At 43.7% G+C, this 142312-nt stretch overlaps 9 protein-coding genes across 14 annotated transcripts in view; 4 read left to right on the top strand and 5 right to left on the bottom strand.

Moving 5' to 3' along the window:
* The first annotated feature begins 588 nt into the window (after window positions 1-588).
* On the top strand, window positions 589-2763 carry rep15 (RAB15 effector protein). Its single transcript, XM_035156874.2, has 3 exons — window positions 589-919; window positions 1179-1514; window positions 1594-2763. The coding sequence occupies exons 2-3, from the start codon at window positions 1230-1232 to the stop codon at window positions 2137-2139; spliced, it is 831 nt and encodes a 276-aa protein (XP_035012765.1). The 5' UTR covers window positions 589-919; window positions 1179-1229; the 3' UTR covers window positions 2140-2763.
* A 658-nt stretch (window positions 2764-3421) lies between these two features.
* On the bottom strand, window positions 3422-7414 carry poglut3 (protein O-glucosyltransferase 3). Of its 2 annotated transcripts, none has more exons than XM_047340058.1 (6): window positions 7089-7414; window positions 6241-6435; window positions 5865-6148; window positions 5499-5703; window positions 5018-5214; window positions 3422-4845 (listed from the first exon to the last, which is right to left on the bottom strand). In XM_047340058.1, exons 1-6 carry the CDS (start codon window positions 7315-7317, stop codon window positions 4405-4407), a joined length of 1551 nt encoding a protein of 516 aa, XP_047196014.1. In that variant the 5' UTR covers window positions 7318-7414; the 3' UTR covers window positions 3422-4404. The 2 variants fall into 2 exon arrangements, with proteins under 2 accessions (XP_047196014.1, XP_047196015.1); XM_047340059.1 differs by having other exon boundaries at window positions 6241-6437; window positions 7063-7180.
* Window positions 7415-7869: 455 nt separating this feature from the next.
* Window positions 7870-14173, bottom strand: LOC118109038 (NADH-cytochrome b5 reductase 2). Its single transcript, XM_035155835.2, has 9 exons — window positions 14042-14173; window positions 13672-13821; window positions 13134-13206; window positions 11482-11588; window positions 11131-11260; window positions 10914-10997; window positions 10317-10402; window positions 10016-10115; window positions 7870-8284 (listed from the first exon to the last, which is right to left on the bottom strand). Exons 1-9 carry the CDS (start codon window positions 14054-14056, stop codon window positions 8112-8114), a joined length of 918 nt encoding a protein of 305 aa, XP_035011726.1. The 5' UTR covers window positions 14057-14173; the 3' UTR covers window positions 7870-8111.
* Window positions 14174-14921: 748 nt separating this feature from the next.
* On the bottom strand, window positions 14922-22181 carry LOC118109037 (ovochymase-2). The gene is given in 16 exon segments (XM_047339950.1): window positions 14922-15300; window positions 17091-17186; window positions 17879-18010; window positions 18097-18190; window positions 18285-18409; window positions 18614-18757; window positions 19042-19175; window positions 19438-19545; window positions 19547-19667; window positions 19881-20079; window positions 20159-20319; window positions 20393-20488; window positions 20571-20743; window positions 20817-20914; window positions 21714-21811; window positions 21882-22181. Coding segments are annotated over 16 exon segments (1983 nt in total). The 5' UTR covers window positions 21946-22181; the 3' UTR covers window positions 14922-15160.
* A 2485-nt stretch (window positions 22182-24666) lies between these two features.
* far1 (fatty acyl CoA reductase 1) lies at window positions 24667-46860 on the bottom strand. 4 transcript variants are annotated; one of them, XM_035155997.2, is made up of 13 exons: window positions 46662-46860; window positions 39831-39946; window positions 38992-39108; window positions 38505-38680; window positions 37791-37970; window positions 36992-37169; window positions 35755-35799; window positions 35468-35595; window positions 35319-35386; window positions 33819-33990; window positions 29689-29818; window positions 28937-29064; window positions 24667-28536 (listed from the first exon to the last, which is right to left on the bottom strand). In XM_035155997.2, exons 2-13 carry the CDS (start codon window positions 39900-39902, stop codon window positions 28377-28379), a joined length of 1554 nt encoding a protein of 517 aa, XP_035011888.1. In that variant the 5' UTR covers window positions 39903-39946; window positions 46662-46860; the 3' UTR covers window positions 24667-28376. The 4 variants fall into 4 exon arrangements, with proteins under 4 accessions (XP_035011888.1, XP_035011887.1, XP_035011890.1 ...); XM_035155996.2 differs by lacking the exon at window positions 33819-33990 and adding an exon at window positions 33109-33280; XM_035155999.2 differs by having other exon boundaries at window positions 35477-35595.
* A 1010-nt stretch (window positions 46861-47870) lies between these two features.
* Window positions 47871-52408, bottom strand: dkk3b (dickkopf WNT signaling pathway inhibitor 3b). 2 transcript variants are annotated; one of them, XM_035157351.2, is made up of 7 exons: window positions 51894-52404; window positions 50983-51081; window positions 50778-50858; window positions 49055-49147; window positions 48789-48933; window positions 48217-48367; window positions 47871-48127 (listed from the first exon to the last, which is right to left on the bottom strand). In XM_035157351.2, the coding sequence occupies exons 1-7, from the start codon at window positions 52089-52091 to the stop codon at window positions 48103-48105; spliced, it is 792 nt and encodes a 263-aa protein (XP_035013242.2). In that variant the 5' UTR covers window positions 52092-52404; the 3' UTR covers window positions 47871-48102. The 2 variants fall into 2 exon arrangements, with proteins under 2 accessions (XP_035013242.2, XP_035013243.2); XM_035157352.2 differs by lacking the exon at window positions 50778-50858 and having other exon boundaries at window positions 51894-52408.
* A 2632-nt stretch (window positions 52409-55040) lies between these two features.
* mical2b (microtubule associated monooxygenase, calponin and LIM domain containing 2b) lies at window positions 55041-93927 on the top strand. The gene is given in 38 exon segments (XM_035157344.2): window positions 55041-55281; window positions 67964-68358; window positions 69365-69572; window positions 70372-70488; window positions 70981-71082; window positions 71537-71692; window positions 71779-71879; window positions 72851-73108; window positions 73196-73311; window positions 73829-73955; window positions 74204-74294; window positions 75857-76004; window positions 76103-76296; window positions 77328-77422; window positions 77734-77802; window positions 77991-78119; window positions 78750-78861; window positions 78864-78937; window positions 79043-79282; window positions 79373-79498; window positions 79782-80291; window positions 81145-81246; window positions 81383-81475; window positions 82205-82391; window positions 82603-82676; window positions 82842-82923; window positions 87566-87700; window positions 88322-88372; window positions 88957-89069; window positions 89201-89404; window positions 89527-89702; window positions 89783-90171; window positions 90470-90549; window positions 90639-90728; window positions 90820-90913; window positions 92355-92463; window positions 92554-92627; window positions 92709-93927. Coding segments are annotated over 37 exon segments (5520 nt in total). The 5' UTR covers window positions 55041-55281; window positions 67964-68094; the 3' UTR covers window positions 92939-93927.
* Window positions 93928-95107: 1180 nt separating this feature from the next.
* parvaa (parvin, alpha a) lies at window positions 95108-111634 on the top strand. The gene is made up of 13 exons (XM_035157354.2): window positions 95108-95365; window positions 100132-100221; window positions 100640-100710; window positions 101285-101387; window positions 101487-101627; window positions 103112-103227; window positions 103352-103410; window positions 105057-105076; window positions 105180-105241; window positions 105990-106058; window positions 106595-106696; window positions 110002-110074; window positions 110593-111634. Exons 1-13 carry the CDS (start codon window positions 95230-95232, stop codon window positions 110667-110669), a joined length of 1119 nt encoding a protein of 372 aa, XP_035013245.1. The 5' UTR covers window positions 95108-95229; the 3' UTR covers window positions 110670-111634.
* Window positions 111635-120060: 8426 nt separating this feature from the next.
* The window catches only part of tead1a (TEA domain family member 1a), a 34381-nt gene continuing 12129 nt past the window's right edge, over window positions 120061-142312 (top strand). The window contains exons 1-3 of the mRNA XM_035157570.2: window positions 120061-120282; window positions 135163-135618; window positions 141681-141745. Coding sequence (XP_035013461.2) covers window positions 135414-135618; window positions 141681-141745 — 270 coding nt within the window. The 5' untranslated portion in view covers window positions 120061-120282; window positions 135163-135413. The remainder of the gene's footprint in view (window positions 120283-135162; window positions 135619-141680; window positions 141746-142312) is intronic.

The following is a 142312-nucleotide window of genomic DNA, read 5'->3' as shown; positions in this document are numbered from 1 at the left end:
TTGTGAACTTGAGGAGCTTCAACAGCCCGAGGGAGAAGAAATCATGGAGATGCTGGAATTTATTTGCCCTTAGGAAAAATGTAATATGTCACTATTAGGTTTTTTTTTGTAGATTTCTTTGGATGATTACATTTTCCAGTTTATTTTGTAGTTACCGCTCAAATGATCGATCCTTGCTCCTGTTCCTCCCTTTGCACCTCGGTACAGAACTGGTTCAGATGTATATTACTGTAAATATTACTGTAAATATTTAGGACAGTAAAACCATCACCTGAAATGTACAACTGCACAAATGGCAAAGCACTTGTAGAACTGTATGATGAAATAAAAGCACTTTGACAGCCTGAGTCCTCTGAGTTACAAACAGATAACCTCAGGTGAATTATCTGGATTAAAGCAATGGATTAGTAAACTGTCTCTTCTACTTCATGTGGGACTCGACTGAAAGTTCCTGCTGCTTCACAAGCTCGTGAAAACTTTAAGGTTCCATTGGTTAAAACTTGAATTCAACAAGAACAATTCCCATTGATTTCCCATTGACGCGACTCGACCTATTTCATCATTTGTGTTTCTTACTGAAACGAGAGACGAGCAGGAGTTCAGCATTTTGTTTACCCACCAAACCCCCTCGGGCCGGCCCCCGTCGCCAAGCTGCCGCTGACAGTTAACTGGTAGGATCAGTCTTTTGTTGACTTAGCTCAAATTTGACAAGTTACAAACACCACACCCCCACTGCCACAGTCCCCCGGGAGCCCGTGGAGAGAAGACCTTATTCTACTGAAGGTTCTGCACACACCAGGACCCCAGAGACTCGGCTTCACACACACACACACACAGACACACTGTGTGTTTCGACAGGGGACAGGAGCGGTGGGCCGGTAGTGGACTTGGAACTGCACTTACCTCCAGACCCGTCCTGGTGAGTAACTCAAGGTTTTAACGGTATTAAGATCCATATGTTTAGTGTGTGTCAGGGCTTCACGTTGGTAGATAGACGACTGGTAGACTTTTAATGTGCAACAGTAATTTATTCATTGTTAAATGGAAGAAGCGATGTTAACATATGGCAGGAAAACAAAGATAGAGCTCATCAAAATACTGGTCTCGAGTTCTACCAACCATATGTTCGTTTCCAATAAGACTCTACGTTCATCTAATTGTGCAAATTCTGTTTGTAGTGTATCAGGGAATCCGCCCTCTGATCTCCGGCTCTCCACCATCAGTCCATCATGGGCAAACCCAACAGCAAACCCACTTCGAACGCCTTCCAGACCTCCAAATTCTTCCCCTCTTTCAATCACACGTCAACCTACACCCAGCCCCCCTCGGATGAGAACGTGGCCCCTCGACCCAGCATCTTCGCCACGCTAAGGAAGCCCCCCGTCGCCAAGCCCAACGATTTCATACCTCTGTTCAACGACTGCATCACGGCTGCCGCGTCCAGAACGCAGGAGTACCTCCTCTTCAAAGACCCCGAGGACAAGTTCCACCCGACCCCCGAGGTGCTCACTCAGGTAGGGGCCTTGATCAGTGATAAACTTCGGTGCGTTGATATATCAAACTGTTTCTTAGAGGTTCCCTGTCTTCTCACAGGTCTTCCTGATGACCTACATAACCCAGAGTCTCAGCCTCAACATGACAGACACCTTCAACTGCACCGCCATGACCCCCGAGCAGCGCATCCTCCTCGGGGCCGACTGGGTCTGGGCCTTGCTGCAGAAGCCCACCAAGAACCCTCGGATCCAGATCGCCGTGCAGATCCTGCACCTGCCGGAGAGGGAGGACTCCGAGGAGAACGGCGTCTCCCCGGAGGGCTTCAGCGAGTCCCTCCTCATGGCCCAGAAGGCGACGGGCAACAGGACCATGTACGAAAGGTTAGTGGACTTCTGCGCTTCTGTCGGCAAGGACTGCTACGCCCTCTTCTTGTTCTTCGGGAAGAAAAACGACAAGGGCAACATCTACGGCGTCCTCAGCAACAACTTCGAGGCGGCCATCGGGAAGTGCGACACGATCGACCGGTCGTTCATTGAGAACTTCTTCAAAGGTTCAAGGTATCTCCACACACCTTCAGGAATGATGCAGGCGATCGTCACCAAGAAAGAGGGAGATCCTCTCACTCTCATGATTAAATTCAGCTGAACCAAAGGAACTCACGATACAAGACCAAAGGAAAACACTCGATGTTATGTGATAAATCAAGTTTGATAAAGTTAGAGGAGTTTGATAAAGAGTTGTTGATGGAGCGTCTTACGTCCGTCCAGAGTTTTCTGTTGTTTACTTGATCCTTTTTCCAAATAGCTTGAACCGAAGACTTAACACATTTCTACACATGAATTTAACACGTACGACAGTTACATGTAACTTCAGCTCCGACGTTCGACATTTTACATTTTCACTTAACTTTCTATGAAATACCATAACAGGGGGCTCAAGTTTTTGTTGGTGACCGGAAATCTAGATGGTTCTGAATGCAGCGCGTGGATGTGTTACAGAGAAGTTGGGTTTAAGTCTTTTTTATTTATTTTTTAAAACCGTGTGTATTCCACAGTGTGAGAAGTGAGAACTTTTGTACTGGTGGTCGAAAACACACAGAATCATCCTTTTTATTTAAAACTCTCTCACTATATTTGGACAATAATCTAAAGTGAGTTTCACCAAATCCGTCAGATTTCTATATTTATCTGTTCTCACAGTTTACATTTGACTTTGTTAAGTACAGAACTAACAAACAATGGTTCTGTTCTGTTCCAGTGTGAAACCAGTGCCACATATTGGCACTGGTTATTATTTACTCTGCACCTTTGCCAAAATGAAAATGAGTTAATTAACTTTATTCATTTGAACATCTTTGCTGTTTCACTGGTGAACTCAAACCTCAGGGCTCAAAGCTTTTTAATGTTTCACTGTAACATTTTTATTTTGATATGTCCGCCCCGATCTTCAAACTGCTGCTTTTTATTGTTTTCTATTGTTTGCCTTCAATTCTTCATTTTTATCTTGTAAAGCCGTTGTGTTTTGAAAGTTGTCATTTAATAAAGTAATGTTATTATTTATTAACTGATCACAGGCGTCATAGTATTATTAGTCAGGGTTAAACCAGTTTTATGTTCAGTGAATCATGTTCAATAGAGGCTGATGTGTCATTTAATTTAACACAATAGTATTGAAATTCTTTAATAGATATTCATAAGAGAGGAATGAAAAACATAATTAGTCTTTTAAATACTTTTGCCTAATTGTTTCAATGTTGTTTGTTAGGAAGAAACATAAGCATTAATATTTTCTGTCAACATTTATCAAGTATGATTCACAAATTAAACAAATCTTTTTAAAAAGAGGCATTAACTACAGAGAGGATTAGAAAACTCCTGTTGCTTCTTTGTTTTAAAGTTTTAATCAAAGTACACCAATGGAAAAAAAGTACTCTTTAAAAAATATGTTTTATTTTTCAAACACAATTCACATGTTAAACAAGGCTTGGCTTTAATAATAATTATTACTAAACATTATTATTTATAAGCACCAATAAAGACACTCAAGGACACTTTTTAAGTACAAAAAGTCATTCAAGGCATGAGGCGAAAAGAACAGTGGAAACAATGAAATATAAAAACGTTAAAGATTAAGTTTGTAGTGTGAACTTCATGGTTGAGCAACAGAAAGGCACTGAGGGAGACGCTGAGGGAGATGTTCAGACGTTCAGAGGTTCAGAGGTCAGGAACCAGAGGAAGGTAGAAGAGCCCAGTGGGTGGAGAGATGGACGAGACCGGTGAGGTCCTGATGCAGCAAGTGTGAAAAAGCAGTAAAACACAAATGCAGCAGAAAACCAAAGAGATGATGATGATCCCAGAGCTGAGGCCACGATTCAGACAGTGCACCACAATTATACATAAAAAACTAACTATTAAAAACAGTTTGTGGCGACACTGAAGTAAAAAACATGTTTAGCCGTATTAGCATGTGGCTCATCGTGAGACTGAGTCTGTCAGTAACCTGTCTCCAGACTGAGGCGTCTCAGAATGATGATTAATAATCTATAAGATTTAATTCAAGACATTTGTTTCAGGATAACGTTGTATACAAAAAATATCCAAAGCAAAGGCACGTTTACAGAATTCACTGTCTCACATTAGTTCATCAGTTTTTCAAAAGCTACAAAACAATTATTATTACAAAATAAAGAGGGCGTCATCATTTAGTCCTCAGCCACTTTATTTAAAATGACAGAGGACTAAAGTTTTTAATATAAAACTGTCCTACAACTTCCTTTACTCTCCAAAATAAAAGCTACATTTGTAATCCCTTTACTTGTAAACTGTGAAATTCACATCTTCACTCTTTACTTATCAGGAATGATTCAGAAAAGATAAAAATAAAACAATCAAAGACTAAAGTGAGACTCCATCATAGTTCATCCTTGTTGCTTGTCTCTTCTTTGTGGTATTTACGCTCACACGTGCACACGGCGGTGCGGTCGTCGGTCTCGGTCACCAGCTCCATGTCTGCGTGTCGTGTGGGTCGCCCCGTCAGCCTCTCAGAGTACGTGTGCAGAACTCTGTAGTAGTAGCAGTACAGTCTGCTGGGCTGCAGCAGCTCTCTGGCCGCCGCCTGACCCGCCCTGGAGATCTCCCGCGCTTCAGCGTCGTTCTCTTTGGCCCATTTGATTTTCTCCAACACGTCCGACAGGTCTCTCTTCACGGGGAGGTAGTGAACGCCGGCTTTCAAATGGCTGTAGAAATGTTCGTAATACTGCGAATCCTGCTTCAGGACCAGACTGTTCCCGAGCATCAGGTACGGAAAACGATACGCCGCCACGGTTCCATCCACGTTCACCTGGTACTTGAACTAAGAGAGAGAATTCAAAGAGTTTATCGTTGTGAGGGAACAGAAGACACAATGACATCAATTCAATTTGTAAAAAGGGAAAAAAGCATCTTCCACATTCCATATTGTAGTTTCATGAATTACACAGAATAAGAATTAACATTTATCTGTTTATATATTTTCCCCCCCTCACCTTAAAGAAGTCGAAGAATCCAACGAGCGGTGCTTTGCCGACATGTTTCTCTCGGTCTCTGAAGAAGAACCACCCTGTGATGCCGGCGTCCAGCAGCTCGGGGTTGTTCCTGGACATGTCGGCGAGCTGAAGTCGTTCCTCACGACTGTCCCGGCCACGGAAAAACGCCCTCTCTGTCTTATTCACCCACGGAGGCCCTGGAACAAGATGATACCAATATTATCAGAAGATGTGAGGGACTAAAGAACGAATAAAATAAGAAGTACCAGAATTAGTATTTCACAAGTAAGTACTGTGATAATAGATAATCATAATTAATCGGGGGTGAACTTGCAATGCGAGGACACAGACAGCCGGAGGTGAGGAGGCTTTTAAGGTAGAACAGAGACAAACACATAAAGATGTAAAACCCACAGACAGAATTTAAATAAAGATAAAGAGAGAATGCATGTGTGTGTTTGTGTTTTTGTGTGTGTGTTACCTGTGTTTCCCTGGACAGACAGCAGGTCGTTGGTGACGCCTCTTATGGCCTCCAGGGTGGAGTGTGTGACCTCGTACGTGGGAAGGACGATGTCCCGCGTGTCCGTGGAGCCGCACCACGACAGGACGGGAACCGGGTCCGACCTCCCCGTCTCCAGCGGCCAGTCGCCCACGTTGATGAAGAACTCCACGTCAGGCAACCACACCTTCAACAGGACAATGACAGAAATCAGCAATCCCATAACTCCATCGTGCATGAGGCTGCACAGATATATTAAGATCCTACACGTGCATGGACCCTTGAACTAGAGATGTTCCAATATCATTTTGCTGTTCACAGAACACACACACACACACACGACTTTACCTTCCTCATCAGCGAGAGCAATATTTCATCAGAGAACATCTTGAAGTCGGTGTATTTTCCCAGCGTGCGGCGGTACAGCTGGTTGTCGATGATGGCGTAGTGAATGAGCCCTCCTCTGTTGGAGAACCTGTCGGGCACTTCCTGTCTGAGGTGCTGCAGGTCGATGGAGGGGAAGGTCTTAAAGTCGGCCAGGATCTGAGGTTCTTCTGCGGGACACCTCATGGCGCTCTGCCACACAGAGGCATCGGGCTCGGGACAGTCACAGTACTCGTGATAGACCGGACCTGAGCATGAAGAACGACACTCAGGGTTAGAGTACATACATAAAAACATGTATCCTGCCTCACGCCTCACGCTTCCTCAGAACGAACCAGACCTTGCATGATGTACGGCGACTCTCCGACGGCATCGTCCTGGTGGAGGACATCGACCTTCAGGCCGCTCATGGCCGAGCCGTAGAGACGGTACCTCACCAGGAAGGACCCGTCTCCTCGGTCCAGGGGCGGGGGGACATGGATGCGGATGTGCTCCTTCTTCTCCAGGGAGCTGATCTTCACTTTAAACGTGTCTGACCTGAACACGTGAAGAACATGTGAAGAACATGTCAGTGACGCATGTGACTTATTCATCATGTTGCTGCAGGATTTAATAAACAGTCAACTTCTCCATTTATATTTACACTTTTTTAATATCAGGCCTGTTAGAGGAATCTAACAGAAGAAGAAGAAGAAGAATACATGCTACATGTTGAATACAGCTAGCTGTGTGTTAGCTGTGTGTTAGCTTTGTGTTGTTTCTGTTTGTGACTCACAACATGCAGCTACATGTTGAATACAGCTAGCTTCAGTTAGCTGTGTGTTAGCCTTGTGTTGTTGTTGCTGTCTGTGACTCACAACATGCAGCTACATGTTGAATGCAGCTAGCTGTGTGTTAGCTTTGTGTTGTTGCTGCTGTCTGTGACTCACAACATGAAGCTACATGTTGAATGCAGCTAGCTTCAGTTAGCTGTGTGTTAGCATTGTGTTGTTGCTGTCTGTGACTCACAACATGAAGCTACATGTTGAATGCAGCTAGCTGTGTGTTAGCTTTGTGTTGTTGTTGCTGTCTGTGACTCACAACATGAAGCTACATGTTGAATGCAGCTAGCTTCAGTTAGCTGTGTGTTAGCTTTGTGTTGTTGCTGCTGTCTGTGACTCACAACATGAAGCTACACGGAGCAGCACCGACCTGGAGACTCGCTGAGGTTCCGGCCCTCGGGGCCGACCGCCTGGATGAAGAAGTGTCTCACCGGTAGGACCGTGTCGGGCTCCAGCCCCGGACCCCACAGGAGACACCTCCGAGGAGCGACTCCTCCGCCCGCACGCACCCACAGGCTCCTGCTCAGACACGCGAAGAGGAGCACGAGGCTCCGGGCGGAGGAGCGACCCGAGTCCGCGCGGCTCCCGAGCAACATGTTCCCGAGGAGAACCACCGCTTCGCGTCTGAACTCACTGAAGATCCACAACCAGGTTCAGGACCAGCTCCTGCGCCGCCATGTTGGACAGAGAGACACGCCCACTGGGCTGAGGGGCCTTCACGGGACCGTGGGAAATAATCAGAGCGGACCATGAACGCACCACCGAACACTGACGCTCCACAGCTTCTTCATAATAATAATAATAATAATAATATCAATAATAATAATACTTTTTTAAGATGTGAAGAACAAATAAATAAAGAACCGTCAGTAGCTTGTAGAATAATCACCTTAGCATATTTGCACTATTTTTTTTCTTTAGGTGTATATATATATTTAGATATATATATATTTTATTTTCTATTTTAAATTTTGATATTCTATTTTATGCAATATTTTTTTGCTTGTAATATTCTGAGCATTGCTATAAGAGAGCCTGTGACCCAAGCATTTCATTGCCAGCGACTGCTTAATGTAATTGTTGTGCATTTGACAAACTCTTGAATCTTGAATAATCACAGAAAAACACAGAACTACTAAACATTTATATTTGGTTTTGTTTTCCATCTTTATTTCATCTTTATCTTACAAAAAAAATGGAAAAAGTTTGATTTTATTGTCTTGTATAAAAGTTGTTATATCACAGTCCTGAGATTTTAAAGGCAAGTGGTTGTTTTAGTGTCACTGACATAAACAGATCTTGTCACGAGCAGCAGTCATACATCGTGCACTCGTTTGTATTAGACCGTCAGTTCATACAGTGATTTGAGACCAAACAGGAAACTAGAGGACTAGTAAGAGAAGATGTTTTCTGTCTTGTGTCCCAGCTTGTCCAGGTTGGGCAGACAGGCGTACTGGATCATCGGCGGAGGACCACACAGGACGATGAGGGCATCAGAGGACGGGGCAGGGAGGTGCTCCTTGATCATGTCCTGGCTCACAAACCCTGAACTGTAGCTCCAGTCTGGAAGATAGAACAGGGAGAAGCTTGAACAAGAGAAGAGTCAACTTTATTTACAAAGCACTTTATTATAAAGCACTTTATTTGGGCCAGTTTAAAGAAAAAACAATTGAATTTCCATGAAAGAGACAATTTCCTGTGTCGTGTGGTTCTTTCTTCACAAAAGACTCAGTTTCTTACACAATCTTTTCAAACTCCTGATACTGATACCACTTTATTCTAGTAAATTTGTGACATTGCGCTGAAAAGTGAGGTCACAGCGACCTTGACCTTTGACCTCTGAGCACTAAAACCTAGTCAGTTCATCTTTGAGTCAGCGCTGGAACCACATTTTTAGAAATTCCCTCAAGGCGCTCTTGAGACATCGTGTTCACAAGAAACACGATGTCTCAGCCTCGTGACTGTCGCCAGCGTGGAGGCATGAAAATGTGAAAATATAAAAGTTAAAACCTCCGCATCTATAGTTAATTCACCAGAAAAGTCTGTCTTGGATTTTTTACTTCCGTTCTAAAGACGAAATATCCAACACATCCTCTTTCTACTATTTGGACTCTGTCTTCCTGTCCCCAGTGTCACAGCAGAGCGAGGCCGGTTGGAGAAATGTGAACAGAAGTTGAATCGCTCTTCCTCTCAGAGATTTTCATTCACAGAGAGAATTTAATCGCTCATGAAATTATCTGCTTGAGTTTCGATGTCAGGAGGAAGATAAACGTCAGATTTCAGCTGCTGGTGTCAACGAAAGCCATTAAACAGCGAGAAGCACGAAGCGATTGGTTCCACTGGAGCTTCACAGATAATCATCGCTTCCTCCGAGGCTGCGGAATCATGACGTAACCGACGAAGAGCGAGTGCACCACGTCTTCAAATGAATAATCATCGAGAAGAAGACGTGTTCAGCTCAAGGAAGATGCAACGACACACGAGGTGTTCAAGTCCTCGACAACAGAGATGATGCAACAATATTATGCTCATTCGATTCTCCCACTTTATGGATTATGCAAACGAAGTGTTGCTAAGTCGCTGTAAGACTCAGCTGGAGATATCTCCGTCCTCGGGATTCTCCTCCGCCGTCTTTGTTCGGTTTCACTCGCTCTGAATATTCAGCATTGAAACCAGAGACCTGGGCTTTGAGATTTACTGAGCGTCATGTAGGCACCGCACTAATACTCACATGTATATTCATATATATATAAATATACACGTCCTGTATGCTAACATGATTTGTACCAGATCCCACGTTATGAGAGGAAATTCACAATATCTCACTGTACAATGTTTGGAACTTTTCTTTAATTTTAAACTATTTTAGAAAGTTACAAAGAAGCTAGAAGTTAAATTGTGAAAATTTGTTATAATGTTGAGATCATAATGATCCACGTGATGTATCTACTTCACATTGCTCGTCTTATCCTCCTGAAAAAAAACTTTGTTTGTATTAAATGAAGTATCGTGTTGTCGTCCTCTCATAGGACGAAGTTCAGTCACATGATATTATTTACATAATAAACATGAAGTATTTATAAACACAGAAATATATATATACAGATATGTTGGATTTAGTGACATCTAGTGGTGAAGTTATATATTGCAACCAAGTGAAAAGATTATCTGGATATAGTGAATTTGAATTTGGTTTATTGAGAAGCCTGTTGGGAACTTTTTGGAAACTTTTTATTTTCTAACTTATACTGAATGGTCCTGTCGTCCAGCGTCATACGTGTTATATGTTCTTACCCTGTGGAGGTTTGTCCAGTGTGAACCAGAGCTGCACTTTGTCCGGATGATTCTTCTTCACCTCCTCCAGCTCCTCCCTCAGCAGGATGTCCTTCTCAGTCTGAGAGAGAGAGAGAGGGAGAGAGGAAGAGAGAGAGAGAGAGAGAGAGAGAGAGAGAGAGAGAGAGAGAGAGAGGGAGAGAGAGAGAGAGAGAGAGAGAGAGAGAGAGAGGGAGAGAGAGAGGGATAGATGTTATTTCTCCAGAGTGTTTTCCAGTATCACTGAGATTTCACCAAAGCAATTTGCTGAACACATCCGAACCTGGTTGGCGAATATGAGGGAGCACTTGGTGTCGTCGGTGGTGTCGGCTGCGATCCTGCGAATGAGCTGCAGCATCGGAGTGATTCCTGTGATGGGGAAACGCTGAAGTTGGTCACGGGGGGGCAGTGAAATGTGGCCTTTCGTCATTTTGCAATAAAGTTATATTATCGACAGAGGGGCTCCAAACAAAACATCATCAACTGGCTCCTGAAAGTTAAACTTCAATTATAGAGGAAAACCTGCAATGACACAGTGGAATTAGTCTGTGGGACAAAAAGAGAATCATATCCGTGGAGGAAGAAATCAAACATTTTACTGAAGAACTAATTAAAAAGTAAATGTGGTACATTCATATTTCTACTTGCGAAAAACTAAATAAGCAGTTGCAGAGTAACTCCTATTCCCTAATACATCATTAACTGTGCCTACTTCATATTCTGTTTATTAGATGCTGCCCTTTTTCTCTTTTAAATTAATTAGATATAAATTAAATATCTGATGGCTGATGTGGGCGTCGGCCTCTGAATCCATCTCACAGACATTATTGCACATTAGAATAAAGAGTTATTTATTAGAATGATATAAATATAAAAGCACCTGTTCCTCCAGCGATCATTCCAACGTGTTTAAACTTTCGAACCTTGGGCTCCGACTTCTTGTCGGGTCGGATGGAAAAGTGACCTTTTTAAAAAGAGAGAGAGTTAAACTGTAGCACAGTGAAATCTGCTGGTGAGCGAAAGAACTGCAGATACATGTAAAGTATTCAAATACATGAAGGAGCTTTATGAAGGAGCTTTAAATACTCATCTCATACTTTTTCCCTTGTACACCAGCAGTCCACTGGGTCCTCTGAAGTCCATGCTGTCCCCGACGGCCATGTTGTCCAGGTACTGAGACATTTTCCCTCCGTCTGGAAAGGACGGGTGCGTGTTCTTGAAGTAAACCTGGGGAGAAGTTACACAATCTGTTTTAGTTTCAACTCCACATGTTGATTTGAAGACAAAAGGCCGGAGCGTTTCCAGGGCTGTTTTCAGAAATGACCTCCACAGGACGTCCAGAGAATCCAGATCGTCCACCGGCAGGGACACAAAACCAGTTAACCAACCAGTCAACCAACCAGTTAACCAGCCAGTTAACCAGCAGTGGTGGTAGTAATGTTTTTTACCTTCACCACAAGGTCGACGTATCCCTGATCCTCGTCGCTGGACACCGGAGTGTAGGCTCGGACCACCAGGCCGCCGTTCACCTTGGCCGACAGATACACGTGCTGACCTGAGGGGAGAGAACTGGAGCATCAGGACGTTTCCATGTCTGTTAACTGGTTTAATAAACTCTCCACAGCGTTTACAGCAATTTTTGACCTTTTCATTTCAGATAATATTTTCCCTGGATGTCACAGATCGTTTTAGATATGTTGCAAAACAGTTACCGTCAAAATCACAAGAGAGAGTTTCTAGATAAAGTCTCTTAACAATGTTACAAAGTTCTCAAGCAGAGGAGCAATAAAACGGGTAAGATAAGATCAGATGAATAAATGAATAGGATGAGTCAGTGTGAATACAAGTAGAGTTAAGTTCAACGGGCAGCGAGTTCCACAATGTGGAGGTGAGACCAGGTGAGACCAGGTGAGACCAGGTGAGACTGGGTAACTGAGACCGGGTGACACCAGGTGAGACCAGGTGACACCAGGTGAGACCGGGTGAGACCGGGTGAACCAGGTGAGACCAGGTGAGACCAGGTGAGACCAGGTGACACCAGGTGACACCAGGTGAGACCAGGTGAGACCAGGTGAGACCAGGTGAGACCAGGTGAGACCAGGTGAGACCAGGTGACACCAGGTGAGACCGGGTGAGACCGGGTAGGTGAGACCAGGTGAGACCAGGTGACGACCAGGTGAGACCAGGTGAGACCAGGTGAGACCAGGTGAGACCAGGTGAGAAAGGGTGAGACCAGGTGAGACCGGGTGAGACCAGGTGAGACCGGGTGAGACCAGGTGAGACCAGGTGAGACCGGGTGAGACCAGGTGAGACCAGGTGAGACCAGGTGAAACCAGGTGAGACCGGTGAGGTGAGACCGGTGAGACCAGGGGGAGGGAGGGTGAGACCAGGTGAGACCAGGTGACACCAGGTGAGACCAGGTGAGACCAGGTGAGACCGGGTGAGACCGGGTGACACCAGGTGAGACCAGGTGAGACCAGGTGAGACCAGGTGAGACCAGGTGAGACCAGGTGAGACCAGGTGACACCAGGTGAGACCGGGTGACACCAGGTGAGACCAGGTGACACCAGGTGAGACCAGGTGAGACCAGTAAGACCAGGTGAAACCAGGTGACACCAGGTGAGACCAGGTGAGACCAGTAAGACCAGGTGAAACCAGGTGAGACCAGGTGAGACCAGGGCAAGGGGTGAGACCAGGTGAGACCAGGTGACACCAGGTGAGAGGACCAGGTGAGACCAGGTGACACCAGGTGAGACCAGGTGAGACCAGGTGAGACCAGGTGAGACCAGGTGAGACCAGGTGAGACCAGGTAAGACCAGGTGAGACCAGGTGAGACCAGGTGAGACTAGGTGAGACCAGGAGGAACCACCGGCTCGTCTCAGAGGTCAAGAGAGAACCAGGTCAATTAATCTGAAAGATGTTTGTGTGTATTAAAAGTGTTTGTCTGTGCAGTTCGTCACTTTTCACCCTAAAGGACTGAACATTTTTTTAGTTGTGAAAAACTTTATCTGACGAAACGAGGGAAGGAAAAAAAGAACAAGAAAAAACGAGAAGGGACAAGAAGAGACAAGAAGGGACAAGAAGAGACGAGGTCCAGTACCTACTGGCAGTCCAAGGATATGAGCAGCAGAGGGGAGGCCGAACCGAAACTTCTTTGTGTCATGACTGATTTCCTGCACAAGGACAGACACACAACATAAACACACAACATAAACACATTCAGTAACATCCTTACAAGTCTGCATTTAAGAGTTCAGGAGCATTAAGGACAAAGTCAAAGAACCATCAGGAGTTTTTAAGAGTGAAACACTTTCTATAAGGAGATTTCTCAAAAGACAAAACCATGGAATATAAACGAGTCTCCACTTCCTTTCACTTTCACTGAGCATATAGACTTTAACATTAATGTGAAGATACTTGAAACAGAAGCAAGTCCAGTTTCCTACGTACACAACTCCTGAAGGCTTCATCGTTACATGTTTCAAACACTAACGTGAAAGAAAATACGAGTTTTCAGGTTTAAATGTGACCATTTGTACTTTATCATCAATATTATTACTATTATTAAAGTGTGTTTGAGTGACTGCTTGACGCAGGACGAGTTTTTTGCTAAGTGCATGAGGCTGTGTGCAGTTCACCTGTTTTTCTACGAGGGGAAGTGAATATTTGACCATAGGATCCTGCAGAGTCACAGGCTGCTGCTGCTTCTTCTCTCCTGCTGAACCTCGCAGCAGGAAGATCACCACAGTCACCAGCACCACAGAAACAGCCACCGCCGCCGGGACCAGCTGTGGGACAAGGACCAGGGACAATATGGACTCTTGACTCTGCACAACACTCACAGTTTTAATTGCACAATGAGTAAATAAAGCAAAGCCGATTGGTAATAACTGTGAGTGTGAGCGTGCAGTTCTTCAAGAAAGGGTGAAACTTTCAGGTTCAGAGAAAGATACGGAAGAATAAAAGTTTGTGATTAAAAAGATGAATAATGTGAAATTCAATTCTCACCAAGTCCTGATCCATAGTTTGAAGATCAAGTTTGTCTTCTCCTCACAGCTGCCTGAGATCAGAGTCTGCAAAGTTACAGCAATGATAGACTTTACTCTCTCTCTCTCTCTCACACACACACACACACACAGAGAGAGAGACACACACACACACACACACACACAGACAGACACACACAGAGAGAGAGAGGAGAGAGTGAGAGATGAAGGGCCTCTGAAGGGGGCGTCCACTGGGGGAGAGGGTGACACGCACTCCAAAGCACCAATCAGAGGTCAGATGTGATTGTGGTACTATGTAGTACAGAGGAGGTGAACATGCAGTCTGGAAATCACACCACAGCACGAGGGAGAGAGAGAGAGGGGGAGAGAGAGAGGAGAGAGAGAGAGAGAGAGAGAGAGAGAGAGAGAGAGAGAGAGAGAGAGAGAGAGAGAGAGAGAGAGAGAGAGAGAGAGAGAGAGAGAGAGAGAGAGAGAAACATACATTATATAAACTCTGAGGCTGTTGAGAGAAAATAGTTTATTCATTTCAAATATTCGGTACAAAGAGGAAATGGTTGTGTCTTTTCAAACTTGTGAGAAGTTACAGTACTTTAATAAGTATTTTAATAAGGGACCTGGTGTAAAATCAAGTTAATCAGTAACTTAACTTACTTCTGAGAAGAGAATATAGAGAGTTATCAGAGTCATTTCAGGACAGTGACTCCAAAGGTATAAAAACTTAGTTATAATAAACTTGGCTTATATCTGTTCATCGGCCTGAATGAGCTTTAACTGATGAAGTAGAACATTCTCCATTTAATCATAGAAACACAAACAGACATGAACAAACAAGTGAGACGAGCAGAACTGGGTTTATCAGAATGTGAACATCAATAGGGGGGTATTTAGTTCAAGTAGAAATAACACAAAACATGAAACATTTGACCTGGTGGTGGCGCTATATTACAAACAATCCTGTTCCACCATAATATGAAATAAAACAAAGTTACCATGCTCTTACATTTCTATTCCCCAACATCTTTAGTGATCGACCTTCATCTTCATCACCTCCCAAACCCTCATCTTCATCAGAGCTCAGCTTGAGATGTTCTGTGTCCAGAGGCCTCCGCCCTTCATCGGGTTATAACATGGTCCCTGAGGATTCTCCACTGGAGTCTTCATCATCTGAGCTCAGGTCCAGATGATGAAGACTGGGATCATCTTCATCCCGGTAGGACTCGGCTCTGCTGCTGGACTGTGAGTCAGATTCATCCAGGTTTACTGAAACAGAGACGACCTGTCAGTTATTATCTGAAATACATCAAGACGGGATAAAGCAAAGTAAGTGAAGGAGGATAAAACCTGCAGGAGGCTCTTAACTGTTATAAGGTCTTAATGATTTTCCTTTTAAAGTTGTGATACAGTCGACTGTCACATGAGTGAGAATATAGTTCAAAGTGTATCCATAAAAACCTAACTTTTATGTTCTACAATCTGCCACTAGAGGGCGCCCTGTTTCCCATTAAGAGTTGAAGTCTGTCTATTTATTATTAAGTATTTAAATGTTATTTACACTGGTGGCTTTAGAATGAACATGAATATATTATTTATAACTTTTAAAATAAAAACGTCTTCTCATGATCCTCAGTTAAGTTTCCTGTATCTGTACTGAAGAGTTTTGGAGTTTGATATTTTGCCTGTAAACACAAAATGAGGTTAAACATAAACCTGAACAAGGGATTTTAATGTCAGGTTTATTATGGTGATAAACAATAAAACTGACAGACATGATGTAATGAGGAGAATATACAAAACACATCAGCTTCGAAGCTGTGGACACAAAGTAGAAGTTGTATTTAAATACTAAACCAACTTTATCTTAATGCTAAAGTTACTTTTGGGAAAAAAAACTGTTAGCTTTAGTTCTTTATGCTAATGTTACTCTTTGAGTGCAGTTCTATAGTAACGTCACTTATTAATGCTAATGTCACTTTTTAAACTAACGTCACTATTTCACACTTAAGTTACTTTTCCAGTTATAAGTTACCTTCCACGCTCAAGTTACTTTTCCAAGCTAATGTCACTTTGTTAATTCTAAAGTTACTTTTTATGTGAAAGTTATTTCTTTAATTGTTTTTACACTGTAAGTTCCTTTTAAACATTTTAAACTTAACAGGTTTCGAGGTAGTTGCTTTATTTCTAATACAGAAATCTTCCAGATACTGTAAAAGCAAACCGTCACTTTACCTGTTAGTAAACAATCAGTAACACAAACAGTTTGTGTTTTAAAGTCACATCACAGTTCTGCTTCAGTGGATTCATATATTTATCTAAAGTCTATTTAAAGCTTCAAAGAGGAAAATCCAACAAGAGTCACAAAGAAACTCCTCAACAAAGAAGCATCGCATTCCCAGAGGAGCTGGGTGTGGTGAGGGTGAACCCTGGCACACACACACACACACACACACACACACACACACACACACACACACACACACACACACACACACACACACACACACACACACACACACACACACACAGCTCTCCAATGCAGAATTATATTATTGCAGTGAAGGTGAGTTTCATCCTTGTGTCACTTATGGAACAACTTGCTCTTCAGTATTTAGAAAACACAGAGATAGAGAGAGAAGAGACACAACATGATCTAAAAGGTTAATCAAACAAAGTGACAGAAGTTAGAATAGTTTTAAAGTTTAAAAACCTTTCAGGATCATGTGTCGTTCAGCTGTTGATATATTGTTGAGCTGGTCTCAGTTTTAACTCCAGTGTTACATGTCCCATTAACTCTCTAAATACCAGTCAGGCAGATGCTTGGCCTCCTAAAACCACTGGTGCTGATATTTCTGTTCTGCTGTTCGGTGCATGAGAAACATTTTATTTTCTCTAACCTTAATAAACCTTAATTCTCTCATTCAGCAGCTGAACGTCCACTTCCTCTCTCACTCACTCTGGACTCTGGTTGCTTCTTTATTTCCAAACCAACAAACCTCAAACCAACACGTTGAAACACTAAAGAGAAAGAGAAAGATTAAAGAGGAACATCAAACCATGAGATGCTCCGTGTTGCTGGTGAACTGTCCCATGATGTCTCCACATGTCTCCTGGACCCTGGACACCAGCCCTGCTGTCACCGTGGTGGAGGTCTGCACCGACAGAGGAGAGTTCACTCATCTTTAGATTCAATATATATTTCTGTGCTTTTCAAATGGCTGCCGTGTAGTTTGTTTTAGGAACAATTTAAAAATCTTAGACATGTCGTCTGGCCTGTGGCTGTCGCCGGAGGCCGGAGTCTTAATTGATTTTTCACCGCACGTTTCCATCGACAGCCGGTTTGTGTCACGTTCACATACATGTGTTACTGGGCGACACCTGCAGGTGGCGCACCAGAGAGATTTATATTATGTAAACAATAAACATGGCGACTTTCTGAATCCACTTCTGAAATGGTGCCGAGCTGCCTCCAGCTATTTATTTATATTTATGATTCATGACTCTTGTTACAGATGTTCCCTCCCTGTCACATCCCAATACTGCCCCCTACTGTTCATGTGTATATTACATCTTGTAGATGCATAACTTTAATATCTGAGGACGTGAGAAACTGGTGCTTCAAATGGATTCACGTCCCTCATGTAAATATTATTTTATTATAGTTCCTTGATTTGACTGTGAAGTAAAGGAGGGGGAAACAATAGAGTAACAACATGCAGTAAATGGTCGGTCGAGGTGGGATTCGAACCAGGGACCTGCTGCTTCAGGCTCTTTTCTTATGAGGTCTTCTTTTATGTCCCACTGAGACACATCAGACACACACACACACACACTGTGCACGTACCTGCACGGCTGATGAATGACAGCGTGGCCCTGAAGCCTCTGTGTGTGACGCTGCTGTCGGAGGTGAACTGCAGCACCATGACGTTGTGGAAGGACAGAACCGGAGGAGGAGCAGTGCGACCGCACAGCACCGCTACACAAAGTACACAACAGAGTGAACGTGTCATATTAATGCAAACACAATGAAACAACACAATGAGACTGAAGCATCAGTCCCACCTATCTCCTCCGTTTGCTCCACATCTGCCAGGACGGTGAGGGAATCGTACAAACATCTGTCCGACTCCTCGAGCTCAACGTCAGTGAAATCAACCTGAAACACAATAATCATCAGCCGTTCATTAACGACCAATTAGTGACATCATCACGTGGCAGCGTTACGTTTAGAGTGAGGCGGACGGTTTCACCTTGACAACGTGACCGCGTGGAGCGTAGACGACCCAGCGGAGGACGCAGTCATTACTGTAGGATTGTGGGTAATTTGGGGTTTGGACAACAGTCTGATCTTCAACAAGAACAATTGTCCCGCAACCTGATTGTGAGCACACACACACACACACACACACACACACACACACACAGTGTGTTATTGAACACCTGCACCCTCCCCATGGTTCCTGCAGGATGCACAAACAACAGAGGTTGACATCATGTACGTGCTAACTAACTATACAGTATGTACGTACACACATTTTGTTTGTGTGTCTGTGTGTGTGTGTGTGTAGGTGTTTCCCACCAGGCTCAGGTCGTCCCCGGACAGAACGATGCCTAAGGACGAAGCCACTTCCTGTTCTGCTAACGTCTGAGGAGAAGAGAAGTGTTGCATTCTGGGAAAGACTCAGGAGAAGAGGGCCGTGTGGGACACGTCCGCAGAATATACCTGTAAAATAATAACTTAAACAAATTCAAATTCAAACGATAACAAACAAGGATAAAATGTAGTGTTTTCAGTGCGTGTGTTGAAATCTATTGTGTTTAGTTAGAAGCAGATTTTTAGGTTTTGTAAACACTCAAAGATATTTTTTTTTTCTGGGAGTTTGGTTCTGTCGCTCCCTGATAAATATCTACATGATCAAACCTGGTGGTGTGTGTCGTGTGTGTGTGTGTGTGTGTGTGTGTGTGTCTGTGTGTGTGTGTGTGTGTGTGTGTGTGTGTGTACCTCACCTACAGGCCTGTGGGTCCCTGCCGACACAGTGAGTCGGTCGTAGCGACAGTTGGACTCATTCTCCAGATCCAAGAGCTCAAGCTCCAACAGGACGGAGTAACCCGGGTGAGCAGTGATCCTCCACACACACAACCTGAAGACACACACACACAATTCATGTTCTTTTTTAAGCAGTTATTAAAAATACAATATGTAATTTCGGCCACTAGGGGTCTCTCAATCAAAACAATAACACAAGACGTAGTTCTGAAGCAGCGTGGGATCATGGGAGTTGTTTACTAATGTGATCACTGAATCAAAACGTGCACATTGATCTTTGTTGGTCAGTGTTTATACAAAGAGCTTTTGTATAAACTTGTTTTACGACGTTCAGCCACAGTTACGATGTCACTCACTCGTTGTTGTCATAGCGATCACCAGGGAGGGCGGGGTTTCTGATGACTCCCTCGCTGTCAATTACAGGCCCATCGCTCACACTGCAGAGTCCTGATGTGCGCACACACACACACACACACACAGCGTACATCAAAGGAACACGTGCACATTATGAAATATAGATGAATAACTGGGGCTGTGATGACAGACAACTCACCTGATAAAGTCTTTCTCCGCTGCTGCTCATCAGCTGAAGAACAAAGTGTGAACAACAAATGAAAATCTTTATTTAAACTTAAACAATGTACAAACATGTTTATTTAACATGACCATAAGTGCAGACTACATTTCCCATGATGCAACAAGTGGCCTCTTTTCACCAAAGTAAGTTTAGTGAAAATAAAAACCGTTGTTGCCTCAGGATGGAGACGAGGGACGACGACGAGACGCCTCGTGGACTCACCCTGTCGCAGCTCACGTTTGATCCAGGGCAGCAGCAGCCGGACGTCAGTGAAGACCCCCGGAGACCCTCTTCTGGACGGAGGGCGGATGCTGTTGTTGCCCCAGCTCCGACCACATCCTTTACCCCAGGAAGTCACGCCCAGCACCACCATGTGACCTCCTGACCCTACAGGACATACCAGAGGTCCCCCGGAGTCGCCCTGCAGAGAAGTGATGATGGGACGCCATGACAGATTTGTATTTTCAGATGAAGCATCGGTGGTTTCAGTAGAGTTCTACCTGACAGGCGTCTCTCCCTCCTCTCTCCGGCCCGGCACACACAACCGTCATGGCGGACGGAGGTCGGACCGGCCCTCGCAGAGTCTGCAGGACGTGTTGACACTTGGCCGGATCCACCAAGTCCAACTGGACCTCTCTCAGAACCGCAGGAAGTCGACCTCCTGGGAAACGACAGTAGAAGAGTCGTTCCTTTCTGCTTTGACAAAATCTGGTGCAAGTGAGAAAATGACATACTTTCCTTCGTCCTGCCCCATCCACCCACAATGCACCTGGTCCGAGGGAGGATGTTCTCATCAGGTAAAGGTAAACATATCGGCTGGACTCGGATCCCTGTGGTAAAAGTCACACATCGTCCATCACTGACCCGTTCTAACCACATTTGATCAAACTACTCATCTGAGTGAGAACCTGCCGAGCCGGATGTGCTGGTCCAACTCCACCAGAGCTATGTCGTGGCTCATGGGCAAAGCGTGATGGTACTTCTCGTGCAGGGAGACGCTCTTCACACCCAAGACCTGCTCCTCTTCATCGTCCACTGTGCGGTCGAACTCCCCCACGGCCACGCTCACGCCTCTGAGAAACTCTCTGAGCAGAATCAGTGTGTTAGTGTTGGAACGGTCGGGGAAATGATGAAGGTGCAGGTGAAGAGGAGCGGAACCTGGAGACGGAGGAGAAGCAGTGAGCGGCCGTCAGGATCCAGCGCTGCGTCAGGATGGAGCCTCCACAGAAGTGAGAGCCTCTGAGCCGCAGGGAAACCTGCGTGAAGTGAAGCAGGAAGTGAAGTCTGAAGCCAGAACAGCAACGGAATCTGTTGTTTACAAAGAAGGATCACATGACAGCTCCCTGAGCATGAAGCCAAAACACCTGGATGCCCCCTGGTGGCTGCTCATAGTGTAGGTCACAAGTCCTGCCACCTCCATGTCAGCAGATGGGACATGAACCAAACTAAAAAGTCAAAATACACATCAAGTAAATTGGTTTCTGTCTTTTTTAAGCACTACACTGACATCACTACTGCAAAGACTCCAAATGTTTTGGCCTCATTTTTGTGCAATCCTCAGTAAATGGTCTGTACTTACATCGATCGTTTCTAGACTTAAAGACACTCACAGCACTTTGCTCTACTTTCTCTGTTACACATCACTCAGACACTGTCACACAGTCATCAGGGGTGATTGAGGTTCAGCATCTTGCTCAAGGACACTTCAGCGTGACCCGCTCTCCCCCCCGAGCCACAGCTGCCCTCCTGTTACCAGCTGTGACTTATACTAGCAAGTGTTGGTTGGAAGATCTTAGATCACAGCTTGGAGCCCACAGGGAGTTAGTAGCTCCGTAAGACAACTCCGAGTCAAACTGCGCTGAGGTTTAAAAGTTATTAAAAGAATCTTAAAATCTAAATTTAACTGGGAGGAACTGACAAAGAAAACAAAACTTCGGCGACACAACGTGAAAAGAAAACGCTGTCACCCTTCAGTTGTCTTTAAGGACGAGCAATAAGACCAAAGAGGAGCAGTGAGGAGGAAACAGAGGAGTTAAAGTGTGATCGAGCACTGACCAGCCATGGGTGGGATCCGTCCGTGGCCTCGCTGCCTCCCACCACCCTCGCAGACTGAGCCGGCGGCCTCCAGCCCTGTGGAACTCCACATTTCAAACCTGCCGAGAAGAAAACCTCTCAAACATCTCACATTCGTTCTGCTCGGTGTTTGTATCATCAGTAACTTACCTGTTTGAGCAGCAGGGACGAGAGAGTGCAACCAGAAACAGAGCGAGAGCAGAGCAGCCCTCATCACAGACACACACACACAGACACACACTCACCAAGGGTCGGACTGGAGAGGCAGACCTGATGTGAGTGTGTGTGTGGGGGGAGATACTGGTTAACGAGCCTGTCGGTGGGTGAACTGCAGAAACCAGTGACCTCTCAAGGTCGAGTGTGTCGTGTTCTGACCACAAAGACACAAACATCCCCGTCGCTGTTTAACAACAAGTCATAAAAAGCAGACAAAGATCCAGGGGAAGATAAAACTGCTTCTGATGCACTTGCTGACGTAGAGATGGAGAAATCAAATCAGTTGTTTGTCTCCAGGAGAACGTTCAGCTGTTGGAGGGAGGAAATTCTACAATCATTTTCTGTTCTTTGTGTTTTCATGCGTCAGGTTTACTGCAGTTACCGTCGCCCTGAGTCACGGAGCTCCTTGTGAAAACCTGAAAGCAAATGTGTGTAAGTGTGACCTTTGAGCCGAAGCTTTACGAGATGGAAACAGAAAAGAGAGACGAGCAGAAAACTCACTTTGTGTTTGTTTCTGTCGATCACATTTTATTTGTGTAGCCAATATTCACAAATCACAATTTCTCTCATAGATCTTAACGAGGCGCAACATCCTCTGTTCTTAACCCTCAACAAGAGTAAAACATATTTACTACATTTTTACAATGCATTGCGTTACATATTAGTAATTAGTAAATAGTAATATAAGTAATCAATAGCGAGAGCAAAGTGAGACTCAGCCGTTTATAGATGTAGACGTTGCATTAGAGAATAAGCAACACTCTGCAAGTACTTTTAATACTTTAACAGGTCATTTACTTTTACTCAAGTATAAAAGTGCTTTTTACTTGTAAATTGTGCATGTACTTCTGCACATTTATCTTTTTTTTTTTACTTTAAGTAAAATGTTTGAGTAATTTCTCCAGCACTGCCGATCAGGAACAACGTGAGATTGACAGGACTCATGGAAACTGTGATTCTGACCTCGGGACAGATTTAAGTCCAATATTCAACCTTCTAGTTCTGCTCCTGAAAAAGAAAATCCAGCTTTGATAAGTCAAACTTCGTCTGTACAGGTGTTTTGAAGGAGGTGGATCTGATTTACTTCTTTTTTTGTTGAAATCATGCGGCTGAAAACAAGATGTTTGAAACAGTTATCAGCTCATTAACCTGGACTGTTTAGATGTTGGGCGAGATCGGTGTGTGTGTGTTTGTGTGTTTGTGCCCGGGGGCTCCCTCTCTAAGCCCTCTAAGCCCCTGGTTCCTGTTTGTTCAGCCCAGCGGCCCTGGCTCCGCTGGGTGTGCACGGCTGCTTGTGACTCACTGTTTGTGCACCGGTTGCCGGGGCCACAGTTGCCACGCTGCCGTTGCCAGGCGTTGGACAGAGAAGGATAAAATACAAAAGGGCTCCCATCACCGGGGCACCGTGTTCAGTATCTGATGCAACAGAGAAACAGTCTGGGGGCACATGTTTGTGTAAAAAGAAACTATCAGATTTTCCTGATGTCACATTGACCTTGACCTTTGACCCCTAAAATCAGTTCTGTAACAACATACAAACATACCTTTTATACCGTTGATCCCTTATGGGTCACAGGGGGGTGGAGCCAATCTCAGGTGACACTGGGCGAGAGGCGGGTCCCATCCTGGAGGTCGCCCACATGTCGCAGGAGACGACGACTGAAGTATTTTTACTCTCTCCACACGTTAGAGGTCAATGATGCACTGTTAATAATTGATGATTCCCGAATGTGTTTGTTCAAGAAAACTCCACAGATCAACTTTCAAGATTTAATGTTCTGATTTACAAGCATCTTTCTGCAGTTTGTGCACCACAACCAACAATGGATTTAAAATGTTCCAGCTGTGCTCAACTCCTCCACTTATTCTTAATAATGTCCAGCAAATAATCAACTGCTGTTAAAATGATTTTTTTTTTAAGAGTTTAAATCTGTGGGATCCAGTTTAAGTCAAATTTACTACCAATAATGTAACTGATGTACGGAGACAAATATAATAAACACAAAATCAGAACTTTGACTTAGTATTTAACGATTTCAGAATCTCATAATAGTATTTTTTATTGTTAACCACACAATATTTATGTTGTTTTCCCAGTAAACTGATCCACACTTCCTTGATCCTGGTTTTCTTTTAGTTTTAAAATCTGTTTTGATGTCAAAGGAGGAACCTTCCACGGCCCTTGTCCCTCGTCCCTCTTCACAAACAGTGAGAAACCAAATCCTCTCTCGTGTGAAACTATATCCAGACATGATCTCCAGAGTCGTTCTGCGCAGCAACCAGAGTCAAGCGAGGGCCGCAGATCAGACAACTGCACTTTTTAGTGATTCACTAACTTTACCTGGTGTCTTCTGATCGTCCCTGCTTTTTAATACCACGAGGTTTTAGATTTGAATAAAGAAATGAGCAGATTTTTAAACAGGTTAAAGTTGAGGAAATCGCAATTGAGCCACGAAGTCACCAAACGCTTCCATTCATGCATTTGAACATAATCCTGACTGACGGCATTACATGTTAATGGAGCCGTTTCAGCAGCCTCCACTCTAATCTGGCTCCCTGATGCAGAGCGGGAAGTGGCCCACAGATCTGTTACGCTCCACAGGAAACGGGTCAGCGAGGCCGACTGAGACTAATCGGCGCTCTCTTCACTGAGCAACGTTTTAAAAAGAGTCCTCTGAAAAAAAAGAAAAAGAAAGAAATCAAACGTGTCAAACAGGAAGAGGATTAATCTGTTTATTCCTTCTTTTTGGTTTACAAACAAAAGGCACCATTGATTTATTGTTTTGTTTTTTGTTGAGTTTCACACGGACGCATGACTGTGGCGAGAAACTCGACATCGTGGCCCCGACGTGTTTTTGTTTACGTTGCGATGAAATGTCCAGAACCACACAGTTTTTAAAACGTCTGAAATCAACCACAACCTCAGCCTGAGCAGAACGGCCCCGTGATGTGTCGGCCACGTACGAAGAGGCAAAGAGGAGAAGAAGCTGGGAGAGTTAAAAGATAAATGATAATACACAAACAAAGCCACCACTCACACTCTGATGTTATTAATACACAGGTCGTCGACTCTGAAACAGACGGGGAAACATTTCTACTTCATGAAAACAACAGTTCATTGATTATGATGAGTTTATGCAAAATGTATGTTTTTAAATGATCGTAACGACAAAATGCAATTAGTTCAACAAAAGCCCGATGGAAAATAATTGATATATACAAAGATATATATTGTTAAAGACCCTGAAAATGTATTTTGTGAAACTTTTTTCTATGAGTTTAACATGAATGCAATGTTTTCTGACTATAGAAAATGTGTGTGTCAAAAAACTGATTTATGCATTTGTGTTTCTGGACAGAACCGTGATGCAGAACATTTCCTCCAACACTCAGCAAAAGAAGCACATTCCTATTTCCCAAAGTCCAAACTATTCCTTTAAATAAGATTTGATATGGAAACACTCAAGATTTGAAAACCTGTTTCCTTTGAATCAAAGGATCGACGTGTCTCTTTCCGAGCCGAGTTAACGCTGAGGTGATTCCAACGACATCAGTATTTCCAGACATCAAAATTCGAGAACACGAAAAAGAATCAGTTCCCACATCTCACGCCTCTAATCACAAGGACGAGCTCGACGAGAACCGTGAATTAGATCACGCCACATGAAAGCGTCACAACAACTGACCTGCACGCACACACACACAAACACACAAACGCACCGGCACGACGAAACCGAGTCACAGCGGCGAGGATCCATCGCACAGCCTCAAATTCAGGCAAGTACAGTTTGATAACTTGTTGTTTCATGAGTCAGAGGAAGGTTCTGTGCAGATGATTCAGGCCGTGTTATTCTACATTCAGACAGAAAGAACATGTACGTAAACAGTGACAAGCATTTAAAACAGTTATTAAACCAGCTCGGAACATTCTGCGCTCATGTTCACACACTTATTGTTATTTACAGCAGCTGCAGTTGCTTTTTGCGTCAGTAAAACAGCCACAATGTCATCAGCACAAAAATACATCCGTTACACACTTTGATTTCTGAAGTCTACCTAGATAGAGCTGTACACAAAATAATTAGAAAACATAGATCTGATTGACTCTTTTCACATTGTTAGAATATTGACAAAGGTTCAGGCACAATTCTCGCATGCACACGTCTGCGTTTTCTCCCGCCGATCACATGAGCCCGTGTGAAAGTGCTTCATGTAGCTGAGAGTGAAAAGTCTCATTAATTAAAAGACACAAGACACAGGAGGTGAGTGAAGCTGAAGACACGAGCGACGACGACGACAAACGACCAGTTGACATGTCCCTCCCCCCCCCCTCTTGTTATTCAGGAGCGTGGTCTTTCAGTTGCAGAGCAGGACCTATTGATTTCACAATCAGATTTTGAGCTTGGATTTGCTCTGCTTGTGCTCAAACTGTGTTCAGCTCACCTCCTCAAGCTCACGCTGCTTCTACGCTCGTGTAAATCATTTGCTCCTCTGCTCTTGGATCTTATTCGTGCAACAAGCCAACCAATAGAATGCCGGGTCCCACCCCTCATTGTAGCTGCGTTAGCTTTACTTTTATAAGTGGTAACTTTAACTACTTTCATGCACTCCAGCTCTCATCCTCTTTATTTACACACTCAGCTTACTCACCCACAACGAGAGCGTGTTCATTTGTCATCACTACACTCTGGCATCTATTGGTTAGACCTGTTTGCACTGAAGCGCAGAGGAGAAATCCGAGAGCAGACGTATCATGTGACATCATGTGCACACAGAAGCAACGTGAGCGCAAGGAGCCGAGCTGAAGCTGGAGCACAGGGAAATCTGTCCAAGCAACAAAATATCAGAGTACAAGCGCACAGTTTGAGCTGTTTGAGTGAGAGCGCAGGGTTTTTAACGTGAAATCAACAAGTGCTGCTCTCAAACTGAAAGCTCTGGAATAAAGAGAGGACAAGAACAAACACACAGTCACACCCCTCGTCTTCAAACATCGTGTGTGTGGGAAATAGAAATATGTGCACAGGTAAACCTCAGGTGTGTTCACTTCAGACTTCATATGGCATTGAAGAGTGATTCCTGTAAAAACACGGAGATGAATGATGCTCGACTTTCAGCTTATGTTGCCAGTTCTTTTCTGAAAGTGTTTTTAGCGAGATGGAAAAAATGAAGGCAACAGATTGATGAGGAATCCTGAAAAACCTGCTCCTGCTGCATCCTTTTACAAATGATCCATAATTCAAAAATCAACCTTTCACAAAGAAGACAAGCGACAGTCAGAGCCATGTGAAATGTGGTTTACTAAGAGAGAACACGAGTAGTCAACATGAATGTGTTCTGGCTGCGACTTGAGATGATGAAAGTTCACATTTCAAAAGCATAAAACGAGAAAAAAGGAGCCAAACGTGACGAGATTCCTCCTCTCGACTCCGCCAGTCTCCTCCTCCACCGAGCTACGAGTCTTTGGCAAGAAAAGAGTCGTCACAAATGACTTTCGGACATGACGAGAAAAAAAAAAACGGCATCGTGTCACGATCTGCATTGTGTGAGGGAACCGGTGACTTTAGGAGCCCGGTAATGTTGAAGCTGAGTCTTTGCAAAGCAGGAAGAGGGAAAGACGACCAATGACAACTGTTGATAAGACGTCGTCTGAGTAGACGAGATCCAAACATGAGCAATGGGCGAAAAGACTTTGGTTTTGAGGATGACGACAGATTTATCTATGATCTCTAAGCCGGCCTGTTCCTGAACAAACATTCACCGAGTTGGTTCAGAAACATCCGTCATCTTCAACGTCCCCCAGAAACCGAGCAGTTCGTCCTGCGCCTCTTTCTTTCGTATACGTTTCTTTATAAAACAGGTTTTTGAAAACATTTCTTTAAAACTGACAAGACCCTCAACACAAACTTACAGGCAGATACAAAATAAACCGAGGGAGTTGCGACCCACGCAGCAGGTGAAGCGGTTAGACTACGTTTAGAGAAAGAACCTACAGCACAGCAACAATGTCTGGACTGACTCGAAACCAGCGGAGGCTTCTTGCAGCAGAGCATCATCCAATGCATAGCTTCAGTTTGCAGCCAGGCGAGCGCGCAGACGACACGGAGCAGGGTTACAGGAAGTGCTCCGGAGTAAAGCTGGCACCACAGAGTGTGAATGTGAGCAGGAACAGAGAGTGTGCTCCCGATTCTTAAACTAGTCCAAGTGCTGTTAGTCTGCGACATTGTGAGATAAATCCTCTGAAGAGATTATCTGAGATATCAGAGGCTCGTCCAGTGGCTCCATCTGTGTCCGTGGTGTTTTAATGGATCCAGTTAATCTTTAGAGTGTTGGAGGAAACACCGGGTGGAGCCATTCTACGGGGCTGAGCGCCAGGGTTTTTCTTCTCGTCTTCGTCCCTCCACCTCGCCAGCCGCGTCCCCCCCGGGCTCACTATCTCATGGTGGAGGAGGCTCTGAAGTAGGAGAGGAATTTGAAGCACAGGCTCACCACAAAGTACCAGATGTTTCGGGCCATCTGGGAGCGGGCGATGAACACGCGCCAGATGAGCACCACCAGGACGGTGTTGAAGGTGTAGCGGATGTTCCTGAGCCTGAGAAACAAGACAGTTGAGAAAACTTTACAAAAACACAAATCTTACGTGTGGTTCTTTTTTTTTTATATTTCCCTCGTGTGTTTAACCCCCTGAATTCTGCTGAGTATCTATGTTGGTATTTCTAACAACTGTGATGTAATTAGTTGACTCCTTGAAAAGCAGAGAACTTTACCGTGACTGTCAAACTCACACCCCTGACAAATGCAAAAGACATGCTTAGTGGACGGATGAGGAGAAATACTTCCAGAGTATTAATGCAGATTTATCTACTGTTCAGTGACCTACATGAGACAGAAGCCTCCCACATCCAGGGGAGAACACAGCTGTCTGTACATTTCCTCCTGTGTCTGTGTGTGTTCCTGTACATGTTCACTTGTTTGACGGCACAGATTCCTACTTGTTCAGGTGTTTGCGAGCAGCAGGAAGACCCGACAGCTCCTCGTTCAGGACGTATTTCTTGGTGCCCATGCAGTAGTTTTCCATGTATTCCGCCCAATGCAGCTGCCGCACGTCGAAGTTAAACATCTACAGAAATAAAAGAGTCAGTTCAGTCATTCACATCCATCATAACTGATTATTAAAGATTTTGATTTGTGTCCCAGTGATTTTATTTACTGGTATCACCATATAATTTAGAGCAGGAAAATGAAAATAAAGCAAATGTTCTTGTCCTGAAATAAATGAACTGAGGCAAAAACATTTGCGTGCATGTTTTATCTCTGGTTCTCTGCCTGATTTACTTCTCCTTCGCCTGTTAGTTTTTAAAATTGCCTCAAAACTGCCTTTCAGTTACTGCAGCTCGTGTCATGAATACATTTCATGCATTCATACATTTTTAAAACAAAATAATTAAAAAAAAGACTATTTAACTCTTGATTACAATGAATAGAAGTGGATTATTCATTAGTCATGAGACGTGTCCATCAAGAGCACAAAAAAACTGTTGTGTATTCCAGGAACAATGAGTCTCATGTGCAATAAGGAACTAAACCTCTTGCGACACCAGCAGTGAATGAATTACTCACTCTTCTGTCCCCAGTTCACAACCAGACATTCACACACCGGGTGTTGAATTTGTCCGTCGTCTCCAGACGTGGACGACAGCGTGAATAATTAGTTTCCTTACGTCAGGATCACGTGTCTGTGTACCTTCTTATCCTCGGGGCTCATCTGGGTCAACAGCATGCCCACGTTGTCGTTGTTCCACACCCAGGAGTGACTGGTGAAATACTCCAACACCATCATGGCTTTGTGGAGGCGGGTGATCGTCTTCATCATCCTGGAGACAAACGAGGAGGAAGCAGGAGGAAGCAGGAGGAAGCAGGAGGAAGATGAGGGATAAACATTGAAATGGATAAAAGAAGGGATTTTAATAAAGGGGCCAGAGAGAAGATGATGGTCAAGATGGAGAGGGACAATGAGGAAGAGTAGAAGGAAGAGGATAGTGGGAAGGTGAATGAGTAGAGAGGTGGTAGAATAAACAACGACAGGATGGACAGAGGGACAGAGGGACAGAGGGACGGTGGGAAAGATAAATGAAGGGAATTGAGTGACGACAGACAGGAAGACAAATTAAGGAAGAGCAGGTTCAGGTTTCATGCGTTTGAGGAAGTGAAAGAAAACTTGAACAACAGAGTTTACAAGCAGTTATACAGCTTTGAGACAAAGTCACAGATTCAAAGACTCAATTTAACATGAGCACCAGAGTACATGTAACTGGTTCAGAAACAGTGTCCAGATTATTACTTTATAGGATTATTAAGATTGGATTATTCAGATTTTAATTCCGATAAATGGAATATATAATTTGAGCAACACGTTTTAATGGCTTCAATTTGCACTCACATGATTTTGGTGCCGACATGTGAAAACCCCAGATAGACAATTTTTATTAAATTAATAAAGAAAATTTCTCAGGGTGTTTTTATCTGAAATTTTTGAATAAATAAATAAATCAGCTAATTCACATCCTTTGCACTGGACAGCAACAACATGCAATTCCAGTGGCACAAGGTTTTCGAAAGTAGCTTCAAAATTTCGGGTCTGGTTACATTTTGTATTAAAGGAGACATATTCTGCTCATATTAATTTTAATAATTTCAATTTGTGTTTTTACAAAGGTTTTAGATGCTCTAATGTTCAGAAAACACATCACTTTCCTCAGACGGTCCAGAAAACACCAGGGGAAAGCATCGTCTCCTTTAAAACGAATTTTATTCTTATAAATAAAGTGCAATGGAAGCCAAGAATCATCAGAAATTTTTAAATATACTAAATATTTGCCACATTTGCCAAAATAAACAAGAAGGTTGCTCAAATGTCTTCACAGCACTGTGAGTAATTGATGATTTCACCTCTGGAGAAACAAATCATCTGAGAGAATTATTGATTTAATCTGTGTGTGAGTCAGGAGGACAAACGATCCACTGGCCAACGCACCGGGTCAGACTCACTGGTTATTTACCAAATTTAATAAACACTCAAACTAAATGAATGGCCTCTGAATTTCATCTTAACGAAGAACCTGGGACAGACGATTACAAAATGTTAATTTGTCCTCCTGTTCACACAAGTGAATCCAGTTCATGCACTTTAGTTCTGTTAGTTCGGATCATTCAAAACCAATTGAATGATTTAGTGTTGAGAGTATTGACCGTCGGTAAAGATGGACGACATGAGCGCTCTTTAAACTGAAGCCAAATTATGCCAATCGCCCCCTGGTGGCTGGCTGCAGTATAGGTCATAAACCCGTCAATGCTGCAGCTCCACAGTCACTACAGCACAGACGCCAAATGACATTCAAAGTTTTAATTGTAGCACAGCGGGAGGAAGTGAAGACGCGTCGTCCATCTTTATTATCCAGTCAATGGGTGAGAATGTAAAAAAAAACAGCAGTTTATTTTTATTGTGAGGATTATCAGAGGATTTCTGAGTCTTCCAACTGCACAATTTGAACATTTGAACAGACTGACCTGCTCGGTTTCAACAATTTCATTTTTTAATCTTTAAAATGTATTGTTTTACTGATAGGATTGTCATTAGCAGGATTTAATGCCGTCACTTTAAATATGTATACTCGTCTGTGCAGATGGAGACGACTCAGATTCCTCCTGTGGAGGCGAATGATTCAGAAGCTGTGATGAACATGCAGGTGGATCAGCACACAGAGAAAAACAATGACCTGCAGCTGGTGACAAACCCATTAGGTTAAAATCACATGTCTGAAATGTGAGTTCACTTCTGAGCCTAAATCGATTTCAGACAGCCAGAGACTAAATGTGTGCAATTTGGCCGGGGGAACACTTCACCGTACAAAAGGTCGTATTTAACACTACACAATGTTAACTGTCTGAAATACCTCCGGCTAATAATAAAGAAAAAGCAGCAAAGAGTAAAAAGAATCAAGAAATGTGGAAACCAATCAACTCACATGCAATTTCTTATTTTATTTCTGTGGAACCAAATCGATCTTTTGCCTAAACTCCACTTTCGAGACCGACCTCAGAAAGTCGTGTGGCGGCTCAGGGTTTCGGGGGCACTCACACATACACGTTGTTTGAACACTTGACGGTGGGTGGGTCTGACGCTCGGTGCTGCCGTGATCGTCATAACGACAACAACCGCTCACAGTTTGCCCCCCCCCGGGAAAAGCAACACAGCCGACTTTCGTGCTAACGTGACATGCTAGCTCTCCATGCAAGGCTTAGGGAGGACGGACACCAGGTCGACCGGCTGCCTCGGACTCTTCAGGCCCAGTTTGATGTCGGGCAGGACCCTGGGTTTGTTCTGGCGAGTGCCTGCGCTTAAATATTCGACTCATTTTTCTACCACACGTAAAAAGAAACTAGAACGGGGAGACCACAATGCAACCACAGACTTTGCATAAAGATGGATGACATGAAAGCTCTTCAACGGTGAACCACGGCTGGCTGCGGTACAGGTCAAACTCCCTGCCTCCTCCATGTTAGCAGACGGGCCGTGGACCAAAATTTGTTATTTGATGCTGTAAAAACTAGCTGAAATGTCACGAAGAACCTGAGACTGACTCGCGATTGGTCAAGCACATGTACAAGCAGGACCTCGATCACACAACTCCACATCACGATCACTTCGGCGTAGACTCGGCTCCAACTGACGTCATAAGTGCACGATGCCGGCACAGCATCCAAGATCCTTGGCTTCATTTTGGCACAACGGCGCGAAGTGCAGACGCGTCGTCCATCTTTATTCACAGTCTATATCAGCAAAGCATGACGAAATGAATGAGGAGCGTTTTCGTTGAAGCCTCCAACGTATACGTGCGAGTGCTCTGTCATGGATGTCATGTTCACAACATGCTCCGGTAGAAACCAAACCAAACCAAACCGTGCCGTCATAGCCATCCAACTGATGCCAAGTCAAAACACAGCAAACCTTTGTTTCCTCTGCCCCACACCCTTCCTTGCTCCCACCATCCCACACAACCATTCAGTTAAGAAGACATAGTGGAGCAGGGTGGGCGTGTGGGAACAAGTGGGAAAGAGTGCAGGGGGGATGGGGGTGAGAAGTTGGGGGCAGGTGCAACCTTACCGGGGCTTGCGGCCTGTCAACCTGAGATAGCCATCATAGAGCAGGGCTGGCAGCGTGTGGCTGACAGTGGTCCAGTACTGATTAGTAAAGGGGTTGGAGCGCAGATTGACATTGGGCCTTCTGAAGGCCTGCTCTAAGGGATTGGTCTTGAAGGTCATGTTTATACAGTACTCTGTAGAGGAGAGATACACACATGACAGGACAAAGAGGACACAGACAGTAGGCATTGATATTGATAGTAAGCAAGATGCAGGCCAGTGTAATGGAAAAACCACTGCTAGCTCGACATGACGTCTGAACGATCTGTATTCAGCACAGAGCAGAGTTTACTTTCTGTTTTTGAAACAAAGGCCCAACACCTGCGTTGAGTTCCCAAACTCATCTTCAGGCAGAAATATGCCCGAGTTCCACTTTTCAGCCAAACTGAGTTGACGCTGGCGGCTGACATTTTGGGAACCCAACTGAAAAAAAGCTAAACATCGCAGGTACCAAGATGTAAAGAGTGTAGAACCCATCAGTTCCCCCCTGTGTGTGCAGGAGAGCAGCTGGGTTATACATCCTTCAACTCCCCACTGTACACACCAACAACGTGAGCCTAGTACACTAGCAGAAAGAGTCACAGGAGTAAAGCAGCAGAGATGCGTGTGCATGTATCGGGGCGGGTGATGGCGTTAAAAAACAGCAGAGGTCCAATTCGGCGAGGAGGTTACCTGGGCTCTCGTCCCATCAGCCTGAGATACAGATCATAGAGGAACGCCGGAGCCTTGTGGCTCACGGCGATCCAGTACTGATTGATTAGGTGATTGGATGTGAGATTAACATGTGGCCGACGGAAGGCCTGCTCGAGGGGGTTCCTCTTGAAAGTGGATATTACATGGTACTCTAAGAAACAGAAGGTTGTTCAACACAAGTCAGAGTGAGCAGGAAAGGATTTCTTCTTTAGTTCTGTATGCCTGAGTACAAGTGTCGTCCTGCCGGTAAATACAGGTTACAAATCTGATAAAAAAACATTTAAATATATGGCATCCAAAGCAAACACGAGCATAAAACTGCACCTGAGAATGTTCAAAGTGAGAATCCGACCGCCTTATTGGTTACATGAGTCTTTACATGAGTCTTTCACAGACATGTCCGGATCAGAGTCTGCTTGCTGATATGCACCGATATGAAAAGATGTGCATTTATGTTTGTATTACATGTAAAAATAATATTAAAATGTATTTGGTTGTCTCTGTTTTTTTCTTTTTATTTATAGTTATTTAAACTGGAAAGTCATCCATAAAGCATCAGTTAAATGTATTTGTCGTGATGGTTTGATAACAATCTGAGGAATCACTGCCAATTCTTTTTTTCAAAATTATCTTGCAAAACGATCTCACAGACGAGATCCAGTAAAAGCTGCTGTGGAGCCTTCGAGCATATTATTTTGTCGATGAGAGTTTACAAGACCAAGAATGAACTTTAATCCCAAAACTATTTACTGACAGGTCTTTGTTTGGATTATATTTTATCTCTGTTATTTTGTTTCACCTCTGAAACAGTAAAATAAAACCACAGCTGCACAAGCATCACTGTGCAACTTTAAATTTAAAGTGTCAGCAAGTGTTGATGCTTTGTTCTGACAAAATGTGTTTTCACCCTGAGGTCAGGCTTGTATTCCTCCACTTGAAAACACTTCTGCAACTCAGCTTTTTAATTCCTGATGTGCAGGTTGGAACACGATGATTCATGACTTCACCAGTGCTCCGATATTTTAATTACCGCACTTTGAAGTCTGCAAAACATAAATCACTGCGCAGTAAGAGATCTAATCTTACATTTGGACTTCCTGATTAAATATCTGAGGAAGCTCTTCAGGAGAAGTGTCCAAAGGAAACTGGACTCGCTTGTGTTTCTTGAGGACGTTTCAACCTCTCAAGCAAAAGCAAGAAACAAAGCAAGTCCAGTTGCTTGTGTGCACGTATATACAACTCCTGAAGATACAAAGACCTGGATGATTGAAAATCACCTCCACACAGTGAGACGTGTATTTAACAGTGGGGTTAACTCTAAGAAGAAGCTGGGACCAGGATCCACAGGTAAACAAAGCTCCTGGGTGTGGCAGGCGGCGGATCAGGTTACGTTCAGGTTATGTCATCGGACACCGTTTCCCCTCTCAGGGGCTTTTTACAGAGGCTGTGTTTAGGGAAGATATAAACGTGACGTCTTACCGACTTCCCCCCAGCGAAACGGGTTGATCCCGCCAGTCGTGCAGTTGTACACCATGATGTTTTTAGGCCTGCAAGAAAGGGATTATGTGATGTTCTGAAATGTACAAAGAACAAAACGACATGTTCCAGTGTATACAAGCCCTGCAGACCTGTTGCACCTTTGTGATCCAGAGTACCAAGCTGCAGCCAGCGTGGCGTTGATGACCACGTCTACAGGCACCAGATCGGCCACAGCGTCGTTGGACGCCCTCATCGTACGCAGGATCCCTTTACCAGCCTGGAGAGGAGAAGACAACTGAGGCAGGATCCACAATATAACGTTGTAAATACATCCATCGGTTAAACGATAATTAAAGTTGATTGCAACCCATCTTCATCCTTACATCCTAACACTTGTATCATTTAGTAAAAAAGAAGCTTTGCTCTCAATACTCACTGCGATGAAAATCCCACTGGGTCCATTGAAGTTATCAATCCAACCCTGAAACAACAGTCAGAGGGAAATCAGCAAAAATTGGAACTGAAATGATTCAATTTTCTTGATAAATGACTAAACCATCAACATTTATCAGCCATGAAATATTCACAGTTTATAAATCTGTCAGTTGTGAAGCTCTTCTGGATTTTCTCCAGTTTATAGGATGATACATTCATCACATTTTAGAAAATACTGAGCAATTTAAATGCGTTTCAGCCTCGTGTCAGCACAAGAGATGATATCGTGCGATTCAATCCCAAAGGCACACTTTCCCTGCAGTGCTGTGAGGAGTGATTCTGATTCTGATGACTGTGAAATGTCGCTCTCACGTGTTCACACAGGAGGCGTCTGTGTCCCCTAACGTTTCAGACTTTTCCTAAACCAGAAATCCAACAATCCTCCTGCTCTCCACAGCGACTGGCCCCGAGTGTAAAAAAGGTGCACAGGCACTTCTTTACTCCACATTCCTCACATGCCCACGCTCGCCATCACATCATCGCCGTGTCCACTGCTCAGCAGCGCAGAACGCCTGAGTGTCGACAGCACCGAGGCGCTGAGCTCCCAGAGAAGAACAGAGAGTGTCAGAGCTGTGCTGCCGACTGAGGAACTTTCTCCACTAAATACCAGTAGCTTTCATTTCTTTGTCAGTTAGAGAGATACGGAATAAATTGAAATAATGAACCCATTTTGACGCAGCTGATCCTACAATTTCTTCATCACTTCCTTAAAGGTTTTCTTGTTTGACCTTTTCACCAGTTTCCTTGGGAATCATTTGTGGATCTTGATGAAGAGAACCTCCCTCTTGCGTTGTGCATGTGTGAAATGTAAACTGCGGATAAGGTCCAGACTTAATTCTCCAGACTTTATCTTTTAGGTCATGTCTGAAAAGAGAGAGGGTGTAGCTTGTTGCCATTCTAGTTCTCTGTTTTGATCTCTGGCACCAATGACTCTTTATTCTACATTCTCACTGGGACAACCAGCTTCTCACCCGACATTCGAGGGCAGCCACTTAATCAGTGCATTAAAAATTCATGTTGTACAACTGAGCAGAATGACCCTGAAAACCCCAGGAAACATTGTTAAAAACAGCAGCCATCGGTAATGTGGGATAGAGTGAACCATTTAGTCTCTTCGTGAATTAATGTTTCCAACAAAAAGAGATAAAACCAGCAATCCATCAGTCTGAATCACTCACTGGAAAAGGCTCCTTCCAGCTGGCTCCGACTATGGAGGGTCTGACGATGGCTACGTTCAGGTCTCCGGCCTCCTGCTGCACCATATACTCAGCCAAGGCTTTGGTGTAGGTGTAAGTGTTGGGACGTTCTCCGATCAGCTTGGGAGTCAGCGTGGAAACCAGTTCATCATCCATCCAGCTGGGGGGAAAAAATAATACATTTATTATCTTACAGCACTATTGTAAAAAACAAAACAAATCTGTCCTGAGATCTGATCAATCAGAGGTGGTGTGGGTGAAGTTCCACCTGCTCACCTGACGTCTGCCGACGCGCTAGAGTTTCACAATTAATCAAATGTATTTCCACACTTTACAGCTTCCAGACGTTGATTTGTTTGCAGCCACAATTATCAAAACAGGCAGGTTCAGAACAGCCGCTGCACTAATAACAAGGCAAAACATCCTACAACACACAGAGACAAACCTAAAGCGTGTCTGTTATCTGTGCACTGCATGGTCGTCTCTCCCACTTTGACTAAAACGGTCTAAATTACTTTACATTACAAATCCCTCAGAATCACTTTACTAATCTTCTGCAGACGTGTGCTTCGCTAATGGAGCTCAACAGCTGAGAGCAGCCATCAAGCAGCCGTTTAATCTTGATGATACCGTCATACTTGCTTTTTATGCATCGAGCAATCAGAAGAAATGCTTTTAAAAACCCTCCTCTCACGCTACCGCATCCTGATCCGCATCCCATTAACCAGGCCACTCAAAACCAATCGTGTTGGTTTATCGCAATCAGTCCACGTCAACTCACTCCAGAGTATCGATGAGTCTCCGGTAGTCGACGGGTGGAGTGTAGACGACTTCCTCGATGAGCTCTCGGTCACAGTTGGCGTAGGCCGTGGAGACGTGGAGGAAGATCTCCAGCTGCTTCATCCTGTGGGCCAGCGCCAGCATCTTCTGCGTGGCCAGGACGTTCAGCTGCATCGCATCTCTGAAGGAGAAATGAATCACATAATTTAACGTAACCGAGGAGGAAATTACCTTTGATGGAGCTGAAGGAATAATTTAATGTGTGAGTCACACATATAAACCTATTCTCCTTAACTGAACAATCTTTGTCCCACACCTTAAATTCAAAAGGTTATGATACGTAGCATAACAAGATTAAGTCTTAAGCTGTGTACATATAAACTACTACACCCTTATATTACATCATGATGAAACATGTCACGCTGTGGTTCACTGATGTGCTTTTAAAAGCTTATGGAGCTTGTTGGCAATTGAGCAAGATCAGGTTGAGATTCCATAACAACCTTTTCTTGAAATACAGTCATTGGTTTTTTTTTTTTGGTCTTCAAAGAAATCAGTTAACACCAGATTTCACTGCCAATTCCAGAAAACACTTCCTGCTTCACTGAATAACAACAGAACAGAGACTAACTCGCCAAACAAAGAACAAACCACTATTTAACAAAGGTGTAGAGACCGAGGCAGGAAAGGAAGGTGCACGTTCCCAATGACTCACTTGAGCGGCTCATTGAAGCGGATGGTGGCGGCACAGTGGAAGATGATGTTGACGTTCTCAGCCAGGACGCTCTGATCCTCTTTGCTCAGATCCAGCTCCGGCAGCGTGAGGTCACTGCTCACCGCAACGATCTTCACCGCGAAGTCCGGCTGCTCGTCTTTTAACCTTTCAAACAACTGGGTGGACACGTGAAGTCGACGTTACAGCACATATGGTAAATACGATGGCAGTGGTAAGTATTTATATAGCGCTTTGTCTAGTCTTGATGACCACTCAAAGCGCTTAGTAACTCAGATATTTACTCAGCTCACATAGTAAACTGTAGAAGTACAGATATAAAATCATTAAGTAGAGATCATTAGACTTTTACAACTCTGAATAGAAGGAATGATTTATGGCTGAGGGCAGAACTCTCCACTTTCTACTTTGAGCATTTACGCTTCAGCTTCTGCATTTTCAAATGCCCCCCCCCCCCTGACCCACTCACCTTGCAGTTGACCATGTCAGCGATGCGGGCCTTGGGACACTGGCCCGCTTTTGACCTGACCATCACATACACAGTTTTGACCTCTGGGCATGACCTCAGCAGCTTCTCCAGCAGCACCTGTAACAAGCACGAAGAAAGATGTGACCCAGGATCGTGAAGAGATGAAGATTATAAAAATCACATTTTCCCCCCAGGACTGTTCAGCTGATTCCAGGAAATCTCAGCACACAGAAGTCTAAGCGGCTTTAGAGCAGGAGGTTGTGTGCCTCCGCCAATCAGGGGCTCCTGACTTATTGAATTCACATTAATACGAGGTCACTGTGACCTTGAACCACTGAATCTACATCAGTTCATCTATGAGTCCAAGGGACGTCTGAAAATTTGAACAAATTCCCTAAAGGCAGACTTGAGCTAAAAACATGTTTTGTGAGGCCACAGTGACCTTCGTGACCTTGACCACCAAATTCTAATCAGTTCATCCATGAGTCCAAGTGAACGATTGTACTAAAGTAAAAAATTATAAAATTACAGACAGTTAAAGACATTTTTTCCAAGGCATTGTTTATGGTGTTTACAAGAATGGGACGAACGAATGGACAGAAAACACGACGCCCTCGGCCACTAGATGTCTCCAGCGCAGATGCATTACATGTTTATTCAAGTTCACTTTTACTTTTCCTGCTTCGTTACCAGGTGTGTGATGGAAACCTGTTTGACATGAATGTAATTATAACTTAAGTTATCAAAGCAGCTTCATTCATCTGCTCACATGTCATTCTGTCATGAAGTGAAAGGATTCTCACATCCCGTCAGACTGGTGCGTTCATTCACTACTGTACCTTGCCCATGAAGCCAGTTGCTCCAGTGATCAGCACATTTTTCCCCGCAAAGTAATCTGGGATGTTCACCATGATGTCTGCCGTCCTGTTGAGTGAGAACCTCAACACAACTCCACCTGCAAGAACACAACAAACAAAGAGAAGAAATCATCATTATAATTGTGAAATCAACCTCAAGCCTGAACTTGCTTTAAGAGAGAGAGGAGACTGAAGATGTGGATCTACAAAGAGAAGTGGGTTTCAAGGATTCATCAGCTTCACTGTCATAAAAAGTCACTAAAGCCCTGAAAACATATCGTTTGTCCGTAATCATGAAATGTTTGTTTGAACCAGACTGAATATAAAGATGGACGACATGAAGGCTCCTAAAGGTGAAGCCAAAGTGTCTCAGTTGACTCTGATACCACAGCTCCATCGTTCACTTCTGGATAGAAGCAGGAAGTGGAGCCATGTCGTCCATCTCTATTTACAATCTATGCGTTTGAACAGTAAATTTCATATGACAGGGGGCGCATCGGGATAGAGGTGATGTATACGTCTCTTCAGGAATCAGGATTCACAAAATATCAAATATCAAAATCCAGTAACAGTTGTAGGTTTATTTAAAACAACAACTTTAACAGTAGGCATGAGGCCCTCTCTCTAAAACCAGACAGATAGTAGTTTACTATAAAACAAAATAAAGAACAACTCTCTATTCCTTTAACGTGAGCAGTTAAAAGATCAAGTATACGGGCTCATAAATTTGTATTTGGCCCGTAAAAGGTGAAGCTAATGCTTATTTTTAATTCATCGATTAGTCTGCCATTTATTCTTAATTTATCTGTGAGGCAAACACTTGGAAAAATCTTGTAGAATTTAAAAAAATATTTTCATTTCAGCTGTAGCTTGTGATTATTTTGTATTTTTGCAAAAAAAAAAGTGACAAGGATTAAATAATTTTTTTAAATTTGTTATAGATTCATCGATTAATCTGAAAATCATTGCATCTTCGGTCTGTAACAAACGTTGCGGCAGACAAATCCCGCTGAGCTCTTATCTTTGTTAGAATGTGAATAGTCAGTATGACCGGGCCTTATCGCTCAGATTACTGTCAGTTCAAACAGACCAACACCATCCAGCTGATAGGTTATCTCCTGAGCGGCCGATTATCTAATCATTAACTACACACCACTTCTTTAATCTCACCACAGCGCTTCTGTGACTGGAATGCATCACAAAACCATATATAGGTAACTTATCAAAACAATGTGAGCCTGAGGGCTTTCCGATTAAACAAAAAGAAAAACAGAATGCCACTCAGTAAAGTGCACATCTCCACCGAGGCCCAACAGCTCCCTTCAATTCCTCCGTCATGTTCGTTTGGACATAGTTCTGAGATAATTGAAGATAAACAAAAAACTGTTCACTCCCGACTGAATCCAGATTATCTCTGCTACGCACTGGTGGCAGTTATAGGTGTGTAGCCATAATTGTTATTGTACAGTGGCTGAAAAGAGCTAAAAACCCCTATGAAACCACAGTTACATCCACATCATAGATCTGTACTTCCTGCCCGGGGAAATACAGCAGGCAGTGTCAGTAAGTTGCTTTGAATCAAAGCTTAAAACATACTTTTATCTCACCGCATTCCCTGATTGTACTCGATTCTAGTTTTTATTATTGTAATGCGTGCTCATGCTTTAATTTGAGGGGGTTTTTTCTATGTAAATGTTTTTGTATTTTTACTTGAGCTTGTATTTGTGAAGCACTTTGTAACTATGTTTTGAGAAGTGCTATATAAATAAACTATTATTATATTATATAATACTATTACTAAACTACTATTTTTTATAAAAACCCGATTAGAAAACATTTTTCCCTTCGTCCAGATCCGTGTTAAACAGTATTTGCATAATCCAACAGAAAAACCAACCAACAGACAGAGACGGGCGATAACATAACCTGCTCGGTGGAGCTAATTATCTAATCACCAGTTCAAGTGAAAACATGCTAAACAGTATTTTTCCATTCGGACAGAGTGAGAGCAGAAATATCTCTGGTCTGTGAGCAGGTGCAGAGAAATCAGGAACAACAAGATAGTGTCCTTGGAATCACGAGTTATTTTGTTGTACAGTCTGTGCCTGACAGAAAAAGACGGTTATTGTGTTAGCTGAGGTCAAAAGACTTCTGTGAAAACCAAATCTGACTCCAGTGGTTTCCACTTACAGCCAACTGGGATTATCTAGTTTAGACGGCAAATAGGATAATACAAAAAAAAAAGAAGCATTTTATTCTGAAATCATGGCAAAAGTGCAATCCATGCTGCTTGCACACTTTACACCTCTAACCAACATTAACGGGCGATTCTGTGGATATTCTAAGCTCGAGTCTCTGCAGCTTTCACTGCTGCAAGTTACAGTGGAACCAGTTATTCAGCTTTGCATACAGTTGGACAAAGGGCTACACACAGTGGGACAATGGGTTTCTGCACCAAGTGGGTGGGTAAGCTGAATGTCAGAAGTTCTTGTGGTTTTTTAGAAGACATTTCTGACAAACTCGTTTGTGTGGAGACTTCGGCTGACGACGTTAAAAATCAATCCGTGTCACATGACCACCACGTTTCTTGAATTCGAACACCATTCACTGCTTTCTCACTGAGAGTAATGATCATCTATAATGAGAGTAATTGAGAACATTAATAGAATGTAATGTGCTACTATGACAACAGCACGACTATGTCTGCGTGGGCTCCGTGGCTCCTGTGGAATGAAGCAGCTCCTCCGCTGCACCGACTCTGGCCAATGCTGCAGATGTGCCTTTTGCTGCATCACGTCTTGTGCCAAGTGGCTCGGCTCTGACTACGTTCGAGCCGCACTCTGAACGTGTCGTACTGATACAGGAGAAGGAACAAGGGAAACCTGCTCCAGCGGCAGCATTGAAACGGTGTCCGAAGGAGAAAGTTATGATAATATAACCACTACATTCGTACTAGAGCCTGAACGATTTATTGGTTCACCAATAAAAGCACGTGAGCCTTTCAGACACATTGGTATCTGTGTGTATATTTGCCGATAGCTTATAGGAAAACTTATTCTACAGAACAAACAATGCAGTAAAGAAAAATGTTTAGTTTATTCAATTCAAGGTCTATATATTTAGTTCAATTACATTTGTTTGTCATCAGGGTTTGATAACGACATCTAAGGGATCACTGCCAATGTTTTGGCATATGTTGATATATCGTACGGGACATTTTTACTCATTAATATCAGTATTGGCCCGCAAGAAAAACCCATATCTGTCTGGTCCAATTCAAACATACAGGTGAAATGCTAGAAATGTCCACAATACTATGGACATTTCCTCGATTGATGTGTTTCCAGACTTACGTTACTTCTAGTCCTATAGATCATCACACAAGCAGTGAACTGAGAGTGAGAATGGACGCTACAGTGTGTTGTTTATGTTAAACAAGAAATGGGGAAATAGATAATGAGCCAACACATTTTCTAAGTAGTAGTGTAAACGACAAACCTGTCTATCTAGTTCACAGTGGAAGTGCTGCAGTGTTGCAAATTATAAGAATTTGAAACGTGTTAACCTGAATGAGTTGCGAGGGAAAATGCTCTAATTTAACATTCTACTGCAGAATTTGTGTTTCCAACAAGCGGCTTTACCGAGAACCACACGATGACCACGGCAATGTTACGCAGTAGAGTTTTGTGGTGAGCTGCAAAGCAACAACAAGCTCGAGGCTCGGTACAACAACTTCCCTTAATTCTTTTCAAAACTGACTCTTGTAAACACAAACCTGGAGAAGCAGCCTCGCCAAAGATAAACAGTTTGCAGACATCACATTAGAGACGTTTGAGTGAAATACGACAATGTATTCAATAATTTATGACCTTGAAAGGATGTTACAAAATTTTTAAAAGGCCCATTACAGGAAAAAGGATTCTCCATCCCCAACCATTAACCTACATTATCCTGCTCAAGTATGGTAACAAATTGTGAGTGAATTTCAACATCCATTTGTTTTGTGGTAACGATAAGCAATGGGCTCGTCTATGACCGCTTCCTTTCACGCGTAACTGAATAAAAACAGGTTTATCTTATGTCCTGGACTCATATTTTGCATCCATGTGTGAAAAATTCTTCTTATACAGTCGAATCACAACGACTCTTTCAATCCCAGAACAGCTGAGCGGTGACCCCATCTTTGGCTGGGACCAAGAATTACTGCAAGCCAGTGGGGTAGTGCTGCATTCACTGGCAGGAGTACACCACAGTTCATGTTTCACACTGCTGCCTTGTCTACAAACTGAGCGTGGCCATATTTCTAAAAGGAAAAAAAAAACATACATGGTACACCAAGAATAGAAACTGAACATCTGGATCTTATCCTGAAGAGTCTCTGAAGCCGAAGCCGACTGATGTCATGTTTAAGTCACTGTAGTCCTCTGCAATATTATACCTCGCCTGCAACACTTGTCTTAACGAACAGAAAGCTCTATAATTATAGACCTGAGCCCAGCCAGGACGTGCTGTGGCCTTTGAGAGACCCCTACTGCCCCGATATCTTACAGTCAGACAGCTGATCCCTGACGATACAACGTCTTTATGAATAATTGATAAAATAAATTGTAAAGCTTATATTTAGCACCTCTGGCGGAGCTCCAACAGTTTACAGATATATGAAACGTTGAGGTTTGACAACAAACGGTCTCAAAGGAGCAATCCATGTCTGACTCAGGTGAAAACCCACTGCCAAGCAAAGAGGTAAATCCTTTTGAGAGATTCAAAGGGTCGGAGACACTGGCACTTAAATGATCCAGCAGGTGCATTGCAACGGGGAAGGCAAATGGGCAAGTGCCCAGGGCTCCGAGTTGAGAGGGGGCCAAGGAGGCGAGAACCCCCTTCAACTCTATGATTTACTCTGCACAGGAGACTGCAACAGCCATGGTTGCAAATCTCCTTACGGGCCCCATGCCCCTCTCTTGGGGTTAGGTTTGGTTCCATGTTGGACCTACCAGGTCACGTTTGCAGAACTGAAACGCTGCTGAGACAGTCCACGTGTCCTCTACAAGGATTTGCCTTGATCAACAGCGCTTTGACAAGGATTCACCCAACAGACGACGTAGACTCAAAAGAAAACACTAAGTTGCAGCAACACTCAGAGACCGAAGTACATCTGTGTCACAACAACCCCTTTATTCCAGTAAGAAATGGCCACTTCCTGATCATGATGTTGTTGCCAAAACACCCGAGCTTTGCACATGGCTTGCACCGACTTGTATCACAAATCACCAATAAGAGTTTGACAAAACATAAAGGAGTGTCATCAGATCACATGCAGTTGAATAGTCCATCCGACTGCAACCATCCACGAACTCAGTGTGTGAGGTAGAAGTCTATTATAAGTTATTGTTACATCAGAACTATCTTTGGTAATGAATCACTCTTTACTTTCTTAGACTATTAAACCTGGTGATGGTGAGGTTTCCATATCACACCCACAGACATTACTGCAAAACAAAACATCATCTATAACAGTGAAGATCTGATGGTTTTGAGCAAAGTGTAATAATAATGTAAATCATACAATCATGTCACAAAAACTGATCCTCTTTGATCCAGTGCTCACAGATAAACGGGATTTACATTGTCCAGCATCCTATGACACTTGCATACGCAAATATTATAAAACACTCAGGATGTTTTAGGGTTTTCTTGCATCCGACCCCACAACATTTCAATGGGATTCAAACTGGGTTTTGACTGGGTCATTCCAGAAGGCTCCGAATGTAAACGTTCAGCTTTTCGTCAGGTGGTCTAGATGATACTTCCACACTAACGCCCAGCGGCTAGTCTTTCCTTCATGCACTAGAAGCTGTTGGCCAATCACAACACAGAGTGGGCCAGCTGGGCAATCAGAGCAGACTGGGCTTCATCAGGAGGCGGAGTCTTAAAGAGACAGGAGCTAAAACCAAGTGTTTCAGACAGAGGCTGAACAGAGGAGCTGCAGCAATGGACAGAAAAGTCAATCTGGCTTTTGTCAAAAAAAACCAAAAACCTGCGTACACCCGCCAATTTTGGTGTAAAAGTGGTAAATGTGAAAAGTGATCTTCAAGTGACAACCCAAACCAAAATTTACTTAAACACGAACAGAATGCATCTCCGCGCCAAATGTAGCGGGGTCTCTCTTAGCCAATGCTAATCTTTCCAACAAGTTTCGAGGAAACCCCCGATCGCACGCTTTTGCCAACACATCATCACACGGAGGAGAAAACATCACCTCCTTGGCGAAGATTGTCATTTTTAAAGCGGACAAGTACAGTTAACGTCAAGACCCTTAACGATTTTAATTCAAATTATTACAGAACGGCTAGAAACCATCACTCCCACGTCTCCTCTGTGTTTCACCTTTCACAGATGTTCTAATATGTTGAAAATGTGTTTTCACTGCACACATCACAATGAAGAGGGAAACCAGAGTGACACCGGATTGAAACCAGAGTGACACCAGAGTGACACCGGATTGAAACCAGACCCCAGCGGGCGGAGGAACCCAGATCTCGTGATGATCATCCCAAACAGCTGCTTCTCGTTAGACCTCCGGTTTCTGGGCTCAACTTGCAAACCCGAGCGTGAAGGAGTCTGGGAAATGAAGCGGTTTCCTCCCCGCGAGCAGAGGATCCGCGTTCGGCTCTAACGCGGTTAAAGATGCGTTCGCGCAGCGTAGCCGCGTCTGTGAATGTGCGTAGTGCTGCTCCCTGCGTGTGGCGCATCTCTTCCTCCGCAACAGTTACCGCGTTAAAAACACGAGCAGCGCTAATGGAGGATACGTACCCGACACGTCCGCGTCTCCTCTGGAGCTGCTGGAGACTGTGTGTGTGTGTCCTCTGTGTGTGTTTCCCCTGTAGGAGAGTGTGTGTGTGTGTGTTTTCTATATGTGTGTGTGTGTGTGGGTGTGTGTGTGTGTCCGCTGGAGACTCGGCAGGAAGCGGAGCAGCCCGATGACGTCAGCAGGCCAGAGAGAGAGAGAGAGAGTGAGAGAGAGGGAGGGGAGACAGGAGGTCTCACTCCGCTCGGTTTTAACACAGGGGAAAAACACGTTTTAAAAAGTGAAAAGGGCGGGATTCCAGAAGTCAAGGCGGCCGTGAAGCCCCGCCCATCGAAGCTGGAGAACGAGTAATGATGCGAGTATTAAGATCAGTATGAGATGAAAGATGAGAGCATGAAGTCAGAGTGACTAGTGTAGAGTGAAATGTCAATAATAAAGTCAAAATCACGAGAATTGATGGGAGAGTTCACCCAAAAAATGAAAATTCACTGGGGTGAAGTGTTTGAGATTCCACAAAACACTTGTGGAGTCTCAGGGGTAAACAGTGATGCAGCCAAATCCAACACAACTGAAGTAACTGGTGACCAGTTCTTCAAATGTATAAAAAACAACATAACATGCCTCCATGCTGCTCCTGTGATGTCATCAAGTGTCCATAAGCCCCGACATTCATATTCGACTCAAAATGAGGTAATTTACACCGTGTTTTAATCCATGTTTTATTACGTTTGAAGAAGGGATCCCAGTTACTTCCATCGTATTGGATGGATGCTAATTGTAAGTCGCTTTGGATAAAAGCGTCAAATCAATGACATGTAATGTAATGTAATGTAATTTGGCTGCAACACTCTACAACTTTGTTCTCCACATTTCTGACTTTATTTTCGACATTTCTACTTTGTACAAACATGAACACTTGAACAAACATCTGTGTGATGAGATCTACCTGAAACAACCAAAACCATCTTTGAGAGAGAGACGCTTTGGCTTCACTTTTGGGAGCTGTCATGTCGTCCATCTTTGTTTACAGTTTACGTGTGTGTGTGTGTGTGTGTGTGTGTGTGTGTGTGTGTGTGTGTGTGTGTGTGTGTTCAGGATTATCACATTCTGACACACACATGGGAAACAGGTGGAAGTCTGCCCTCTAGCTGTCAGCGCTGTGTACTGCTGTAGTTCTTATCATTCGTTATAGACTAAATTAGTGAAAACCACACTTTTTTCAATTAAAACCAAAAACAAGTCTTTTATTTTCTTCATAATAAACAGTACAGATTGTAAGTAAGGTATAAATAAAACAGTGCAAGTCCTGCCCCCCCTACATCCTGTACTTTGGTAAAGTATCGATCAGCTGGAAAGTCCTCAGGTGAATGATCAGTGAGGATGAGTAACATCAGGACAGGGTTTTGTAATTTAATATAAGTCCCTCATGTGTTTCCTCCTCCAGTTCTACACCCCGCAAACAGATCCACGTCTAGAAGAGAGAAAAGGGGAATTTAAGAAAAGAAGGTTACAACGAACACATTTTGAACTGCACGTGTATTCGTCCATGTTTGCTCTCACCCATGAGGTTGGCACTGGAGGTGGTCGGCACAGGGGCAGTGGTCGCGGGGCACCTCCTCGTCCCAGGCCAGCATGTCCATCAGCAGGTTGGGGTAGTTCAGGCAGGACTCCCCCTTCCCTGGGTGGGGGTTACACACTGGAAACAGCAGCTCTGGAGGAAGCAGCACGGACAAAAGTAAAGAACGGAAATAACTGTTTTTATTGTTGCAGCTAATATTCATCGCTCATGTCTCCAGGCTTTTAGTTTTAGCTTTGGGTTTTGTCTAATCCCTGGATTGTGATCTTTCATTTCTTCCTGTAGAAAAGACATTAAATTCTGACTTTTCTAATTTCAATATCTTACTTACACTCTTAATTGTTGTTTTGATATTTAGTCTGTTCTGCCCCTATTTCTTATATTCCCATATATTTATACTGCATGTTTAGTTTTTCTTTTACTTTTTTTGCTATGCACAGTACCTCTAGCAACACACACAGTATATTTGGTTGAACATTCTTCCGACATACAGTTTGACATTAACTGAGATGAGTCTGTCTCTCGTCTCGCGGTCTCTGGGGACGTCGGAGCTCACCTCGTTGGAAGGCACAGCACAGATCCGTCCTGCAGTCGCTCTGACCCTGACAGATCGTTCCCTCTGTTCCTCTGGTGGCGTTGACCGTGCACTGGCCCCACACACACATCTGGTCTGAGCAGCACTCCTCATCCTTGATGCACGGCTGAGCAGGGACACACACACACGTTAAATTTCTCTGTATGTATATCGTTCAATCGTGTAAAAATGAAAACGCTTTAACTGTACAAATAACAAGCACAAAAAGCCCCTGAGTGAATCCGCACCATATCAGTTGGAATGCAGGGGAGGCACCTGGAGTTCTGGATCTCATACAGACAGTATCTCAGGTCGCCACAGTCCTCATCCACCATGCATTCCTGTGTGGAGACATCACAGCAGATGATAACAGAGCCCGGAGCTTGAATAACAAACAGCACCAGCCCTTTTCATTTTCATGTTTAGGACTGAAAGTGGTTTTTTTGTGTGTTTGCTGGATCTGGGAAATCAACACTGAAACAAAACAGCAGCTCACAGACCAATGGGTGAACTCCCTTCAGCCTGTGACCGCTCTCTTTCCTACCTGAGACATTTCATCTCACAGAGATTACACAGAAAATATGTGACAGAAGAACTTCTTTCCTCTGTGGTGTTGACAGGAATGAAGCTGTTGTTGTCAGAGGTTTCTTCCAGTTTCTCTCCACAGTCGCCAAAGTGCTGCTCATTGTTGGAGCCGTTGGGTTTCTATATCATTTTAATATATATAATGAATATAATTTAATATTTATGGAAGTACCTTGAGATAATGTAAATTATAATTTGGCACTATCCAAATTAAATTAAATTATTGAGGTGACAGAGATACTGGAAACTACAACTAGAGCCCACACGCCTTACAACCCTGCCATTATCTTAATAAAGGCCAGATGACTACACCTATTATTACTCTCATTGGCCCACAAGTAAATTATACCTCTCTATAAAAATATTTTTCCACAATTTACTCTGCAGCAAAAGGAGAAAGAAAGTAACACAGATGACTCACTGAGCAAGAGACCCCATGTGAGGTTTTAAAGAAGTGTGATCTAAACTCTAAACAAGCTGTAAAACTAACGTAACCTGCATTTTTATACAAATAATATGAAACACAGATGCAGTTGTTTTGCACAAACAATAATAAAGGAGCTGAACATTAGCGTTTGGATGACGAACTCTATAAAAGACATTTAGTCTCACTGACCTGAGCCCACATTCAGCAGAAAAAGGTATTTCATCAGTGAAGTGCTCGGTCAATCAACTTTCCTTTGACATCCTCAAGTGTAATTTAAGTGTGTCTCCACATAGAGGCTGACATTTCTTTACACTTAGTCATTTAAGAGGAGCAGACCTTCTCCTGTCTGACTCACAGGCTTTTTCTCTTTCCAAGCAGGAAGCTGCATTAACCACTTTCTGTCCGGCTGCCAGGAAAGAAAAAGATCACAGCCACCATTGTAAAACAAAAAGCCCCAAACAGGCAGCAAGCGGCATTAATGACCTCAATCCAAACTGTGGCTGAAGCTATGAAAAGTACATGGTGGGTTTCTGTTTCCATGATGATCCCGTTCTTTATAGACCGAGTTGAGACGTTACAGTTTCACTAAGTTCTTCATGTGGAGAAACGTTCAATGTGCTTTGAATGAGCTGATTTCTGTTTCAATTAAATGACAGATCATGACTGATGCTGAGTGGAATGTCATAAAGCTCATGAGGAGTCAAGGTCTTTGTTTGTTTTACCAAAAGGCCGCCTTCACGGTTTACATCACCACCGCGAAAAGAGAAACATACGCTCGGAAACTGGGACAGTTGGATTTTAAAACTTAAAACTCTGTGTGTGGACGAGACGCAGATCAGAAAGTTTGTTATGCAAAAAAATCTGCTCAGTAAAGGGCGTCAGTGAAAAATAAAATATCTTCGAATCCAGAACGAATTTCTCCCATGATTCACTGTTGGTGTGGATCAGAAAAGACTCACGTGATCCACACTATTCCATGGACCAGACACCTCCACATGCACGTGTGAGAGACGAGTCTCTCCTGTTTTATTGTTAGTTTCCTGTAAACAGTAAGAAACAAGCGATTACATATTTGCAGATTTTTGTGTTTTGTTCATGCAAATGAAAAAATATCCTCAAAATCAGTTAAAAACCTAACTTTTGGTTGTAATTTTAAACCCCTACCTTGTCCGTCCTCTCCAGGACAGTCCTCTGAGTCCCGTTGTGGAGGCTGAGATGCAGGTCTGGTGACGTTAGAGACGATTTGGCACTCTCAGTAGTTATCTGTAAGATTGATGTGAGCACACGTCCATAAATCTGTATTAAACTACACACCAGGACATTCCTGCAGCTGGAACTGTGGACAGTGTTGACACACAGCAGCAGCTCTGACTAACTGTTGTGATTCAGCTCAGTTTCTTGGACGACATGAAGGGAAACCGTCCCAGTAGTTCACAGATGATTCAAACCAGACACTGACTGAGACATGATGCTGATGAGTAGTAAGTAATAGTTACACAGAAAAATAACAGTAGACTTAACAATAATTACAATAATAATAACAACTTAATTTATAGAGCACTTTTCAACACAAAGTACACAACAGACAAATATACAAATATAATAATAGTAATGAAAGAAATAGAGATAAAAGACCAAAACAGTTCAGGAATATTCTTTCAGACTTGTTTGATAATCTGAGTTGTGCGTCCTTATCAGCCTCTATACAGTTCAGTTTATTCAGCAGTATTAGAATAACTTTTCTTTGATTTAACTTATAATGAAAATATCAGTTTCAGCAGTTTCTATATATCTTATCCATGAGGAGGTATATTAATAGCATTCAGACTTGATGTGGCTCAGACATGAAGCAGACATGGAAAGTTTGTGTAATGTTGTAACTTAGCCTGGTGGTCAAAATTAAACTGAGCACAAAAACAATTAAACTCACCTTGATTCTGGTGCTTTTGTGTCCTGATAACTGAGCTTTATCATATCAAATACTTTGATAAATGACATTATAGCAGCTTTGAGTCATAACTCCATAAACGACACAACGCTGCCTTTGTGTAAATGTAATAAAACGTGACGCAGACCTGGTCCACTGCCTCCTCCAGTATGTGCTGGGTGTCCTCCATCAGCTCCTCAACCTCTCGGAACATGTCGTTCAGACTGGCCGGGCCTCGCTCCAGCGCGTCCCGCAGGATCACCGCCTCGCTCCGGGCCGAGCCGCCGGTTCCCCGCAGCAAACACAGACTCACAGACACCGACAGCAACAGCATGATACCGGACATCTTTCCTTCTCCTTCCTCCTCTTCCTCCTCTTCCTCCTCCTCCTCCTGGTCGCTGCTGCCTGTGGAGCAGCGTGACGCACCGAGGGCGCACAGCCGCGCACAGCTGGACCCGCTTTATTTGGAAAGTCTGAGATCGTGGTGCTGGTGGTTATGAAGTGAAACGAATCTCGTTTAATGGCGTGGAAAGAGTTCAAACTGCCCGGCGAGAGGTACATGTCGGAATCAAGTGGTCTTTATGTGGTGGTTATTAAAAAGAAACTTCGCAGAGACCAGGAGCTGCAGAGGCAGCTGCTGCCAGATGTGGCCTGAGAGAGGAAGTTCAGCAGGAATGCAAATTATACCTTATCAGCCTTACTAACAAACTAACTGGACCAAAGCAAACTAGGAGTTAAACAGAAACTTTATTCTTACCTTGTATTCATGAGGTGAAGGAGCCTTTAACCATGTTTTTAATTTCATGAAAACTTCTGCTTCCACACATTACAAAATCCAAAACTGGTATTAAATATTGATTGTAATGATTCAAAACCTGCACAAGACATTAAAAGATTTCCTTGGGACTTTTTTAAAGTTTGGATGAATTTTCTAACGTAAAGTATGAAGAAGGAAGATCAGTTCAAACAGCAGAAGGTTATTGAAGAGTTGAACACTCCAGCCCAGGTATAAATAAAAAAGTTAATGATGAATTCCATTCAGCTACTTCAGCTTTCTGGTCCTGTGCATGTGATGAACAATCTAATGGTTTGATTAGGGAATAAAACAGCAGGACTCAACTTAAGAACTTTTCTATTTGCAAATAAATTACAGCTATTCACAAACAAAAATACAGAAAATCACTGACACACAGTGAAACTTGGGCTTATGGTAAGAGCCTCAACCAAATTTCTAAATAAAAGAGACATACAATAAATGTGACGGTGTATTAACTTCCAGAGAAAAACATAATGAACTTAATTACGTTTCATTTTATAACCTGACTGTCGAGTGACAAACATCTCAGTGTTTGGATGGAGTGGACATTGAGCTCCTGCAGGATGTCATAGCAGTTCTCCACCACCTGGGGTCAGTGCAAGACAAAACATGTTAAGAGTTGTTATTATTGTGCATAAATACATCTATGTGTGTGTCTGAGTGTGTGTGGGTGTGTGCTTTGTTTCTTTGTTTATGAATGGACCAATTCAAATGTATAAAAAGTAGTTTTTTGAAGTATATACAGACCTTGTCGTGTATAGTTATCATTTCAAAGTACAGCAACAATGCATCACTCGTTCTTTGTTAATGGGCCAAATAGAAATAATGGAGACCTGATGCGATGCTCACACAGTGTACTCACTACGTCAGGTATGCTGTGGATCCTGTTGAGTCTTCATGTCTCTTTGTATTAGTAACACAGTCAAAGTTTGACATGAGGACACTTTGACCCTAGCAGGACAATTAAAGGCTCCACCCACCACCAACCTGCTCAGACATGATGATCCTGAGGTGTGACCCCAGTAACAATCTCTGATCTGGGGAGAGATTCAGGTCAACACAATCTTCAACCTTAGTTTACTCTAGTTCATTTCACACAACACAAACACATGAATTAAAAGTAAATGTGGGGTCATGATTATGTCCTATGAGCCAGAACACAGTCTGAGATCCTCTGGTAGGACGTTGTCCAAAGTTTAGGCTGCAAACCAAAGGAGACAGAGCCTTTGTTGTGAGGGCCCCTGCACGTTGGAACAATCCTTCTATTCAATACAATTGTATTTGTATAGCACCAAATACCAAGTAGCAGACATTATCTCAAGGCTCTTCACATAGAAGGACAAGACAAATACAGAGGGAAGATTATGTTCCATAAATACAGAATAACAGAATATCTGTAACCAACTAACTGCATCTTAAGCTACTGCATTTTTTACAAGTACATTTCCCCCCAAAGAGAATCTATACAAAGTTCTGCACCACCTGTAGATCCAGTAGAAAATGTTGACAAGTTCTGATTAAACTTGACTAAAAAGTTAAGAAAAGTTTATTTTCGCACGTCACTGAAACTCGGGCTCCTATTGGTCGTTTTCAGCGTCTGTGGGAAACTCGCAGCTTTTTCAAATTCAGTCTCATCAGCTGATTGAGAGAAGCAGCACGACCGGATGTGGAGAACATTTATTTTCAGAGTAAAAGCAGGTCTAAAAAACAGACCTGAATGGGACTCAGTGTCAGGTGAGTTGTTTATTAAGATTAACAGAGAATTAAGATCAACTTTATTCACGTGAACACACGATACATTGGGAAAATATTAGAAGACTTATTGAAACTTGTATAACCAAATAAATAATACAGTTTTTGATTTTGTATCTATTTTTTTGTGCCTGATTGTAGCATTGAAATTATGCCACAAACCACTGATCTCTACAACAACAACAACAACAACAACAATAAAAGTGACAAAAAACAGCCGTTACCTCAAATAAAATGTAAATATGTAACATACAATGTTTGAATTCTTGACAAGGAATGGAGGAGAGAAAGATAATTAGGTGATTAGCCAGTTAGCTAGGTTAGCTAGGTTAGCTTACATTTCCTTGCACTTTAGCTAATAAGTTGATTAAACAGTAAGCTAAGTTAGCTTACCTATCCTTGTAGGTTAGCTAATTAGGTGATTAGCCAGTTTTACGTTAGCTAAAGGTCTATTATTATTATTATTATCATAGTTATTATTAGTATATTTATTATTATTATTAATTGTATAGCATCTTTCTTAAAATGATCCGCTTCACAAAAGATAAAAACAACAATAGCCTAATAAACCAACAACAAAGTTTAATGAGAGTAAACTTATTAACCACCAAGTTATTAAATTATATTAGTAGTTTTTAGTCATAGAGTGTGAGTAGAATTAAAGATATCTTCTCTATCAGTATTTCTTCAGTAACCAGTGGTTTTATTTGAGGAAACCAGTAAGCGGAAGTGGAGCCCCGGCTGTGTGACGGGACTTGACTCCGGTCTACAAGCCGGGCTCCTCTCACTCTCCGCGGATACAATGTGCGGATCAGGTCGCTGGAAGCAGAGAAGCGCAGCGCGGACATTAACCTGAGAACCGGCTCCGGGAGAGGACCGAGAGCGACGTCCACCGCCCGCAGACAGGGGACTAAACCCGGGGGAGAGGACTCTGGAGGACCGCGGGCCTTTCACCTGTATGGACCCGGTAAGGAGCTGACAGACGCACTTTGCGGTGAGGACGCGACCAGGAGCGTTGTGGTGAAATGGTTCATGTGTGACAGGAGCTCGACTCACTGGGGGAATCCTCTCCAGTCGCTGGTTTGTAGTGGGAGGTCGAGGGGAACTGGTTGGACAGTTTGCTGCTGGTGCTGTTGAATTTATTCCTGGATGTAATCTAATATTAGCAAGAGGTGCAAACCTGGGTGCAGCAGGTGATGAGGGCAGGCCCCAGAAAGCAACAGGTTGGTGGCTCCTCAGTTCACAAAAAACACTTTGAATTTTGATTAATTATTCATATTTGTATTTGTCATTCAACCAATCAGACTTCATTTGTTTTCTTTCTTTTCATACAAACAAAATAACACAAACAATATTTCCCATCCACCCACCAAGCAAGACATATTTATATAGACAATAAATATATAACATAGAAATGCTATATACAAGGCTGCTTTTTTAATGTGCTATACAAAGATAAGATTTGCTTTCCCCCCCCTCTTTGCAATATACATTATACAACACGTTAAGAAGTCTTTCTTTGATCGTGGACTTTGGTCTTAGGAGGCTTAAAAGACGAGTGCAAAAATAACAAGTAGGGTTTTATGGTGAAAACAATTCTGAGAAAGTCAATAAGTACGTAACTATGTGGATGTATAACTAAAATAGAATTAAAGGGTTTATCTGTAAAACTGTCTGAGATATAAAGTTAAATAGATTCAGCTTAAAGCGTGACGACCATTGACCTGCTGTCATTTGTTAAATTAATTGTAGCTGTTAAATAAGATAATATAGATTTTTGCCTACACCTCTGCCAGGGTTTAAATGATATGGGTTGCTAATGGTTTTATCCTATCATCCTATATCCCCTGTAAAATTCCAGGAAGGCCTCATAGTCTATCAGAGTAGAGTCTAATACGTCCTCTAACTTCACACTAAACTAATTTCCCTGCGTCATCTTGCGTGGTGATATAAGTGCGTGCCTCCTCCTCTTCTCATCTTCCTCCTGCTTTGAGTAGCAGGTGGTGTCACGTCCTCTGAGACCTGAAATCCAGTCATGCGGGTGAAGGTTTGTCCCCAGTTGTTGTGGACTCTAAGGTTTCAGCGGTAGAATAAACTTTCTCTTACTTTGAGCTTCAGTAATGTCATGGATTCCTGTGGACACGGGTCCTTCAGACGTCTTCAATTGAACTTGCAGAAGTGCAGAGACCAAATATCAGGCTGTTGTGAAATGTGTTGTCATGGATTGTGGACTTTGAGGTAAATAAGCATTGAGAGGTGCAATTGTTGCAAGTAGCTTACAGCTGCTGAATGTGAGTGTTGGTCAGAAGCAGCTTGGTCAGCGTGAAGGGCCAACGGGTCAGAGTTCAAGGGTCTAATCCTTCTTAAGTTATGGTTTTAAACTGTCGTAACTGCAGAGAAAGGCTTGTGTTAACTGGTTGCTGCTGGTTCTACAACATACCGGCTAAATCTGAAATAGAAATTCCCTTGCAATGCAATTTAAGTGAGTTTATCTCCTTGGTCTGACTCTTTCTTTGTGGTTTTTGTTGCGTGTTTTCAAACCATAGCAAAAGCAAAAGACAATTGATACTGACAATGCAACAAAACAGAATTTTTAGTGGCTTTATTATCAGATCAATGTCGTGAATAGGGACCCTCGCCCCCTTTTTAAACCTCAGACCTCGCCCGTTTACCAAACTTCCTCCTGCTCTGCAGCCGACGCTCGAGACGATAATCTCAGAGCATTTCATGTTGGCCTCATCTGCACCATCATGGCCAAGCTGTCACTTCCTGGAATGAGGGGTTGACTTATAAGGGGGTGTCGCTGCATGTATCAGTGCTGAGGGAGAGGCAGCAAGACCAAAATACACCAGGGGGCTGAGTGACCCTGTCGCTGGCTGAGTCGATGCTTTGCTGTCAGATGAGAAAGGCCAAGTCCAGCTCGAGTATGTCAAGAGGATTTTCCAAAGGCCGAGTTTGATAAACACAATTTGCATCGTATGGTTCTTTGAGGTTGAGATGGACAGTTCTTACACTGTATAATGACATTTATTATGATATATTATAAATACCATAGATAATATTCTTGAGGAAAAAGATTCTCTGGTAGGATGAGGAAAATAATTGTCTCTTTGGTAGAGGCCAAGTGTATATCAGGTTTTACAATTATGGCTCTGGAATTTAGTGAGTGTGTGATTTCTCATAATTCTCTCTCTTTACTGTTTGTCAATCTTGAGCACAGTATTTTTAAAGGATCATCACTTAAAAACAAGCAGCCTTTTGCTCTATATTCTTTTCATCTGGATATCCAGACACTTAAAAAGCATTTAATACTCTTGGGTTTTGACTCTTCATGTTTCAGTAGCAGTGTCTAACAGACTCTACACTGGAACTCCAAGGGTCTAATGCTTATTAACCTGCAAAACCCTAAACTTCTCAAGTATTAGGGGATACATGGGTTCAAATCCCACCCCATGAGGTGGGGTCTTAAATTTAATCTAAACCAACATCCAGTCTTTACGGTCTATTGCATCCCAAGGCCGAAGCACAATCCTGTGAGGGCTGCGTTATTAAGTTTGCACTATCAACCAAATAATAACATGTGAGGGTCGCAGAGCTGTTGTATTTGCAGATGTTTGGTCGTGCAAACAAGTAGTTGCCTGATAAATTCACAATTGCATTTGAGTCATCCAGTTGCTGTTAAATGCAGACATACCGTGTGGGATATGCTGACACAACTGTTTGTCGGCTTAATCCAGCCCCAGAACATCTACCGTGCGTTGTGTCAGTACTCTGAGGATTAAGGGTTTGATTTCAGGACTCGCATGCACCAATTAAAGCCTTTCCCAGTACAACTTAACATATGGTGTTGAAGCCAGACGTCTCCAGTCTGTGTGCCAAGAGGGGCTGGGTGAGGGGCTGGGTGAGGGGCTGGGTGGGGGGCTGGGTGAGGGGCTGGGTGAGGCCCGACTCTTAATCTCATATTTAGACCTGGAAATCCAAATAAAGCAGTGGGGTCATTTACTAAGTGGAATCGTGCTGTGGTGATAATGTCATTTTACAAAATCCTGCTTCTATGATTCACAGAAAATTCTTATAGGAGAAAAAACACCAATTATTAAAGGTTTTGTGTTACATATATCAATAAATAAATAATTCCTAATATAAAAAAGACCTCCTCCATGAAAGAACAAACAAATGATCAGAAATAAGACAAGTATACACAGCAAAACAACTAACAAGTAATTAGTTTAATTCGTGTGCAAGATTTCATGCTGAGGAATAATTCCTGTAGAAATAAGCTGCTTACAGACATGGACTGAACTTCAGATAATCTTGAAATTGTCTGGAGGGGCTGTGTGTGAGAAGACAGATGTCCGAGTCAGCTGCTACAGACGTTCTCCAGAGTTTCTCCTGCCAGCTCGACTCAGATAAAAACAGATAATGTCCAAATGATCCCATGTGAGAATACAGCAGAGACGAAAATTCAAATATATCAGGATGAACAAGAGGAGAGTATACACATAAAAGACGAAGATGTCAACATGGAGAGCCAATGCAATTTGAGAGCTTTGGATGATAATGACCGACATTTTCATCGATGTGCTATAAACACTTATGCTGGGCTCCGAGAATAAAGGTCACTGTTAACCTGTTGCTGTCGTCACGGTTGGCCCCTCTGTTTGTAGAGGTCAGTAAGTGGGCGCACACACTGACCTGTGTTGACATGGTGTAATGGAAGTTTCCTGGAAGCTGGTGAAAGGAGAACTCAGGCAGCAGCTGACGTCTCATGCAGAAGGTTTTGATGTAGACTTGATGCATCAAGGAGACCAGAAGGTGGAACAACATACAAACGCCAACAGAGCAACATGAGCAATTGTCACCCCCCAGTCTGAAGATGTCTCCCACAGCCTCCCAGTATACCTTCCTCTACGTGCGTCACCCATTCCAACAGCACATCCATGAATGGCTAGAATTGCTGTCACTCTCCATGTTACATGTAGGTGTTCGCATCCTATTGGATAGTTAAGTCTAAATATGCATTCCTAAATCACATTGCGTCCTTAAGTCTTGCCACTGGTGAAATACGCAAAAGAGTTGACGTTGCTATTCTCCTGTACAGATATAATATACAGTAATGTGTGAGGATGGTCAAAAATTATGACCAGGGACCCTTTTCACATGTTATCAAGACGATTGATGACACAGTTTAGGCTTCAAACCTTTCCTTTTACAGTCATATTGGATTTGTTGGTGTTTATCAGATGTTTGGACTCTCTCCTGTGGTTTGACACAACCTTTGTACCGAAGGTGAGAATCAAGACCACGTCCTTATTAGGAAAACAGCTAGAAACCGACTGAGTGTGATAGAGGGTAAAGCCTTAAAAGAAACCCTGTCTCGTGAGAATTGTCATTTTCGTGCTTTGTGTATCGGTAACACAACAAGGTGTGTTCTTGGAGAAAGTATCGGTCTTCCCTTAATGGTACGTACAAAGTCATTGTGTTGGTTCCCATGTTTAAGCAGCATTTTCTCGTTTGAATCTCAACTTGGGAAACCAGAGGAGAGAGAGAGAGTGATTTTTAGGGAGCGAGTGGAAGAGAATAAAACATTTCAGGGAGAAAAACAGATAATAATTAATTGCTGCTTTTTAATCTTTGACAGATTTATGGTTGTGTTTCCTCCTGCAAGGCCGTGTTTCGTTTCTTATCTTAAAACAACGGCAGATGTAATCAGGTTCAGGCGTCCGATCTTTGACTGTTTGATGTCGATGACTTAATTGTAGAATTCACGACGAATAAAGTTGTCTCCAAAAAGTCAGCACTTTTTAAAGAGCTGTGAATTACTCCCCTGGTTTCTTGTGTGACAGTGGCCGTCATGGGATCTTGTGTATTTGTATTTCTTGTTCACACGAGAACAGGTTTGTCTTTGTGAACTCTCTTTACTTCTGCCTCTGGCCACATGTTCACATTTCCCGAATATCATATGTGTTTCTTGTAAAGACCGGCCTGTAAAAGTCAAGACTCGTTTCTGTTCTTTATAATAATAGTCGGACATTTTGGGAAATCTTCTCAGTGTTTTTCCATTAGTCTACATTTAATTGTGTTTGTGTGTGAGAGAGCGACAAAGTTATTTCCATGGATTTGAATTCTTCCCGTCAGGAGGGCTCAACTAATTTCTGACATTTACATCGGATGAAGTAGAGATGCAAATCTCATTTCCCTTTTCCTTCTTCCTTCTTCTAATCAGCTGCCCCCTTTCCCAGCTTCTTTGTTTGACTTTGTTTCTTTCTTGTTTTGTTCTTAACTCTATTATTTCCCCTCTTGATTGCTTGTAAAACATGAATCCTCACAAAACGTCTGCAGAGCTCAGTTTTCACAACAGAATTCAGATATATCGAGCAAATCAACATAGTGATGTTGAAAGTGACCAAAGTATTGATGCAGTAATAAATATAATTAAGTGGAACTCTCTAACTTAACTCTAATAAAAAGCTTGTGTGAAAGATTTACATTTTTCGCTTCATGTTTACCTCTCTGAATATCAGAAGCAACAATCTAACAAACTCCATCTGCTAAGGTGAAGAAATCCATTCTGTCTCAGGTTATTGTCTTCTGAGCTTTGCCAGAACTCAGATCAGCCAGTTAAGTTGCGGGCTTCAGTCTTAAAGTTACGACAGCATGTTCAACCATTAACTATTGTGAAGTGGCTCCGCTAGGTGAGGTCAGACTTGAACAACAGAAGTACGAGCTCACCGATGACTGAGGAGACCAACATCATGTTCAGCTCCTCTCTAACCTCCTTCCATTCCTCACGGTGCTTCGTCACTAAGACAAGATGAGAACGTGTCTTAACCCTGAAGTCTTTACTGGAGTTCAGGTACAGACTCTGTAAAACTGTAAATAGGACTTGACTGTACTTTAACCCCAGGAAGGCTTTGTCATAAAACTCAGCTGTTCCCTGATTTAATGTTGCCTTCGTGTTCTGTATTGTTTTTTGTTTCATTGTGGAGATCTGAGCATGCAGAGCTTTAATCCTTCAGCTGTGCAGCAGGTTTAATGTTGTCCACTTAATTCATTTAATCTTTTGACGACAAAAGACAAGACGGTTTCGAGTTCTGCTTCCACCAAAGAGGTTATGTTGTTGCCTTTGTCCGTTTGTTTGTTAGTTAGTTAGGATTACACACAAACAGCTGAACGGATTTCCACACAAGTGACAGGATGAAAGTATGGGGTCCAAACAAAAGGGACAGATATCAGTTCCTTAAACATTACTGTGGCATATGACGATGCCACCGGGGTCTCAGCACAACAGCCAGAGACAAACCATTCACCATTAAAGTCACCGGCACGTTGTACTGGTGTGTCAGCTTTGCAGCTCAGCTAAGTGCCCCCCCCTTTTGAATCCAGGGAGAGTTGATTGGCCAACTAGTCTCAGCTGGTCCAATCCCCTCTCCCTGGGTCACCTGGAGCTGCTCACTGGGCCTCCTCCACAATTGCATTTGTTATATTATCACATATTTCTGAGGAGTAATTTATGAATGTTGATGGTTACCATGGTTACAGGTGTTTGTACCATGTTTACAAGTATCTGTAACATGTTTACAAATATCTCTATCATGGTTAAAGGTGTCTTTACCATGTTTTCAAGTATCCGTACCATGGTTACTAGTATCTTTAGCATGGTTACATGTATCTGTACCATGGTTACTAGTACCTGTAGCGTGGTTACATGTGTTTGCACCTTGTTTACTTGTGTCTCTCATGAGTTGTCTGTCTCTCTGCTCTGCAGTATTACACACTGACTCACCTCAGTAAATCCATTTAGCATTTCTCTCTCTAATCTAATCCAATACAATTGTTCCTGCAGCTACCTGAGCTGTTGGCTGCAGTGACTCACTCTGCAGCTGGATCCACTCACTTGTTCCCTCATATTCATTTTGTGGGTTTAGCTTGAGAGGAGACGGTTCATCATCATCAGATAACATCACATCTATACTGTGATCTTTCTCAATTCAACATCTGGAGCACGATTCAAATGGATGAGCGACATTCACCCTGGAACTCACTCCCCCTGATATCAAAGCCATTTAACTCAGAGTAATTACTGACACACTCATAACGTGTGTCTTGTTAATGAGCAGCGCAACAGGTCCGGTGACTAAATCATTTCCTGGAGGGAGATTTGGGTGGAGGAGGAATCTGTTTTACTAATCGTAGTGATCTTCGCTGTGTGATTCTGCAGCTACAGGATGTTGAATGAGACTCATCCATTCGTCGTGTTTTTCACATCATCATTTAGTTTTTATTTGTTGACAGAAGAATGTTTCAGGAGGTCTTGATGACATTATGAGATAACTCGTCTCAGAGCACATCAGCTATCGTCTGACGTAGTCTCTGTGGGCAACGGCCAGTGTTTGTGGGCCTCCGGTGTAGAAAGCTGATTTGTTCTCCACATGGACTGTTTACCTGCGTGCAGCCAAAGCCCACTCGAACATGATTGGTCAAACTAGAAACCGAAGGCTTCCGACCCCAAAACCTTGTCCCTCGCCTTCAGATTCTGCATATTCAAATGAGGAGTCTGTTTATAGAGATTATAAATTAACCAATATTTAAAAAAGGAGGTTATTGCTCATATTTGTACTTTAAAACGACATGAGAACCATTTCTTGTTATATTAAGGGAGATGTGTTCTGTTACAGTCCGCCCCAATTAGTTTCAAACTTCATTAGCCCCAATCTCACGATCCGAGACACATGCAATCTGGGTTTTTAAGGTTTGTTATAGGACCATATCAGCATGATGAATTTCATTAACATGTACAGTATGAAGTGTGATGTGTATTTTATTCAAAACAAAATACAAACATGGTTGTAATATTGACTTTAATACACTTATTCAACTCAGGCCAAACTGCAAACAGTGACACCTCATGTGTTTGTGTTTGAGTCTGTGACCAGAGTCATAAAATGCAGCTGTCCTCCTCAGGCCCGATGAGACGTTTACATGTTTAGTCCAGAGAGAACTCCACTCAGACTTGGGCTCAGTTGTGTCCCTGACAGGTTACATACCGTTCACTGTGGACGTCAGTGTAACCTGAGAGCTGCTGACGTACAACAGCCTCGTATTTTGTTTCATATTTACTGACCTCCCTCTGGTCTCCTCTGGACAGACACCAGAGGAGTAAAAGAACATTTTTAAATTCTATCTTACAAAGTTGCTTCTAAGCCACAAACATACTATGAATGACCCACTGCACTGTGTGGTTCTCTCCCACTGAGGGAACGACGATGTGTTTTCTGCTGAGTAGTTTGTTCCATCTCAGACCCCCTTATCTGGAGGTTAAGTATGGGTGTGGTGTTCTGTGCCGTGGAGCGGTCTGATGTGGCTCAGAGATACTCAGGCTGAAGTTCCTCCTCTGAAATGGCAGTGTGTGTGTGTGTGTGTCATGTAAACTTTTGAAATGGTTCAAAATAGTGAATAGTGTTTGTCAGTTACATTTTCAGATCTGATAAATGAAGATTGGAGAGGTCACTTTATTCACGTTGTCATTCTGACCACACATTAAGTTTTAGTTTTAAGTTTTCAACCCTTTAAGTGGAGAGTTTTTGGAAACTGATCCTGTTTGGGTTTGATATGTTTCCGTGTTTGACGGGCGAGCAGAGACCTTTTGGAAACTTCAGTTGTGTTGCTGAGACCTTTTCTGATAAGGAGCTCAAACGCTTGTCTGGAGGAAGAGGGTGTTTGTTTTGAGATGCCGTTTTAAAATGAAACGTGTGAGCATAGCCTGAGAAGAAGGCTGCAGGTCGACACATCTGACATTCCAGCTGTTCATATTTCCTATTTCCGGCGGAAACCATTGCAGATGGAGCTAATCAGTTTCAGCAGCAGCAACAATAGCTTGTCTCCTGGCAAACCTCACTTTGTGGCCACATCAAATTCCAGAAGTTTCATAACAAAAGAATCTGGAGCACTGCTTTCCTCATGGAGCACTTCCTGTCCGTCTGTCTGTGTCTGTCTGTAGTGTTTGCATCTGTCTGTCTGTCTGCAGACTTGATTTTGCTCTGGTCACTCTGGTGTTTTTCCTTTCTCTCTTGGCATCTCGTCCGTTTGGGCAGGAACATGTTTACTCAGCTTTCATCCTACTCTCAGGATTCATTCTCACGCGCACGCACACACAGACACACGCGCACACGCACACGCACACATATTCATCCACAGGCTTTTGCCTTTGCACAACTTCACTTCTGTTTTGTTGTAACTTATCAAACTAAATCTTGTGACCTCTGACAGAAAGCTTTAATAACCGTTCTGGGTCTTGAACTGGGCTTTAAACATGTTGTAGTATTGAAATCAATACAACATTTAATAAAGCTTTTACGTCATGAACACCTCATCTGTCACTGATGATAGAAGTCCGGAGGAGCTCAGAGGAGAATTCAACAGATAAGTGTCACTGATCTCTGTTTATTATTGTAGAGCTCAGTGCAAATCCAGTTTCATATTACTAATCCATCACGGCTCTTCTGTTCTGTCTTTTATTCTGATGTCAGTTTTAAAAGAATGCTATTGACGCAAAAAAAGAATCAGGTTCTCTTTGTGTCCTGCTCCACAAAAACAGTTCAATACCACCGATATATTACTGAAACTCCTAGGAGTGTAATACCGACACAGGAAGAGGGATAAGATGATTAAGAGAGGTCAGCAGTCAGCGACCGGAAAGGGGGCAGAAGAAGAATATAGCCTCCTATACCCTGAACACCCCCAGTTTAAATATGGACAAGCAGCTGATTCATACACACAAGATACAAAAGTTTTACATTTGGTAATTTCTTGTCTTAATTCAAGTTCTATATTTTTGGTAGGGTTAGGGGTTAACCCTTTTCTTTTTGTTTATAGTTAATTGCAACAAAGTTTATGGTGAATCTGTAAATATCAAGACTCAGTTACATTTCTACGTCTTCAGGGTTTGATAAGAACATCTTAGGAATCATTGCCACTTTTTTCAATATATTTATACATCAACTGAGCTCAGCTGCAAACATGACAAGAAACACACGCACACACTTAAATATGGAGACAGATACCAAGTTAACTACTTCCTGCTCCAACCGTCTCAGATGTGGTTAAATATAGTACAGTTTCCAAACGTTGTGTTCTTTCCCGTGCACTTCTAGCTCCTCTAGTTTTGTGTATACCAACACACGCGTTGTGTATCTTCCTCTTGACCCGGTGGGACAGTGTGGGTTACGATGTCCAGTTATCAGAGCCAAACAGTAAGAAGACCAGTCAGTGTCTGGGTGTGTCACGTCTCCTTTTTGCTTTAGGAATATGGACCAGAACTGATAAGATGAATAATGTGGGACAGATATTCTTATTTCCTTTGTTGGTGCAGGTTTCAGTAACAGGTTATACTCCAGTGGCCGAACATACTGAGTTACCGTGTCTAGTTTTAATAAGTTGTGCGCTGGAGAACATGAGCAGCGGTTTGGTAAGTTTTTATTTGCCTACGCGTGGAAAAGCACTAAAGACCTCAGGGTTATTTGTGTGTGTGTGTATGCGTCTGTAGGGGCTAATAGTAATTGAGAGGCTACTGCCTGCTGCCAGTTAGCAGAGACCTGAGACCCCCGTTGGGCCACTCAAAGACTTAAAGGGAAAGTGTGTGTGTGTGATGGGATATGTGACTGGCACAAAGTAAAAGACCAATCAAGTGTTGTCCTTTATATAACGAGTGTGTGTGTGAGAGAAACAGTATCTTCCTCCTGGCTCCTTCAGCAGAGCAGATTCCATGACTGGTATAGTGAGTATAATGCTGAGGGGGTTCCAGCCATCGGGACCTGATACCTGAACAGAGACGCTGTCCAGGAATGCTCGGCATCACTTTCAATTAACTCCGGAGCCTTAACAGCGTTTGGAAAAGCATTTTCATATTCAGAGATGAAAAGGTGAAAATTGACCGAAGAAATTGTGAGCTCTCATCCGTAGACTGTAAATAAAGATGAACGACATGACAGCTCCCTAAACTGAAGCCAAACCGAGATATTTTGGCTTTAGTGTAGACTAGTGTTGTCCATCTTTATTTACTAATGATTCAATTAGTTAAAAGTCATCAGCCCCCCCACGCGCTCGCAGTGATCCCCTGCTGTGTTCACACATCCACTTCCCTGGGACTTCTACAGACTTTATACTCGGATGTCAGGCGGATAAAGTCCGTAGAAACTGTGGAGCTTCTCGCTTGAGGAAGTGATGATCTCTTGATCGGTGGTGAACTTCCTCCTGAGCTCGGATCCTGGATCAGTTTAAGTTGTGGCGCTACTTTGTTGTAAACCTGCTGTATTTGATTTCACTCTGGTAAAGTTGCGTGTGATTGGGTTACTGTTCTGGCTTCATTCCTGCAGCCACAGCGTTTGAGCTTCTCCCATGACTGCTCGGCTGAACCCTTCTGAGAGCACGCTCACTCGTAATCCCATCAGGCATTCGGTGGAGCTGCAGGAGCAGAATATCGTTTGTTGTTGAGAAAGAAACGTGCGTATGTATGTTCGGAGCAGTGTGTGCGTGTCCCTGGACGTCTCGTGTAGAATGCAGGACGTGACTCTTCTGGCTAAATGAGGCAACATGTCGACCTCTGCAGTTTATTTTCAGTGCGAGCTGCAGACATTCCTCACATTGGGAATGCGACCTCTCCTTTATACCATTTCAAATGTTTCCACCCACACTGTTTATGTTTTGCAGAGATTAATGCACATTATGGCTGTTGCAACTCCAGCAGGAGAGAGTCACGACTGGAAAATAACATTTTAATTGCTTATGATAATTAATCATTTTTATCAAAGTCCTAATCTTTTAACAAAACACAGAACAGTAAAGTTGGTGTTTTTATGATTAAGTGTAAAAAGGTTAAGAAATTAATTGGATGTTCAGAATTAAATCAACTAGTTATCAAGTTTTTTGTATTTTATTGACCATGTATACTTCATAGACCTCGCTAAATGTTCAACAGCAAGTTGTAAATAAAATATATGTTGATATATTCACCTCTTAAAGTTATGCTGAATATGTTATTAAGTTGTTCTGCTTCTGCTCTATGTTTGCTGACTGGTCATCAACCTTCTCTCTGGTTCACCTGGTCCTGAGCAGGTTTCTGTTCTGTGGGTTCATCAGAGCTCGTTCTACTGCAGGTGTTGGAAATGAAGTTAATGAGAGCGCAGTGACCAAAAGACTCAAACTACTGAACTGATCCCATGATTTTTATTAACTTTAACTTTCTCACTGTCTTTAACATGGTGAGATCCAGCTTACTGCCCTTCCTGTATTTTCATTTTACTTACAATCATCTGATCATTTGTTTCCAAACAATTGTTTAGCCTCAAGTAGCAATTGCTTTAATATTTGGAGATTGTGGGTAATTAACTAATGCTTAATGGCATTATCGGTTGTTATATTTTAACCTACAGAACATCCTCCATAATGTTCTCCAACTCCCAAGACTCTTTTATTTTGACATGTAATGAATTATAAAGAAAATGTTGATAATATGTATTTTTTGTTTCTATTAGCAATTTAAATCCTATTTGCTTATTCAAGTGATGTTCAGAACCATTCACCAGTTACAAAGACAGATTATATTTCCAGTCTCTTTTCTGAACATCCTCTTTGTTATTTGTTCCTTTCAGAACCCGTTGAGCATGAAGGCACACACATCATAGGAGTCTGGTTCTGACAGTGTGGAAGGAGAGAACAGAAGTGAAGAGGAAGAGAAGAACGGTTGTCAGAGGAGATTGGACCCTGGTCCCTGTCGGAGCAGATGGGTGAGACGGAGGATGAGCGGACAGCTCAGGCCAGCCAGCTCTTTGAGAACTTTGTGCAGACGTCCACCTGCAAAGGGACGCTGCAGGCGTTCAGCATCCTCTGCAGGCAGCTGGATCTGGATCCTCTGGACTACAGCAGCTTCTACAGCTCGCTGAAGGCGGCCGTCAGCACATGGAAGGTCAAGGCTCTGTGGACCAAGCTGGACAAGAGGGCGCAGCACAAGGTCTACAACCACAACAAGGCCTGTCAGGGCACCAGGGTGAGACAAGAACTTAAGAACTAGTACTAGTAGTATTGTACTGAGTACAGTAACTGGGTCTGAATTCATCCGACAGCGTCCTGCAGATCACTGTACTGTGTTCTCCTGAAGAGACCTCTTGGTTTCAGAATTTATTTAAATTTACTTTCACGAATTTCACAACAATCCCTGTTAAGCAGTAGCACTATATCAGCAAATCAAAGTCCAGTTTGAAATTGTGTTCGGGTTGAGGTCAGATTGGCTGGGCTGATTTATTTTCTTGTACACTGAATATGTCTGTAATCGGAAATACAAACAATAACCATGTGTGTCGGGAACACAAACTCAGTGCAGCTACATTAAGTGCATCGAGTCGGGTTCAGACACAAACACACAGAATTCCTGTCGGGTTCGGGCTGAGCTCAGTTTCCCCTCGGGCTCTGACGGGTTCTGACAGGAAACGGCAGCCCGAGCCAAACTGTTCTTCATGCGGCTGAGAAGGAGTTGAAGAAGAAAAGTTCTGTGAGAGAAGGAACATATTGGGAGGATACGCATTCAAATAATTGTGTTTTTTTCTGTGTAATCCTGCTGTTCATGATATCATATTCTTTATATTTTGATGATGAGCTCTGTTGTACTGTCTGAACAAGTCTCAGTCACATCAGCAGTGAGTTGCAGCGTCGTGCTGGAATGTCCTCGTATCTGAAGGAAAAGATAAGAGGTCCACAGGGGAATGAGGCCAGAGACTCGCAGAGGGAAGATTAGCTCAAATGGGTTTGGCCCAAAAAATAACAGTTAAACTATTATCCCAGACATTTCTCTGCAGAAACGTGTATTTGAGGGAAGGTGCTGCAGCTGGGTGGGTGTTCCTCTTTCTGCTTTCCTGTATCTGGAATCAAAATGAGGGCAGATGAGATGAGATCATAGTCCCATAAGTGACTCGCGCTCTAAACTGTCTAATTACCTTTTTCCAGATATGCATAATTCAGTGTTCTGAGGTATTAAAACGTAATTTCCTCCCGTACAGTGTCTGGTCATCGGCGGCGGCCCTTGTGGTCTGAGAGCAGCCATCGAGCTGGCGCTGCTGGGCTGTAAGGTGGTGGTGATTGAGAAGAGAGACACCTTCTCCCGGAACAACGTGCTCCACCTGTGGCCCTACACCATTCACGACCTCAGGGGCCTCGGAGCCAAGAAGTTCTACGGCAAGTTCTGCGCCGGCGCCATCGACCACATCAGTGAGTGCTTCTGGTTTGACTAAGTGACGAGAGGGGAAGGTTTCGCTCTTGTTTGTAGAGTCAGTTTGTTTCCTGGGTCGGTTCCTTCCTGGTACTTCTTCCTTTCCAGCTGCAGTAGGGTAACGGTGTCATGTATTAATATCTCCTCTGCTGACTCTACGTGTCACAGCCCTGACTCGTTACCATCTGTTCTATCTAGGTGCAAACGTCCCTTAATGGACTGGATGATAAATATACCTGCTGCTGAGCTATAGTATAAACTATAATAATCTATAAACTGTATTAAATCCGACCCTGTGCCAGATCCTAGGATAAAACTCTTATTTGGGGTTTTATTCTTTGTTAAAACCAGGATGTAATGGTACATCCTGGTACCGTCAGGATTCAGTTGGGGTCATGGACTAAAAGAGGTGGAGCCTGACTGTCAATCACACAGTATCCACGCCCCCCATACAAACGGGGCTTTATGGTCTGTTTGACTATAAATGGATCATAACTTACTAAATAAACATCATGTTGTATTGAAGAAGACTTGAAACTAGTCATAGAGTCATTTTCTCATGGACTTCTATAGAAACAACCAGTGGAGTCGCCCTCTGCTGGTCACTCATTGGCCTCACGTTACCGAAGTCTACGTTGTTTTTTATATACAATCTGCCTAGTGCAAGCGAAGTGATATAAGATATAAAGTCACCACAAGTCCATCCGTTTTTAAATGTACAGTTGTTGTCTTGTATTTTCCAGCTCTGGTCGGACCTTTTGGATAAACAGTGTGTACACGTGTGTGTTTGTGCTCCAGGTATCCGTCAGCTCCAGCTGATGCTGCTGAAAGTGAGTCTGATCCTGGGAGTGGAGATTCATGTCAACGTGGAGTTTGTGAAACTTGTGGAGCCTCCAGCGGAGCAGACTGATGACAGTGAGTCTGCCTGTGTGTGTGTGTGTTTCTCTGTGTGTGTGTTTGTGTGTGTGTGTGTGGTATTATCTCTATGCTAAAGGGTGATGAGTGGTACTGACATGCAGTGACGCTCCTGCATTTTTCAGCTATATATGGAAAGCTCCCCGCTCACAACACATGTTCAAGTGATCAGAAATGTTCCCGAGCGAAGACACGTTTTCAGTGACAGAAACGGTGGAAAATACCACGTGTGTTGATCGAGTCTGCTCACGTCACCATTTAGCTTTTTTAAGGGTCAGTTAAATGACCAAATATGTAGAACTTTAATTAAGAAATGATTTCTAATAGTAATAACATACTCCAATTTGTTATGGTCAAACTATGAAACGAAAGAATCTCCAACATCCAAAGCATTTTTCTGCTTTGTTTATTTCGTAAAAAATAAAAGACGCCCAGTTCCCTGTCAACGTGTGTCACGGTAACGTTTGGCTGTTCTCTTGTGTTCTTCCTCAGGCCCCGGGTGGCGAGCAGAGGTTCTGCCGTCCAGTCATCCCGTCTCGGACTTTGTCATCGACGTCGTGATCGGAGCCGACGGACGCAAATACACTTTAGACGGTGAGAAAGCTGCGTAAACTGGGAGAAGGTAGAGTGGTGGTGTGAGGTGTGGCCGTTCACGAGGGGCTGAGCAGATCAAGTTTGTGACTGACCCACATTTTTCAGACGTTTTCTCTCTGCAGAGTTTTTTTTTTTATAACTTGAAATGAGGTGAAGTGTTGCAAAGCTGCTCTCGGTCACTGGGTAAAGTATTTCCTGTTGACACAGTTTGTACTAGAAGCTTAAGAGTGTGTGTTGGGTCAGGAATGAGTGTGTGTGTGTGTGGGGGGGGGGGGTTTAAGAACTGTTTGAGAGCTTTGTTAGCTTTCTGTCCAGTTGTTATTAATGTTGCACATTTTTGTGTGTGATTAAATGTGTGATTTATGTTATATATGCGTTTGTTTCTTTATTTACCAAAGGTTTACGACCTTCTGCGTGTTTCATTTCTGAGTTTTCATTCCTCCTCTCGCTGTAGGTTTCAGACGCAAAGAGTTCCGAGGGAAGTTGGCCATCGCCATCACAGCGAACTTCGTCAACAGGAACACCACGGCAGAGGCCAAAGTGGAGGAAATCAGCGGCGTGGCCTTCATCTTCAACCAGAAGTTCTTTCTGGAGCTCAGGGAGGAAACGGGTAAAGAGAGGACACAGTGCACTGCCCTTCTGCTTCTCTGTTTTTTGATTTATTCATCTGTTAAGTGAACGTGCTCGTGTTTTCAGGAATCGACTTGGAAAACATTGTTTACTACAGAGACAACACCCACTACTTTGTCATGACGGCGAAGAAGCAAAGTCTGCTGGACAAACGGGTCATCTTAAATGTAAGTTTACCTACAAGCACTTATTTACTTGTGCATAAAACACACATCTGAGGAAGAGGTGTATATACTGAAGTGTTTTTCCAATAAAGGGCGTTCTCTATATAGTATGCAACACAAATGTTTGTAAGCCATTGTCTCTGCATGAAAACAGAAAACGTTTCATCTTCTTCACATCATTTCTTTACTCTTGGTCGTAGTTGTACATCACATCCACACCGACGTCGGCCCTCATCACCAAAAGCTCCCGAATCGCATCATTTTTATAAGTTTGCATGAACGGTTCCAGAAAACGTCCGGAGCAACTGACTCGGACAAATAGGTGTCGAGGTTTAAAACCAGCAGCAGAGACAGAGACAGAGTGTTAGACAGAGATGAGTGTTCGTCAGACTGGTGAGCAGCTTATTGTGGCAGTGAGTGATGACTCTCCACAGGGGATGATAATGAAATAGGCTCTAATTAGATGCTCTCACCTTTCTTCTATGTCACACACACACACACACACACACACACACACACACACACACACACACACACACACACACACACACACTCCGTGGTCTCCGTCTCATTACATGAGTGATATCTGCCTGCGTCAGCTGTTTGACGGCACCATTACACACGTGTGAGACCTCCTCTCTCATAATAACTCGATGATCCAACAAACTGACTCACATGGTTTTGTCATTATGTTCCTGATGCAGTGAAACACATCAGCCTGAAGATATATAAATACAGTTAATAAGAACTAGAATAACACTCAGTGGAGCTCATATCTCCACGAAGGCTCAACAGTCCTCTTACAAAACCACATCAGTATTTCCAGATTCTTATTTGGATCTGGCCCCCCCCCCCAGAACTTTTCTTATGACCCCCAGGTTGAGAATCACTGATTTCACATAACTAAATGATGATAATTGAACAAAAGTAATGGAGATCATAATAATTTCTTTCCCTCCCTTGTCTCTACTCAGGACTACATAGAGACCGAGCGACTGCTGAGCCCCGACAACGTCAACCAGGAGGCGCTGCACTCGTACGCCCGCGAGGCCGCTGACTTCGGCACAAACTACCAGCTGCCGTCCCTCGACTTCGCCATCAACCACTACGGGCAGCCGGATGTGGCCATGTTTGACTTCACCAGCATGTACGCGTCGGAGAACGCCGCTTTGATCAGGGAGAAACACGGACACCAGCTCCTCGTCTCGCTGGTGGGAGACAGTCTGCTCGAGGTAATGACGTGACCATGGTGGGGGGGTGTGTGTTGTTCGACGGGAGCTTGTGTGCGTTCACGCTGACCTTGTGTTCTCTGCTCGCAGCCCTTCTGGCCGATGGGCACAGGCTGTGCTCGGGGTTTCCTGGCAGCCTTCGACACGGCGTGGATGGTGAAGGGCTGGGCACAAGGGAGGAGTCCTCTGGAGGTACTGGCTGAGAGGTTTGTGTGCTTTTCTTTCATTGTCTGTAACTCGAAACGAGCACGATGGACACGTCTGTGACTTACTTTCTGTGGATTAAGGCACAAAAGATGCATCCATTACACCCAGTGATCTTATTACAAATTTACCGAAACACTAAAACTACCAACAACAAAGATTCATCTTCACTTTGACCTGAAAGAAAACAAGAAGATTCTCGACCTCAGTTTATTTTAGTCTGCTCATGGTTTAGTGTCTTATTTATAAACTTAATCATAATTTCCCATCAGCATGAGACCGTATCTGTGTCGGTATTTCATGTGACATGAATATGAATAGCCTCATTATTACCAGCCAATATGAAGGAACAGTATGTCATGAGTTCAGAAATACAGTCTGGACATTTCAATACACTGAAGTTAAAAGTGCTTATTTGTGTTTTGTGCCTTGAGTTTGAATCAGTATTTGAACTTTGAAGCTTCAGTATCTTGAATCTCACCGACTCAGTTACGGTGTATTTGCCCTGTTCTTCCTCAGGGAGAGTATTTACCGCCTGCTGCCTCAGACCACCACAGAGAACATCAGCAAAAACTTTGAACAGTACGCCATTGACCCGGCGACACGCTACCCCAACCTCAACTCCAGCTGCGTGCGCCCGCACCAGGTCAGTTTAACACTTATATAATATACAGATGATAATAAAGGTTTTTTTGTTTATCAGTTATTATGTAAAACTGTGTTCTATAAGGAGAAGAAAATAGGTTTCAGTTATGAGCTGTTTCTGCTGCAAGCACTGAATTGTGATTTTCCCTTTTTTATGTGACATAAACTTTCCTGTGTCACGAGGAAATTTCTGTAAACTTGAAACCCTCTCAGGAGCATTTCATAACTTTCTTGTTTTCCTTCTCTTAGGTTCGTCACTTGTACATCGATGGACAAATGGACACGTGCAAGCCGGAAAGAGGAGGCCCCACTCGCCGATCTGTCAACCTGTCCAGAAGAGGTGAGACGCAGACTGAACGTCTCCAGATGACGTCTTTCTCTGGTGACGTCATCTGGAGACAGAGGTCGAGGTTCCACCAATACATGCCTTCGACCAATCAGGATACAGTCTTAGCTGTCAATCATGACGTTTCACCTCTTTTTTTTTTTTATAGCATCAAATAACTTATTAAACCAAACTTATTTAAAAAATGTCCCACCTGCTAACATGGAGGAGGCGGGGATTATGACCCATACTGCAGACAGCCACCAGGGGGTGATATGGATGCTTTGGCTTCATATTTACAATCTTTATTTTCAGTCTATGGTCCTAAAAGGAAACTTGATGATGAATAAGAAGCTTTCTTTACCTTTTTCACATAAAAGAGGTTTCAGGAAAAAATCAGAAACAGTTTTATTAATTCCCTCTAACATTTTAACTTAGAACATGACAGACATCCGGTCAGTGATGTGTTGCACATGCAGAGTCGGCCTGCAGACGACAGACTGAGTGCATGAATCCTCCTGTGTCTACTACCACACAGTGTTCACACTTCCATAATGAACAAATGACAGAGGCAACAAGTATCTATAGCCCCTGTAGTGACAGAGAGGATTGAGGCCAACTGCTCATACGGGACCGTTTTCTACTTTCAAAGCTCCCTGTCACGGTGCAACAGAAACCTGATCCTCCAGTGAGTCACTGGTGAGATTAGATTCACCCACAGGCCCATTAACACTGCATGGAAGAGTTTGTTTGATACCTTTATAATTGTTTTCACTCGTCTTCGGGGACAAAATAATAAAGCTTGGACACATTTTCACCAGATCTGTTGTGAATATTAATATGATCAAGGTCAACAGTCTGGAAAACAACATTTCCGCAATTACTAGAGGGATAATCTGAACCTTATGTTGATAAGAAATGATTTCCCATAGTATAATCAATCAATCGGAGCCTGGGTCTGCACGGTAGTAATCAGGATGGAGCTGTGTTTTTATATCATTAAATAACTCGTAAACCAAACTTATCAGGAACATGAACAAACATCAGGGTGATAAGAACGACCTAAACTTGAGAACAAGTTGTCTGTGTAGTTGAGTCCATTTCCCATTGAAATAAATGTTTGAATTTTGAAATAAAAGCGACTTTTTACTCAGTGAACGACATTTTGATCAACTCCTGAATATAGTTCACTTTAAAAACTTGACATTGTAAATGGCCGCACCCTCAGATCCTCTCGAGGGGAAACTCAGCGACAGGCTGAGACACCTCGTCTCCTCAGACAATGAAGCTGGATAACTTTACACCCACATGAGGATCAACCATGATGCCACTGACAGACATGCACTGACGTGTTCTGCTCTCCGGCTGATCTACATCACAGGGCCGAGGAGCAAGACTTTGGTTAATCTCAACTTAAATCAGAGTTCATCTGATGTTTGTCCACTCAGGAGAAGCAGAACAAGCTGTAAACACACACAAACATAAGTGATTACACATAAAATGTTAAATCAACATGAACTAACATGGTCCGTCCCCTGTTGTTGTACCTGAAGTGATGTGCTGTTCCTTTCCTGCAGAGTCTGAAGTGCGTCCCGGCCGCCTGCTGACCTGGTGTCAGAAGCAGACTCAAGGCTACAGAGGCGTCGACGTCACCAACCTCACTTCCTCCTGGAGGAACGGCCTGGCCCTCTGTGCCCTGATACACCACCAGAGACCTGAGCTCATGTAAGAACACATGCACACAGATAATTCACGATGTTCCAGAGAAACATTATAAACACACAATCTCACCTCCTCTCTCTGTGATTTTCTTTCCATCTCAGAGACTATGAGTCTCTAAACGACGAGGACGTCGCTGGGAACAACCAGTTGGCGTTTGACGTGGCTGAGCGAGAGTTCGGCGTCCAGCCGGTTACCACGGGGAAGGAGATGGCTGCGGAGGCGGAACCAGACAAGCTGCTAATGGTCCTCTACCTCTCCAAGTTCTACGAGGCCTTCAGGAATTCACCGGTGAACGGTCAGTGTCCTGCTACGACATATGATTAGTGAATATCAAGAATAATGATTTGAAAAGTCTGAAACGACTATATGACTTTAAAGTGTATCTCCAGATGATGAACTTTTGGAGCTGATAGGGTCAAAGATCAAGATCAACAAAAATCTGATCAGAAAAAACAAATTTTCTAAAATTTCGCCAACAAATAATAGACAATTGAAAGCTTCTATCTGTTCTATTCTATCCACAAAGTGATTCCCTGTAATATAACATCGTATGATAAGTGACGTAATGAAGAAGATGCAGCAGTAGTGGAAAACAAAAAACGAACATCACTGTGAACTTAAGCCCTGAAGAACTACTGTAGAGTTCAGTGCCACTCTGACTTTATTGTACAAAGTCACTCCAGCGCATGTAAAGTGGATCCAGCGTCACATGAAGACGCACTAACCACTACAAGTATGTGTAATATTACATGTAACCAAAAACTCATTCGTTCATTCTTCTTCTGAAACAGAAAGGGCAAAACAGTTTTTCACAAATCATCTTTATAAATTAAACATGGTGCTGTCTTGGTTTCTCGAGGTTAAAAGGCAGTTTAAGGTGATAAAGTCTTTACATTCCAGTGAAGCTCGACTTGTCAGTGTTGCATTGAGTGGAGCTGAGGTCCGTGCACAGTTTTATCCACCACGTGAGCTGCAGTTGCACGTTACACAACCGTGGTCAGGTTGGTCGCCGCCGGAGACGCGACTGGTATGTGTGCTATGTCTGTGGAAGCTCGGTGCAGAACTCTGGAGGCCCTCGGCTCCGGTCACACCACCACCACCACCACCACCACCTCCACCTCCTCCTCTGCAAGAGCTCCAGCTTCAGCCACCTTTCACTTCTGGTGCTGTGATGTGTGTGTCCCGCAGACAGAGAAACACAGTCTTAAAAAATAAGACTCAAATGTTTTGATTGCTGCTAAGTTGAAAATCTCCAGGGCTTTTCGTCTCCTCTCTCTTTCAATGCGAGAACAGAAATGAATGTTTAACCATGTGTTTGTTTTCCAGGCACAAGAGAAGCCGATGAAAACAGTGAAGGTTATTCATCTAAAACCAACCACAAGCTGCTGAGCCTGCCTGTGCAGAGGAAGAGGATACCCAGGGTAATGTAGAGATCATCTTCTTTCTTCTCTGTTCATCAGCTCTTTACTCTGCACGTAGTTAAAGTCACTGAAGGTTGAACTCACATAAAGACGAAGGCCTTGTTTGTTATCTAATCACGAGCAGTAGCCGTCAGTGGGAACGCTGATTAGAACGATTTTTCATGTGGACGCGTGTGAACAGTGCTGCGTGATTCACGTGATTAGATTCCAGTCGTCTTCCCTTGTCCAAACGTGTAAAAGTCAAACAGCCGATTGTACGTTTGAACCAGGGAAGACGAGAGTTATCTTAACTGTTGTATCTACTGTCCCAGGATGAGAAGACAGCGGAAGATGATTCTATTAACAAGAGACGACGAAAGGGAAACAACTACCTCACGGAGGTAAGACCACCAGGAGACAGATGATATTAAAACACTGTTAAGAATCTCTCGTAAAGGTGCTGAACACGAGTCAGTGACACGTTGTTCTGAGGTTAAACTGTTGAATTTCTAATGAATCGTCTTCCTCTGCTTCTGTTTGCTCCTCTCACGCCTCTGCGATCCCCTCTGGGTCCCTGCCACGGCATCAGTTGTCCTGTCACAGTGCGCTACCTACTGGCGAGGACGGGGAGCTGCGGGAGAACAAGGTGCGCTCCATGGCCACTCAGCTGCTCGCCAAGTTTGAGGAGAACTCCTCCACAGCAAAGACGCACAGCAAGGTGAGGAGCGGACGTCAGGGGCAAACGTTCAGACTCAGATAAGAGCTGGAGTTTGATATTTCCTCTGTTGATCTCAGTTTCGTCCGAGCTCATGTGTGAAACTTTGTTTGGAGAAGAAAAGTCGACTCTTTGCTGACTGGAGGTTTTTAGGTTCGATGTAGAACAGATTCAGAAACAAAGATCTTCCTGTTGCACGCGACAATATGACTGTGATGAATGAACACATGAAACAACAACACATGGTAACTTACGGTTTCCTTTGTCTCCCACGACTATTTTTAAACTATTGAAGAAATAAGTACTTTAATTACTTAATTACAGTACTTGAAGTTCCTAAATTTAATTAAAAATGTTATTTTTAGACTTGTTAAGTACCTTATTAGTACTTTTAATACTTCTTAACGATCAATACTTTTGGCATAAATGAAGTTCTTCCTTATCTTTATATAATATAAAAGTATGTTGATATACACATCTGTTATAATGCAGCTGCTCTATCATCTTCTTATTCTTCTTGCAAACTTCTTTTTCTGATTCCTTTCCTTTTACTTTTCTTTGTGTTTCCTGTTTCCGCTGCAAATAGTTTGCTGTCCTCAAACATGATTGTTTCCTTTCCTTCCTCTTCGTCAGTCTGATGAAGACCCTTCTGATCCATCCTCTCCTCCTCCTCTGTCTCCTTCCACCACTCCGCCTCCTCTCTCAGAAGAGGAGGATGATGAGGGAGAAGAGGAGGAGGAGGAGGAGAGAACCCCCGGTTTGCAAAGCCCAAATACGCCCCTCCTCCTCCTCCTTTGACCCCCACCCGCCCCAAGTGGCAGGTACGCTTCATTAGTTTGTACATTTTAGAAAACATCTTTACCATGAACCCACATTCTCCTCTTTCCTCCTCCTCCTCCTCCTCCTCCTCCTCCATCTCCATGCAGCCGTCCATCTACCTTCGCCTGCTGGAGAACTCCCCCAAACCCTCTCCCCCTGTGAGCAGCTACAGTCGCTCTCCCTCCCCCTCGTCCTCTAAGAGCCCTCCCCGCTCACCCAGCCCTAATGTCACCGAGCGTTACTACCCAGAATGCACCTCTCCTGACCTCGCACCCTGGCGTTTGTCTGCCTCCTCTCTGTCGAGCGCTGATCCTGCAGCTGAGTGGTCAGACGAGTCAGTGCAGCAGGTGAACTTCAGTATTTGACACCACAGACGTTGTGTGCAGCTCGTTTTCGATGTTTCCTGTTGTCGCTCTGACCTCCTGCTGTCTCTGCAGAGCAAAGCCCACCAACGGTCCTTTTCTAGGAGGAGCATAAAGGAGCGAGCCGGCCTCCTCTCCTCCATGTTTCCCGCGTCCCAAAAACCTTCTCCTGCTCCTCTTTCTCCTCCTTCTGGGTCCCAGGTTGTGTATTTCACCAGCTACTGGCATGGAACTGTTTTAACGGCTTTACGAAGTGTGTGCATTTAACTTTTTAAGTCGCTACCCTATCGTTTCTACTCTGTAGCTCGGAGTCATTCTGAGACACTTGATAAATACACATCCAGATTTCAGTGTCACTGTTTTGTGTTCTCCTCCCACTCGACGTTAAAATAAGACCTGGATTTAAGTTGAGATCGAGTTAATGTTTCCTCCGTTTCATCTGTTTTTCTCAGTCTTTAATATCCGTCTAATTCCTGTTCTGTAGGTGGAAGTCTCTACCTCCTCCCCTCTTTGTTCTTCACCTCCTCCTCCTCCTCTTCCTCCTTCCTCTGTATCTACGAGCTCCACCGTCTACCCTGTGGTCCACCCTGTCCCTGAGCCCACCGCCCAGGCTGGTTTCTCCTCTGTCTCCCTTCGCTCTTACTCTTCTGGACACAAAGACAAGACTCGTACAGCCTCCTCCAGTCACTCGTCTTACTCTGACTCTGACACAAAGCTAATATCCTCCCCTAACGCTGACGCCTCCCATTGCAACCACCGAACATCTCCTCGCCTCTCCGTGCCTCGCTGTGACGAGAGCCAGGAGATCTCCCCCCCGCTCTCTGACACCACGTGTGAGAATGGACGTAGCGCCTCGTCTTCACTCCCGGTGTCTTTACCGCAGAGGAAACTCGAGAACTCTCCGGCTGATCGGAAAACTGAGCTGGAAAAACTCCACAAAACGTCTCTGGAGACATTTGATGTTGAGAAATTAGCTGAACATGATCACATGAAGGTAACGGTTTCCTTATGCTTCATCATAATATCATCAGACTGGTTAAAGATGATCTAATAACTAGTAATATCCTGCAGGAAAAGTATTATAAAGTATATAGAATTATGCCAGTTTAATTACAATGCATATGTATTTCAATTGCATGTTGATACACCAAGCTCACATATGTAAAAACTAAAGAGTGTAAACCAGATCCAAATCATAAATACATTCATAAATAAAAAACAGACACAAAAATCAAATCATAAATTTGTATAACATCAAAATTAAGTAAATGTATTCAGGTAACTTAGTGTGAAGGAAAAATCATAAATTACTGACATATACTTGCATATATCTGATTTTATATATAGTTCCTAATCAATATAAAAAATAATTGAAAAGAAGAATTAAAAAATGACCATCATTATGCTAGAACTGGTAATAATAATGTAAGTGATAAAGTAGAGTGTCACTCAATAGAGCTCATACCTCCACCAAGGCCCAACAGTTCCTTTAAATTAAATCCAGCTGCACCATATTTCACACACTCATAGAAACAGGTCCATTAAATATGTCTGATATTTTTCATCAATATTCATAAATTATTCTCTGAGAAATCAATGAGAAAGTTGAAAAACATCTCACACGAATAGAGCATCCAGAGCTGAAAGTTGAGAGAAAACCAAGTATAGAAAACATGATTTTGTCAGAATGAAAACATACTTAAAGTAATTCAGATTCACAACACATTTATCATTGTGTCTGTTTATTGTTTTCACATATATATCAGCCTTATTGTTTCATATATAACTCCCAGCTGGTCCCAGCCGCTCGTCCCCTGTAGATAAACTGTGTTCTGGTGTTTGTTCAGTCCAACGGGATCTGTGCTCTGGAGAACGCCAGAGACTTCAGTCCAAAGTCCATCGTTCGCTCTGAGAGTTGTCCGACCGGAGCTGCTAGTTACAGTAAAGAGGTACCGGCTGAAACCTCCGTCACATGAATTCAGAGTGAAACATGAATTACCTGCTCCCCCACCTTCTCCTCTTTGTGACTCTACTTCTGTTGTTTCCACTTTTCCTCTGTCCTCGCCTGTGTATCTGTGGCGTTAGCGAACAGTGGGAAAGGTTTCATCAGCCATAGATGCTAAAGCTCAGTTACTGGCCATCCTCTATGAGACAGACCACAGGCCCAGTAACACGCCGGTAAGATGCACGAGCGTGTGTTGCTGAAACTAATCCAACCCAGAGTTTGTGGCCTTTTTTCTTGTTGCTTTTTGCCCAAGTCGTCCTGCGGTTATGAAGAAGTGTCGTTAATTAACAGAATAACATACAGTTAATGGAGTTAATTAAAGGGCTCCCGAGGCTGAAGGGGTGAATGGGTTGTGCTTTGTCTTCATGAAGGAGCAGCGAGTGTGTTTGCATGGATGAGAAATGGTTTCACACCACAGAGAAACGAGATGAAGCTTCAGGCTGTGTTTGCATATGAGAGTTAATTACACATCTTTGCCATTATCGCCGCCGTTAAAGCAACACTATGTGACTTTTACTGATCTGAAACACAACTGAACGCTGGATATTACCCATGATCCTCTGCTTCCTGAACCAGAAGAGCCGCTGCTGTAACAAATCCACCGAACTCTGTTTAGAATTCTTCATATTTTCAAAGTTTCCTGCTGAATATTGGAGATAAACTCTGGTTTTTAATAACTTCTGAGTCACACAGATTTGAGCTTGTTGCCGTAGTGCAACTTGATAACAGCCCTTTTTGTCTATGTCTAACTTTTCTTATGATGTGTGCAGCTGCTTTTAACAGTTTCACCACTTGTCACTCATTTGTTTTTAGTTCTTGCAGGTGTCTCTCGGGAAATGAACCCTGAATAAAAACCTCCACCTGTTATCAAAGTAACCTTGTGCTGCTCTTCCTCACGTCAGTGCGTGGCACGTAAGGACTTCTCTGCCGGGCTCGGCGGCAGCGACGTCTGCCACTTCTGCACCAAGCGCGTGTACGTGATGGAGCGACTGAGCGCTGAGGGCTACTTCTTCCACCGCGAGTGCTTCCGCTGCGACGTCTGTAACTGCACCCTGCGACTGGGGGGACACACCTTCGACTCTCAGGAGGGTGCGTTTGATTTACTGTAACTCTGGATGCTGGGTGGGTCTATAACACATACAGATGTGGGTTTTTTCTGTAGATGAAGATCATAGTTTGATAACATTCAATGAATTATGAACAATTTTATCTTCTTTTAAACACAGGCAATACACAATAACACAGTTTATGGATGATTGTTATTTTAGTGTGATAAATTAGTGTGTTTTTGACTTTGCAGCAAAGTTCTACTGTAAGATGCATTTCGCCCAGCGTCAGTCCAGCTCTCACTCGGGCAGGTTCAAGAGGAGAATGGTAAGAAACACTGCAGTTATACACACAAGCAACAAAACTAACTTAAAGAAGTATAAAATATGTATAAATATATATAAACAATGTCTGTTTAGCTCATCTTTCAGTTCAGGATTTCCTTATTAATTTGATGTATAATAGACGTTTCATGAATGTTTCTTGATGCAGGACGACCAAAACCGTGCCACACCCGTGTCGCTGGACGGTGGAATCTACTCGGCGACGGGCAGCGGCCAGATCCAGCCCCCAGGTACCCTGGTTTCCTTGCTTAGGCGAGGCCTGAGCTGGCCGAGGCGTGCTAGCCGGGCCGTGTGTGTGTTGCCTCGACGGCTGTTGGAAAGTGTGTGTGAGTCTGTCTCGGCTGTGGGGTCCCACGTCAGGAGCTACTCACACGACTATGTGTTCCTGTACGAGCTGCTGAGCCTGGGCTGTCCTCTGCTCTGCATGATGCACGAGGTGCTGGGGCAGATCTCCCAGGAGCCTCAGCTGCCGCCGCTGGCCCCACAGCGGCTCATTTAGGGGGCGGGACTAACAGAGGGCTCGTCTGGGCCACTTTAACCTGAAAGGAGCAGATTTGAGTTTGTTCTCTTGAGTTTCCCAAAACCAGCGAATCAACTTATAAATAGTATTATTTTTGACACCAAATAATGTACTTGCTACATTCCTAGTATTTATGGTCATTTTTATTTCTGTGTTATATCATCATCAGTATTATCTAAAGCAATTTGAATAGTTGCATCACAAGATTAACTTCCACAGCTTCTGTGCCTGGAGTTAAGTTTTCCTTCAGTTACACAGCAACAAAAAGCCATTTTAAACTCACTGCTATATTATATTGTGTATTTAAGTAAAGTTAAACAGTATTGGGTATTTAAGTTAAGGTAAATGTTACATGCTAAGTGAAGGTCAGGGGCGATGCATGAATAATACGCTGCAGGACGTCAGACCCTCTTGGTAATGAGCACAGTTTGTTGCACTCCACCGACTCACATGGGCTCGTTCCAGGCTGCTGATCTGTCACCTACAGATGTTAACAGCTGCCTTTCCATCCCATAACTGACATCAGATGATATTCAACAGTTAATTCAGATCCTGATGTTCGGTCAGTGGAAGGTTCAGTTTCACCCAGAGACTGTAGAGAAAGATGACACGTCTCCACTTCAGGGGTGCAGCCATCTTGTGGTTTTGATGTCATTTGGAGCCAGAGTCTGCAAAGTAGTGACTCTATGATCCACTGCTCTAGTCTGAGCATCCAATCAGACGCTTCCTGTTACATCTGTTACCATAGTAACCTGGAACACGCCCACTGACTCTAACCTCAGAAACCTTCATGAACTAAACCGATGTGGGAATAATCCTCACCTGAACTCAACACCACAGAGACGTGCAGCGGAGATACCAAAACAGTAGTTTTTACTATTCTTATTATTTCAGGAACAAATTTTTTAATATTTTAAATATTTTAACTTTAAAAATGATTACAAAGTAAATATTATATTTCTCCTTTTTACTTTGATATATCGGTTTGTCACAGGAGGACCCAGGTTTACTTTTTGCAACAGAAAAGTACTTTTATTTGCAGTGGGTTGGAAAATCAATTAATTTTGTGCCTTTTTATAATAAAAGTATTTTTTAGTCTTGATGAGAATCTATACAAACCAAACCCTGAGCCTTATCTTTAATAATCCAGGCTGTTTCTCCTCTTATCTTAAAAGACCAAAACACTAAAGACTGAATATTGTCTTGACTCGGTGAAGATTTTTCACTTTGATGTTGTTTTTTTTTATTCAAAGTTCTTCCTTTTATTTTGTTGTTTTCTGTGTTGTAAATGATTCCTGATCGGTTTCATTGTGTTGTTGTGGGGACACATTCTGAAGATGCACTGACGTGTCCTATTGAATGAACTTCAGTTATTGGTCCTGGTATTTTCATCACTCGTTTTATTCCTCCGCTCCTCCCACATTTCATCCATTTGCTTCTTTCCCGAAATTCATTTTCCTCCTTTTTTTTTTTTGTTCACTTCATTTTGTTCAGTCTGTTTTAAGTTTCCAATGCTGCACCCTCTGATTGGCTGTTTCCTGCCAGCGGGGAAGGTGATGATTGGCCGGCTTTCAGTCATAAGACCTTGTTGTGTTGCTTTTGCATTGGCTGCCTTTGTAGCTCCGCCCCCTTCCGCTTCTTCCTAACCCAGAATAACCAATCACAAACCAGCATGAATCCCGAGTGTTGCATGCGATAAATACTAAAGGTTTCCATGTAGCATGATGACTCGTTAAATAGTTAGTATTTAAATATTACAGTAAACAAGTCGCGTTAGATTCAACCCGAAGCTTTTTTCCACTCATGGTTCTCACGTTTCCTAAAAATAAACGGATTTAACCAGAACTGATCGATCATTTTTATTGTTTTTAACAAATTCTATGAAAAGACCAGAACTAAAAACTCACTGAACTGCTCCTCAACTATTTTCCGGCCGCTCCTACTGACGATATAAATCTTTAGCCACGTCAACAGTTAATAAACAAGCTCCTCTCTGACCATGTGAGGGACATTCTTAGCATGTTCTGTGTTCCGTGTTCGATTCATGGTTAGCATTTGGTCTTTTCACGGTATTTGTTGACATTAAGTGGCACAAAGTAAATCATCGTTTGCAGAATCTCTGAATCCGACTTGGTTACACACAGATAAAAGTCCCGTCGTCGAGTTAACTCCACTAACACGTGCTGTGCTTCCTCCGTCAACCTCCCTAACTCCAAACACCTGCACCCCCTGAATGCCCCCTGTCGTCCCCATCGGCAGCCTCTCCGCTCTTCTCAGGCCTGTAGACAGTAACGTGTTTGTCCACGTGTCTGTGGTGTGTCTGTGGTTCCGTCTGTTTCAGAAGGAAGCCCCCCCACACCAGAACCCCTCTCCAGATCTCTCTCTTGTTCCTCCTAGACTTTGCTCGGGAGGTCCGCAGCCCCCATAGCCACTTTTTGCACACTGCCAGATACATGGTGTTGGCTGTATTGTGTATGTTCTGTAGTTGTGTTCATCGTAAGTCTCGTCACAGGCTAACAGCTGTTAGCTGTTTGTTTTCTATCTGGAAAATTACTGTAAAATTGCTTAATTTATGATATTTATAAGCTGTAAATATATTGAGAAAATAAATCGATTTTGATTTCATAAATAATTTGCTTCGTCCTTTGTTGCAGATTAACTGAATTGCGATATTTTACTGATTCCGAGATCCGGGACCGATTGATTGACGTTAATCATGTCATTTATTTGTTAAGCGTCACATTATTTCATGATCTTCTAACAAAACCATTAACAACTTCATCAATAAAAAGCCCAAATCCCTTCACCACCTCCGCTGCGTTGATCTAACGTCACTCGAACGCGTCATCGTCCCGATCACAGCTTCCGTTAACTCAACAAATAACATCAGTGCTTTGTAACATCTGACGAGAAGCTGAACAGAAGCTGCAGCGGATCTGAAGTGAAAGCGCAGCGCGGTTGTTCAGCTTCGTCAAACAGCTTCTTAGAAAACAAGGTGACTGTTTAATGTGGCTGCAAAAGGAAGAAGAACAACAACAGACTCAATGCAAAAAGCTTATAATCAAACTTTGTTCAGCTAAATCGATATTTAACGCAACTGAGGTCGTCAGTCGCCCTGAACAGAACTGAAGTGAACGTCACCTCCTCCTGTCGGCTTCTTCACGGGCTGCTGGGTCTTCTCTGTCCTTTCCTCTGGTGACGTCTTATGGGTGCGAGGTTTTTAAAGGAGACATATTCTGCTTGATAATTCGTGTCATGACTGTAAAAGGTTCACTTGCTCTAATGTTCAGAAAACACTTCACTTTCCTCAGACACTGCTCCAACACTTGGTTTTAGCTCCTGTTTCTTTAAAGGTCCAGTGTGTAAGATGTAGGTGAAAAGGATCTATCGGCAGGAATTAAATATAAAAATAATCCTTGTGATGTTTCCACTAGTGTGTTTCATCCAAATTGTACAAATGGTTGTTTTCTTTACCCTAGAATGAGCCGTTTGTATATAAATACTTTGTTTACATCTGGAGCGGATCCTCTCTACGGAGGCAGCCATGTTTTTTTTACAGAAGCCCAGACTGGACAAACTAAACCTTTTGAGTTTTTATGACAACTGAAGGTTTCTACAGGTTTTTCCTTTCAGGACTTTAGTGTTTTTAACTTTGCAGAACTTTCACATACATGAGTAGAAGGAAACCCAGAGAGCTCATACCTCCACCAAGGCTAACGCTCTATCACACCACGTCAAAGCAGTGTTTCAGTTCTTCCTTTAATCTGTTACTCGTCATAGATTGAATGAATTCTATGGAAAAGGCTGCAAAGAAAGTGAAAAAAAAAAAAATCCTGGACAGTTAGTGGAGGTAAAACCCTAAATAACACAGTAGAGGGAAGAAACAGTGAAAGAGCATCGTGTGTCTCCTTTAACCTATCGATCAAAAAGTGAGACCATCCCAGTAAGAGTCTCGTTACTGGACGTTCTGGTTCTTTAATGACACAGAGGTTGTATCAAGACTTTGGAGGATGTTGTTGGAAGATGCTTTTCTGTGAGTACTCTACTATGAGCATGTCATTTATTTTATCAGTGCTTGTGCTGTTAAAAGATCTTAATACTTCATTGTGTAGAGTAAACTGTAGTGTTTTTATTATTTTTATTGTGTGTAAAGTTATTTTATTGACTGAAAAGTAAATTAGAATGTGTGTATGTCTGGTTCCTGCCACTCTTGCTACACTGGTTGTTTTTTATCATTATTAGTTTTAATGGAACGCATAAAAAGAGATGCATGCATGTAATTAATTTGATGGTAAATTAGCTTAGCATTAACTTAACACCAGTGAATAACTACATACTGTTATTATTTGCAGGTGCAGCTGCCAGTTTTCACTCGGAGCAGTTTGATAAATGTCAGAAACGAGTTCCTGACGACACGGAGATGGCCGTCGAGGCTCTGGAGGCCGACGCCGCGGCGTCTCAGGGCCAAAGCCACGACGCAGCCAAAGGTCAGTGCCGCTCCTCCACTGAAGCGTGTGGTTCATGTTTCAAAACCCCCAAAAGAATACGAAGTAAAATATGAAACTCTGGTTGTTAAGATACCAAGAATGTGGCTCTGTGGTTTTTCCTCAAAGCTTTTAACAAAGACACTGTTCTGCACTAATGAGTTTCAGCTTCTGTTATTACTGGAGAACATGATATTCCCTGAGGGAGAATGTTAAACTGGCTGAACTGTAACCTGTGTGTGTGTGTCTGTGTGTGTCTGTGTGTGTCTGTGTGTGTGTGTGTGTGTGTGTGTGTGTGTGTGTGTGTGTGTGTGTGTGTGTGTGTGTGTGTGTGTGTGTGTGTGTGTGTGTGTGGGGGGGGGGGTTTCCCTCCTCCTGGTTGTGTCTGGGAAATCAGGGTGTGGTTTACAAACTGCAGCTTCGCTCCTGCTCTCAGTTTATGTCTCAGTTTTCCTGCACTAAACTGTCGACACACACAGACACACACACTTTCTGCACATGACTCCTAATATGTCGTTATGAAACCCTTGTGACAAAGAGGTGTGATTGATGTTTGATATTTTATTTTCTATGATATTCAAACCTTCCTGTGTCTTATTCGGTCTCTGGTCTCTGTCTCTGTAGATCCTTCAAACACCAAACAGAACCACCGATGGAGGAAGAAGATCAGAGCGAGTGAGTAACTTCCATTTGTCTTTTGTTTGTCTGTTCATTGCTTTGATCTTTTATCTTCTGGGACCCAGTGTTTGATCTCCACTAGCAACACGTAGATATTTGTAGTTTGATTCTCCAAAGAGAAGTTACAGCCAAATGATCTGAGGCCAAAAGTCAAATTGAGTCTTTGTTGATGTATTTCTGCAGCTTCAGCTTCAAAGTGCACATATACAATATATTCATATGTTCTCTATATACTGTACATACAGTGCAAATGTTATAAATAGTATAATTGTTAGTGTTAAGGTACCTAGGATGCCTCAGGAGTAAGGTACAGCTGTAATGCTACATCTCAACCACTAGAGGTCAGTATTGTTTTTTGAACACTTCAGGTCACTGAGGTAACGTCTGTGCAGCTGTGAATAAAACATCTGTCTTTGTCTCACACAAAGTTAAAGACTCAGAGTCTGTACTTGTCTTTATCTTTTCTGTCTATTCTCTCCTGGTCTGCAGTTAACTGATCCAGTATTTGTTGTATTTTATTTTGAATAATGTCTGTTGTGTGTCTGTGTGTGTGTCTGTTGTGTGTGTCTGTGTGCGTGCAGCTTTCCCTCTGCTCTTCATCAAACACTTCCACAGAAGTTTACCTCCGGACAGAGACGCACCGGAGACTGTACCTGAAGACTTTGAGGAGATCACAGCAGCAGAAATACAAACTGTACGTCGAGTTATTCAGGATTCACTTCACTCACATGCAGCGTTTCACAGCTTTTCTTTATTATTGAGAATAACTAACAATCTGTTGATGGTCTGACTTGAATTTGACTCTTTCTGGTTCCACCCTCTCAGAACTGTGGTGGAAGTTTGACGACGTCGGAGCCACCGACTCGTCCGGACAGAAGCGAGAAGAGTGAAGAAGCAGCGACAACAACAGTTTCACCGCCAAAGACTCGATTGAAGATTTCTCTGGCTGCCAAAGAGAAGCTGTTGAACTGGGACGTCGGGATCGCGCCTGAAGAAACAGACACAACTCTACAGCAGCAGAAAGTCCAGGTGGAGTCTCTACGTGTTTATTAGCTTGTTTTTAAGAGAAGAACGAAAACCTGGATATGACTGATTTTGATGTGACACAGATATAATGAATTAACTTTTTCTGCCCTCTGATGTTTTATCAGGTGACGGCAGAGACGGAAGCAGATCAGCCTGACACAGACTCGGGCCTGGGCCAGGACGGAGAATCGTCCCAGAGCCAGACCTCCTCCCACTCAGCCTTCCAGCTCATAGCCAGTGCCTTTAAGAGGAGGTTTAGTGGGACCAATCCCTCCAGCAGCGCTAACACCGCAGTCGCAATGTACGTGGGAAATACTTCATTAGTCTAAAATGTCTCTTTTGATATTTAATTCTGGTTATTATTTGTGTTTTCTTCACCAGGAGACCCAAACGAAATGGGCCCCACAAGCAGAGGCCCATGTCGGATGGGGCGTTCAGCTTTGGCTCCCTCTTCAGCTCCATGAGTCAGGAGGCGTCCAGAGAGAAGGAGGAGGAGGAGGAGGAGAAGCCTGAAGCGCTGTTGGGGTCTGTAGGGGCCGATCCGTGGGGGGCCGGGCAGGATCTGCCCTCGCTGCTGCAGCAGGTGTCCCTGAAGGGCCGCAGCGACTCGGGAGGCGCGTTTGCTGACGACATGGGCTCGCTGCCCCGCAGGAGGCTCGACCTGTTCTCGTCCCTGCGGCTGAGGAAGAGGGAGGTGTCGGAGAGCGATGGGAAGGAGCAGGAGGTGCAGAAGGAGATCAGGACCATTCTCACCAACCTCAGAAACAAAGGTCAGCGCAGAGTCCGGACACTGGAAATATGGAAATATGTGTTTAAATAAGATCGGGACGTACGGACAGAGAACAACTTAAAAGCATAATACCTCTGGCCACTGGGTGTCACTGGCACAGAGATATGAAAATGGTCCAGTGACCAGAGCATCACTGTATGTTTTGGGGTTGGACGTGTAAACTCTGGATTATTGTGATTCATTTATGTCGTTATTCACAAGATCTGTTGTTTTATAGTTTCATCATCAAATGTTTAAAATTGGCTTCTCTGACTTTATTATAATTCTTTTTACTTTAGCCTCCAGTCGACAGAATCTGGACGCTCCTTCCTCCAGTGACGATGAAAATGAAAACCTGCCGCTCCGTCAGAAGTTGCCGGTACCGATCATTTGTTTGTGCTGCAAGACGACAGTTTATAAACTGTATTTATATATGTGCACGTCTTCTGAAACGTCTTCCTGTCTCAGCTGTGTCCAGAGAGAAAGAGGAGGAAGCAGGAGAAGATCGTGGCTCAGCAGACGAAAAGGGAACAACTGAAGAGACTTCACAGAGCTCAGGCACGTTTCTTTTTAATCACAATGTAACGTTATAGCTGTGTATAGATTAATCTCATTGTGTCATATTATGTGATTTTTATTCATGGTGCAGGTGATTCAAAGACAACTGGAGGAAGTGGGAGAGAAGCAGAAAGACGTGGAGGAGAGAGGAGTGACGATAGAGAAGATCATCAGAGGAGAAACTGGTACAAACAGCACATCCACCCACAGACCAAAGATCTCTGAGCCTGAACACTTCATTCTCATATTATTATGACTTTATTTGTGTAGAATTATGATTTTTAATGTCCCTCCGGGTCCCGGCTCCCAACACATCACCTACACAGCTTCTATTTCTACTGCTTCCTTTTAGCATCCAGGCAGAATAATGGATTAGCAGCCTCAGAAAAACATTACATTTCAGTATAACCCCTCTAATATGTGCAATAAAACATACAAATGTCAATAATAAACAAGTTTCTGGTTGAAACCTTGTGATTTTCACAACTTTCTCTCGTAAACATCTTTTCTCGTAATATTAGACTTTTCAGAGCCTCTAACACGAACGAGACATTTCAAATCATGTCCCAGTTTCACCTGAACGACCTCGTTTCAATCTCTAAAACGTCTCAGTGCTTTTCAGCTGTGAAACGCTCATTGTTCTTCTGCTCTTTGATTCCTGCGCCCGCACGTCTCAGGCCATTTGGAAAGAAGCGTTGCATTGTGGACTGGATCTGGTTAAAAGCCTCCACACACAGTTAATGGCTCCGCTCACAATAGACACTGACACTTTATAGAGCTTCATCTTTTCTTTCTCTTTTTCCTGTGTGTGTGTGTGTGTGTGTGTGTGTGTGTGTGTGTGTGTGTGTGTGTGTGTGTGTGTGTGTGTGTGTGTGTGTGTGTGTGTGTGTGTGTGTGTGTGTGTGTGTGTGTGTGTGTGTGTGTGTGTGTCTGTGTCTTTTTATTTGTAATGTGGCTAATTGACATAAAACTGAAATATTTCGTTCTTTCTTCTCCGTCCTTCCCTCTCAACCCTGCTACATTCATTCATCTCTCCCTCTCTCCTCCCTCCGTCCCTCTCTCCATCCTTCGTCTCCTCCCTCCCTCCATCCCTCTCTCCTTCCTTCCATCCTTCCTCTCCTCCCTCCCTCCATCCCTCTCTCCTTCCTTCCATCCTTCGTCTCCTCCCTCCCTCCATCCCTCTCTCTCTTCCTTCCATCCTTCGTCTCCTCCCTCCTTCCATCCTTCGTCTCCTCCCTCCCTCCATCCCTCTCTCCTTCCTTCCTTCCATCCTCTTCCTCCCTCCTCCATCTCTCCTTCCTTCCTTCATCCTTCGTCTCCTCCCTCCCTCCATCCCTCTCTCCTTCCTTCCATCCTTCGTCTCCTCCCTCCCTCCATCCCTCTCTCCTTCCTTCCATCCTTCGTCCCCTCCTCCATCCCTCTCTCCTTCCTTCCATCCTCTGCCTTCCTCCCTCCCTCTCTCCTTCCTTCCATCCTTCGTCTCCTCCCTCCCTCTCTCCTTCCTTCCATCCTTCGTCCCTCCCTCCCTCCCTCCCTCCTCTCCTTCCTTCCATCCTTCGTCTCCTCCCTCCCTCCATCCCTCTCTCCTTCCTTCCATCCTTCGTCCCCTCTCTCCTCCCCTCCCAGAATCCTCTCAGTCGGACGACGGGGACGAGGCCCGGCTCTATCAGTCCTGGTTCAAACTGGTTCTGGAGAAGAACCGGTTGGCTCGCTACGAGTCTGAACTCATGATCTTGTAAGTTGCAGCATCTGATCTCACACACAGACACGACTCCTCCTCCTCCCCAGCAGAGGACACTCAGTTTTCTCCTCCTCCTCCTCTTAGTGCCCAGGAGCTTGAGCTGGAGGACACACAGAGCCGCCTGCAACAAGACCTGCGATGCAGAATGTCCGTCGAGGGTAAAGAAGGAACACGCACAACAACAAACTCGCTGATAATCAGGTATAATCGTTGGTTAACTTCCTCCTCTCTTCCTCCAGATACGAAGAAGAGCGCCTCCCAGCTCCAGGAGGAGCAGAAGATGCTGTCGGAGATCATGAGGACGGTGGAGAAGCGGGACATGTTGGTGTCTGTGCTGGAGGAGCAGAGGCTGAAGGAGAAGGCCGAGGACAGAGACCTGGAGAGTCTGGTGCTGTCCAAGGGCTACGAGCTCCACTGGGCCCCGGCGGACGACAGCTGGGGGCAGGAGCGGCAGGAGTGTGAGGGTTGAGCGTTGAGCAGGACGGACGGTACCAGCCATTTTTAAAGAAACAGAATTTTACCATAATTAATGTTGTGAGGATGGAAAAACAGCAACAGGAACATGTGGGGACCATTCAGGCGAGGGGCGGAGCCTGTAGAGCAGCAGGAGGCGGGACGTGACGTATGTGTGGAGATATGAGGCGTCGGCGCTTTTCAACAAAAGCTCCTCGTCTTTTTCGTCTGATTTGCCGTCCGAGCGAAAACTGCTGCGAACGTGTCAGGTCTCCTCGCTCGTCCTGAAGCTCTGAGTGTTTGTCACTGTGCGAAATTGTTTTAAGTTTGTGTCATAAAAACAGAGATGTGCGTTATTTTAGTCACTGTTGGGCACTTTGTGTGAGTGCAAGACTTCTTGTGCGTGTTTTAATATTTGTTTCACTTTGTGCTTGAACACTGTCAAATAATATTTAATGGTATTTACACTCGGACACTAATGAACACAGGGGAAACGTTATCCTGTCTGCAGGTGTGAGTGTGTGAGTCTGTGAGTGTGTGAGTGATGTAGCTTCTCACTGGACAGAAATATGCTGCTGCTCGTCACAGCTCAAACTGTGACGTCACAGCTCAGACTGTGATGTCACAGCTCAGACTGTGATGTCACAGCCCCGGAGCTGCTGGTCAGAGATGTGACGTGAACATTCCTCTCATTCAGAGGAGATTTCGCTCCGAGCTCCTGAACCTGCTGTCGGTCAAACTGCGATCGTCCTGCTGCTGCGTGAGACGCGAGCCGAAGACGAGGCTCGTCTTCCTCCCGAAGAGACGGATAACGTGTTTACATGAATCTTAATGTTTGGATAAGGAGCAAACACTTTCTCCTTCGGCTTTAAATGTTTGATCATGATGTGAATTAACACTAAATTAATTAAGTTATGTTTTCATGTGATGTTTCTGTGCATTTCAGTTTTATGCTGCTTCAAATCTTTTAAAAAGGAATCTTTAATAAAAATGAATTTAAAATTTTGATAATTGTCTTTTTTCACTGAGACTGGATCAGGAGCTTTTGTCTTTAAATAAATAGGAGCAGATTTTCTCTTATAGAAGTTCATCATTTATTATTTTATTTCGTTTTATTTAGATGTTCATAATATTCACCAACATGCTCTCAAGAATTAGATAATTATAAACCGATACATTTGAGAATAAATAAAAAAAGTAGATATACTTATATAGTAAATAATTAATATTCTTTGTTATTATTGTAAATTTATTCGTTGATACAAATTTTATTCTACTACTTCTCACCAATCAAAATAAAACAAGATAAATAAATATTACTTATGCATTTGTTTAGTGAGGAGTTTTTATTTCATTGTTTTATTTCATAATGTGTCAGGAGCATTTATCTGTTTAAAATATAAACTGTATAAAACAATATAGACGATATGACAGTTTACCTAAAGTGAAGCCAAAGCGTGTAGATTGCCATCTGGTGGCTGGCTGTGGTATTGGTAAAAACAAAATCTATGTTAGTGTACCCTGTCCCAATGAAAAAAGTTTAAATTAATATATATATTTTTTAATCTAATATAGTTCGTGCTCTCTGATGAAAGATGCATGTTTATATTTCCAATAAATGTAGTTTAAGTGTTTGGTCTAAAAGAGAAGGGCGCCCCCTTGTGGTGGAACCTGGCCTCTGTCTGGGACCCCTCAGCTCCTCACCTCCTCCCCGGTGTTTGGCCCCTCTGTCCCGGGCAACTCCTGACCTCCTCCCCGGTGAGGAGACACACTGTCCCGGGCAGCTCCTCCCCGGTGTTTGGCCCCTCTGTCCCGGGCAGCTCCTCACCTCCTCCCCGGTGAGGAGACTCCTACTACCGGGCAGCTCCTCCCCGGTGTTTGGCCCCTCTGTCCCGGGCAGCTCCTCCCCGGTGTTTGGCCCCTCTGTCCCGGGCAGCTCCTCACCTCCTCCCCGGTGTGGAGCCCCTCTTACCCGGGCAGCTCCTCCCCGGTGTTTGGCCCCTCTGTCCCGGGCAGCTCCTCACCTCCTCCCCGGTGTGGAGCCCCTCTGCCCCGGGCAGCTCCTCCTCCTCCCCGGTGTGGACCCTCTGTCCCGGGCAGCTCCTCACCTCCTCCCCGGTGTGGAGCCCCTGTGGCCCGGCCCGCTCCTCCCCGCTCCCCCTGCTCCTCCTCCCCAGAGGAGGGGCCTCTCACCGCGGTCAACTCCGGGAGAAAATGTCTGGAATTCCGTTTCCGCTTTAGGGAGTGGACAGATTTCTTTTTACTTCATCCCCCCAGTTCGCTCGGTTCTGTCCCGGACTAACGACGATGGCCTCTTCGCCTCAGAAGTCTCCGTCCTCCCCCAAGTCCCCGACGCCCAAGTCCCCGTCCTCCCGGAAGAAGGACGACTCCTTCCTGGGGAAACTTGGAGGAACTTTGGCGAGAAGGAAAAAGGCGAAAGAAGGTAAAACTACTGCGTTCAACTCCAAACTACACGTAGAAAATACTGCGAAAGAACAGCCAGGAACCAGCAGCAACTACTAATACTACTACTAATACTACTACTACTACTACTACTACTACTGCTGCTACTGCGTTTCACAAGTAAACATAAAGTTATTAACTTTTAATCCAGAGAAACAAAAAGCTGCCAGAAGTTGGAAAAGTCTCAAACAAACTATTAATCACAAGCCAGATTTGTTTTAAGTAAGTTTTCAGAATCAGAATTGTTTATATGTGTGTGACTGTGTGTGTCTCTGTCTGTGTGTGTTTGTCTCTCTGTCTGTGTGTGTGTGTGTGTGTGTCTTCTGTGTGTGTGTCTCTGTGTGTGTGTGTGTGTGTGTGTGTCCATGTAAGGTATTAAAGCTGTGAACCAGTGAGCACAGAGGGAGGATGAGTAAACACTGGATCCACCAGAACTTAACTCTGTTGTTGTGTTGTAGAGGGAGTCAAGGTCAGAGGTCAGAGGTCACATCACCAGCTCCCTCACCATGTGTAAACATCTGTTTCCTGAAGCTGCTGTCACACACGGGCTGAACATTGTGCACATTGATGCTGTAACAGAATTTGCGTCTTTCAGTCGTGACCTGCACCTCCTGCTGTGTTGTGCAGTCATGCATCAGATCCTCCTCCTCCTCCTCCTCCTCCTCCTCCTTCAGGTGAGAGGTGGAGCAGCAGACAGAGACAGGAAGTGATGTCATAACTCCGCTGCTGAGACCATGTGATCATGTTTACATCATCTCACACCGTCATCAGCTCTTCTTTTTCCAGTATCGTAGATAAACCTACGAGCATCCTAAATATAATAACTAGCATCCTAACATACTAGCATCCTAAATATAATAACTAGCATCCTAACATACTAGCATCCTAAATATAATAACTAGCATCCTAGCATACTAGCATCCTAAATATAATAACTAGCATCCTAAATATAATAACTAGCATCCTAACATACTAGCATCCTAAATATAATAACTAGCATCCTAACATACTAGCATCCTAAATATAATAACTAGCATCCTAGCATACTAGCATCCTAACATACTAGCATCCTAAATGTAATAACTAGCCTCCTAACATACTAGCATCCTAAATGTAGCAACTAGCATCCTAACATACTAGCATCCTAAATATAATAATTAGCCTCCTAACATACTAGCATCCTAAATGTAATAACTAGCCTCCTAACATACTAGCATCCTAAATAAGCCAACAAGTATAACTGTTAATCAACCAAAACATTTGTTGACCAGTAGCATGATCGAGACAAATCTTCCTCCCGGTAGGAAAAAGGAAGGGACACAAATATTATTACACTCCAGTTATATAGATAACTGAAATCAGATATATAATCTAAACAGTTTTGCCACAATTCAAATAGAATCTGGTTTTTGTTGAGGTGTGAGTAATTGTTTTAGCCGTTTAGCTCCAGTTCATCAAAGACCACCTCTCTACTGCCCTCTAGGAGAATTCCAGCCAATTTTGGCACAACAGCATAATAGTGGACAGGCTCTGGGGGTGTAAAGGTCAGAGGTCAGATCCAGAACAGCCGCTCTGGAGCTCAAACGCTCTCGATCACCTCAGTGAACCTTCCTCCCTGATGTTTATAAATCTCTCTGTTGGACTTTAACAACCAAGAATGTGTCCTAAATAAAAACGGTGTTATTATTTAAAAGCGGCGGCGTCGCTCTGGAAACTCGCCGCGCTCCGCCCGCCGCTCGTGGTTAAAGGCCACGTTTTATCGCGGGAGGAGAAAGGTCTCCGTCAATTGGATGATTGCTTTGTGTCAGTCAGGATCCTGTTGCACAGCTGAGCCCCGTCTTTATATCGTCTCTGTCCGCGGGACACGCAATCACATTACATTCATGCTGGCTCCTGCACACACACACACACACACACACACACACACACACACACACACACACACACACACACACACACACACACAGTGCAGTGTGTCTAGGTTCTGTGATTTGATGGAAAACTCTGGCCGGTCGCTCTTCAGTTGATCATTGATTAAATCTAAGTCCTTGTGACGTCCATGGAGAGAGAGAGAAACGAGTGAATGAAAAGAGGGAGAACGAGAGACTGCGGGACGAGGGTGAGGATATAATGCTAAACAGAAAACAGCAGGAAATATACTGTTATAATTATAATATATATATATTTATAATTGTGTGTCCCTGTCAGAGACATTAGAGCTTTAGCCTTGTGGGGCTCAGGATGAGCCGCAGGGGGAGAAGCTGGTCCTGGTGGCCAGGAGACGATGCTTGAGTCTGGGGGACGGAGACAGACAGAGAGACATGGGCTGTGGAGCGCTCTGCCCTCCAGGTAGGACACAGCGACGTGGCGTTTTACACGGTTTGAACCGAGTGACGGCGTATTGTCGTTGTATGGCACAGTGGAGGGGGCGGGGGGTGAGGACGCCGAGGACGCTTGTGATTTTCTTTTCAGTCGTAAATTCAGAACAAATCAGATCTCTAACATGTTAACAGGTGGATCTGCACAGTGGGATTGTTGCAAAGATCCTCGTCGACCTCGTCTGAGCGAAACAAGCAGACGAGTTGAGACCTCGGTCGTCTCACCTCAGTGACGCGTCAGATCCCTCGTGTTTCCTCTAACGTCTCCAAACGTCTCCACGTATTTCTCCTCCTGAAATAGCACAAGTGGAAGTTACAGTAAAACCAGAGAGTGTTAATTGGTCTGGTGTCATTTTAACGCAGCTGCAGCCCCACGTGAGTTTCTGCACATCACAGCAGATATTAGAGGTTTTTAATTCTTCCTCTTTCCTTCGTTATCGTTTTTTAAAGAACTTATGAGGTGATGAGGGAGTCAGAATTTTTTTAATAAAGTCGAGTATTTTGTTCACATGTGATTTCACATGACCTGAAGATGAAGATGATGATGATCATGTGTTCAGCTCTGCTGTTTGAGGGGAGAGTTTATTTTTAATCTGAGGTGTGATGAGAGGAGCTCAGTTGTGTTTTACAGACGTGTCCGGTATCATTAAGTGTAATGAAGTTAAAATGATTTTTAAAACACAATAAAAGGCATAATAAATTCTTAAAAAAGTAAAGGTAGCTTAATCATGTTATCATGTGCAGAACTTTATATAAAAAAAATGTTTTCAAGCTACATAAGAGGTAAGAGAAATGAAAACGATAAAATCTGTATATAACATAAAAGAACCGGTTGAAGAAGTAATATAACACAAAAAGATAGAAATGTTTAACATAATAAAATGACATTAGAATAAATACAATGATGGTGTGACCTTGTAAAATAGTTTAGTTACAGGCAGTTTTCACTTTTCAGTCTGGATTTGAATTGTAAAAGAGGGTTTGGAGAAATGGTCCTTATTGAATTATGACCTTACTTGATTCAGTCTTATTCTTTAATAACATAATGAAGTTCACGTTTATATGTTGATGCAGAACTGAGGCTTCATGTGGTTCTGTTAGATGAGTGGGTGATAATTTACAGAATGAAGAGAGAGGGAGGTATGTGTCACTCTGTAGGAATACTCTCATACTGTGTGTGTGTGTGTGTGTGTGTGTGTGTGTGTGTGTGTGTGTGTGTGTGTGTGTGTGTGTGTGTGTGTGTGTGTTCATGCAGACATGCTGCACATGTGGATGGTGTTGATTAAGAGGATGTTGTTCCAGTGAAGGCAGAGAAATGCACAGGATGTTCACTCGGTGCTCTCAACACACACACACACACATAGACACACACACACACACACACACACATAGACAGACACACTCACTCACACAGAGCAGTCTCCTCAGGTATCTGAACAACGACCCGCTGGGCGTCTGTAATTCCCGCTGAGAAGCAGGAGGTCGCCGTCTGCTCGTGGTTGTTTTGCTCATCACAGGAACACGTTCTGTCTCCGCTGATCTGAACTGAACCGACTGTGGACGGGTCGTTTTCAGGGGCTTCACAGGAAGTGACATCATGAAGCCGTGTCGTGGTCACATTGAGCCGCCGCATGTTTAGCTTGTTATTTTTTCCAGTTTGGACAATTTATATAAAGACGTTAATCCTTTAACGAATTAAAAACTAAAACATTCACATGTTCAGCTTCTGAAGTTGAAGATTTCAGAAGAGTTTTATTTTCCTACATTTAAAATCTTTGGGTTTTAAATTGATGAACTGCTGTTAACAAGATTAATTAATTAATTGATTGATTGATTGATTTCTTAATTACTCCAATAATTAAAATGAACATTGGAGCCTGATGGATATGGACGTCTGGAGGTTGATGCTGATATTAGAGAGTAACAAAGTTCCAGAATGATGATTACTAAGATTTTGATCAAACCCTTATGTCAAAGAAATGTAACTGAGGTTTGATATATTATAGTTCAACCATAAACTTTATTATAAATAACTAAAATAAATAAGAGACACAACAAAATATATAGAACTTGAATTAAGAAAATAAATTCCAATCATCTTTTCTGGATTATCTACTTTGTAATGTAGTTTTATTTAACATACACACATTCAAAATGCACAGTTTAATCCAGTTTGAGGAAAGTTTGGTAAAAACTACAATAACGTATGAATGTCAGAAAATACTGAGACACATTGAAAGTATAGAATCACAGCAGCTGTGTCGTTTTTTAACAGAAGAATGTGAAAAATTCAGGAAAAAGCCCGTTTGCCGTGTCTGATGTTTTTGTGACGTGATGGAAACTGAAAGCTGCTTCTTGTTTGTCGTAGTGTCTGAGCTTCAGGAGGAAGGAATCAACGCCATCAACCTTCCTCTCAGCCCTTCACACTATGAGCTGGACCCTGAAGACACCATGTTGGGTAAAAACACCGTTACACACCAAAACAGCTTTTCACTTTGAAACCTTGACGCTTGATAAAGATAATAATGTTTCCAGGGAGCAAAGAATCTACTGAATACAATTTACACGGTTTAATACAGACGTCTGCTTTTGTATCTAGACAATAGGGATAAGGATAAAATCTATGTGTATATATACACACAATAAATATGTAAAACAGGTGAAAATACAGATTTCAGTCGGCTACTAGACGTTTGGCCAAATCAGAACAAAGTTGACTTTTAAAGGCCTGAGCTAATATTTGGTTGTTTCACTCCGAGGTCCTACAGATCATTCATTTTGTAAACAAAGGTTTTTTCTTTAAAAACTAAATCATGCAAAGCTAAAGTCAAACTAACAGATCCCCTGTAACATTGATGCTGTCTCTGCTCCTCCAGAGGAGAATGAAGTTCGCACTATGGTCGACCCCAACTCCAAGAACGACCGAAAACTGCAGGAGCTCATGAAGGTGAAGTTTATTTTTCTTCTTACCAGTAAAAGTACGAGTCAGTTGTTCGCTCTCGGATCGTCGGAGTAAATAAAACACAGCTCAGGAGTCAAACAGTCCAAAGACTCTGGAGGAGAGTTTTATTATCAGGCTTATTTGTGATTTATGTCCCAGTGGCTCCGGCTTCTGTTTCCATGAGTGATCTCAGCTGAACGCTCAGATTCCAGAGGCAACACAAGGTGTGATTTGTTGTGAAGAGTGAAAAAGATTAGATTCATGAAAGTGGTTCAGAATTCTTCATATTCTCAAAGTTTCCTGCTGAATATTGGAGATAAACTCTGGTTGTTAATAGCTTCTGAGTGTTTTTAACTGATCTCAGTTCAGCTTCACTCTTCAACTGGAGCTGATTGTGACAGTTGAAGCTGACTCTCAGTCAGTTCTTCTCACAGGAGATGGAACCCACTCACCAGGGTCACAGAGAACAGACGCTCAGGGAGTGAAGGAGGAAACATGTTCAATTTAAAACATCAAATTCACGTCAATACACTTCAAGTTGAAATAACAAGTCGTCTGTTTGTTATTCTGCTGACGTCAGGTGTTGATCGACTGGATCAACGATGTTCTGGTGGGAGAGAGGATCATCGTGAAGGATCTGGCCGAGGATCTGTACGACGGGCAGGTTCTGCAGAAACTGTTCGGTGAGGAACTGAAACGTGGACGAGCTTCCTGAGAAAAGAAGGTGAATGAAAATCATATTGATTTTAACGTCTTCGTGTCTTCGTGTCTTCGTGTTTCAGAAAAGCTGGAAGGTGAGAAGCTGAACGTGGCCGAGGTGACCCAGTCGGAGATCGCCCAGAAACAGAAGCTGCAGACGGTTTTAGAGCGAATCAACGACGAGCTCAAACTCTCCACCAGAAACATTCGCTGGAACGTCGACTGTAAGAAACGTCTCTAACATATGTCTCTAATTTCACACATTGGTTTGTACTTGAAATTAAAATTATCTTAAATAACAAAAGAAGCATTTAAAAGAAGTTAAATCGAGAAGTCAAATTTCCCACTGAGCCGCTTCAAAACTAAAAGAGAAGAAAAACTCTTATTATTATCACAAATATTTATATAAATAGGTGGAATATTTCCCCGTATTCTGAAGTTATATACATTAAAAGTTACATCCAGCCCATGCAAACATAACGTAAAGAAATAAAGGACCCGGCCACAGCTTTAATCAGCCTTCAGACATTCTGCCGCTCTCACACCAGTTTGTCCGTGAAAAGCTGTTTGTGCCAGAAGTCTTTAAAAGAGAAAACGCTAAAGAGCCGTGAATAACGTGGAATGTCATTGATTTTGCTTTTCCCTGCTTTTCTTTTACAATCAATTCACTTTTGTTTGTCGCTACTTTCATCCTCCATTCACGCGCTCGCTCCCTGAGGTAACTTCCTCGGAGCCGACAGGTTTCATAAGAGGCCGTTGGTTCGTGTGCGCTCTGTGATTTTTTTTTTCCCGTTGCCGCGGGATACAATCAAAGGGCCGGCTTTGGACACTTAATTGATCCTGGTTGATGTGTTTGTATCCAGAGGTAAATCCTGTTTGTTCAGTCGACTAAAGACCAGTCGCTCAGGGAATCTTTACGGTTCTTCTCCTGTGTAAAAGCTTTTTCCACTTCACTTCACTTCAGGGCGACTTCTGCCGTCGTGTTACGTGACCTTGTCGTGTAAAAAACCTTTGATTCTATAAAAAAAAAAAAATACTAGAAAATATGTGGCTTGTAGGATCTTTGGCAAACAAACGCCGGGAGAAAGAAATCACAAAACATATAGAGGATAAAAATGTCAATAAATAGAACGTACGTGAGGAACATGTCTGAGTGTTAATGCAGACGATGTCGTCTTTGTCTAAAATACAGTTTTTATTAAGTATTTCACTTGAGGTTCTGTTGTTTGCAGGTTCTGTTGTTTGTCGTCTTGTGTCTCGATCGTTTCTTCAGTTTGAACAAATCCCATCTTTAAATACACAAGTAAAAATAACTGTGAGCAAATGACTAAAGACAAATGTATTAAATATAACGTCAACAAATAATAACAATAATAATCAGACTGGGCAGAAGAGGAGGTTGTTCTGTTATAGGTTTGTAGAGGAACCAGCGTGAGCACGTTTAGAACAGTAACAGTTAAATAAAATAACTCAGAGTAAGTTGGTGCTCAGATGGATTTAAACGTTAGAAAAGCAGCAGATATCTGTTCAATAACTAATATTCAGGGATTCAAGGGAACATGTGAATAGTAAACATGAAGTTTTTGCATCAGAAAACATAAACTCAGATTCTGATGTCTGTGTTTTATCGGCCAAGCGATTCATCCAATCAGGTTCTAGTTGATCGATAATCACTTATTTCTCTCTCTCTCTCTTTCCTCCACGCTAGCGGTTCATGCTAAGAGCATAGTTGCCATTCTCCACCTGCTGGTGGCGCTGTCGCAACACTTCAGAGCACCGATCAGATTGCCCGACCACGTTTCGATCCAAGTGGTGGTCGTTCAGGTGAGTGGGACCTTGTTTGCATCGTCTTCATCTTCATCTTCTAATTGTCTCGTGTCGTCTTCTTTAGTAGAATGAAAATATAGAAAATCCCATATTTACATCTTTTCGTTTCTTTGTCTTCCAGAAGCGAGAGGGAATCCTTCAGTCCAGACAGATTCAGGAGGAGATCACAGGAAACACAGAGTAAGAACATTTCAGCTTCTTTTAAACAGCCTCCATTGAACCGGGGGGGGGGGGTTATTTACATCACTGAGTTTCTCCTGTTGACACGAATGACAGGAAGTGACACGTTGACACTGAAGCTCTGGAGAATAATAACTGTACCTGTGTATTATTTACTGATTTTTGATTTCTGGGTTTTCAATTCAATGGGAATCAAAGTTCAGAGTTTTCAGAAAGTTTCCTTGATTTCTGAGGAAAAAGGTCTAATGGTTTAAAAGCAGAGAACAATGATATCGATCATTTGTATGTGGATATTGACTAAGTGAAAACGTCATGTCAGTTCTCCACTTTTATCTCACTAAACTAAAGTAGTGAGAATTATCTTTGGATCTGGACAAACTTCATAACTCATATTAAAATGATAGTTTTTATGATACTTTGGAAAGAAAATACACAACACGATCTAAAACAACGGGTAAAATTACAGTTTATATTAGAAATGATCTAATGAGGTGATATACACCCTGCACACACACACTGTATATACACATAATATATATAAATAATAAACAAATAATGGGGAATATAAAGTGAATAATTCCTTTTCACATTGACATGATGACGTGTTCCTAATATGATTGGTTTCTAAAGGTCACTCTATCTAATATATAAAGAACTCATGACTGTGGTGGAACGACAAACTTTAAATATCGTTATATAACTGTGCTTATTTTATTTTTTACTTCTTCAGGAGCTGTTATATAAATCAAAAAATCATTGTTTCTAACCAGAGATGTGATTTCACCCTTTTAGCTGAAGAATTAGAGCATTAGCATCACGTGCACACTTTCTCACGCACACTGGCTGTGAGGCTTTCCTGCAGCCTGACAGCAGCAACCAGGGAGATAACGGCAGGCCAACACACACACACACACACACACACACACACACACACACACACACACACACACCTTTTGTCATGGTAGATGGATACTGTTAATAACACACACACACACACACACACACACAGAGGCTCAAACACACTCGCATGGTCACAGTGGAAACACGGTTATTACCACACCAACAGGAGCCGTGCCCAGACCTGCCTGCCTTTGCCATCACAGATTACACCATGAACATGTGTGAGAGTGCCTCTGGTGTGTGCGTGCGTGTGTGTGTGTGTGTGTGTTTGTGTGTTGCTGCCATTTCTTGCTGGCCTGCCCGCTGCGATATCGCTTCCTCTGGGACGCTCACACTGCAGCGCTCCCCCGACGCTCCAGAACCCACCTGACCCCGTCCAACAACATCATCCCGCCGCGACAGCGTCATAATGGACGAGGGCGGCTCGTCCCGGTTCATTGTGTTAACACCCGGCTGCGTTGTGGTGCAGGGGAGAGATTGTTGCATTGTGTTGCAGTATGTGGTCATTGTGAACGTCCCAGGTCATTTGAATACCCGACGTGTTTCCCTGTTAATCAAATTATGATGATACCCGAGCTGCGGCATTGTGTTGTCACCGCGGTGACACGATCCAGCCATTCTCTGCATTCCTCTGTGATCCACCTGGAAGCACTCGTCTGGTTTTCTATAAATAATAAGTGTGAAATTGTCAATAAGGAGAACTGACCTCTGACACGTGTGTGTTTTTGTCTCCTCTCTTTTCAAAGGGCCTTCTCTGGCAGACATGGTAGGATGCGCCTCTTTTCATTTCATTTCTGCTTCTGGCTTCACAAATGCTCACGTCTCATTATTATTCTTTAGTGACGATTCGTTTTGTGTTTCCTCCGCAGAGCGTGACGCCTTCGACACCCTGTTCGACCACGCGCCAGATAAACTCAATGTCGTGAAGAAGGTACCGGAGCCTGTTCGATGGCCGTGTTTCGTCACCAAGCTTGTTCAGTCTCGTAGTAGAGAGCGTAACGCCGGCCACAGGCCAAACAGTCAATTCAGTCAAACTGCAGAACAGTACACACACTCATGAATATCAGCTCCTTTAATATGTCACAATATGAAAAAAAGGGATGTAAAGAAATTCCAGCATCCAACCTAAAATGTAAATGTTTCCTTTCTTGGTTCAAGTCCCATCCGTCCACCAAGTTCTGTGGAAACCTGGGTCGTTTTGCTCGTGCTGCGTTCGGCAGAAGTTTAGCAGAACTTAAGTTTTCATGAGGCAACGGAGGCACAAGCCAATCAAATCAGCTTCATAAGATAAGATAAGATAAAATATTCCTTTATTTGTCCTTTTAAAATTGCAATATTAAAGCAGCAAGAGTCAAAAATAGGAATCAGTGAGTAATAATAAGTAACATGCAATACTTGAGTGTAAGGAATATAAAACATATTTCTATATAAAATCATAAGTTTACTTCTCCATCAGTGCAACAGTCTTTGTTCTAAATCTTCCGACAGCTCCTGGAAACTAAGACTCAATCACATCTCACCTGCTTTCGATTGTTTTATTGCTTCAAGCTGATTAAATCATGACTTTGTTTTGTGTACTTTGTTTGTTTCTGTATATTTGTGTTTGTGTGTTTAACTAGTGAAGTGTGTGTAGATTTATGTTCACTCACTGTTTCTACTTCTGTGGTTTTCTTTTTCAGACATTGATCACATTTGTGAACAAACATCTGAACAAGCTCAACCTCGAGGTGTCGGAACTGGACACACAGGTATGACACACTCTCACACACACACACACACACACACACACACACACACACACACACACACACACAGTGAGTGAGTCTCAGCTGTCAATCATGACGTCTCAGAAACATCAGAAGAACGACCTGAAATGACAGAAACCATCTTTATTTGACGTGTACTTTGATTTTAATATTTTGGTGAAGCTGGGTTAATGACCTGTACTGCAGCCAGCCACCAGGGGGCGTCACTTGTAAGGAGCTGTCATGTCGTCCACCTTTTATATCTTTAACTTGTTCCTAATCATTCTAGTTAGTTCTTATCACACTGATGTTTGTGGACGTGTTCATGTTTCTGATGAGTTGGATTTGAATTACTTAATTAAAATAATTGGTGAAACGTCATGATCGACAGCTGAGACTGACGATTGGTCGATTGCACATCTTGCTGATGCTTCACCACTATTTCTTGATATTTCTGGAGTTTAATGTTCATAGATTAATTTTTGATTCATGATGTGTTCAGTGTCACATCTCCTCTCCGTGTGTTTGTGCTGCCTCAGTTCGCAGACGGGGTTTACCTGGTGCTGCTGATGGGGCTGCTGGAGGGATACTTTGTGCCGCTCTACAACTTCTTCCTCACACCAGAGAATTTTGACCAAAAGGTAAAGTGTGATTCATCTCATCTCATCTCAGAATCAGAGGAATAAACCTCAGATATTAAAAACAATTATCATTATCCGCTGTGTCAAACAGTTCTTCTGATAACTTTGTATCTGACTCCGTTAATGGATTAGACGCTTTTAAATCTACAAAATAAATACTTCACTAAATGAACATTACACATTATTGCACAGAAAATAGATCCATAGCTTTTTTTAAATTTTTATTTCCGTGCAACTACATTTACTGTTGAACTGAACGACCTTAGTTTGTTTTTAAAGATAAATGTGATCAAAAATGACCTTGATTTGGTCTTAAATTAATTTTAGAATGAATTAAAGCATCAAAAAAAACCTTTTGTAACCTTTCACAGGTATTTATTAAAAACCACAGCTTCATCCAACCTTGAAACTATTTGATTTTTCAACCCAGTTCACTGATAATGAACCAGAAGCCTTTTACCAGCAGCTTCTGTGGGAATGTAATTACTTTAAAGCAACACTATGTAGCTTGTACTGAGTAACAGCGCCCCCTGCAGCCACAATAATTCAGTCGGGCTCCTACTCTATCAATGTGTCGAGCTCTGACTGAGTCGAACACAACTGAACACTGGATATTACCCATGATCCTCTGCTTCCTGACCCAGAAGATCTGCAGCTGTAACAAATCCACTGAACTCTGTAGAAATCTTCATATTTCAAAAGGTTTCCTGCTGAATGTTGGAGATAAACTCTGGTTTTTAATAACTTCAGAGTCTTTTTAACTGATCTACAGTTCAGCTTCTCTCTTCAGCTTGCTGGTCATGAGTCTGACAGTAAACAGTATAAACAGTATATACAATACACTGCACAGCCCCTGATGTCCGGACTTCACTTCATATCTTAAAGCAGCTTTGATAAATCCACTGAGAAACCGGACTGTGACTCGTCTTCTCGTCTCGACCTATCGTCCGTAAGACTCCTTAAGTCCATGCTCCGTCTCTGAGGAGGAGCCTCGTGCACTCGCAGCCTCGTGCACTTTGAGCCAGGACTCGGCTCCTCTCAATAGCTTGATAAATGCCATCCGTTTCCCCCCCGAGCCCATTCAGTGCGGAGCCATCCCTCCTCTCCATTGGCCTCTGCAGTACTACGGCATTCTGAGCAGGCGATCTGCGGGGACACCACAGTAGCCTTTTGTTTGGGTCTTGGCCAGGAGCCCCTGCCAGGCTGGAAAACAGAATGGGCATCGCTACTACAATGTACACGCAGCACGCGCACACACACACACACACACACACACACACAGACACACACACACACACACACACACACACACACACACACACACACACACACACACACACACACACACACACACACACACACACACACACAGAGACTCCTGGCCTCAGAAGGACAGGCACCAGCCCCTCAGCATCTGTAATCTTCTATTGCACAGGGAAACGCTGAAGTGGCTTAGGGGCTCAGCTCTATTACTGTGTGTGTGTGTGTGTGTGTGTGTGTGTGTGTGTGTGTGTGTGTGTGTGTGTGTGTGGTGTGTGTGTGTGTGTGTGTGTGTGTGTGTGTCAGCAGTGAAAAGTAGTGTCAGGCATGAAGAAAGCACTCCTGCCTCTGCTCTGTAGATCTCTACTCGAGGCTCATTCTCTTCTTTCTTTTTGACTCATGCTCATCACACAATAAGCTCTTGTTGGGCAAAGCTTTTAGTACTTCACAGCAGGGCGACACACACACACACACACACACACACACACACACACACACACACACACACATGCTCTCACACACACACATGCTCTCACACACACACACACACACAAAACATCGTTCAGCTATTTCCAGCTCTTCCATCTGATTGGTCTTGTACCACTTTTGATGTGGGTTTTTTTTATGTCCAAATAAAGATGGACGACATGACAGCTCCTTATAAGTGAAGCCGAATCATGTCGACTGCAGTGTAGGTCATAAACCCCTCCTCCTGCATGTGAGTGGATCTTTATCTCTGGGGGGGGGGGTAACTCATTATGTTCGCTTCTTCTGTCGTCTGTCTTTACTGTACGTCTATTTGTGTACATGTGCTGATTCTGATGTGCGACACAAGACCCACGCTAACGAGAATATCACGATACAGCGATTCTGCGAGAATCTATATATATATATATGTATATGTATATATATATATGTATATCGTATATAATCTGTGTAACTGAGGAAGAATTCAAAATGCTCCCGTGTGTTTCACTCGCTGCAGTTTTACAGACACAAACTGCGATGAAACCAAAAGTGCATCAAGTCTTATCTCAGTCTCTTTAGTCTTTAACAAACTCACTGTAACGTGTCAATCTACTTATAAAATGTATAACTACACATCGATAATCGTATCTCATGAGTCAGGACGACGATATGTTGCTCTGTCGATATTTTCTCTGACCCCAATTAATCTCCCCTGTGGGTTTCACCTCGCTCCAGCTTCATAACACACAGTAACACAACAGGCTGTGTCCTCCCGTCCTGTGTGTGACGTCTCTATCAGTGACAGTATCGGTGTGTTGGAGGTTTTGTGAGTGACACCGGCGACACGTATCCATTGATAAATGATGGAGCGGAGTGTTTGTGCAGCTGCTGCCGGCGGCTTATGGTCTTACAGAGCCGAGCCGTGTTGTGTTTGCCGACACAGGAAGCTGTGGTAACACGACCGAATCGACCCGGAGTGTATTGTGGGATTTAGCAACGTTCTCTTCTCAACAAGGAGGTGTGTGTGTGTGTGTGTGTGTGTGTGTGTGTGTGTGTGTGTGTGTGTGTGTGTGTGTGTGTGTGTGTGTGTGTGTGTGTGTGTGTGTGTGTGTGTGTGTGTGTGTGTGTGTGTGTGTGTGTGTGTGTGGTTGTCAACACGGGCCTGTACAGCTGCTTTCAGACATTTTCCTGCCCTGAGTAAAATGTCAGGGTGAGTCCATGTGAGAATACAGTTGGAAATTATTCATAAAACCCACAACGTGTTGATCACGTTTCTAACGAGCAACGCACGAGAAACTGGAAGAATCAAAATCTCTCGGGATGAAAACGAGGATTTAAACACGAAAGACGAGTCCAGAAAATGTTTGGACCCATATTTTCCAACATTTATATAATAACGATAATATATTTTATTTTATTTCACATTGCTTTTCTAGACACCGGAGAACATCTTACAATAAATCATCACTAGTAACAGGAATGATTGAAATAAAACTTACTTTAAAGGTTTAAAAAGTCGACTTAATGTTATGTGTGTGTTTTCTTGTGTCCTAACACGTCTGTCCTCGTCTCTGCAGGTCCACAACGTGTCCTTCTCCTTCGAGCTGATGCAGGACGGAGGTCTGGAGAAACCAAAGCCCCGACCAGAGGGTGGGACACATTTACAAAGCTTTATGAAATATAATAAAATAAACCAGACACCATCACAACCAGCTGGGATCCATATGATCATGTTCCAACTCCTGAGTACTGAGTAGTTATTACTACATCAAGTACAAGTACAAGTACTCATGGGTCAGAGCATGATGGTCCATTATTGAAAAGCTAAAACATTTTGAAATATTTGTATTGTGTTGATTCTGAAATGGATTCAAGTTTAAACAACCTCGATAAAACCAAAGCTGCTCGACAGCGTCGGCTGATTCTCGTCAGCAGGAAACCTGAATCATTATTTATATATTTAATATTAGTTTTAAATGACAGGGACAATGCTCATTATGAAACTCTACTGTAAATGAGCCAGTTTTCAGCTGTAGTCTCAAATCAAATACATCAGACACATGCATATTGTCAGATAGGACCTACTGTGAAGGTTTAGTGGATCAGATTCTGCAGAACAAAAGACCTCAGCTCTAAAACTCCTCTGTTTCTCTTTTTGTTTTCTCCAGACATTGTGAACTGTGACCTGAAGTCCACACTGCGCGTCCTCTACAACCTCTTCACCAGGTACAGGAACGTGGACTGAGCTCCACACGCAGCACGAGCAAAGAGCTTTTTCCTCCCTGGACCACATGTTTATCAAACCTGTTTGTTTTTCACCTTCTGCTTGTTGGAGAAATGTGTTTTTTTATCCGAACGCATGCGTCACATTTTGTATCTGCTGAACGATGCACCACTCGAACCTGAATCCTGCAGAGACATTCAGCTTCTGGCTTTTTATGTACAAACTGGGCATTTTCTGAACAGTCCTGCAGAAAAACGATCAACTCAATGAAACGGACATTATTAACGTTGATTTAAATCCAGTTTCGCGTCCGACTCGTGTTTAGAAACGTTATAAACACGCCCACTCGCTCACTGGGAATGTTGTGATCATGCAAGAGGACACGACGGATGATCTCTGTGGTGGGAAGCTCCGTGTTCCTGTTCACAGCAGATCCACACAACCTAAAGCTCCCGTCGTCAGATATTCTTATTCTTCTAAAGGAGAGAATTTGTAATGAACGCTACTTTTTTTAATTCAGAAAAAAAACAAAAACGTTTCCTTGTATTTATTCTTCGTTCTAACTTCCTCTCTCTCTCTCTGCTCCTGTTTGTGTTTGTTGAACTCGTCTTCTCTCCTCTCGTCTTAACGCTCCACGTCTTCTTTTTTTGATCGTGTGGAAACATTTGACCAAAGCTGTTTTATATTCACACTCTAAAACCTTCATAAAGGCTTGTTTTTGTATTATGTGCTGTCTTATTCTAAAAGGAAATACATGAGCATCGTATAATCACTCCGCTGCTTGGTACGTTATATACGTTTATATTTTTAATACTCATTGGATCTCACTCATTTCTGCAGGATAAATAAAATGTGACTGAATATACAGTGTGTCCTGCAGCATTGTGTGCGTTGCTGTTTGTGTGAACTTGAGGTTCAGGCTGACGACATCATGCTTCTATTTAAGTTTTAATGCATCACGTTCAATAAATCATTCAGCTCCTCAATGCGGCTCCTTTCTGTTGTGTTTTTATTTTTTTTTTGCAAAGAGGAATTCTTCGCCAACTAAACCCCAAAAAATTGGGGTCAGATTGGCTCCAAGTTTTTTTTTGCTCGCAGGAAAACAAGTGAACCTCCACAACAATATTCTTTTTTTTTGTTGTTGTTGAATTGAAATAAACTGAGGAAACTCTTTGTGATCGTGAGCCGAGAGTGAAACAGATGAAAGGATCTGTTTTCCTCACACATTCCACAAGAGCTTTTGAAAGGAAGAGGAGGTGTGTGTGTCTGTTTGAGTGTGTGTGTGTGTGTGTGTCTGTGTGTGTTAAATGCTGCCTTTAGGGACAAATTTCAAACAGAAGACCAGTTCATTGGGAATAGCTTTTCTAACTGGGAGCAAACTTTGTGTCCCTGATTGGGAAAGCATTGATCTTCGGGTCAATGCTTTGGGGTTGTGTTAAATTCCCAAGACATTGATGTGTAACTTTGGTCATCACATGTTCGATCTGGGCCCGTTTCGCTCCAGACATCGGAAACGTACAACTAGAGTCGGATGAATATCAGCTTTGTCGAATGCTTTTATCATGCAGTTTTTAGGGGGAGAGCGAGAACGATTGGACAGGCGGATGAATTTCTGACGTCGTCAAGCTCTCGCACAGTTGACGCAGTCACGAGTCGACTCCCCAAACTCCGAGCTTCCAGTTTGTCACTGCTCCCGCGTGAAATTACAAAAACCATAGACGACGTAGCCTCAGCATCTAGATGGCCCCCTGGTGGCTGGCTGCAGTACCGGTCATACATCCCGCCTGCTCCTTCTTTGCAGATGGATCCTTTACGTTAAATCGAAGCGTACGTTAAACACATTTCTTTTAAAAGATGTTTTCTGTCATTTTAGACAGTTGTTATTACACTGATATATGCAAGTGTCCGTTTTCCCAGTGATTTGGTTTTAAAAATCACTGGCGGCTCCTCCCCCGATCGCTACTGAGCAGATTCTGGCTCCAAATGTGTACATATAAGTGTGTGTGTGTGTGTGTGTGTGTGTGTTAGAGTTAGATTGTGTGAGTGGGTGCAGTCCTCACAGCTGTATGAAGCCCTGCAGCGGCTCCTGAGGGATCTGAAACCATGTTACGATCATTTCCTCTCGGCTCCTTCGCCCGGGGAACGATTCAGCCGCTGTCGTTATTACCTTGTTACGTTATTGTTATTGCATTAAAGTTACACTGACGCTCTGTGAAGGGGTCACATGGGGACACGGAGGCGCATTCCTCTGATTGAAGACGCCACGGCGACGGAGAAACGGACGAGTGCTGCTCCACAGACAGGAATTGGAGATATCATCACTTTTCATAATTTTGACAGTGGATCCTCCGACGAGGACGATACCGACGTCCCTCCGTGTGCTTGCACAAGGCTGCGGCGGAGGGGTAGAGCGGTCGTCCTCCACCCAGAAGGTCGTGTGAATGGGTGAATGTCAAACTGAGCTGTAAAGTGCTTTGAGTGCTCATCAAGACTAGATATATAAATACGGACCATTGACAATTTGAATCGTGATCCAAAGCAGCAAGTGGGACATTTACAGCTCCGGCCTTTCCACTTTTAAAGTGTTGCTTTCAGATAGGGTGAGGTCAAGTTAAAGTAAGTAAGTAAGTCTACAGGAAATCAATGAAAGTCTGTGTGTGTGTTTGTGTATGTGTGTGCTCTTGTATCTTTGTGAGGACCAGTTTGAGTCTACGACCTACGGAGTGAGGACCTTTTGGCCGGTCCTCACTTTGTGACCCTCCTTTAATGGACTGTTTGGGGGTTAAAACTTGGATTTATGGTTACGGTTAGAATTAGGTTTAGGTTAGGTTAAGGGTTAGGGTTAGGCATTTAGTTTGGATGGTTAGGGTTAGGGTTAGGGCTAGGGGCTAGGGAATGCATTATGCCAATGAGTGTCCTCACTAAGACAGCTGTACAAACGTGTGTGTGAAGCAGTAGAACAATAGGACCTCAGACATTTGCCAACACACCCACATTGGAGGCGGTGCTTATGGTCAAATGGAGCTCTCTGATTGGCCTGTTCTGAATCAGCGAACACAGTTTGCTTAATGATTCATGATTCACAGTGAAGCTCGTCACAACTTGTTGCTCGATATTTGTGTTTGATTCATTGATTTTATTCAAACTCTCTGATTCAGTTGTTTTATCCTTGAGGAAACAAATTGTGATTTTCCAAACAGGAGGAATCAACAGGAGGAGAAAACCTGAAACACTTTCTCACCCCAGTGGACACGTCTCTGAGGACGAGCTGAACGCTGTCAGAGCGAGAGCGTCCGTCTCCGTCGACCTCTTGAAGACTCCTCTCCTCTGCTCACACCTCTAACACTCAAACAGGTCTAACCAGCACTTTACAGAGCTCCTCCTTCTCTACCTGCTCTCTCTCTCTCCCTCTCTCTCTCTCTCCCTCTCTCTCCCTCTCACTGAACATCTTCTGCACTTTATTCTAACTTCAAGGTCTCCGGCTGCACCGAAGCTTCAGCCCTCGGCCGTTTGGATAAAAGCATCTGCCGAATGAGAAAACATATAAACGTGAACGCAGAAGAGCGTTTCTCTTGCAAGGATCAATAAAGTATCACGTTATTATATTAAGTGGCAGTGGATAGAAGGCCTGGTCGTTAGGTAATGCTGCAGAGTAGCGGCGGATGGCTTCATCAGTCACCAGCGTATCGATGTTTGTGTGTTTGACATGTCGCCTTCTCCCTGTTTTTCCCGTGAAGCTCCGGTGGTCAGGACTCATATCACAGCAGAAACCAAATATCAGTCAGATGAGCCTCTACATCCCATCATGTGTTCATGTGAGTATGTGTTCTGCATCACACTGTAGTTTGAAGTGCTCTCACAGGATGCACATGTGTGGACATGACGATAACAGCTGGAACAAAAGCTTCCTACTTTAAATGATGAATTCATATTTCTAATGTAAACTAGGTCACGTTAGTGGGTCTTTATTGTGAAAAGGACAGAGACACGTGCATCTTTAGTTACAGAAACCATGGTGTGAACACACGGTATGAGTAGGATACAAAACACCGGATAATAATGTACTGTAAAGTATTTATACATACTGAGTTCACAGTATCAGGGATCTCTCAATGCTGCACATTAGAATAGATGTATGTGTACAATCCCAGCCAACATTGAGAGGAGGGGAACATCGTGGACGAGGCAGCGAATCACAAAGAGACAAACAACCATTCACGCTCGTATTCAAACCCGTCTCACCTGATTTAATGTAGATTATACGCAGATCACGTGTTTTTGTTCCATCAGCATCGACCCGTATCACCAAAAGCTCTCGAATCTCCTCGTCTGTCCAAGTTGACGTCTTTGTATTCTACGTGTTTCCATTTTAAGATATTTGTATTCACGACCACCACATGTTGGAAACGTCATCAACCTGCTAGCTGGGAGTTTCGCTTCGGGGCAACGAACTCTGACATTTGTGTTTTCACATGCAGCCCCGGCCTTCAGGAAAGGTTCAGGGGAATGTCTGGAGTTCACTGCAGGTCTCAAAGCAGCAGTGTGTTTGTGCAGCTCAGTGCTTTCTGGTCAGTGTGGACCTCAGTCACCATTCACCATTGAAACTGTTTGAATCAGCAGCAGAGTAAAGATGCTCGTGACCTCCGACTCCTTCATTCTGTCTCTGAGCCGCCGGATCAATGCTGCTCACGGAGGCCGAGCCCCCGAACCTCGGCCCTGTAAGCGTTATCTTTCATGTCTGCGTGGCTCTCTTCATCCACGTGTCAAATACATGTCAGAACATTCAAAGGGAGGCCGGGGCCGCACTCCTCTCTCTTAAAAGGGAACATTTAAAAAACACAAAAGGAGAGGAGGCTACCTGAAGCCCGGCGTTCCACCGGCTGCTGCTTTTTATTGCAGGACACATAATGGAGGTTTCATTGTGTTCAGGTAAAAAAACACTAAAAACCCATGGAGCCTTGTTTCCAGGCTGCCACGAGGTGGAGTCGCCCTCAGAGTGAAGCTCCGACGAAACACAATGTGCAACGTAACCTCGTTCACAGCTGCAACTGAAATTACTGTGAGATTATATAGAATAATTATCATATAGAAAATCCTCTACTTCCTCCCTCTATCCAGAAATTAAGCCAAATTATCCCCCGGTGCGAACGCTGCCATCTTTGGAGCCAGAAGCAATCGGGTGGGGGTGGAGCCGCAGAGACTCAACCAATCGTGAGTCAGACTCGGCTGTCAATCATGACATTTTAGCCCCATTCTATAACATCAAACAGATTGTATATCGCAGGGTTTATGACCTATACTGCAGCCAGCCACCAGGGGGCAATTGAAACGCTTTGGCTTGTGTGTGTGTGTGTGTGTGTATGAGTGAATGTGGCTTGTGCATTAAAGAGCATTGAGGGTAGAATTGGTCCATTTACCACTTGACTGATTGTTGAAAATATATAAATTATAATTTAAATACATAACATATTTATAAAGAGATGTGGTTTTTGTAGAAATTAAGTAGAATGTAGTTATTCCAAGTTTAAAACCCATAATAAGCCCAAACCCGGATTTTCACAGTGTTTCCTGTTGTGTAGTACACTACAGGATTGCAGTATCTTGTGTATTTGATGTGTACTGGGGATGCAGACTGAAGGAAGCTGAAGGAGGCAATCAGCAGGACCAGCTCCTCTTTTCAAAGGTCTTCATTATCCCACTGGTCTGATTAGGCTGATTCTTCCTCGTTGAGATCGACTGGTGCGTCGTTGTGTTTCACGTGTTTACGTCTCAACACGTTAACTCGAGACTTCAAAACCTTTCCCCTAAGAAATAAATGAATAAAGACAAGTGATGTGATTAGGGCGATGGTAAAATACAGATTAAAATACATATTCTGAGGGGAAAGGATCCGACCAGAGTTTTAAAAGATCCACTGAAGCCGTCCCAGTGTTTCAGACACATTTCCCATCTTGGATAATCAGGCAGCTTCAAGGCTGCGACTGGTGAAATCACCGCGTAAAAAGAATCTGTAAATAAACAAAACCTAAATAAAAAGCTAATGTAAAACTGCCTTTCAGACATTCTATGCTTCATGTAGTTTGGAAATCAAAAGCATTTTCCTTTTCGTACAAAGCCTCAGGAGTCTCCAGGCTGCGGATGTACTCACCCTGGCCTTTGTATGAGGAGGTGCACACAAACAGAACATATACACATACGTGCACACGCACTTTGCTGAAGGTTACATCGAAATCTACACAAACTGAGTATGGTTATTAATTTGTGGAAGGATGAAGGTGAGCAACAATCGCAAAGCTCAAGGTTTCAGAGAAGCGTCAGAATAAAATGCTGCCGAACCACAGGAAGCTGCTGTGCTGCTTTTCTTCTTCTTCTCCGTGTTCCGGCCTCAGCGAGAAGAATAAATTCCATCGGGTGGAAGTTTGATTAATTTCTTTATTTTGATTGAGTATAACTCGCTCTGGGTTTTCTACAGAAGCGTCGAGGCCAAAGTTTAGGTCACTTTTAATTTGTAATTTGTCTAATTGCATTAATGACAGTTCCAAAACTGTCGTCACCTTCCTCCTGTGATTATGATCGTTTAAAGAGAAAAGTCGTCTCATTCTCGGCTCCGGAGACTCTTTATCAAAATGGACGTGGACTTCAGGTCCGGAGAGACAAACCAGTGAGGAAGTGTTCTCTCCAGTGACCAGTGGAGGTCGAGTCAACTGGTTCTCAATGAATCTCAAATATCTCAGGTACTTTGCAGCATGTTGTGATTTTGACTTCATTTGGATCCAGAGTCTGTTCAGTTGTGATCGTGGTGTTTTCATAGTATCAATTCACTAATTAACACCAAACTTGTCAGAACCATATTTATATAGAAACCGTATTTGGACTTTTCAGTTTGGTCCTTGTTCCATCCACTAACATGTAGAAGGCAGGGTTTATGACCTATTCTGCAGCAGGCCACCAGGGGGCGATCCAGATGATTTGGCTTCACTTTTTGACAGCTGTCAAAATTCTATCCATCTATCTATAGATACATTTATCCTTTAATTCAGACTTGTGTTGTTAGTGTCAGAAATGTTTTTGGGTTTAACTCAGTCAAGATTGTGAATTTTATGGAAAAGTGACTTTGTTTTTTTAAAACTGGTATTTGTAAATTTTGAAACATATTCCACAAGCCCGTCTGAGAGTTGTTTTTAAATCTTTTACCGATCTGCTCAGTGACATGAACGTCACCCTCAGCTCTTCAGAGTCCAGCCCACGTGTGGAGTCGACGCCCTGATTGTTCAGATTCCTCCTCGGACCACACGAGGGCTCTCGCTGACGCTCTGCACCTGTGGACGCCGACAGACTCTGTATTTCCTCCACCTCTCGCTCCCTCTCTCTCATTTCAGGCCCAGCAGAGACCAAACATATTCAATTACCCACAGATAGCTGCACAGATTACAGGGTTCACGTCGAAGCAGCGCGGCCCAAAGTGGAGCTCGTTGGACAAATTTGCTTCTCTGCAGAATTATTTTTAGCACATGAAAGAGTTTGACAGCGAAGAAAGGATCCGAGCAGCGATTTGATCTTTTTTATGTCAAACAAGTCCAACATTATGCAAATCTAAAATCCTTGACATGTTTCTAAATCACGTTTTCCAGACTCCAGCTTCTGGGCTCCCCGGCGCAGGCAGCGCGAGCCGAGCAGGAGAAACCAGGTGAGGTCAGATTTCCGGTCAGACTCTTGACCTTGAGGTCACGGAGCTGAATGTTTAACTGCCTGTTCTGTGTTTGCGCGGCTCCGCCTCCCACACGCCTCCCGGAGACGTCTGAGAAGCCTCATCCGTGCAGCGCTCACACGCGTGAGTCAGCTGTGTGCGGGTGTGTTTGTGTACATCCTGAAGAATTTTACTAACATACAAAACACAGCCACGCTGCCATGTGGAATGCCGGCCTGCTGGCTGGGCCGGCCGCGGTGTCGGGTTACAGGAGGTGTTCCCGGCTGCGACCCGAGCGTATCTGTGTTTGTTTTATGTCACAGCCCCTCCCTCCGGAGAGATGTCAGTCCAGCAGCGCCTGAGGGGATGAAACCTGAGATAGGAGAGAGGTTAGCAGTAAACAACAACTCCTTTATGAGGAGGCGCAGGCTGCAAAGATCTGAGGGAGGGAGACACAAAGATTTGCTGGTTAGGGCAGTGGCTGCTCCCAAATGGGGTCCCCGACAACCCTGGGGGTCCTCCGGGGCAGAATGAGTTGAATCAGCTTGTTCATTGGAAGTCAGGACAGGTTGAATATCAGATAAGATTTAAGATGTGATTGTTCTCTGACAAACATCCAGAAGAAGCTTTAGATCGCTGGTAGTTAACATTTTCTAATTTCATTTGATCCTTGATCAAGAGGCAAAATACTGTAACTGAGCCAGAGGTAGATTTACGAGCTAGTTTTCATCTGCTTCAGCCAGATTATATCATTAATTAGATCATATCATATACTATGAAACATTATTTATACTGCTCTTATTTTTAGTGATTTACTGTATATAGGCTAAACTAAAGAGAGCCAACTTAAAGTTACGTCAATGCTGGAAAACAAGCGTTTCGCAGAACGTTAGCAACACGTTAGCAACACAACCAAAGAGGCCACGGAATCCAGCCTCCTCCGTGTTATTTGACAGGACATGGACCAAACTAAAAAAATAACGATACACGTCATAAATGTTTCCCAAGATGGTTTCTGTCGTTTCAGGTAGTTCTCATCACGCTGATGTTTATTCAAGTGTTCGTGTTTCTGATCAGTTATTTGATTAAACCAGGGCGAGACGTCGTGATTGACAGCTGAGACTGACTCACGATTGGCCGAGCCTGTTGATCGGCGGGTTCAGGAAACCGTCGATGGCAGCGTTTACATCCAGGATGTTTTTGGCTTCAGTTTTTCGGATCGTGGGAGGAAGTGGAGACGTGTTGTCCGTCTTTATTCACAGTTGTCATACAAGGGGAAAAAAACAATATAATATTTTAAAATGATGAAACCAAGGGTTAATTTTATTGCTTAAAAAAAATAAAACATCCACTGATTTTCTTCCCCTATAATTTGCTTAAATGTTTAAAATAACTCAATTAAAATAAACATATCTATATATTAATATCTCGTGTTTGATTCGCCGCAGCTTTGAAACTTTGAATGTTGCTGGGTGTAAAGTTGATCTGACGTGGAGCCAGCTGCTCCTCCGCACGGCAGGCTGGTTTATCTCCAGCCTTTCTCTCCCCCTGTGAATAGAGTTCACTCTTTTCTTTTGTTGTTAAACGCAGCCCCTACAGTCCAGCCCTCCCCTGCCCCCTGCTCTCTTTCTCTTTCTTTTTCCTCCCTCTCTCTCTCCACCCATCCTCCCATCCCTCACTCATCCATCCAGGGTGACGCCAGCGCCTCTCACCCCGCCCCGTTCAACTCAGTCCACCGCGTTCATTTCATTCCTGCTCCCATTCCGCGCATATTTCGCATCCTTGGAGAGACGCTGCGCATTTTACGCACTCAGCGCGCAGCGAGCCTCCGCCAGAACCGACGCCGAGCGCAGAGCGGAGTTGTCGGCGGGTTTCCCGGTGCATTGAGCGGCTCGGATCCGTGGGAAAGTGTGGGAATTAATCCAGAAAAGAGGCGCACGAATCGAGGTAAGTTCCCAAGGAGGAGTCCCGTCCCCCCCCACCCCCACCCCCCCTCCTTCCTCCTCCTGCGTACGGAGCTGGAAGCCCCCGGACGCTCCGCTTGTTCTCTAAACCGCGAAGTGGCCAAATCGAAACAAATATCGGCGACACGGCGACTCCCGGTTTCCTCGCGTTGACGTGAAACAAGTGGAAGCAGCTGATGAGCGCCGGCAGCTCAGGATCCGGGATCCACAGTTTCCCCCCTCCGATTTCCTCCCGACACCAAAAAACAAAACCTCGATTTCTGTCACTTCTCGCCCGCGTTTCGCTGGAATTACGCACAGAGACACATACGCAAATTTCATCCAGAGTTTCCTGCGTAATGTAAAAGAGGTGGATGAAAACAAATGGGCTGCAGGGGGAGAGAGAGAGGGAGGGAGAGAGAGAGAGAGAGAGAGGGAGAGGGAGGTTAACAAAGCTGGGAGTGAATGGGGGACTTGTTGCATCGGCGGGGTTTGTCTCTCTTCCTGCACAGGCCCCAGTCACAGGAGCAGGCCAGAGGCTGATAACGTGCACACAGCAAGTGTCCACCCAGCGGACCGTGCACATTATCCGGCGTCACACAGGCAGCTGCTCCGCTCCACCTCCACCCAGACACCTCCAGGACACCGGGGCCGGTTTCTGTCATCAGACCCAACGTGCTGCTTCGAATGAGCCTTTTAAAAACACGCACCTCACATCAGGCGTGCGTGTGAAGTTTGGGGTGATTTGTAATAATGACAGATTTATACTCGAAAATGTAGATATTTCTGTAATTACATTAATGCCGTTGATTCGAATGATCATTTTATCTCCTTTCTCATCATATATATTCATATACATGTAAGTTTCTGTTCCTATACGCAGCTGCTGCTATTAATAATAGATTACAACTTATATTTAGTGAGTTTTCTGTAATGGATTTATTACATTGATTCAAATGAGTTATTCTATCTCCTATCAAAGACTCATCATCTATATATACATATGTTTCTGTTCCTATACGCAGCTGCTGCCTGTTATGGAAAAATTAACCTTATTAATAGATTACAACTTGTATTTAGTGAGTTTTCTGTCATTGATTTAATGCATCAGGTCAAATTAGTCCTTTGAGACTCAAACTGTCACTTTAACATTTCATTTCACATCATATATGTTTTTAGTGTGTGGTGATTGATAACAATAAGTGATCACAGCTCATATTTAGTGAGTCGTCTGTCGTTGATTTGAATGCGTTGGTCGTTTAATCTCCCTCTGAAGACGCAGATATATTAATAATATCAAGTGATTACAACTTAAATGAGTTCCCTGAGATCGAGTTAATGTATTGAGTCAGTTTAACCTTTTTATTTCACATCATATATATTTTGCATTTCTTGGAATTATTGATAATAACACATTTTAGTGCGTTTTCTGTAAGTAACTTAATGCGTTGGGTCAAATTACTAATAATAACTGTATCTCCTTCTAAAGACTCCGCTCGGTGTAACATTTCATTCCACATCACATATATACATGAATATGAATATGTATGTTGCGTTTCTGGTTATTGATAATATTAATTAAGAGATTACAGCTCGTAACTCATGAGTTTTCTGTGATTAATTTAATCAATTTGTTCAAACTAGTCATGTCTTAAGGCAGCGCAACATTTTATCTGACACCATAAACTGTGTGTAATAATTCTGTGTTCGTGATTTCCTTGAGAACTCACCATCCTATAATAACCCACGTATGGGCTTGTAGTTGTGGTGCGTCTTGTTTCCTTTGGAGAAGCGATTAAAGGGCCGTGCTCGTCCCTCTGCAACAAGAGATATGTCGTAATGCAGGCGAAACCACGATGTAATAATTGGGAGAGAAAATTACAGCCCTGAGGAATAAAAATAGTAGATGACAGAAGCGGGAGGGGGTACGTCAGAGATGAAAGGGTTTTAGATTCAGAGAATACGACTTCTGGTGGAGTTGATGTGATTTAATTCAACTGTTGAGTGGAGATAAATGCTCATAATTAAAATCACGAGGAGTTAATGATGGATTTTAACGTGTTAAAACAGTTGTGTCTATGGCTTGATTTCTAATCTGCAGGTTATTTTCTGGATTTAATCTGACGATTTGTCTGTTTGTGTTCAGAAAATGTTAGAAAATAGTGAAATGTGCTCATTAAAGTCCCTCAGTGTCTCTGAGTGACGGCAGCATTTTAAAGCTCTTTTTGCCTCAGAAATGACTGATTGATAATAACCAGATTTTAAACAACAGTATCTGAGCTAACGTTGTCAGAAACACAGAATATGGAAGTTTTCCGACTCGGTAAAGGTTCCTGCGTGTTTGGTAGAAGAAGTTTTGGTTCATCTGCTGCAACAACACAAGTATCTGCGAAAAGGAAATATGGATTCAAACACGTAAATCAGCTTTTTAAAGTTAAAACCTACTGAGAATGTGTTTATTGTGATTTTTGGAGCAAATTAAGTGTGTGATAGTGTAACAGAGGACGGAGGTGTGTGTGTGTGTGTGTGTGTGTGTGTGTGTGTGTGTGCGCGTGTCATTGTCTTTTGCTGTGTCTAGGCTGGTGAGTGTACAAAGCTTTGTCAGTCACCCTCGGCAAACAGCCTCCCACCCCCTCCCATCGCCCCTCCACTTTCCTCCCCTTCCAGCCCCCCATGTCTCTCCCTCTCCAGTCCGTTGACATCTGTTTTGAGTGTTTTGTGCACCTGTAGAGACCGAGGAAGTGTGTGTGTGTGTGTGTGTGTGTGTGTGTGTGTGTGTGTGTGTGTGTGTGTGTGTGTGTGTGTGTGTGTGTGTGTGTGTGTGTGTGTGTGTGTGTGTGTGTGTGTGTGTGTGTGTGGGAGGGAGAAAGAGGAGGAGGAGACGAAAGGAGGTGCAGAATGCAAATCCAGGCGTTTGTTCTGGCCTAAGCAACGCAGACTGACTGACTAACGACCATTTGGTGTGTGTGTGTGTGTGTGTGTGTGTGTGTGTGTGTGTGTGTGTGTGTGTGTGTGTGTGTGTGTGTGTGTGTGTGTGTGTGTGTGTGTGTGTGTGTGTGTGTCTTTGCCGCTTGCTGTCCAGGCCAGGCAGGCCCATTGTTGCGGCAGCAACAGGCGTCGGTGGATGAGGACGCACCATATGGCCTCTGTGTGCTTTAGTCACAACCGCTGTGTACGTGCGCGTGCTCGTGTGTGTGTTCATGTACTCCACCAATGCTGTCACAATATGGTGCGGTTTGGAGGCGGCCGGCTGCTCGCTGCCCTTCCTCCTCTTTCTCCTCTTTTCATCTGTCGTCTCATTTCTCGACAGGAGGACAGAATCCGGCACACAGATTTTTTTACTGACGTGGGATTAGGTGGAGTAATCTGCCCGGCATGAAATTATGTCTTGTGACGTCCAGATGTCGGCACATTCTGCTAATTTAATTTATTCAAAATACAGCCTTCTTGTTTTAGAGTTTTGAAAAAGGACAAACTGGGCTTGAATCAACAGGTGATTCAGCTGCTCGCTGAGACGGGAGGTTTTCTTTTTCATATTATTCAGAATATTCTTTTTTTTACACAGTTCCCTTTTAATTTAAATTTTGAAACCAGCATCCCAGCAGTTTGATTTATTGTCTCTGTAAATACGTCTCCGACTCCTCCAGCTCCTGCACGTTGTTAAGTCTCTGCTCGTACATGTGGAGACTTGCCACGTGTGTCAGGAGTTTAACATACAAAGTGTAAAAAGAGCGAGAGCTGCGTGTAATGACATTTAGGAGCTGGTTTGTTAGAGCGACGACGCAGAGTGTGGGGGGGAGTGGGTGTGTTCGGGAGGGCAGGGGCAGTCAGGGTGTGGGTGGGGGGAGAAGGAGGGTGGGTTTTGGAGGGGTGAGGTGGTTGTGCGGGTGGGGTCGGCTTTGTTTAGGTGCTGGGGGAACAATAGGCATCCTCTTGGGTGGGGTGGGGTGCAGCCGGGTTGTGGGGGCTGCAGGAGGCCGGTGGAGCCTGTACTGGCTCGTCTGGCGGCCTCGGCTCCTCGTCTGTCCGCCCCTCCGTCCCTCTGACGTCCACGCCGACGCAAATAACATCACAAACACACATCATTCACACAGCGTATTTAAATCTGAGTGAGAACGCAAAGTGTCAGTTGCTCCCGACGTCCTCCGGGGGGGGTTTTCCCGTTGAGTCGTTTTCAGACATGAACTCCGAGGATGTCCGCAGCAGGAGATTCTCCGCTCAGACGCATTCACAACAAAACAGAAACCTCCGGAGCGTCAGGTGATCACGAAGGAGGCCGGACACAACGTACAGAAATTCTGTTGTTTGTCTGAAGTTCTTTTACGTGTACGGCTCCTATTTTTCATCCTGAGATATTCATATTCTTATCTTTTCAGTTATGAGTCCGTCTCGTGTTTGTAGCATCATCAACTCGCGGTGAATCCTCCGGATAATCTCCTGCAGTTTTGTAAAAATAATATCGGCAGATAAACCCTGATCAGATGTTTATACTCAGTATTGGCGTCAGTGTTAAAAAAAATTCTGTGTTGTGTTAGAAAGCAGAAGTTGTGTAGACGGGAGAAGAACTTTTAAAAACCCTGATGTGTTTGCCAGCGTCTCAGCTCCTGACATCAACGCGACAGGCAGCCAACACGTGCAAACTTTAGTAAACAACTACTTTGCCGTTAAACCGGCTCTGCTTGTTACTCCCTCCGCTGTCGACTTAAAGGTGGAACAACAGTGTTTTTGACGAAAGGTGATAGTGTTAAAAAGATAACGTTGTGATGCCAACAAATCTCACACGTGTTTTATTTCCCTGTCAGACGACTGAAAGGGAATAAATCACCTTTAGAGTTTGTGTTAGTATTTGTTGAGATAAACGGAGCTTTAGAAAGAAAACAAATGAAAACCTTTTGCGATTTGTCTTTAATCTGTCTTTAAAACAAACAGCAGGAAGTCCACATGTTAATGTTTGACATATAAAACCAGAAAGAGGGACGTGCACAGTGAGCGTTACTCAACAAGTGAAGCCATGTTTATCAGAGAAATCTGTGCTGTCGGGGTCGCACCACTAACCTGAACGTGGTGGTGGTAATAAACCATTTCTCCCAGCAGCAGTTTACTCAAAAGAAGAGGAAGACAGTTCAGTGTCTTTCTGTCACGTCAGTGTAGACGTCCCACATTTAGAAACACGAGGACAGTATTTTAAAACGTGGACATGACGTGATCTCAGGCTCTGAAGGGTTTGAACAGCGAGCAGATAAATGGACGACGGGAAGTCAGAATCAACCCCTATGTTTCCTGATCGCAGCAGGAAGTGAGCAGGAAGTGTAGATTTCTACTACTTCCCGGTTTCCTAGGAACTGACACGATTAAACAGTGACTCTGATTCTCTCGCTGTGGAAACGTGTCTTTTGTCTTCGGCTGCTCGGACACCGATTCCTCTCGGTTGTTTGTTCTCTGATAACATTTCTCAGCTCGGGTGTGGAGCGTGATGCGTTATTCAGAAATGGCCTCAATTGAAACCAAAGAATTATCAACTGGATGAAACATTCAGCAGCTTTTTACTTTGCCTGTTTTGTTTTGTTAAGATGATGATTGGTGCTAAGATGAAATATTAATGTCTCTTCCCTCAGTCGAAGTATTTATTAGCAGTAAGAAAACTATTTAATCCGCTCAGAGGCTGGTGATGAAATCAACATTTTCCTCAGGTTTACTTTAAATTAAAAACCTAAAAGAAGAAATAGTGAACAAAATAAACTTTGTGGTTGAGTTTGATCACCAAGAACTCCTTGACATCGTGAAACCCTGACGGTGAATCCTCCTGCTGAAGCCCTGATGTCCGGAGGCTCCTCCTCGCACTTTGGCGTTCTTACATACCGTCCTCCTGGAGAATATCAGGAGATCATCCGGAGTTCAGTGCTCGTCTGAAAGCAGCTTCACAGATTCAGTTTTTTGGGGGGAAAGATGAACAGGAAGTGCTCAGAGCGTGAAGCTAAAACCAGGTAGATCCTTAAATAACCTGCCACACACACAGCGGCGTGTTGACGGGATGCACGTCCGCCACGTTCCCTGCCTCCTAACCTACATCTGTCTAAATAAAGCAGTAGCCAGGTCTTAATGGACCACAGCTGGAAAACACAGTTCAGAGGCTAATTCATTTTTAGTGTGTCTGTGTGTGTGTGTGTGTGTGTGTGTGTGTGTGTGTGTGTGTGTGTGTGTGTGTGTTGTCAGCGGTGGACAGCAGCAGAGCCTGTGTTAGATGGACTGGGTGTAATTGTAGTGGTGAGTGGATTGATGGAGTTCACTGTGCAGCCATAGATGTTCCTTTACTAGGTGTGGAATAGGACACACACACACGCACACACACGCACACAGACACACACACACGCACACACACACACACACACACACACTGCACATGTGGTCCCTGTCTCCGCACAATGTTCCCGAGTTCACACTTATTAAATGGTGTTGGTATTGCTGTAACCTCGCCAGGCCTGTCTTTCTTTTGTTGTGTGTGTGTGTGTGTGTGTGTGTGTGTGTGTGTGTGTGTGTGTGTGTGTGTGTGTGTGTGTGTTTGTGTGTTGTTGTTGTGTGTGAGACAGTCTACGTGTGACACCAAACCCACCCACCCCACAGGGAATGGCTGGATAATGGCTGGTTCTGACTCAGCAGAAACTTGTGGAAGAAGAAGAAGAAGAAGAAGAAGAAGAAGAAGAAGAAGAAGAACGCAGAGGGGATATAGGAAAACAGGGATGAGAGCTGCTGGCGAAACCTTTTACCATCATATTTCCAGGAGGAAATAAGCACTTCACTGTATCAGTGAGCAATCTGTGGCAAATTACTGTGAGTGTGCATAAATGGTAATGCTCCTGTGAGAGGAGATGGTGAAATAATGAGGCGTACGCGGTGAAACGCGGCCTCCTCTCCACTCACAAAGCCAGTCCCTCTGTCTTTCTCTGGCTTCCTCAAGTGTGTGCGAGCGCAGAGGGAAAAAATGAAAGAAGCTTTGCTGGTTTTCTTTTCAGCGATGCAGCTTTTTCATGCGGCCTCAGTGAATATCCGTCTTTGTTTTTTAAAACACGGAATCAGGTCAGAACGAATCAGACCAACTCGAGACTTTCATAAAGGTGATTATGGTTTTTTTTCTTCCCCTGGCTTTGTGCGAGATGAACTAATCAGTAATGGATTAATTGAAAATCGTGATCATCTGAACCGAGAGCGAGCGCAGAGACGTGCGTCAGCGTGGAGACAGAAATCACGAGTAATGGCACAGAACAAAGTCCGCATCAGAAACGGCGGCGCAGGAGATCAGTCGCGTTCGGCACAGTGTGTTTCTCGCAATTTGGGTGATGAAACCAATAATCCACGCTGGGCTGCGGAGACTAATCACAAAAGCCAGAAACCCACGTATGGACGGCGCTTCAGTCCTGACACGATTTGAGTGTGTGTGCCATGAGACGATAAAGCGGCGAGAGGCTCGCTTGTCCCTCAGTGCAGAGTATAGATAATGTTCACCATGCGGCATCTCGCTTCACGCTGGATCGAGGCGCTCGGGAGGTCAGAGCAGTTCACTCATGATTCTTTTGAAGAAAACCTCTGTGTTAAGAGTCGAACGTCTGCAAACGGTCACATGCTCGTGAGAAAACAGGCTTTTTTTCAGCTTGTTGTTCTGTTTATACTTCGCCCTGCACACAAATGATGTTGTGTGCGTGCTTGTGTGTGTGTCTGTCTGTGTGTGAGTGTGTGCGGGTCACAAGTGCACTCTCCTGCAGAGTGAATGCACATAGCATGCACTGAGGATGCTTTGATCAAGTTATTTCCAGAGGTCGTCGGGGACACAAATCCTCATATGACCGCCGCCATATGAGGCCACGTGTGGTTCACCCGCCCTGACCCCCCCAGTAGGACGACCTCACTGACTCCAGTGTGTCTGAAGCGCAGCTGACGGTCGCATCCAGATGAGTTTTGCTGACGCCTGAAGATGTGAAGCTTGTTCACGTGGAGACACATCGAGTCATCTTCAGCTGATTAGTTTGAGGCTTATGTGAAAGTTGTGCTTTTTGAAAATGTTTAGGTCGGAATTTAAGACAGAAACTGAATTCTAGATATTGGCTCGGAGATAATTGTATTGGATTTGAAACATTCATTTTATTTCTCTGCTTTTCTTGATGCCAATGTTTGAAGATACCTGCTGGGCTTTTGATTCCTTTAACTTTTTATGCCGAAATAATGTCAATTGTGTCTATTCCCATTGCAGACATTGTTCTCTGGTGCACGTTGGTCCAAGTTGCTCCCCCTGTGGTTTGTAGGGTGAATGCACAAGGCCTTTCACAAGCTATTCCATAAACATTCATTGGGAAAAATATTTTTTATTTTTACTGGACCTGCACCAAAATATTGGTCCACGTCCCATCATTACACCGAGTTTCATGGAAATCTGTTTTCCTAGTTTTTGCGTCACTCTGCTGACAAACAAACAAACGGACCGTTGTTGTCGTGTTGGACCTAGAAGTTGTTCAGCTGCTGTTCAGGAATACACATCTCTTTCCGTGTATTGATCACTTTACAGTCAGGTGTTGGAAGCTGTGACTTTCACACAACCCTTTTTTAGATGAAGCAGAATACATGATTCCATGTGCAGCGACCAAAAACACAAACGGCTGGACAAAGCACGTTTTGTACAAAAAGTTAATTATCGTAATATCGTGATTTTCCTTTGAAGTAACCTCGCCCAGCCCTATTCTGACGGTTTGAGTAACGTGAGTGTGCTTCAATGATCTAACCTTGATAAATGAAGCTCCACGGAATCTGTTCAAGCATCAAACTCTTAAATCACATTTGTACGTGAAGAGATGAGTCTTTTGTCTCGTGGTCCTTGATGCAAGAAATATCACCACAGATGGTAAATAATTCTGTTTGGGACGTAAAGGACTTTAAAACACGACGAAACTTTGTAAAGTGGATCAATGTTTACTTTGAAAATCGTTTGTGTGTGTGTGTGTGTGTGTGTGTGTGTGTGTGTGTGTGTGTGTGTGTGTGTGTGTGTGTGTGTGTGTGTGTGTGTGTGTGTGTTCATGTTGGAAACGGTTAAAACAGATGCCGTGGAATGATCCAACAGAAGAACGAGTGAATCAGTGGCACTGACGAGCGTGTGATAACAGCGGACATGTAAACCAACAGGACCCCCGCTGACACAAACATACAAACCCATGTCCCTCTGGTACGGAGGTGCTCACACATCAGAACATTTCACAACAACCTCTTTGGCGTGTGTGTGTGTGTGTGTGTGTGTGTGTGAGAATACAGAGGGCTTAGCGCCATGCACATTGAATGCACTCAGACACATACATGTACTTGGCATGTGGTGGCAGCCAGTAAGTGCTGTAGGACAAGATGGGACAGAGGGAGAGCATGAGAGTCCAAGGCAGCTGCAGGACTGTGGCTGCGTGCCCTGTGTGTATCCTCCTGAGGGCTGGCACTGACACCGTGAAGCCTGCTGTCCTGGCTGGAGTGGCCCGGGCCTGCCTGGTGACAGAGAGAGGGGGGCGTGCACGCTGCAGTCGAGTCGCCCAGTCGTCGGTTGATTGTTGTATCTCTCCAGTGTCCATCTGCTCCCGGGCCCCCGAGGCCTCACTGTACAGTGGCTTCAGCAATTATTTAGACCCAGGAAACTATTTTTCATCTCAGACAAGGCTCGGGCGTGAATCTCTGTTTGTTTGGGGGTTGGGAAACTGGGACTCGGGCGGAGGAACAACCCCAGGGTTTCTTTTCACCACCTAAAAATTGTGACAAAACACATTTTCCTTTTACTTCTCAACAGATTTCTCAGGATATAAGACACGGATCAGACACATTTAGGACTGATGTCTGTGAATATGTGTAATTTGGATCTAGCAGATTTGAAATTTGTTCCATAAGCGCCGTTGGCTTTTCTTCAGTCGCTGTTTGGTGACAAATACGTCTAGAAACCTGTAACTACCATCAATGTGCAGCTGAGATCATTTGGATTCATTAAGGAATCAACAGTTTGCATTTATCTTTAAGTTTCAGAGCTATGTCCAAATGAACACGACAGATTTGGTGTGGAAGTTAAAGGGACCGATGCAGAAATGCTGTTGTGCCGTAGATTTAGTTTTAAATGGATAAAACTGTGTTTTTACCCATTAAACTACTGAAATGCTCCATTTCCACAGGTTTTCTGAGCCTCTACCGGTGGCTCCACAAATTGTGATCAGGTGCTTCCTGTTTGCTTTAATTATCCCTGAGCTGTGGCGAGACCCTGGAATCCACCTGTGGCAAATTAAATTGATTGGTCCTAGTTTAGGAAGGCACACGCCGCCGCCGGTGTGCGTACATCTGAGGTCCCACGCTTCACACTGCGCGTCAGGACAAAGAGCCAGTCATGACATCCAGGGAACTCTCTGAAGACCTCAGCCAAATACAGAGGGGTCCTTGAAGAGAAGCAGAGAGCGTGCAACCTGAGACCAGAGCGCCGGTTCTCCTTTCACCACAACAATGTCCTGAAGCACACGGCTGAGCTTTGGGACAAATCTCCGACTGTCTCCGAGCGGCTCGGCCGAAGCTTTGACATGAAGCCTGTAGAACATCTGCAGAGAGAAGATGGCACAGACACCCCCCCCATCCAATCTGATGGAGAGGATCTGCCAGGAGGAATCCAGATGTGCAAAGCTTGTACTCTAAAAGACTCAGCTGCAACTGCTGCCGGAGCTGCTTCTATACAAAGAACTGAATTATGGGTCTGAATGCATTTGTAAATAAGAATGGCACTGACTGCATTCCTCTGCCAAGCCCGACAGTTCCCTCAGATTCAATCAGGCTGCACCAAATTTCACATATTCATAGACGTCATGTCTGCAGTGTTTTTCATTAAGATCTACGAATTATTCCCTCGGTAATTGGTGGAAATATCTCACAGTGTTAAAGAAAGAGGAAAATGCCTGTATCCACCCCTTTCTCCAGATCCATAGCAGAATTAATTGGGTTCCTTCTTGGCTCCTGTCGCATCTTTCATGGAAATCCGTTCGGTATTTTTTTGTGGAATTCTGCTGACGGAATTCCAACCAACCAATTAACAACAGGCTGGGGCAAATGAGTCCTTGGTGGAGTTAATGAGGTTTTAAACAGTGACGAGGTGAATGACAGAAAGGAAAGAAGAAAGAGTCATCCCCCCAACTCCGCACCATACAGAAGCTGTGATGATCTTCATGGATTTGACTGACGCCCCTGTAGTTGTTCCGATCTTCATGAATCCATCGGGTTTGACCTTCTACGAGCTGGTTTCTAACAAATGACAAGAAGAGCCGGGGGTCAACTAACGCTGCGTCTCAATTCAGGGGCGGAGCTGCGATCTTCAGCCGACCTGGTCAACGCGTCCTCCACCTTCTGCGTGGACCACGTCTACTTAGTGCATCACCAGCTTGTCCCGCCCCTTACAGCCATCGCCTAGCAACAGAGCTACGGACGAGAAGGATTTTTTGGATGAATAAATATGTTGAAAAGATGCTTTTTAAAAAACACGTGCACTATATTTGAGGTTTGGTTTGTTCCGTGGTTTTGAAATGAAATTGAATATCTTCCAACTTGACGCCACTGGTGTCATCATCCCTTTTATTCTTTATATGGCTCATGTGTTAAATGAGCTTTGTCTCGGTCTCAGCTGCTTCACAGTTCCACCTCGCTGTTTGTTGGCCTCCATTAATTATCATAATCTCTACATGGGAACTAGTTTAATTTGGTTTCATGTTCATGGGCTTATATAGGACGAGTTTGTCTGCTGCAGCGATTGGTTTTATTAGATCATGTGCTGGTTTTATGTGTAAAGAAAGAGCTGCGTATGTTTCTGCTGCTTTATTTGACTGATATTTTATTGTAGTAGCTGTAGAACTCTTTTCAGAACCCAGGGTCGGAGAGAATTGAACATCGCATTGATATTCAAGGTTCAATTTTACTTTATTTATTTTTAAATAAGATACAATTATATAAACCATGACCTTCATGTGCAGTGTAGGAAGTTTCAAAACTCCAAACATGTAGAGCAGCGCAGAAGAAGAATGGCAGCAATTCATGTGGATACAAAAGAGACAGAATGTAGCTGCAGGAATTTAAAGCCCATTGAGTTTAAGAGCATCTGGATTCTTCTTCTTGTTGCTTCGGCATTGACCTTCAAAGAGGTGAACACTGTTCTGCGGTAAAGTGCAGAACCACTCAGATCATGTGAAGAAGAAATATTCTACTATTCTACATTTATTGTTTTGATTTATTTATTTTAGAGGGAATCCTTAAAGGGTTATTTGAATGTGTGCACAAATTGATTATTTCTTTCACAGACCATAACTGACTGAAGAGGGGAGAACATGAAGATACTCACAGACACCAGTTGTCAGTGACGTGGCTTTCTAATAAGTTGATGAGGCCAATGTGCATTTTGTTAACACATGGTTCTACACTAGCAATGTTTTCGAGTCGTGTTTGTGTTCACCTGATGAATGAGAGTTTTAATATTCACCCTCGTTTTAGTTTAGTTTTGCTGCTAAAAGGCTAACTTTGTTGTTTGGGTCTTGGCTAATTGTTGACTGTGGGTTTAACAAAGCTTTCTCCGTAAAATAACCATGCTAATAACATAGCTAACCAAGGCTGGAAGAATCATTGATGAGAACTAAGTTTGTGAACCAGAAATTTACCGGCAATCCCAACCCGAACAGCGTAATCCACCGTTTTCCAACTTCAGTGCATTCTGAAAGTCGCGGCCTGATGACGCAAACAGAAACACGTCATCTGCAAATAGTAGAGAGGAAATTCTGAGTCCACCAAACCAGACACATTCGTGCTGAGCTTTGGAATCCTGTTCATAAAAATCACACAAAAATCAACAGGTTTTGTGACAAGGGACAACCCTAAAGGCCAGAACCCACTGGGGACGTATCTGTCCTCAACACTTTGGTTATACAAAGACCTGATGACTCACAGCAAAGGTCCCTGTACCACAACAAGACCCTGCAAGGCCCACCCGGTCGTGGGCCTGCTCCCAAGTCCACAAAGCACATGTCCTGTTGAGTGAAGAGTAAGAAGTTGGTTCACTGATCCACAGCCAGAAGCGGACTCACCTCGCCCCCTCCAAAATCTGAGGATCTTAAGCTCAAACAGAAGAAGCCGACTGGGCCACAACTTTGTGAGATGTTCATTATTTACAGTATATTGAGGAAATGCATAGATTTGCCTAGAATTGGGTTGCACAGCAGGAGCGGTTCGGAAAACTCCCTTTGAATCAAATACGATCAAAGGCTCCGTTAAGTGTGAAGGATCTTTGGCTTTCGCTCACACAAACAAACTCGCACTCGGCGAGGAGGAAATGAATCTTGAATGAATCTTTGTTTGAATGGAAAACTGCAAAAAGGGGGGGGGGCGGTAAGGGAAGAGGGGAAAGAAAGCGAGGGCGGTGAGTTGGGAGAAGAAACGGAAACGAGGGTAAACAGAAGGAGCGCGAGGAGAGAAACCTGAGGACAAACTGGTCAAAGCTGCAGATCCCGTTCAACACATGTCCTCCCGTGGCCTCGCGGTGTCCTGAGCTTAAGAGTGTGGACGGGGCTCGAATGTGTCCAAAATGTTGCGCGCTCCATTTGCATGCTCCATTTGTATGTGTGCACATTGTCAAGTGTAATTGTGTTGAAATTAGCCAGGCAGACACACACACACACACACACTGACACACACTTCACATTACAGGCTTGTGCAGGCTGTGGCAAGGGACAGAGCCTGGGAAGTGTGAACAGTAGAAGACCAGACAAAATGACATGTGTTCGCCCGAGGAGCTGGCACTGTAATTGTGTGTGTTTCAATGTGTGTGTGCATATGTTTGTGTGTGAGTGCAGTGTGTGCTGCGCCAAACCCTGCTGTTTACCGTGGGGGATTTTTTGAAGAACTCTAGGCAGCTGGCAAGCCCCCATCAGTTTTCCCTTTTTTTGGGGGTTTTAAAAATCTGCTAGTGGCAGTGTGTGGTAGTAGTCCGTCCGTCCGTCTGTCCCATTCACTTGCTCCACTTGTGTGCATGTGGATTTTATGTTCCGCAAACACAACAGTTTAACAAAATAGGCAATTTCCCACTTGAAAAGAAGCAATAATTTCCCTCTATCACCTGGGACGCAGGCTCTCGAAAGACATAATCAGAATTTAAAGCTTTTTTTTTTTTTTCCCGGTTGGAAAATATCAGCATGAATCACAGATACCCAGCGGGGAGAAGAGAATGACCCCGTTCTGTTCGCTTTTATTTGGAAATGAAATTCTCCTGTTGGCGTCTGTACCGTAGAGTGTACATAAAGATGGATGACGATAATGTCGAAACGCTGCCATCTTGCACCCGGGACATTATTCGTCATCTGGTAGTCGTCCGAGCCGTCATCTGTCAATCGTGATGTTTCACCTCGTTTTTATAGAATCAAATAACGGACACGTCAGTTGTGATAAGAGCGACCGAAAATGCCCAAAAACATCTTCGAGAAAAACATATTTAACGCGTATGACTTTTTAGTTTGGTCCATGTTCCATCATCCACTAACATGGAGGAGGCAGAGTGCATGACACATACTGCAGCCAGCCACCAGGGGGCGATTGAGACATCTTTGTAGATACCGACCGAGTTTCCGTGCCTTTATACACTGAACTTCTTCTTCTTCTTCTTCCTCTTCTTCTTCTTCTTCTTCTTCTTCTTCTTCTTCTTCTTCTTTTTGGTAAATATTGGCTAGACTGATTTGCGATTTAAAGCTTCTAGTTGCAGTTTGTTGTTTTTCAGTCACGAATGTTTGCACGTACGACAATATGTAAAAGTTAAAAACGTTCTAACTTCAGCCAACAATAAAATCTTTCTCTCTTCCTTCCATCTCAGGGTTCCTGCCGCCGGCCGTCGGACATCGCACCAACTCGTGGAGTTTTCTACAGTCGGATATCGGCCACTTTGGGATCACGCAGTTAGCGTTAGCATTCTGCGTCTAGTAGCTCACAGCTGGCTGTTCCTGCTGGGGGTCAACGATTGCCATTAGTGTTGCTGTTAGTTTGACTTAACATTACCTACTTAGCATCAAACCATTAGCATTACTGCTGAGTACACGAGTTGGCTAGTTAACGTTAGCTGGCATCATGGAGCGCAGTAGCTGGAGCGGCAGCGAGAGTCCCGGGGAGGACATGGACAGACTGAGTGACTCAGGAGGGGACAAGACCATGGACGGGGACCCGGAGGGGGTCTGGAGCCCCGACATCGAGCAGAGCTTTCAGGAGGCCCTGGCCATCTACCCGCCCTGCGGAAGGAGGAAGATTATACTGTCGGACGAGGGAAAGATGTACGGTGAGTAACTGGGAATGGAAACAAGACATTTTCAGCTCCAAATGCCAAAAATTATAAATTTAAATGATATAAAATAGAGAAAGAATCATTTTCTCATTGGTGAAGCTCTTAGTGGCTTTAGAAACTATTCAGACCTTAACTTTTTGCCCACTTGATTTTTAAATGGATGAAATTGCCATTTTTGCCAATGAATCTACACTTAAAAATGTTACATGTGAATTTATTAAAAACTCTCATTTGATAATGTATTCAGACCCTTAATTCAGTTCTGTAATGGCTCTTTGAGTCTTCTCGAGTGAGTCTCCACGAGTTTTGAACGCCTGGATTTGGGCTGTTAATCCCGGCAGATCCTCTCAATCAGATTAAAGGGGAAGTGTCTGTGAGCGTCTCTCTGCAGAGACGAGGTTTTCAAAGGCTCCTCCGGGAGTTCTGTCCAGTGCTGTCCTGGATAAATGCTTTGTGTCATTGTGGGGCTGAATGGTGAAGTGTCACCCCCGGCCTCAGGTGATGTGCACTCCCCGTCTCTGCTGCTGAGAAGCCCCGTGATATCCCGATGCTGCCACCACCGCAGTGATGGTGGCAGCCTGGTGAATAACCGGTCCTTGTGCTCACCAGACAGCTCTTCTGCAAAAAAGAGATGGATTTTGAAGTCATCAGAATCCTGAGAGTCCTTCCCCCCTCATGCTCTCACTCCTTTAATTGCTCTTTAACAAACTCAAAGCAGGCTGTCACATGGCTTCTGTCTGTCCACTCGACCATAAAGACCTGATCGATGAAGAGCTGCTCAGACGATCGTTCTTCCATCTCTGCAGACGACCTCTGAAGTCACCGACACCTTTTTCTCACAACAAAATTGGCGACTAAACATCGTTTTTTAAACTTGGGTAGAGCTGATAAAAAAGGGCGATTTTCTCCCATTGCCAGTAGAGTTGGAGTTTCTCTTCTTCATCTCCCCTGCCGATCAGAGGCGATAGAAACCTGGAGAGTCCTTTGACCCGGGAGTGAATGCAGATTGAATCTATTCTCAATGGTGTTAGTTTTCCTTTTTCACTATTATTAATGTGGAACAATCAAAAGTTTAGAAATGGTTTTAAACCCCTTGTTTTAACGTCGACAGAGAGTTCCTTAGTTTTCACAGGTTGTACATTATCCAATCAATTCAATTTGCCACAGATTGTGTGCGAGTGTAAGCGGCCGTTGATCTTTCACTCAGAACGAGGACGCTTTTTTGACACTTGTTAGTGTATTTATACATTTAGTGCGGAACCATGTGTTAAGGGTGCGAATCGCTTTGATCGCTAGTCGCTAATTGGCACCTTGCGCGTTGTGGTAGAATGTAACGTCTCCGCACCGTGTGATTGGTCGAGCTGCGGAAATGTTCGCCGTGGCGTGTGAGAGACTTGAGGGTTAGAGCGTGGACGGTCGGAGACTCGGAGATATAACGTGTAAAAGAGAGAGAGAGAGGAAGTAGAGGCGGTAGGTGCCTGAGTGTGTGTGTGTGTGTGTGTGTGTGTGTGTGTGTGTGTGTGTGTGTGTGTGTGTGTGTGTGTGTGTGTGTGTGTGTGTGTGTGTGTGTGTGTGTGGAGTGAACTAATAAAGTGATGAACAGATGGTCCTCTGGCTGCCACCAGCTGTGCCTCCCTCCTCTCTCACTGTTGTTTCTCTCTCTCTCTCTCTCTCTCTCTCTCTCTCAGAGTTCACTCTCATGATTACTTCACTGCTCTGACTTTTAGGTTTCATAGCATTAAATACCTTTTTAATATTCGACTCCTCGTGTGCCCTCGACGGAGTTTTACCTCGGAGCCTTGATGGATTTCTGCACAAACGCTTTTTGAGTTCAAACCGTTTTCTAATTGTTGAACTTCTCCATTTAGACACATTAGTGTTCATCCTCTTTTCCACCGGTGAAAAAAGACGTCTGCTTTTGTCTGCAGGTGAATAGAAACAATCTGCCGACACGTCCTCATCTGTGATCGTCAGTGACTGGCCACATACTTTTAGACGTACGCAGTAATTTACTAATACCCCCGCCTCCCTGATACACTGACAAACTGAAACTCCTGTTGATCGGCGGGTCTCTTCCTGTCCTCGGCCTCTGTGGCATGTTGGTTTGCCGTTTGCTTAGCGTGTTGACTCTGTGTCCGGGGTTGTTGACATGTTTATCATCGGGGCCCTAATTACGTTAGACTGTGTCTGTTTTCAGAGGCAGAGCAGAGACGGCGAGAGGGGAGGGGCGTCGAGACCGAGGGGGTTTTAAACCGTCACTCAAACATCTGTCCAAGCCCCAATTATGAAGCTGTGTCTGGTCTGTTATTTTCTGTTCTGTTTCTGTTGTGAAATCACATTTTTTTATTTCCTGCATTCAGTTTTATTTGACTTTTGGGAAACAGGGATTTTTTTCTTTCGCTAAACAAACACAGTGATGTTTGTTCTACTGGACAAAGCTTCCTGCGCCGTACGCACACACCGTCGGTCGGTGTTATTTCCATTCAGTCATTAAAGGCAGTTTTGCGTTTTTCCTGGGCGTCACATTAATTTTAAAAAATGATTGTCAGGTGAGTCGTCCGACAGAAAGGAACGAGGTGACACCTGATGGGAAGGGGACTTATGTGGGACTAAAAATACCCCCCACTGGTTACAGGGGGAAATGGACCGAAATATAAAAGAAGGAAAAATGTTCGAAAGTGCCGAGACGAACTTAGCAGGAGAGAAGAGTGGAGGATTCATAAATGGATGCATGTCAAAGGCAGAGAGAATGAAAAGGTGAATAATGGAGCTATTATCCTTGGCAAAGGTACATCAGAGGTAGAAAAGTAATGGGCAGTGGCTTTGTCCCCTACAGACACATCGTATGGATCCACCGGACAAATGTGAAAGTAGTTTAAATGGTATTGAACCTTCGCTGCCTCTTAAGCTGCGGATCAGGGACATGTTGAAAACAGACGTGAAGTCTACAGCCTACTCTGTGTGTTAATGGAGGAACTGGAGCGTTGACACAGACGACAAATATCCCTCAAACATCTTCAGTACGAGTCTTATTCACGTGTTTCAATCAGGTTGTTTGAAACACGCCCACGTTACAGCCGAGTGAAAATCATTTTATTTCCTCTAAGTGAAGGTGTTTTATCACATTCGTCATCGGAGCTGCAGGTTCTGTTTGTTTCCCGTCTACGATCCGACGGCGTTTCAAGAGTCAAATCAAGTTTCTTAATGTGCTGTACATAAAACAATGAAGAGAAGTAAAAGATTAAACCAGAACAAATGTCTAAGAAGAGATTAAAAACTGCTTATGGACGATCACAGGGCGTGTTACAGCAGCAAAAAGGGAAACGTGAAGTAAAAAATACAATATAAGCACAAGGAAGTACAGAAAATAGAAACGTGTACAATGTAAACTAACAGATATCAGATATCGAACTTGGACAGGGAACTTGTACAGTTAAGTTACAGCCGAGTATTGAAGAACAGAGCTTCAGTGTTTGTGAGGTCGACTGCGGAGGTGACGTCACCACCTGCTCCACTAAAGATTCCCAGGGTTCAGTTATTCTTTAAAAGGAATCGATGACGGCAAACCAATGATTAACTGCGTGGTTATCAGGAGCCGCGGTGATCTCAGACTGTACCTGAAAGAAAAACAAAGAGCCGAGAAAACAATTAAAGGCCCAAACCGGCGCCCGGCGCTACCGAGGTCGGGCGGCGGGACCAGAGTTCGGCCCCCGTGGTCTCTGAGGTCTTCCCGGGGAACACAACAATGCAGGGCACTCCACTGCAGCCTTGTTAGCGAGCACAGTCAGCGAGGCTCTGACCTTCCTCTGAAAGGGTTTGAGTTGTTCTTTAAAGCAGCTGAAGCTCTTAATCACTGGACCGACCGTGTGTGACGAGCGGTCGGTAAACTACTGCGGCTTCTGTCCAGAGGACGGGGAGGAGGAAAAAAAGGAAAATCGGTACAAAAGCGCTTATTCGCTAAGTGGTTATTTGTTCTCGTCGGAGTTTCAGCGCTCGCTCTATGACAAGTGAGGAATTAGATGATAATTTGTTTCCAGCGTGGCGTCTACATGGACTCTGCCTCGTGCACAGAGTTTCATTTCATATGAATTTCTGCGTCTCGTCACCTCATTTGGAATTTACACGCACGTCCGCCGCAAACTGAATCACCTTTTTCATTTTATCACAGTGTCCCGTGTGGATCCTCTCACATGAGAGTGAATGGAGCAAATCGATGTAAATAAGTGTAGTTCCAGAGCGTCGCCTTTCCTCAATATCTGCAGCTACAGCCGGTAGAGAGGGGGCGGGGGGGGGCTGTTCGTCACAGTTAATGACCATCTGACTTTGGCCTTGAAGACTTTCACTGGGCAAGTAGAGAAAGAGAGGAAAGAGAGGGAGGGGAGCAGAAGGGAAGCCCATTCACTACGAGAGGGGACAGAGGTGGGGAAAAAAGGGAACAGCCAGAACAGAGGATGGATGGAAGGGCGAGGGGAGGGAGGGTGTGTGTGTGTGTGTGTGTGTGTGTGTGTGTGTGTGTGTGTACTGGAGAGTTTTTGAGAAAGAGGTGGGTGGGGGAGTGAGGGATGTGTGCCGCAGGGTTAGTGAAGGATGATAATTCACCGTTAAGCCTCCTAGAAAGACCAGCTGGCCCCTCTGGAGTCAGATGTCAGCCTCCGCAGCCAGGACCCACTCTGTGTGTTTGTGTGTCTGTGTGTGTGTGTGTGTTGGCACTCATGCATGTATATACTTGTGTGTGTGTGAGTGTGTGTGTGTGTTGCTGTCGTCAGTCGCAGCTTTTGATTGCTAGAAGGAAAACACCTGCATGAGGAGCTGTAGATTTTATCACTCTAAGCTCCCTATCTCAGTGAGAGTGGTCAGAGCACACACACACCACACACACACACACACACACACACACACACACACACACACACACACACACACACACACACACACACACACACACACACACACACACACGCACACACCATCTGCTGGTTAGTTAGGCCTATTGTTGTGAGCCATGTGGTTAGTGTGTGTAGAGGTTTGGCTTTGTGCTGATCTTGACCATCAGTTGGCCAGCTGGCCTCACTCTGCTTTTCCACTTGGTCGCAACAGAAAAGACGAAACCCGAAGCAAACCGAAGCCACAGAACTGTGGAAAAAAAAATAACTTCTCATTTGATTTCACGTGATTATTCAAAACCGTCTTTGAATGTTTGCGACTCCGGAGTCCGGACCCGGGTCGTTCTTAAGAGGCCTCTGCAGAGCGGCTCCGTTAATCTGTTAACTAATCTGTGTTTTGTGCGGCGTTGGATACACACAGACACACACACACGCAACCGAACAAAGCCTCGTCTCTGTAACAGGTTCTCTGGATGTAACACTGAGGTTTTCTGCTTCTCTTTTCTCTCCCCGTCTTCCTCCCGCCGACTAATCTATACTAGCCAGGTCATGCTGAGTCTGCTGTGCTCCCTATTGAATGGGTTGAATTATTCAGCATTGTAAGTGTGTGTAGTGTGAGTGTGCATGGGTGCATGGGTGCATACACACACACACACACACACACACACACACACACACACACACACACACACACACACACGTAAGCATGGGTACAGCTGGCCTGCTGGTTCCTTTAATCAGGGGACAGCCAGTCTGCATGAATGCCTGTATTGTTGGGTCATGTGTATTCAGGGCCATGGCGTGTGTGATTTCCGTGTGTGTGTGTGTGCGTGTGTGTGTGTGCGTGTGTGCGTGTGTGTGTGTGTGTGTGTGTGTGTGTGTGTGTGTGTGTGTGTGTGTGCACGTGAGTAGTGGGCTCAACAGGGGTATCGTCACAAGGTCGCTGGGTCAACAGCACTAAATCAGGCACTAAGTTGTTTGTCGGGGTCATATGATTTCTGCTTGTGATGGTTTGTGAGAAAGAAAGATCGTCCAAATGAGTGTTCACGTGTGTGTTTGTGTGTGTGTGTGTGTGAGAGAGAGTGTGTGTGTGTGTGTGTGTGTGTGTGTTGAGAGAGAAAGCAACGTGCAGAATGTTTTCATCAACACGTCCCTGTGTCTTTTCTCCTCCAGGCCGAAACGAGCTGATAGCCAGATACATCAAACTGCGAACAGGCAAGACGCGGACGAGGAAACAGGTAAGAAAACCAACGTGTGCTTTGAATCACAAAAAGGAAATGATCCCTGGTCCAGTTTGGTCAAAGAAAGACAACATGAAATCAGAAGAAACTTTTTAAGTGATTAAAGTAGAGCCGTTTGGCTTTTACAGTTTCAGTAACGTTAAAAACTACAACGCTGAACTGTTGTGACCTGTTTTATCTGAAAAGAAACTGAGAACTAACGTGTGCGTTCGGGTCTTTTCATGAAAAGTCCTTTAACTAATGAACCGTCGATTATCGGAACTGAAAGACGCTTCCTGTGCCAACGCCGACGCTCTCTCTCGCCATGTTAAAGAAAGTGAAAAGATGTAATCCCGGATCAGCACATTAATCCAAATCAGGATATTTTTTTGGGGGTAGTTTTTGAATAATCTTGCTGAGGAACTGGAATGTTTCTCAGTAGAGTTCAGCTCCAATCAAGATAGAAGCACACAATCACAGATATCAGTCTAAAAATCAAGATTCATGAATTATCCCATGAGGAATTAATGAAACTGTGTTTTATCTCACACTGTAAAATTTTATGGGTTCTTCCCTGAACCTGTA

This window comes from Hippoglossus stenolepis, chromosome 5 (genome assembly GCF_022539355.2).
Source record: "Hippoglossus stenolepis isolate QCI-W04-F060 chromosome 5, HSTE1.2, whole genome shotgun sequence".
Classification (NCBI taxonomy): Eukaryota; Metazoa; Chordata; class Actinopteri; order Pleuronectiformes; family Pleuronectidae; genus Hippoglossus; species Hippoglossus stenolepis.
This window is presented reverse-complemented; position numbering and strand designations above follow the sequence as displayed.

Bases quoted from the DNA above. Each gene is read 5' to 3' on its own strand.
- rep15 (XM_035156874.2), top strand. From the start codon at position 1,230: ATGGGCAAACCCAACAGCAAACCCACTTCGAACGCCTTCCAGACCTCC. The intron at 1,515-1,593 runs GTAGGGGCCTTG...GTCTTCTCACAG, and splicing joins CCCCCGAGGTGCTCACTCAG to GTCTTCCTGATGACCTACAT.
- poglut3 (XM_047340058.1), bottom strand. From the start codon at position 7,317: ATGTTGCTCGGGAGCCGCGCGGACTCGGGTCGCTCCTCCGCCCGGAGC. The intron at 6,436-7,088 runs GGTGCTGCTCCG...ACGTGTTCAGGT, and splicing joins CCTCAGCGAGTCTCCAGGTC to CAGACACGTTTAAAGTGAAG. The intron at 5,704-5,864 runs GTAAAGTCGTGT...GTCCTGTTGAAG, and splicing joins TGCTCTCGCTGATGAGGAAG to GTGTGGTTGCCTGACGTGGA.
- LOC118109038 (XM_035155835.2), bottom strand. The intron at 10,403-10,913 runs GTGCTTTTATAT...TCCCCATCACAG, and splicing joins AATGATCGCTGGAGGAACAG to GAATCACTCCGATGCTGCAG. The intron at 8,285-10,015 runs GTAAGAACATAT...TCTATCTTCCAG, and splicing joins ACTGGACAAACCTCCACAGG to ACTGGAGCTACAGTTCAGGG.
- far1 (XM_035155997.2), bottom strand. From the start codon at position 39,902: ATGGTGAACATCCCAGATTACTTTGCGGGGAAAAATGTGCTGATCACT. The intron at 37,170-37,790 runs GTGAGTTGACGT...TTTTCCCCCCAG, and splicing joins AGACTCATCGATACTCTGGA to CTGGATGGATGATGAACTGG. The intron at 35,800-36,991 runs GTGAGTGATTCA...CTGTTGTTTCAG, and splicing joins GCTGGAAGGAGCCTTTTCCA to GGTTGGATTGATAACTTCAA.
- dkk3b (XM_035157351.2), bottom strand. From the start codon at position 52,091: ATGTCCGGTATCATGCTGTTGCTGTCGGTGTCTGTGAGTCTGTGTTTG. The intron at 49,148-50,777 runs GTGAGTCTTTTC...GTCTCCACACAG, and splicing joins CATGGAATAGTGTGGATCAC to GAATGCATGGTGGATGAGGA. The intron at 48,934-49,054 runs GTGCGGATTCAC...GTCCCTGCTCAG, and splicing joins CCTGCATTCCAACTGATATG to CCGTGCATCAAGGATGAGGA.
- parvaa (XM_035157354.2), top strand. From the start codon at position 95,230: ATGGCCTCTTCGCCTCAGAAGTCTCCGTCCTCCCCCAAGTCCCCGACG. The intron at 105,077-105,179 runs GTAGGATGCGCC...TTTCCTCCGCAG, and splicing joins GGCCTTCTCTGGCAGACATG to AGCGTGACGCCTTCGACACC. The intron at 106,059-106,594 runs GTATGACACACT...GTGCTGCCTCAG, and splicing joins TGTCGGAACTGGACACACAG to TTCGCAGACGGGGTTTACCT.